The following is a 140,581-nucleotide window of genomic DNA, read 5'->3' on the forward strand; positions in this document are numbered from 1 at the left end:
TTTTTTTTTTTTTCCTGAGGATTTCCTTATAATATTTAATTAATACCCAACTTGCCAACCAACTGTCCATTTTTAAATCCTGCAGCAAAAATAAAAACCATAACCCCTCGCTCTACTTCGAGGAAACTGTATAATGATCTCTACCCTCATTTCCTTATAATCTATCTAATTTCTGAGTGATGACTCAAGCATTTATTTTATCTTCATCAATCCAAATTCCTGTACGACGTCTACTTGTTTAGCTGATTTGAAGATTAGTCCATGAATGTTTTGTTATTGACCAAGACTTTTCATTTTCATATTGTTCTTGCTTCATGGTTGAATATTGATATATTACATGTTGTTGCGGTAGGAGAAATCAACATGAGCCTTCTCCTTCACCACCATGAAATGATTCTGATGGCAACCAAACCAGTAGCAGACATAGGGTTAGGTTTCTGACAAGGCATTGACTAATGCAGCAAAGTCAATTCCAATGGACTAGCATCTTAGTTGAAGAACTAGGCTCTCTTCTTTACCTTTGAAAGAATCTTAATCTTGATTAATATATAAAAATATTTTTTATTCTGAATTAAAGCAAGAGAAATGCAGCAGCCCAACAATTATTTGAATTGCCTTGATAAAATGAGTTGATAAATTTTTTCTGTCCTTTAAATTATTATTGCACCTAATAGTTGTGCTCGATACCGCCTATTATTACAAAACAAGTGGGATTGGGATTTAGGTTGGAAACCTAATTTAGAACTTAAATTTAACAACAAATCATTGATCATGAGACTTTTTGAACTGATATCCTCAACACAACAAATGCAAGGTTTATTATTTGCAAATAATTAAGTTAGGCCATTGGGTACTTCTTTTATTGGGCTCTGTCTATCCTTTTCCTCTCTACAACCAATATTGCCGGTGTTTATTTATAAGAAATAAAAATAACAAATGCACATTGGTAGTTATGGGAGGGCCATATCATTTTACCAAAAAAATAAAATAAAAATGAACTGGATTTTAATCAATTCATAAGTTGACGCCTCATATTAACCAAGTCAAATTAGATTAACTCTAAACTGAACTTTTTTCTTAAACCTAGCCGACACTAAGGGTGGATCGACTCACAAGCCGAGCCAGGTTTAATAACAAAAAATAATAATAATTATGATTACACTTTTGACCAAGAATGAGATAGATATTGCATCAACAATAGGGATTGATTTGATCTTCTCAAGATACAAACCTCTCAAATCTTTCATGGAATATATTTATTCTTTTTAGTGCGATTGCATATTTTTCTTGGAATGAATCGATTGTCTCCTTGGTATGATTGCAAAGCTTACCTTGAATGGGACAAACATGACTTTCTAGTCATTCAAGGAGGAAGAAAAGAAGAGGAAGAAACATGATTGTGTTTTTCTCTTTTAAAACACTTTTTTTTTTACTCTTAACCATCACTTTCTAGTCATTCAAGGAGGAAGAAAAGAAGAGGAAATTTATTTGCCTTTTTATCCTCTTGTTGCAGACTATCATGTTATATCAGAGACAACAGTCAAAATGGCCTGACCGTTTTGAAAACAGTCCGATCATTTTTGCTGCTGGAAAAATATGCATTTTCGACCAAAAAACTCCTTTTCTTTTGTCTTTTTATCTCCTTTTCTTTTATTTTATTTTATTTCATTGCATTAGACCTCAATTTTTATTATTATATTATTTTTAATTTATCCTAGGGTTTACAAGGATTGAGACCATCTTTTAGGGAAATCACCCCACAACCTTCCAAGGATGAGATAGACCAAGTCTTTCTATTGCGATTGCATATTTTTCTTAGAAGAGATCAATTGTCTCCCTTTTGTGATTGCATAGCTTACCTTTAAGGGGAAATACATGATTTCCTTAGTACTCTACACAACCTCAAATGATGGGAATGACAACGTCATCAACACAAGGGATTAAGACCATTTTTCCAGGGCAATCACCCTATAACCGTTCAAGGACAGGATAAACCCTAGACACCCTAGTGCAATTACACATTTGTCTTGGGAGGGATCGATTGTCTCCTAAATGCTATTGCACATCTTACCTTGGAGAGGAAAGATGTGATCTCCCTAGTACTTCTACATAAACTTCAAGTATATGAATGACAATGTCATCAAAAAAGGGGATTGAGACCATCTCCCCAGGCTAATCGCCTTACAACCTTTCAAGGACATGTTAGACCCAAGTCTTCCTAGTGCGATTGCACATTTTTCTTGGAAAGAATTGATTGTGTCCCTAATGTGATTGCATAATTTACCTTGGAGGGGACAAACATGATCTCCTTATGCTTCTGCACAACCTCCAAGAATAGAAATGACAATGTCATCAACAAATGGGATTGAGACCATCTTCAAGGCAATCGCTCTACAACCTTCCAAGAACAATATAAACTAAGTCTTTCTAATACGATTGTACATTTGCCTTGTAAGGGATCGATTGTCTTTCTAGTGTGATTGTACAACTTATCTTGGAGCGGACAAACATGATCTCCTTAATGCTCCTGCTCAACCTCCAAAAATGAGAATGACAATGCCATTAGTTAGTATCCAAAGAAATTCAAGGAGATTATGTATGCATATGTGAGTGTTTGAGGGTAGAGAAGTTCAAGCTTTGTACTTTTATACATAATAGTGACACAGACGGTTAAGTCCATGAGAAGACTAGTGATATTAAAAATTAAAAAAAAAAAACTGACAAATATGTTTTCTCTTCCAGTTGAATTAATGAGTGGAGCTTTACATTTTTCATATCGATTTAGTGATCTTCTTCTTCTCTGTTGGGTCTCTTTCATTTGTGTTGATGATAGTTTAAATATCATTTATGGCACATCAATTTGTTTTAGGCACATGCATATGCTAATCCTAGGTTGATTAATGAACTTTTGATAATTATGTGTATATTAAGCAATCTAACTGAAGATTTTTGGTAGGAAGTATGGATTCCTGCTGCTGGATCAAAAGGTGCACCAAAAAACCCTGGAGAGAAAAGCAGGCTCCTGCCAAAGAGATGGAACCGCTATTGAGCATCGTCTTGTGCCAGTTCATATCCCTAGCTAGAACTTCATGGTTTTTTCTTCTCGTACTTTTCTTGTTTTCAGTGATCGATATGGGTCATGGCTTGCCTTATCACCTCATGCCATTTCTCAAGTTTTCAAGCTTAGACGAACACTTGATTCTGTGTTAACATGCACCCAAATATTGGTTGGAAAGAGGAAGAGAAATCATGTCAAAGGAGAAGGAAATGGGATAAAAGAATGCTAGGGTTCCCTGCTCTCCCTTTATCTGGCAAGACAGTGACTTCACTGTGCAACTATTCTCTCTAGATTTATTATCAAAACCAGGTTTCATCACTTGACAGAAGATGATGCAGTGCTTTCATACAACGTGAATACGTGCCTCAGTTCTTGCCAATATCCTCTGTTCCAGTTTCCAGTACATAAATTCATATATTCTTTCACTCATCTTGGATTGCTAACAGGTTTCTATGGAAGCGACCATTCTCCAGTTTCTCTCGAGCCTTCTCCAGCCTGTCCCGATTCCATTGACAGCTGACTTCCCATGGAGACTGTTATGTATTTCCATGTTCTTTCATGGTATGTCCTGATATTTCAAGGAGACTCTAATTTCAGATGTGTTGATAGTTTAATGATTTCATTAATTAACCCCATGTTCTTTCCTCCCAAGTCACTGCAAATCCCCCGGAAAAAAAAAAAAAAAAAAAAACCTGAGCTTCCATTATCTGGTGTAAACTAATATGAGCACATTCGGAAGTCAAATGTTCATCTAATGGCAGGCATGAGAAAAGAGAAGGGTTGGTGACTGCCTGCCTGGAGATTTAGGACCCCATTTTATTCGTATTCCTTCCACAAATTCTGTCTAATTTCACACATGCAATCTTCTCATGTGCTTCTAATATTCTAATGTAGAACAAAAATATATTGTATGGTGATTTTATGGAGTATTTTATATATATTTATTTATGTTGAGATCGATCCCACGTTATTTATTTAAAAGAGGAGGGCACGCTATCTCATGATTGTTGAATCTGCTTCTGTGTAATTTCTCACCTCTCACATTAATTAATAAAAAATGACTTAGCATGCAACTAGCTAGTATTATAAAATCTGTGCGTTGGCCAATAATAAATAAATAATAACCTCTATAAAAAAAAACATAAATTAGTAAGTAAATGACGTTTAGATTGATGGACAAGGTTTGGCAAAACAGTAGCTTCCTCAATATCTCTGCTGAAAAGGAGAGTGCAACTTCAAATCATCCATCTCTATGAAAGGTTGATCGATTTGTTAAAAAGGAAAAATAAAAGGTTGTTTCTTTGCATGTTTTTTACTAATATATATTATTTCAAACAATTAAAATAAAAGTAGCTGGTGCACGCTGTTTGCGCAGCGCCTCCCGATTGTCAAATGTTATGTGCTAATATTTTCATGGTGATCAAGCATGTGTGCTCGGAGGAGTAGCGGTTGGGTTTAAGTAGATTTTTTTTATTTTTTATTTGTCTCGGATTTTGTGTTATACTTTTCAAAATTTAAATGTTTCATATTAATTAATGTTATATTAATTTAGTTTTTATTTTTTTATTGTTATTTTTTTTCGCTTTATAGTTAGTGTTTATATTAATTTTTTTTTTTTTATTTTTTTATTGTTATTTTTTTCGCTTTATAGTTTCATGGCTTTTGGAGAAGATAGTTTTCTATCTTAATTATTGAACTTAGTTATAAAAAGAGATAAATCTTTTTACTAAGCAAAAATATGAAAATAAACACAAAAATAGGCATGGTCATGGTTGGAAATGGACCTTTCTCACGTTGATTGTCTGCAGTCAACGAACATGACAAAGTAACCAGCTACATCATGTGGGTCCTGCTAGATATTCATAATGTTTTATTTAAATCAATAAAACAAAAATTAAAATGTTTATTCTATAAAAATATTTGGTGTTGAGCTAGCGTCGATGGGCATTTAGACGGCAAATAAAATTATTTCACCATGCCTCTCCTCAATAATTGAAAATTAGGTCCAAAGAGCTAGGTTTTATTTGACTATAGGATACCTAACATCACTCATTAAATGCTGGTTTCCCTAGTTTGATTGGGATAAATACAAGTAGGGTTTATTCAACTCACCCATGATCTGTTAATTTTTTTCAACTTCAATCTTGCAATGTTTAAATATTTTAAAAACTTAATTTTACTTATAAGTAAAAAATAGGTATAACAATATCTTATACAATCAAATATAAAAATAATCAATTTTTTCTTTTTATCTCTAGTTTGTATAAATTTTAAATCACATATACCTAAGTGAAATAAATCTAAATTTATTATCTTTTTAAGTATTTGAAAAGAAGTTTTTAAGAATTTTGATCATACACAAACTTTATTCTTATGATTTTTTTTTTTCAAAAACCAAACTTGGTAATAATTCAAAATTAATTAACCTTTATATAAAATTATAATTCATATATCCTACCCTACCCTTTCATTTCATTTATCACAAAACTCAAACAAGTAAGAATAAACAACATTAGTATTATTAATCTCATCATTGGTTGTAATGGTCATTATATTTATTTTAAAATAGTCATCATAAAGATACATTTTTTCTATAACTACTCTATTTTTAGTGAATATAAATTTATCACTCTCATAACCATATTAAAACCGATGTTCTTAATAATAAGTTAGATATTAGGTTCTTTATAATGTCAATAATATAAAACATTTTGCTAAGGGTGATAAGCATCCCAGAAGTCATTTTTAGTATAATATTCTCAATATACAATACCTTTGAGATTTGATGAAATGATGAATTCCGTTATACAGTTATTTATCCTCCATTTCTTTATAAGTGGATAAAATCATCTTCTCAATACATACATGTATTGGTGCAAAATTATCAACCCACCACTCGAGATTATTGATCAAGTTAACTTGGAAAATAACAACAAATAGGTTTATTTTCAACATTTTATCTTTGAGGTTATCAAGCATGTTGTCATTGGCTTAAACAATCCTTTGTATCTTAAGGTTGCCTTATTAGACTCTATTTATGCAATCTTTGGCTTAATGTCCAATCTTATTACATGTAAAGCACTTGCCATTAAACTTTTTGGTAGTGCCTTTTTTCTTCACAACAAACTTCTTTTTTTGATTTTTATTGTGGATATTTGTCACTTGTTCAACTATATTTGATTTGAGGGCCATATAGGTTGGTTGGCTCTTTTTTAGATAATTTATTGTTATCTTCTATAATCTACCTTACAATGAGGTCTTTAACTCCTATTATGCTTAAGATAGTACTTGAAGTTTTTCCAGGATGGTGGTAAATTTTCAATAATTGCAGTTATTTGGAAGAATTCACTCAGAACCATCCATTTATCATGAATATCAAGTAAAGTGAGTTAAAATTTTTGAACTTGATTTATTATGGTTCTTAAATCGATCATTTTAAGGCTTACAATTTTTTTTTTTTTTTATGAATATTTTATACCAGCATCTTTTGCCTTGTATTTTTGGTTTAAAGCTTCTCATAATACCTTTATACGCTTAATTAAACTATACACATCATATAGTTTATTGTCAAATTCATTCAAGATGTAGTTTTTTCATATGAAATCATTATAATTTCTTGCATCCATAACTACCACTATAGTAATATCAAATTCATTATCTAACAGATTTGAGGCTTCTTTAATCAAGAATTTTGTAAAGTTTAAGGTAGTAAGATAGAATAACATCTTTTGTTATACCTTTTAAAGTTTCAATTTTTTTGAATTTTTTCAAGTTTCTCAAGATGCACCATAAAAAAATAACAATAGAATTCCTCCATACCAAAAGTAGTATTTGCTGAAACAACATTGATTGTAGTAAAACTCTTTTGAGTTGAAGTCAAAACAATAGATTTTTTATATAAAACAAAGTAGCCAAATATTTATAATTATCAATACTGATTTTTCATACTCATGTAACAAACAAATAAATAATGAAAAATTAACCATGATTATTGAACTAAACAATTTAAATCAAATATAACTATAAGATCCATAAATTAAAAATTGCTATGAAAGGTTTAATGTAAATTATAGCATATAAATTAAATTCAATTAAAAAGATTAACCAATCAAAAGCATTGATGGGCTATAAAGCCTTGAGATTGTAAATACTTTTAAATTGCAATTGTTCAGGTTAAAATTAATTAATTTATTGTAATAGATAATTTGATATGATCATTAAATAAATTACATGCAAGACAAAAGAAAAAAGTTAGAATAAAACTTAATCCTGTAAAAGAAAGTTTACTAGCACGCAAACAAAATTAAAGCTAACTAAATTAAACAAATAAATAAAGCTTTAAAATCTTAAACACTCATGTAAAAGAAAATAATATATTTAACATGTTGTTTAGTATACTAATTTCTTAAAACACTTAGAATTTAAAAAGAGATCCAGATTACGTTGTTATAAGGAATTTTACCCTTAATCCTTGAAATTTTATTACTCATTATTGATGCAAATAGATTGACTGCAATCAAAATTCCAGGATTTCAACAATAATACATTAATTAGTCACTACTAATCAGGTTTCACAAACTTAGGAAAACAAATTAAAAAATCTATCTATAAAAAATCTTGAACCTAAGTTCTGGAATAATTGAAGAGAAAACAATATAAAATGTTGAGAAAAATAGAGGAGAAAAAGGCAGAAAAGATACTACTTGGTGTGTATAACATCTCATTCAAACCCCTCTTTGTACTAGATTTTGAAATTAAAACTGAAGAAAAATTAATTTTAGTACTTATCAGAATTAATTCTTACAGTTTTGCTTTAATTACTTGTCATAAAAAAATAAAAAATTGACAGATTTTTTTTTCCTTAGAGACCAATCATTTTTCCTTTGAAAATAAATTGTTTAAGTAGAAGACAATTACTGTTCAGACTGCTTAATAATGAGTTGACAAAAAATGATCCTTTATGTGCCTACAAATTATTTTATGTCACTATATAAACTATGAAATTTTTTTTATAATTTTTCAGATTAAGAACTTTGAGGTTTACAAAACATACCAACAAAGATTTTTTTAGATAATTTTTTTTATTTATAATTTATTTAAAATATTTAATATTATATGTTAAAATATTTTTATTGGAGAATAATATCAACGAAGTCTTAAATAAAAAAAAAAATGAATTTTATTTTTAATTTGATTTCATATACACTTGTTAACCAATACCCATTGTCCCTAATTGATACATGACTCTGAAAAATTGCAATGGACAAATATGTTGATTGAAAAAATCGTACATTTTAAAAATAAAAAGCTATCGATCTTTCTATGATTTTAAACCTAATAAGTAAAGCTTCAAAGTTATATTGTAAAAGAATCCCTCGAATAAACTTGATTACAGAAAGTAAATCAATTTCATTTACGAATGATTAATTTTTTTTTGAAATAACGAGGAAGATAAAGAAAGAGACATTGACTCGGAGCATAATAAATCGCCAATTCAATAAGGTATTTCATCATCAACATGATTTAATAAATAGAGATGTATTGAAAATAATTTTAAAATATTTTAAATCATCATCACTATTTCACAAAAATAAACGGCAACGGAGGCTTGTTCTGTTCTTGCTAATCTACCATCAATCCGTTGCCATGAATAAAACCGTTCAGCTTGTTAAGAAGACCTTAGGGATGGAAATGAAACATTGGATGAAATAACAGGATCAAAATGTAGTTCTTCCTAAACTAGTTTCCAGTGTTATGTCAGAAACAAAAGTCACTCAAACGGTAAATAAGAGACCCGAAGTCAGTCAGTAGCGTTCACACACACTCTCACCCCACTCCCAAAAGCAGAATAAAAGCCCACTCGCATGGTTCTTCGTCTCTCCCTCTCACTCTCTTGCTTTGCCACTGCCACCCCTCTCCTCTGCCCCTCCATTTTCACCTCCATCTCTCAACTCTCTGTATTAAATTACTTGGTAACAAAAACAGAGCAAAACCCTTAAAATACCAAAAAGGACAAAAACAAAAACAAGGAAGAAAGAAAGTAAAAACCCATCCCAAAGACAAAAGAAGAAAAAAAAAACACATAAAACACCATTAAAACAAAGATGAAGTACAGACTGAGAATCTAACCACCCCCTTCTCTTTCTCTTCCAGGTCCATACCACAATGGACTTTGTTTGAGAAACCAAGAAAACCCACCATTTTTTTTCCTCTTATTTTGTCTTTAATGGCGGCTCCAAGTGGGTTAAGTCCAGAACCGCCACAACCACCAACAAGTACAGAAGTATGTCAATGGCTAAAGAACTTACCTTTAGCACCTGAATACCGTCCAACACTATCTGAATTCCAAGATCCAATTGCTTACATTTTCAAAATTGAAAAAGAAGCTTCTCAATATGGAATCTGCAAAATTATCCCTCCTGTCTTAACCTCTGCTAAAAAAACCACTCTTTCCAACCTCAACCGCTCTCTCTCTGCCCGTAACGGTGACTCCTCTGCCCCCACATTCACCACACGGCAGCAGCAGATCGGATTCTGCCCCAGGAAACCTTGCCCTGTTAAAAAACCAGTGTGGCAGAGCGGTGAGACCTACACATTTCAAGAATTTGAAACCAAGGCTAAAAGCTTTGAGAAGAATTATTTGAAGAAGTTCTCTAAGAAGGGAGGTCTTTCTCCATTAGAAATTGAAAACCTTTATTGGAAAGCTACTTTAGATAAGCCTTTTGCTGTAGAATATGCTAATGATATGCCAGGTTCTGCGTTTTCGCCGAGGAAAAAGGAGGGGCAAGGAGGGGTTGTTGGGGAGGGAGTGTATGTGGGGGAAACTGAGTGGAATATGAGGAGTGTTTCAAGGGCTAAAGGGTCCCTGTTGAGGTTTATGAAGGAGGAAATACCTGGGGTTACTTCGCCCATGGTTTATATTGGGATGATATTTAGTTGGTTTGCTTGGCATGTTGAGGATCATGATTTGCATAGCTTGAATTATATGCATATGGGTGCTGGGAAGACCTGGTATGGTGTGCCTAGAGAGGCTGCTGTCGCATTTGAGGAAGTTGTTAGGGTTCACGGGTATGGTGGAGAGAATAATCCTCTTGGTGAGTTCATTTCTTTTTCTTAATAGTACATTCAGTATTGGAGCTATTAGTAATAAGACTCCCCTGTTTTTGGGATTTTTATTTCCTTGCTTTGAATGCATTGTTAGTTTTGTGTTTATTTTTTACATGCTTGTGTGAATTTTTGTAGAATCTAGTTAGACGGAAGAATGTTGTAGGTATGTTGCAAGGATTAGCTGTTATGCTTATTTATATCCGACAATATGGTTTGACAATTGTGAGAACTGGGAATGTTTGATCAATTGAAGCAAGTTATTAAGATAGACAATGGAACTATACTCTTTGTAATAATGACAGTGGTTGATTGGTCTGGGTTGATTTTAATTTGTGCATCCAACCTGCTTCAAGAGCTCTGAGGTTTGATGGTGCAGTAAGATAGAAAACGGAGCACAATTTTTCTTCCTTATGAGAATGGATGCTTTTGTGACTTCCCAGCACTACTTTCATACATCACTTAGAAGATGTTGGATTCGTGTTTGATGAAAAGGCACTTTATTTGGGATACAGATTAATTGATGAGACTATTTCTGTTAACATCTTTGATTATCCTGCTGTTTTTTTTTCTTTCTTTCTTTTTTTTTTAAAAAGAAACTGTTGCAATGTTTTAATGACTGCTGCTGTGAGGATTTATTAGTACCGAGTGTCTTTATTTTTGAGGATTCATTAGTACTGAGCTTCACTTTCACCCTCCTATCAGTTACATTTTCTGTTCTCGGTGAGAAGACGACAGTAATGTCACCTGAAGTATTTATCAGTGCAGGTGTACCATGCTGCAGGTACCCTCTGAATCCTTGCCCCGTTCCACTCCTTTAGCTCTCTAATAACTTACTAAAATTTTATTATATGGGTCACCCATTTACATATAAACTTTAAATTTATGATGCTATTTCTTAGACTTTGTTAAATGTAATTGATTGTTTAGTAGTCCAGTATGATTAACAATTGAGTTGAAGTGCTGGGAAAGAGAATCACTGATCTTTTGGGGACCTGGGATTTCATCTCAACTTTTCTCTTTACAGCCTAAAGAACGAGCCATAGTACTTGCATAGAGCCTTTAATGTTTTGCATGTAGCATGATTTTTATCTCTGTATTTGTAATGCTTCTAGTTGCTCCAAATCAGGTTAGTTCAAAATGCTGGGGAGTTTGTGGTCACTTTCCCAAGAGCCTATCATTCAGGGTTCAGTCATGGTAAGTTCCCTTTGTATTTCACTTTAGTATCTTTCTTTGGGACAGTGATTATATTGTTACTTTTGTTGATTTTTGCAAGCACTTGCTTCATCTGTTATTTTTGACATCCAGGATTCAACTGTGGGGAGGCAGCCAATATTGCTACACCTGAATGGTTGACAGTTGCTAAAGATGCTGCTATTCGAAGAGCTTCAATCAATTACCCCCCTATGGTGTCTCATTTCCAGTTACTTTATGATCTTGCTCTTGAATTTTGTACAAGGTATCCTGATTGAACAACTGCAACATTCCCTTTTGGTTGTACTGGCTGTACAATTCTCATCAATACCTTGCCTGTGGACTATTTGGAGGCATTGTGCCTTCTTAATTAGGATTATTTCAAACTCAGACTTTCTGTAGTTTTTGAATAACTTTGTGCTGTATCCATAACATAGATTCATTTCATTATTCTATATATACTGTTCTTGAAACTTATTTGAGATATTCAACATCACACTGCTGGGAAGTTCATAGGAAATCTAACTTGAATTTTACTTTAAGAAAGATTTTCATATTGTCTCCTCATTATTTGGTAATTCATAATTTAAGTTGATCCAACTCTATTATGTACTTTTATTCTGAGGTGAGTTTCTCTTGCATACGAACTGGTCTACTGACATTCTATTTTAGGATGCTACAGTTTATTCCACATGGAATATTCATTATGATTATAGAATCCTCATATTTATCATTTTCTACCTTCCAGAATACCTGTGAACATCAGTGCTAAACCACGGAGTTCAAGACTGAAAGATAAGCAAAAGGGTGAAGGAGAAACACTGGTTAAAGAGCAATTTGTGAAGAATATGATGCAGAATAATGACCTGCTTCATATTCTTGGAAAAGGATCTTCAGTGGTGCTTCTTCCACGAAGTTCTTCAGACATCTCTGTTTGTTCAAACTTACGAGTTGGATCCCAGCTAAGAGATAACCCCACCCTTGGATTAAGCAGCCAGAAGGATTTTATGAAATCCTCAAAAAGCTCAGGTTCTGATGACATTTTGCTGGACAAGAACCAGGAAATTAATCAAGTGAAAGGCTTCTTTTCAGTGAAAGCGAAGTTTGCTTCTTTGTGTGAAAGGAATAGGTTCTCCACAATAAACAGAAATGAATGCACACAGAGTATGAACATGAGCACTGAAAGAGGTAGCCCCATTCATGGTGATAAGCTGTCAGATCAGAGACTGTTTTCATGCGTCACATGTGGAATTTTGAGCTTTGATTGTCTTGCCATCATTCAACCAAAAGAGGCAGCTTCTAGATACCTCATGTCAGCTGATTGTAGTTTCTTTAATGATTGGGTCGTTGGTTCTGGAGTAACTAGGGATGTTTTTACTGTTGCTGGTGGGATTGCAAATATTCCTGAGCAGAATTCCTCAATGAGTATGTTTAATGGAAACTCTACCTCTTATGTTACTTGCCTCTATTACACGATAATGTAGTGGTCAAAATCAAGTCCCAACCATGTGTTTAATTGCATGATGACGCATTGTTTGGATTGCCTGATATAGACCCTTAGCATCAGTATACCAATGTTGAAGCCTCCTGCTAAGACCTGACCTTAGGAGGAGCAAGGATTTAGGCAGGTTGATTTAAATTCAATTATACCTCAATCCCCTTGCAAATATTTTTATGTGAGCATATCGGTTGGTAGTCAGAATTGCTGTTTTTGATGCAATAGTATTTGTTGACATTCATAGAGATTAGGAAAGGGAGCACTGCGAAAGAACATATTTAATTTTTGGAGGGAAATAAATATGAAAATGCTTGGGGCCAATACATTACAGAACAGACGCAGTGCGTTCATATGGAAAGTCCCTTTTCATGTTTGTGTGATTTTTTCAGAAACAAAAAGTGGTCATGTTCACAAGTTATCTGGAATAGACGGCAGTTCTATTTAGACAATACTTTCCCTGGATTATCTCTTTTCAACTTGAAATGGACAATGAAAGATCTTTGGATTAGTCAGACGATGATGAGTCAACGAAAATAAAAAATCTGCTGCATGCTATAATAATCTTCTCAGGGGAAATATTGGTGTGCTGGACCTATTTTAGATAAAACTGCATATGCTGCTGCCAAAATTCATTCTATATCAACACAATTCTTAAACCAGCTACATATTATATTTCACCTGCATATTGTATGTCTTTGTTTGCGCTTTCATTTCTGGCTTCCGGATTTCCTTCTTATGGATGCCAGTTTTCAATATGGATATCTTTTACTTTAAAACAGGATGGGTGAGAAAGAATTCCATGGCTGGTTTATATGATGTCCCTGTTCAATCTCTTAATTACCAAATTCAGATGGCAGATCAAAGTGTTGAAGTGGCTTCCAGTTCTGCAAAACAGATGGAGTCTTCTGCTCTTGGCCTATTAGCTTTGAATTATGGAAATTCGTCTGATTCTGAGGATGATCAGGTTGAAGCAGGTCTATCTTGCCATGATGAAACTGACTTGACAAACTGTTCATTAGAAAGAAAATATCAGGGTCAGAGTTCTGCTTTCCCTTCTTACAAGCAGAAGTACTATGATGCTGAAACTGGTGGTCACCCTCCATCTCCATCAAAACATGATCAGCAGGGTGATGTTCCTTTCAAAGCTATTGATATGTATCCAGAACATGGAGATGGGCCAGATAATTTCAAGGATAGAAGTGATGATGCACTTGCGTGTTCTTTTGGCTTCCCAGCCAATAACCCTGCTTGCATTGAATCAAATGGTTTGGATGGTAGATACAGAGATCCGGTTTCAATGCCACACATGTCTTTAAATTGCTCCCCAGTTGTCCATGATACTGAAAAAACAAAGTTTAACAGGCCTACTGTACCAATAGAGAATCCAGACATGCCATTTACCCAAAGATCTGATAAAGACTCTTCGTGCTTGCACGTGTTCTGTCTTGAGCATGCTGTAGAAATAGAACAACAACTTCGTCAAATGGGTGGAGTACATATATTCCTTCTTTGTCATCCAGGTGTGTCTTTCTTTTCCTATTTTTGTTTAGTTGAGGCCATAGAAGTTCTTCATTCATGGAATGAGCACTACCTTCTCTTTCTACCTTCCCTCTTTATTTTTATTTTTTATTTTTTATGTTTGTTGTTTCAATATCAAATTTAATGAACTTGTTGTTGTTGGGTTTTTTTTTTAGTGGTGCATGGTAAAGTACGAATGTAGAGATCATGAGATAATTGAGTGTGATCATACCAGCACACTTGCAGTAGGCTGGTTTGCAACATTCAAGCGGCAAGAGTGACCCTAGAATGGGGAAATGTGCACCTGTTTTGTTTTGCTTTTCTGTTTCAAGTGAAACCATACTTCGTTTCATAACAGTTTAATCTTTAGAGTCTCATATACCATTTTAACCAACTGCAATTGGTCTTGATTAAAAAGAGCACCAAGAGGTGCAATACGTAAAAAACAAGAAGCTTATTTACAAGACAAGGAATCTGCAAAATCCTTAATTTAGGAAAAAATAACTAAAATATTGTTTCCTAGATCAGAATCATAAGTGGAGCTTTTAATCAGTTTATGATACAGCACTTTCCACATGCCAAAAAAAGTTATCAAGGCAAGAATTTTCCTCTCATCTGTGTGCACTTCATACCCCCTGAAGCCCTATCCTCCTTTTCAATCATCCTGGTTGCTACACAACAAGATCCCCATTTCTGAAGAGAACGTGATTGTGGGGATTGTGTTTTTAAGAACAGTGTACCATGTATGAAAAGGGAGGTGCTGCTATTATTATTTTGTCCCTATCACTGGTACAGTAAGAAAATTGCATTATTGTCTTCTATATTACACAGATCAACTCTCTGCAAGCCTTCACTTTAATTGTGAAAAATGTCACTTCAGCTGGAGAAAGTTTTAGTAAATGTGTAACCTATGTGTGACATTGATTAATATGGCAACTCTACCCACCAAAGTTTTTTCATCAGATTGGTATAATTATGTTCAAGTCTTTCATCTCTTTAAATTATATCAATAGTTGTAGCAAGAAGTTACATATTATTTATCTGTCTACTTGAATTCATGGATTTTTGTGCAACATTTACAGAGTATCCCAGGATTGAAGCAGAAGCAAAGTCAGTGTCAGAAGAATTGGGAATTGATCATCTATGGAATGACATTACTTTCAGAGATGCTGCCAAAGAGGATGAGGAGAGGATCCAGTCAGCTTTGGATACTGAGGAAGCCATACCAGGGAATGGGGACTGGGCTGTAAAGTTGGGGATCAATCTTTTTTACAGTGCCAACCTCAGCCGATCTCCTCTTTATAGTAAGCAGATGCCATACAATTCTGTTATATACAATGCCTTTGGTCGTGCTTCTCCAGTTAGTTCACCCCCAAAATTTAAGGTTTATGGAAGGAGATCTGGGAAGCCAAAAAAAGTTGTGGCAGGGAAATGGTGTGGAAAAGTTTGGATGTCAAATCAAGTTCATCCCCTTCTAGCAAAAAGGGATTTTGTATATCAAAATCAAGAACAAGAACAAGAAAGAAGCTTCCATGCATTGGCAACTCCTGATGAAAAGCTTGAGAAAAAACCACAAACCATCCACAAAAATGAAACCAGTAGAAAATCTGGGAGGAAGAGGAAAATAATAGCAGGGAGCGGGACTGTTAAGAAAGTTAAGTGTCTGGAAGCAGAAGAAGCAGATTCAGAAGACTCAGTGGGGGATAATTCTCATAGGCAGCATATGAGAATTCACAATAGGAAAAATACTGAAGACATTGAGAGAGAGATTTCATATGATCTAGTAGAGGACCGCAATCAGCAGCATGGGAGCTATAGACGCAAATGGGCCAAATCTGTTGAGAGTGATGATGCAGTTTCAGATGATCCATTAGCTGAACATGTTCGTCAGCAGTATAGGAGAATGTGTAGAAGCAAGCAAGCCAAATCTATCAAGAGGGAAAATACAGTTTCTTATGCTTCAGTGGAGAACAAGTTTCGAAAGCAGCTTAGGAGAGTTCATAGAAGCGACCAAGCCAAATGTTCTGAGAGACGATGTGTAGCTTCTGATGACTCACTGGATGATAACAGTGATCAGTGGCATGGGAGAGCTCCAAGAAGCACACTAGCAAAATATACCGAGAGGGAAGATGCAAATTCAGATGATTCACCAGAGGAGAGTTCTCGTTGGCAACATGGGAGAGTTTCTAGGAGCAAACTTTCGAGATATATCAAAAAGGAAAGTGCAATTTCAGATGATTCATTGGAGAATGGCTTTAATCAGCACAACAAGAGGATATCAAGAGGCAAGCGAGCCCAGGTCATTAAAAGGGATGATGTGGTTTCCGATGATTCATTGGATGAAAGTGCATTTCAGCAGCTCCCGAGATTTTCTAGGAGCAAGCTAGCCAAATTAATTGAGAGGGAAGATGCAGTTTCAGATGGTTCGTTGGAGGAAAATATCCATCAGCAACATGGAAGGATTCTTAGAAGCAAGCAATCCAAATTTGTTGAAAGGGAAGATGCAATTTCAGATGATTCTCTTGAGGACAATACTCACTGGCAGCACAGAAGAATTCGCAAAATGGCCAAATTTGTTGAGAGTGAAGATGCAGCTTCAGATGATTTGCAGGAGGATGATGGTCATCAGCATCGCAGAAGAATTCCAAAACGCAAAAAGGCCAACTCTATTGAGAGTGGAGATGTAGTTTCTGATGATCCATGGGAGAACAATATTCAGCGGCACCCAAGGAAGACTCCTAGAGGCAAGCAACCCAATATAGCAGAGAGGGAAGAAGCTGTTTCAGATGACTTACTGGAGAATAGTTCTGATCAGCAGGACAGGATTATTCTTCGAAGCAAGCAGAAGAAATCTTCAATGAAACAAGGGATTCCTCGGCAACTGAAACAGAGTGCCCTTAAGATGATAAAAAAAGAGACCCCACAATTAATGACACAAGAAAGGCGAATAAAGCCAGAAACTCCTCAGCTTCGGTTTGGTAAAAGTGATATGAATGCTAGACAGTTTGATTCACATCCTGAAGAGGAGCGAGGTGGACCTAGCATGCGCCTCAGGAAAAGACTCTCAAAGGCTCCAAAACAGTCGGTAACAAGGCTGAAAGAGAAGCAGAACATTAAGAAAAAAGTGAAGGATGCTACAGCAGTGAAGGCTCCAGCTGGGCGAAAGAATGTTAAAATGAAAGACGAGGAGGCAGAATATCAGTGTGACATTGACGGGTGCACAATGAGTTTTGTATCGAAACAGGAGCTTGCACTGCACAAAAGAAACATTTGTCCAGTCAAGGGGTGTGGAAAGAAGTTTTTCTCACACAAATATCTGGTGCAGCATCGCCGAGTCCATATCGATGACCGCCCTCTCAAGTGCCCTTGGAAGGGATGCAAGATGACATTCAAGTGGGCATGGGCCCGGACCGAACACATCAGGGTTCACACAGGTGCTCGTCCTTATGTATGTGCTGAGGAAGGCTGTGGCCAGACATTCAGGTTTGTGTCAGATTTCAGTCGTCACAAACGGAAGACTGGTCATTTGGCAAAGAAAGGCCGGGGGTAATATAAAAAACAAATGTAATTTAACATTGCTAATGAATTTGTTCAATTGACAGGGTAGGGCTAGGCTTATTCGATACGGATTAGAGTTTCCCTGTAATTGTCATCCAGAGTAGCAATTAATTCTCTTCTGTAGGGGTTTAATTGGCCCTTCCCATTTACTGCAACCTGAGCAGTTGCTTGGATGTTGAAACAAATTAATCTCCAATGATTGCCACATGTTAGTTGTTTCAAGCTGGGAGTTCTGAGAATGCTGCTGTATTGCTTAGCTGGTGTAGTATATTTTTGCAAGAGCTTTACAGCTATATGGTTATGGTGAAAGTTACTTGAACTGGACTAAAAGTTTCAAATTCAAGGCCAGAAACTCTTAAATCTCAACCCTCCAATCTATATCAATGGGGCCCCGTAATACAAGTCTTTTCGAGTATATGGAGAGAATTTGATGTGCCATGCAAAAGGATCAGCTCTCCAGGGACCAAAATGCAGTAGAACTGTATTTGACCAAAATAGCAGCATTTGTGCAAAAAGCTCTCAAATTTGCAGCCAAAGGAACAGAGACACAGGGCGTATAAACATGGAGACAAATCCCTTTAATGGAAATTCACGCGACACGACACAAACTAACAAAAATATATACTTAAAATCATGTTTTATATGATTAGAGTTTTCTTTCAATAGAGTGTTCTACCACCAGCACTACTAGTTAGTTTTGATCAGACCACCTATATTCAGATTTTCAGAAAATTCTTTCTAGCTCCCTTGTATTCAAACACAAGATGATGGATTGAAGTATAACTTATGAGAGCTTTTTAGAATTAGAGTTTTCTTGTATGGTGATTTTAATACTTATGCGTTGATCCAGTTAGTTTTGAATAGTTATTGTAATTTTCTTGGTCCTTCAATTCTTACTTCTTCTTCTTATTATTATGCTCACTAAACCCTTTTTTTTTTATTTTCCTTTGATTTTTTTACTATATTTTTTGAATATATGACTTCTGAAAAATTATCAACACCAATATGACAAGCAAAATGGACAAGAATCGTGAAATGACCAGAATTTAGCCTAATTACATCGTCAATGGTTTTTTTGGAAACTTTTATATTTTTGCTTTTTTTCTTCTGAAAAAAAATTTTTGAAAATGGAGATAAAAGTTTGGGTTATGACATCAATAATCAAGTTCAAAATATCTTAATAAATGGATTTAATAGAAAATAAATATATGTATTTAAAAAAAAATTAATTATATTTGATTAGTGTCGCATGAAAAAAAAAAGAAAAAAAAAAGAGAAGGAAGTATATTTGATTGAAGTGATAAATATAAATACAAAAATAAATCTAATTTTGAGAAAATTTTAAAATGAATCCAAAATTTTCATCCTTATAAAATAGAAAGGTTCTCTCGGTTCCAATACAATAACCAAATCTTATGATTTAGACACAATAATTTTAATATGTTAATTAAAAAATAGTATTTTTAATTAAAAAATATTTTTAAAAAACTCTGAATGACAATACAGCTCACAAGCCCACTGTAATTTGGAGGTGAAGAAGAGGTAGCAGGTAGCAGTGCAGTTTCAAATTTCAATTTATTTCAACATTATTTATTTTAATTTTAATTTAACAAAAACAATACATACGTGTAGTAGTAGCGTAGCCTCGGAGGTCATTAAAGGCAACAGCACTTCACCTTTCCATCTCTTTGTCCTCTCCCACCCCGTTTTTCTCTTTCACCAAATTTAGGGTTTCAAATATTGAAATGTGGAGGCAAAATGGACCAACAAATTGAATCACCTATCCCAATAATTCATAAAGAAATCCCTCAGCTGGGTTTTCAATCTTTCTCTTCCTCCCCCCGATGCCCCTCTCCGCCGTCTGATCCTGATCAAACGGCCCTGGATGACGATAACTATCTTCATCAAGAGCTACAAAATCAGCTTGACTTGAAAGAGGTGTCTCTAAATTCAAATGATTCTCATGAAGAAGAAGAGGAGGAGGAGGAGGAATTCAAGAGTGATAAAAAGATTGAATTTTTTTATGAGAGCATTGAGAAGGTAGGTGATGGTGGTGATGATTTACAGAACAAGAATGAGAGAAGTAACGACATTGAGAATAATAACAGCAGTGGGCATCATCAGTATCCTGTGAGACCTGAAGCAGAGGATTGCGCCTTTTATATGAAGACTGGGACTTGCAAATTTGGAGCTAATTGCAAGTTTAACCATCCTCTTAGAAGGAAAAATCAGGTACAACTTGTTCTTTTTCTTGAATTATTATCTGATTTGTGTTTTTTGTGTGTGTATATTTTGTGGGTTTTGTGCTGTTGGCGTAAACGTAGTGTTTTTAGATAAGGAGGACTGTGGTTTTGTACAGTGGTTATTTTCTGTGTATTTTTAAGTTTATTGGGGTTTTATTGTCGTTGGTCCAAATGTAGTATCTTTGGCTGAAGGGGAGGTAATTGCTTATGTTGAGTGTGTTTATAGCGTGTGTTTTGGCGGTTGGGAGTATTTTTTATGGATATATTTTGCTGGTGTTGTGATTAAGGGATTTGGGGATAAAAGGAGGGGTTTTGGTGTTTGTTGAAAATGGTAAATGTGGATGATTGTAGTATTATTGTATGTTGTAGTTGTTTTTTATTTTTTATTTTTTATGGGAAATGGTTTTCGAAAGTGATTCTTGGATTTTATTTTCTTTTTCATGTGAAAATTTGTGGCGTAATGAATCACGGGACTTGATATTTTTTTCTTTTGTTGCTTAAGTCAGCTGCTGGAAAATCCTGGTATTTTACTGTTTTAAGACCTATCAGTTGGATTTATGTGACTGGGCATTGCTAACTAATTGTCATTTTTTATCTTTTGAAATTTGGTTGATTACAAGACTGTCAAGGAGAAGGCAAAGGAAAGGGAAGAAGCAACAGAGAAGCCCAGCCTGATTGAATGCAAGGTTATTATTGCTGTGTATTGCTAAGAAGTTGAGGTTATGCTTACTCTTTTCTTTTCTTTTTACGTCTGTGTCCTTTTGCTTGCCATGTTCACCATGGGCAAGCATTCCAGGATGCCTCTGATGCTGCCTAGCATTCTGCCAGGCTTTTGCACCCTTTTCACAAAACTTCCTTTAACTTAAGACTTACTATGTTTGGTCCAACCAATATGTTGGAATGAAGTGCTAAAACCTTCCTTCCACTCAAAGCATTTCACTCCACTTGTGTCATAGCCTGCTTCCAATCCTGAATGTTTAGGAAGACAAGGGAAGACCACCTGAGGGGCATTCTCATCAATCAAGTGGTGCTCCTCTTCCTAACCAGAGAGTATGGTCCACTCCCTTGCCTTTCAGCTGATTCTGATGGCTGAACTCTCAACGGCCAGAAGAAAGACTCCTACTCCCACATAGGACTAGGCCTTAGGAGATGGAATGAAGCCTGCCTTCTCAAGCTGGAAAAGCAAATATCACCAAGGGTTTTTTTTTCCCATAAATGGAATTGAATGCTACGTCGAAATTGCAATCTTGGTATTGTGTAGTCTTATTATAATTTCCTTATCTGTTGTTGGCTTAATTTGTAGACATTTTGGATAGGATAACGTTTCTTGCTTCTTTATGGTCTATGGCTGCAAGGTTTTGAGGATTTAACTATTGAAATTTGCGTATGCTTTTTAACTGAAATTTCCCTATTATTCTTTTCTTGCAGGGTCATATGTCTAATTTTTTTACTCGATTATCTACCTTCTCCTCTTTCCAATGATTTTAGTGATAGAAAATATCTAAATGTTCTATGCTTGTACTCATTACAAAATAGTTTTCTGTTAATTCTGGTCAAAGTGAAGGACTCATTTAATAGTTACTTAGTCATGCTGTGTTCACACCTACTTTATTTTCTCCTTATGTAAGGGTTAGTTTTTAGTTATGTTGGCATTTTTTTTGTTTGAGTTATATGTAATATGTTTGGCTGAAGAATGACATTTTTTTTCTGTATTATAATCATTTCTTGAGCATGCTGCAGTACTACTTGAAGACAGGAGGCTGTAAGTATGGAGTAGCTTGTAGGTTCAACCACTCAAGAGCAAAAAGTTCAGTGCCCCCAGTGAAAATTCCAATGTCACCAGCTTTAGAGCTCAACTTTCTGGGTCTTCCAATCCGGCTGGTATCTCTTCTATGCATGCTTTAGAACTTTTGATATATGTTTGCCAACCATACTGAGGTTTGCTATATTTAAGTGGCTTTGCTGGAAAAATTCTAACATAGACACTATCAATCACAGGGAGAGAAAGAGTGTGAGTATTTCATGCGTAATGGCTCCTGCAAGTTTGGAGCTAACTGCAAGTATAATCATCCGGATCCTACAGCTGTGGGAGGAAGTGACCATCCTTCAACATTTCTTAATGGCGGATCTGCTTCTCTACCAGTTCCATCATCATCAAGTGTAGGTTCTTGGTCTTCACCGAGGGCATTAAATGATCCTACATCCTTTGTCCCAATTATGTTTTCACCAAATCAAGGAGTTCCTCCTCAAAGTCCAGATTGGAATGGATATCAGGTATTTACATTGATGCTTTGCTGTTTTAAGTTTTATCAATTTTAACCTAGAAATATAGGACACTTTGTGAGTTTACTGTTTCCTTGGTGGGTGCAGTCTGACACTACAAATGGTCCACTTTTCTGTCTCGTGTTGCCTTTTGATTTATTATTCTTTCGTTAGCTTTTAGAATATTCTACTAGATGGTTTTCCAAGTGTTCTTACTTTTAGATGGTTGTCCAAGTTCATGTTTTTCTCTGATTTATTCCCTGTAATTGACCATTAGGCCTGAAAGAGGCTGACATCTAGTGGTGAATGTAAGTAAATGATGATGTAACTGTACAGGATATCCCAGAATGTAGAATTATGTGGAAGGTCTGTTCTGCTTTAACTGTCAAAGTATTTTCTATACGACCAAATCCAGCTTTTATTATGATATACTCCGCCATGACTTATTTGATTTGGAAATCACAGTGATCTTTGACAATTACATTATATATGCGAGCACTCTGCAATTTATTGCATTCATCATGACTGATGCTGAAGAGTATAAATTACTTTTGCTCACACTTGTCCTTAAAACGCTCTACTTAGCCTGGGGAGCCCATTTGTTGTATTCAGTCACATACACTTTTTTCTGGTGTTCAACTATGTGGAGGGTAGAGCATGGAGAATAATGGAAGAGTTACCGCTGAAGATATAATTATCTCCTGCATTGAAAGAAGTTGGAATGTGTTTTGCATATCCCTTGCCTCACATATGTCAGATCACTTAATGATTTATATTTCCATTTCCTTTTAACCGTTCCCTTTTTCATTAAAGCTGACAGTTCAATTGATGATTAGCATTCGTGCTTTTCTTCATGTGACTTGACAGAGTTTATGTTTCAGATTTTTAAGGGTGGAGGTGTGCTTATTTAGTTGACTAAACATTTGCTTAAAACAACTGATTATTAAAGTTTTTTGTGGTTAATTGTATGCTTTTATGGCTTGTCAAAGATTAGATTTGATACCCTTTTCTGACTTGCCTAGGCTCCTCTATACCCTCCAGAAAGAAGTCTGCATCCACCTCTGTCATATGCCTTAATCAACATTGCAACTGAAAGCAATGTCTATGCACCTCAGCAACAGCAAATTGTAGTTGATGAATTCCCAGAACGACCTGGTCAACCGCAGTGCAGTTTTTACATGAAATTTGGGGACTGTAAGTTCAAATCCAACTGCAAATATCATCATCCAAAGAATCGGATCTCAAAGTCACCCCCGCTAACACTAAGTGACAAGGGCCTGCCACTGAGACCTGTAAGTTCATTCTTATTTCCAGATTAAATCTTATGAAGGATTTATAAACTTAGGAAATCAATGTGGTAATGTTTTTGTCTTCCCATTTCTTGTCTTCTCTTGCTAATGTTTTTCTGCTCTTTCCATTTACTATAGATATTATATGATGGAAATTTTCCAATAGGTGAAGTATCTTTTGAGTTTTAGTTGTCATTGACTCGATCTAGATTTTGTTTGAGTAGAAGACGCATGAAAATAACTCCGAGCACATCAAATCTTTTCTAAATAAGCCTCCAAGAATAAAACATTATATATGCTTCTGAACCAGTCCAATAAACTTCGTTCTTACAACAGCTCATCCCGTTGAAATGGCTAGCTTTCTTAGTCTTGCTATTAGAACTGATGAGATTTTAAATATTTGCATCTCCCTAATGGCTGTCTTTCAAATCCAGGATCAAAATATCTGCTCTCACTACAGCCGCTATGGTATTTGCAAGTTTGGGCCTTCCTGTAAATTTGACCATTCAATACAACCAGCTTCTTCAATAGGATCTTGTGATGATCAGAACACTGCTTTTGGCAACTCTGTGACCCAGGAAGCGGCTAGAATGGCTGAAAGCGGAAATGGAAGTGATACAGCGGTTGAGTAGCCTGTGTAAAAGTTTTGCATCAAGCTTTCTAGTGTTCTAGGATCAACAAAACCGAAGACCTAAAATTTTCTCATCGAAACATGGATGTTCTATTCAACTTTGGTTGCCTTCCTCTTTCGAGCTGCCACAAGCTTTTCAAACGGTGGCATGATATATTTATCTTGTTTTGCGTCACCACGAGCGAAAGTGAAATCAGGAAATGCAAATTCTCTCTTTTCAACGCCCAATACCAGTTTTATTTATTGCAATCGTCGGATGATTCCTGGCCCAATGGTTCCTGGGTTGTCTTGGTGGCTTTTTCTGCAGCTTCTTATCTGATTGAGTTTAATTTACAGTTGCTTCTGATAATCAAACGCTCTTCGAAAAATCGCCTAGAGAAGTGCTCAAAATTATCGAAAAGGAAAAAAAGTTCTGTAAACTAAATATTATTATTTAAAAAGGAAAAATTATTGATCTTTCGGTTTTTTTAAGCGGGGGAACACTTTGTATACCAAAATTAATATTTTTTTTTAAATGTTTTGAATTATTTTTATGTACTGATTTTTAAAAATAATTTTTTTAAAAATTTAAAAAATATTATTTTGATGTATTTTAATATAAAAAATATTTTAAAAAATAATTATAATTATACTCTTAAATATGCTTTACATTTAATGTACAAATGGCTTTCTGTATTACAGTGTATTTGGTACTGCTGATCATTTGAAAAAACACAAAAATGTTAAAAATGTGTTTATTTTAAAAAAATATTAAATTGATATTTTTTATATGATTTTTTAATAATTTAGAAATGTTAATATTACAAATAAAAAATATATATTAATTTAATATATTATCGGAAAAAAATTTATTTCCTTGTGTTGAAAAGGATCGCTTCTTTGATTTTAGGTAATTCATAAAAGATAAGGTGAAATGCTACACATTGAAGAAGGCACAGGTCTTCAAATGAGACGAAGTTTGTAGACATTTCCATTAATCTTCCACAGCCTCTTACAAAGACCATCTTTTGATCTCCCGAAGCAGCCATCCACAAGTTAAGGAAAGCAGTCATGCTGCTGTCATCACACAACTTCACAACAGCAACATTAACCAGGATCTTAGGAACAACAAGGCTTGATTCCACCTCAAAACCGACACTTACCATAACCTTGCTCCAACGAATGAAAGCTCAGCAGAAGAAGAAATTACGGCCATGCAATCTGCAAATCTTTTTTCATAAAGACACTTGCCATAACCTTGCTCCAACGGTTATGTCTTGCAACCAAGATGGAAGCTCAGCAGAAGAAGAAATTACGGCCATGCAATCTGCAAATATTGGATGCTTTATCAAATCTCTCAAAGATGGAAAAGATCTTATTGTTTATGGAAAATAAACTATTCCTAGTTTACTACTCAATAAAAGAGAATTAATTCATTACTCTCTCTTTCTGTATTCTCCTTTTGGTTTTAGAGCCAGAGCACCAGCACAAGCCTTCCATTGTCAATAATGAATACACTTTCAGAAACCTAAGGCTACTGAAAGTTACTGTAGAAGCAGAGACAAAAGAATGCTAGCAGAAAGGAGTAGAATCAGGCTTAGCCTTACCTGGATAGCCTAAAAACAAAGACCAGAGTGGTTCAAAACTAAAACCAGAAACAAAATGTCACCAAGCACAAAGTACACCAGCAGGAGTGACAGTAGTTGCAGCAACTCTGATACTGTCCCGCCAGAATGATGTCCTGGGACAGAATATGAGACAAGATTGTCAAAATGCACCAAATACTTGAAATTCCTTGTTCTTCCCTTGTATTTGACGGTGAAAGTCTGTCATAGGAGGCATATTTCTAGTTTTCGATGTTGTACGCATACTTGCTTCCATTACATATATAATAAACAATGGAAGATGATAGTCTCAGGTGAATTTCTCGATTTACAGTGGTTAGGCAGCTGAATGAGTACAGTTGAAGTCCATAATTCAGGTAAATTTCTTGATGCACAGTGCTTAGGCTGGACTGGGGTAAGATAGTCTCAGTCTGTTGCGGTAAATAGCGATTTAGCACGCTGAAACTTTATCATGGCAGCTCTGCATTCAGTGTGCAGCAGCACAGCACTCATAAACAACAATACGCACATTGATGGTAGCATAAACAGGCATTAAATTGTATGGACCAGTAAATACATTGATGGCTGTTAACGATATTATCCAATCTCCTGAAGATAATATTGATACTGAAGATAAACATGATCAGGGATTGATATCCCTGACCTGACCTGCTCATACCTGATCATACCTGAACAAAAGAGATTACTACGACTGAAGATAATCATGATCTCCAAGCATATCTACAATAAAGATAATATTGATATTGAAGATAAACATGATCAGGGAGTACGATAATTATCAAGAAGTCTGGATACTGAAGAGATCATGATCAGGGATTGTTATCCCTGATCATACCTGCTCATACCTGCTCATACCTGCTCATACCTGACCTGACCTGCTCATACCTGCACAAGAGATATTCATCGAATCTGAAGATAACGTGATCACATTAGAAAATATGTGTATATCTTATCATTAATTGAACTCTTGATTATAGGATTTATTTTGAATTTAAGATGGTATTATATAAGACCATCATGTAACAGTAAAATATTTATTCAACGAAAATACATTCTTCTGTATCTCTCTAGCCTTCCCGTCTACAGCTCTTCTCTTCTTCTTCTCTTATTCTTTTATCTTACATGGTATCAGAGCCATTGACTCACGTCACACAAATGGCCTCCTCTACAGAAAATACCTCTGATGCTACTGCTATTAGCATTCCTGCTCTTGTTTCCCCTCCTGCTATAAATGTCACAAAACTCTCAAAAGACAACTATCATGTCTGGAAAGCTCAACTAATTCCCTTCTTCCGTGGGCAAGGTATTTTTGGCTACCTTGATGGAACCATTCCCATTCCATCTAAAGAAATTTCTGCTGCTGCAACTTCCTCTGTCATCTCCAATCCTCTCTATGAACATTGGCAGCGCCAGGATGCTGTTATAGTTGCCATTCTGTTCTCTACAATCTCCGAAAATGTTCTTATTCAAGTGGTATCTTACACCACCTCAACTGCTATTTGGTGTGCTCTAGCCAAATCTTTTTCCTCTCAATCACGTGCTAGAGTTATTCAACTCCGCACTGAACTTGTCAACACCCGTAAAGGGTCACAATCTGCCCATGATTTCTTTATGCAGATCAAACGCATGACAGATGAACTTGTTGTTGCCGGTCATGCTCTTCATTGTGATGAAATTATCTCCTATCTACTGTCGGGTCTTGGCCATGATTATGACTCTCTTGTCACTGCCATCACCGCACGGACAAATCCTGTCACCTTAGAGGAAGTTTATGCCCTCTTACTCACCACAGAAGCACGGCTGCAACACAACAATGGACCTCCCATTCAGCCTGCTGTTCATGTAGCTACCCGCCAGCAACACTTTTCTTCCTACAGAGGACGAAATATGTATAGAGGCAGAGGAAGAAATTACAGAGATACTTATTTTCGAGATGCTTCATCCTCTAATAATTCTAATGGCAGGAACAATTTTCATAGAGATGCTATGATATGCCAAGTATGTGATAAACCTGGTCACTCTGCCAAAAAATGCTACCATCGATTTGATGTCACATACCGTGACAATTCCGCAAAAATCAACACTCCGCAAGGGCTAATGGCGACAAGGTCTGTTTCTGCATCTGATTGGCACCCTGATACTGGTGCTACAAATCATCTCACCAATAACATGGACAACTTAAATCTTCAGAGTGACGACTATACTGGTTCAGATCACGTTCTGGTTGGCAATGGTGCAGGTTTGCATATCTCTCGTGTTGGTTCTTCTATTTTTACTCCATCCAAAACCCCTTTTATGCTCAAACAATTATTACTTGTTCCTGAAATTCAAAAAAATCTCATTTCTGTTCAACAATTTTGCAATGATAATCTAGTGTTTTTCGAATTTCATGATCAATTTTTTCTTATTAAGGACTACTTGGGGAAAATCCTTCATCGCGGCACCTTTAAAGATGGGCTATATTCCTTCTCCAACCTGTCGGACAAATTCTCCTCTCATGCACTCACTGCTGTACGAGAGCCTTATCAAATATGGCATCACCGACTTGGCCATGCATCATTTCCAGTTATTCAAAAAACTATTTCCGCATTTACGTTACCTGTTGCAAGTAAAAAGCTTCCAGTTTGTTCGGATTGTCAATTAGCTAAAAGTAGTCAATTATCTTTCCATTCCAGCAATCATAAATCTATTCATCCTTTAGACATAGTGCACACTGATGTTTGGGGTCCATCACCCATCTTGTCAAACAGTGGCGCTCGTTATTATGTATGTTTTTTAGATGATTGCACCAAATTCATCTGGTTATTTCCTCTTAAACTAAAATCGGATGTTGAAAAAGTTTTTCTGCTCTTTAAAACTTCGGTTGAACGTCAGTTTAATCGTTCAATAAAAAATATTCAATCTGATTGGGGTGGTGAATACCGTCGTATGTCAACACTATTAACTCAAATAGGCATTCACCATCGCAAAGCATGCCCATACACTCATCAGCAAATGGGTGCAGTTGAACGTCGTCATAAACAAATTGTTGAGGTTGGTCTTTCATTGCTTTCTCACTCTAAACTCCCACAACAATTTTGGGAAGATGCTTTTCTCACAGCCACATATATCATCAATCGTCTTCCCACTCCTATTCTCAATCAAAAATCTCCATACGAAATTGTTTTTCGTCATACTCCTGATTATCGTTTTCTTAAAGTTTTTGGTTGTGCATGCTGGCCTTATCTTCGACCATACAACAAACACAAAATTGATTTCAGATCTAAAGATTGCATTTTTATTGGTTATAGTTCGGACCATCATGGATATAAATGTCTTGACCTTGCAACAGGTAAAGTTTACGTGTCTCGTCATGTCGTTTTCGACGAAAACAAATTCCCATACAAAATTACTGAAAATCATTCAACTATTTCTCCAGTCACTACATCAGTTACTGTTTCGTTTCCAAACACTGTTCCCTCTATTTCACTAACACCTGCAGGTACAAACTCTCCTCCATCATTGCCAAACATGGATGCTGCTCTGCCGGTATGCTCTTCCAACCCGGAACCATCACCTCCATTACCTGATGATACAGCTCCATCCTCTTCACCAAGGCCACTGCCACATCCCACAGACATAACACCACCTCCATCCAACAATCACCCGATGGTAACCAGATCAAAGAACCACATTTCCAAACCAAAAAAATCCTCTGATGGACAAACCTTGTATCCCCTGCCCCGTGCCCTGCTAGCTACTGCTTCTCCTCCCTACAAAGAACCAACTTCGTTCACTGAAGCCTCAAAATCTTCTCACTGGAGGTCTGCCATGAACACTGAGTTTGATGCCTTGCTCCGGAATCGCACCTGGGAACTGGTTCCTCCATCTCGCAAGGTAAATGTCATCGGCTGTCGCTGGATCTTCAAGCTAAAGAGGAAGGTTGATGGTTCTATTGAAAGATACAAGGCACGCCTTGTTGCTAAGGGGTTTCATCAACAATTCGGGGTGGACTTCAATGAAACCTACAGCCCGGTAGTGAAGCCTGCAACAATCCGGTTGGTTCTGTCAATTGCAGTATGTAAACACTGGAAAATTCGTCAGCTGGATGTCCAAAATGCCTTCCTTCACGGCACACTTTCAGAAGAGGTTTACATGGATCAACCACCAGGTTTCAAACATCCTCAATTCCCTGAATATATCTGCAAACTCAAGCGGTCCTTATATGGACTTAAACAGGCGCCTCGTCAATGGTTTTCTCGGCTTGCTGCTGTACTGCTACAACTAGGATTTGTTGCCAGCAAAGCTGATTTGTCACTCTTTGTTCTAAACGACACCAACAGCATCCTCTATGTTCTTATTTATGTTGATGATATTATCATCACCGGCTCTAATGATGTTGCTGTCCAGGATATTATACAGCACCTACACACAGAATTTGCTATTACTGATCTTGGTTCTCTAAGTTTTTTCTTAGGCGTTGAAGCCTTACGTGATGCTACAGGTCTCTATTTAACTCAACGCAGGTACATTGTTGATCTGCTCACTAAGTCCAAGATGGATGGTGCCAAGCCGTGTTCAACTCCAATGTCCACTTCTGTCAGCTTGACAGCAACAGATACAGCAACGTTTGAAGATCCTACTCTATACAGAAGCATTGTTGGTGGCTTGCATTATCTGTCTTTCACTCGGCCTGACATTGCTTTCGCAGTGCATCGTGTTAGTAAATTCATGCATCAACCCAAGCTATCCCACTGGTTGTGTGTTAAGAGGATCCTGCGTTATCTCAAGCAAACAATATCATACGGCTTACTGTTGTCTTGCTCCAATTCATTCACATTTCAGGCATTTTCTGATGCAGATTGGGCAGGGGACATAGATGATCGTCGCTCTGTTGGTGCGTATTGTATATTCCTTGGATCCACTTTAATTTCATGGCGAAGCAAACAACAAGCCACAGTCGCTCGTAGCAGTACTGAAGCGGAATACAAAGCCCTCGCGGACACGGCAGCCGAACTCCAATGGTTACAATATTTAGCTGCCGAACTTGGTCTGCCACTCTCCACAAGTCCCACTCTTTGGTGTGACAATATAGGTGCTACTTATCTATCCTCCAATCCGGTGTTCCATGCCCGCACAAAGCACATTGAAATTGATTTTCACTTCGTCAGAGATCTGGTCTCTCAACAGAAATTGATAGTCAGGTTTTTATCTACTCGTGATCAGCTAGCCGATCTTCTGACCAAACCACTCTCTACAGCACGGTTTAATTTTTTGTGCTCCAATCTTCACGTTTGTGACCTCCCGTCAAGATTGAGGGGGCGTGTTAACGATATTATCCAATCTCCTGAAGATAATATTGATACTGAAGATAAACATGATCAGGGATTGATATCCCTGACCTGACCTGCTCATACCTGATCATACCTGAACAAAAGAGATTACTACGACTGAAGATAATCATGATCTCCAAGCATATCTACAATAAAGATAATATTGATATTGAAGATAAACATGATCAGGGAGTACGATAATTATCAAGAAGTCTGGATACTGAAGAGATCATGATCAGGGATTGTTATCCCTGATCATACCTGCTCATACCTGCTCATACCTGACCTGACCTGCTCATACCTGCACAAGAGATATTCATCGAATCTGAAGATAACGTGATCACATTAGAAAATATGTGTATATCTTATCATTAATTGAACTCTTGATTATAGGATTTATTTTGAATTTAAGATGGTATTATATAAGACCATCATGTAACAGTAAAATATTTATTCAACGAAAATACATTCTTCTGTATCTCTCTAGCCTTCCCGTCTACAGCTCTTCTCTTCTTCTTCTCTTATTCTTTTATCTTACAATGGCTACATCTCCATACTCCACGGTGCAAAACCAATAACTACTAATCCGATTCTAAAACTTTCCTGTAACAAAAAAGTGTCGTCTCCAAATTGTGGTTATAAATCCAACAACTCTATTCACGTTTCCTGTTCTGCTAACCTAGTTTTAACATTTTTTATATTCACAATCTGGGTGTCAAAAGCATCGCTTGGAACTTCAAGTCGGGGTTGAAGCTGATTCTCAGCTTGCTCTTACCCTGGTTGAATTTGGCTTCGCTTAACCCTGAATCAATTAAAAAGCTTACTGATTTGATTCACTCCATTTCATTAGGCAAGAGGGAGGCTGCCAGTCACTTGAGCTATGGATTCATCGGTTGGGGGATTCTTGAAAACAGCGTTCATCTTTTGTTCTTTCCTTATCGTTTCAGCTGCTATCTGGCTTCCTCTCATGGACCTCGTTGCCTCAGTCAGCGATAGGGAATCTCTCCTTCTGGGAGTTCCCAGTTGTCATCGTCATCGTCATCCTTTTTCTTCTTGGGTGCTTCCTGTTTACCTGGTGTTCTTGGCTGTGGGCGTCTGACATTGCGAGAAACAAATTAAGTCTAAGATAACCTTTTGGCTTTTTTCTAGAGGGATCCAGCAAGCATAACTTCTCAAACAATTCTCCTCAGCATTATGATGAGTTTTACTCAGCCAAAAATGAATTATAATACACAGACGCGGAAGGTTTAAAACAGGAGTACAAAATCAGAAAGCAACATTGTAGTCAATCCAAGCAGCATCACCTAAAACTTCATGCAACTACCTCCAGGGCTTTAAAAGACTAAGAGTGCACCAAAAGTATGATTGCAAAACTAAGAAAGGGAAGGGAAGACAGATACTGTAATTGCATGCTCAATTTTGATGTTGAAAGGATGGCAAAGAAAAGATTGTAGATATGGAGCCATTCAAACGGCTGGGGCAAGATAAAATAAAACCTGCGTTCAACTGGGTGCAGCTACACAACTATCTGACAGAGGTTTTCATTACTACGGCTAGAACAGAAAAATCGTTATTTTTCTTTCCTGCACTTCCAACACGTCTAATTCAGTATGATCAACGCCAAGTGAACAAAAACTTTACATATAAAGTTAACCGTTTGATTTCACATTACGGTGAAGGGTCTATGAATAATTTTACTAGTCCAACTCGAAACAAGACTAGAGAGGTCCTTTAATTTCAGAAAAATTAATTTTAATACCAAACTTTATTTTCGTTATTTTTTGGTGTGATGAAAGAGAGGCTCGTTGGATTCTAGCCAAGAAAAAAAAAGATATCATTGTGGTGATTCCAACCACCAAAATAATTGCTTTTTATACCAAACGGTCCCATATGATGAGGGATGTTCAAATTAGATATCTTTGGACCTTGAAAGTGCATTAAAAAAATAAAAAGATTTGAGCCTAGAAATATTTTTTTTTTCAGGTTGATTTTGGGTTTTGATGTGGGTTGTTTCATTTTTGAAGGTTATTTATTTGTTTAACAAGATTTCTAGGGTATTCTTTGGGTGTTTTGAGTAAAAAAAAAGAGTTGAAAATGAGTTTCTAGAAGAGAAAAACCAACAACCTTGTTTTTTCGGCAACCACAATGACTGAATTTTAGGGATTTCAAGCGATGTACAATCTTTCTTTTTGTTTTTGCTAGATAATAGGGTGGGCTACGCGACATCCTCCCCATTAATTATTTTCAAATAAGGCTCACATGCGGGCACTTTTTTTATGGGTCAGGCTCCAAACCTAGCTTACCAAGTTTGCAACACGTGATCTCATTCTTTTCATATATTTTTTATATATAAATTATTGCTTTTTAATATGTGTTTTTTAATTTTTTTTCCATTTATGTTTTGGTTAGTGCCCTTTCTTTATAATTTTATATTGGGAACTATTTTGAATATTAATAATTAAACTTTAAATAAAATTTAATTTTTAAAAATTATATAAAAATAAATTAAACACCAGCTTAAAACTAGTTTTTTAAAAATATCTACATTTTCTTTTTATAAAAGATCTTTAAAGAAATAAAATAAAATGATGTAATATAAAAATTAAAATAAATTAAATTATATCTCTTTTAAATATATAAATTCAAATTATTTATTTATTAATTAAATTCAAATTAAATCTTATTATAATTGAATTTAATTTTAATAAAAAACCTGCTTCAAAATAATTTTTTAAGGTGTTTAAGAATATAATAATGATTGTTTTTTAAAGTGTTTTTTATTCAAAAATATATTAAAATTATTTTTTTATTTTGTAAAACATTATTTTTAATATCAATATATTAAAATAATTTTAAAAAAATTTCAAATTTTAACCAACTTTAATTTAAAACACAATACAATAGAGAAAAGCTGAAAACGCTTTCCACCGTTGTCGCTGGAACTGCCTCGTAAATTTTATCTGCAGAACAAAATACTAACGTATCCTTAACCTCACCTTATTTGGAAAAAGAAAAAAAATAATTCCCATTCAAATTACTGGTATACCAAACACGGGATAACTCATTCCTCATAACCAAACAGGATCTCAAGTCTTAACATAAGCGAGGGCTTCTTTCTCTGCGTATTTTCCAGCTTTCTCCTCTCCCCCTCTCTCTCCAATGGCAACTGCAGTAATTACCGAGACCAAAAAACTCCCGCGGCCGGGTCGCGGCGGGTACCAACCTCACGGACTAACCGAAGAAGAAGCTAGAGTCCGAGCCATAGCCGAAATCGTCAATTCCATGGTAGACCTTTCGAGAAAAAACCAAACCGTTGATCTTAACGCCCTAAAATCCGCCGCCTGTCGCAAATACGGCCTTGCACGTGCTCCAAAACTCGTCGAGATGATCGCAGCGTTGCCGGAATCCGATCGCGAGTCACTGCTACCGAAACTCCGGGCTAAACCGGTGCGCACCGCATCAGGAATTGCAGTTGTTGCTGTCATGTCGAAGCCGCACCGGTGTCCGCATATCGCGACGACGGGGAATATTTGTGTGTATTGTCCTGGTGGACCGGACTCTGATTTTGAGTACAGTACTCAGTCGTATACTGGTTATGAACCTACTAGTATGCGTGCGATTCGTGCTAGGTAGGGTTTTCAGCTGCAGGATTGTCAATCATTTATAGTTTGAATTTTTTTTAAAAGCCCTTTTTTTAAATGATTACTTTCAGTGTCATAATAGTAAATTAGTTGAAGAAGATAATTGATTTATTTTGGAGCTCATTTTCGATTAACTGGTGCAAATATAGTATTAGGACGCTAATATCTTATTAGTTTTTGTATGGCAAACTTTTTAATGCTTTCAATTTTCTTTTGTGCTGTAAATGCCTCTGTGTTGATTTTGAACTTGTCATGAAATAGTGTAATAAATAGAGCTTGATTCAAATTGAGATTTTTGCATCAGTATCGATCTTGTTGTGTCTTTTATCTGCTTATTCGTAGAGGTTGTTCTAGGGTTTTAGCTGACCATATTAGTTGAAGCGTTGCCTTTTGCCATTTATTTTGTTTTCCTCATTAGTGCAATTTGTACCAAGAACCGAGATTTGAGCTTAATCATTTGTTTGTGGTAATAGAGAATGAGGTTAGCATGGTAGAGTGCGTTGAAATTGAACTTGCATGGTCAACGTTTCTGCTCTGTCCGATGCATAGCTTTGAGGTTTGAGGGCCTGGTTTCAACAACCTATCCAAAACAGTGGATATGAAAGGCAAAGAGAATTGTTTCCTTGCCATTTCTTATACTTACTTGGTCTTTATATGCTAAGTTGAGGTTTCAGGTAATAGCTATCAGAGGAGTGTGAAATGTTAAGGGTTTTGTGCCTTGATTTTTATTTTGTTCAGTTTTAAATCAAGAAATTACTATATGACTATTTTGATTTTTAAAGTTGGATACTTGAAGATGAGAAATTTATGTTTCTGTTTTATGCATGTGAGGGTGACTGGTTGGAAGCATTAGCTTCTCAGATTGTCTGGTCCATTAACTCACTGATTTCTGTTTCCACCAATTATAAAGGGTCAATGTTTTTCACGATATCTGGTAGTTGAATTTTCTTATGATGATTAAAGCATTTATTTACATGCTTTATTTTTGGCTTCAGATATAACCCATATGTCCAGGCTAGAAGCAGGATTGATCAGCTTAAGAGACTGGGTCATAGTGTAGATAAGGTATGATTGTTCCCTGCTTTTATATTTAGTGTTTGGTTTTGTTGTTTTAAGTGGCTGGATCTGTTAATAAGCACCCTGCCACCTTCTGATTAATGTTTTATATGTTTTCAGGTGGAGTTCATATTAATGGGTGGTACTTTCATGTCATTGCCAGCAGATTACCGTGATTACTTTATAAGGAATCTTCATGATGCTTTATCAGGGCACACCTCTGCCAATGTTGAGGAGGCAGTTGCCTACTCCGAGCATGGTGCAACAAAGTGCATTGGCATGACAATTGAGACGTGAGTTATCATCTGGACTTTCTTAGATGGAGAATCTCATTCCCAAGTGAACATTGTAGGAAGTGAATTTGGTCCCTTCATAAGTCTCTTATTGATATTCTGAATCACAATTTTTTTTTTTTATCTAAGATGATTATTTCTGTTGAACCTGTTTTCTTCCTCCCTTTAAGTTTTGAAGCTACAATATTTCATATAATTACATGCTGATTCCTCGGTTGTGTGAGGGCTTGGGGTATTTCTAGGTTCAGGCTATATCATTTGGTGTCTTGTTATTAGCTGTACAGGACATGTTAGAACATTAAGGTTGGTAATTGTAGTCGATTAATTGAGATGTTATACAATTGAGCATACACTTTAATCTAGCCGGTCTCAAAGAAATTCTACTGGGTATTGATGGTTTATTGTGCATATATTTTTTGGCATTGGTTTTGAAGCTAGTAGAATTATATTTGATCTTTCGTAAAATAAGTTGTTTATATTGTTAACTTATCAGGAGGCCAGATTATTGTCTTGGTCCTCATCTACGCCAAATGCTTTCATATGGGTGCACACGATTGGAGATTGGAGTTCAAAGCACGTATGAGGATGTTGCTCGAGACACTAATAGAGGACACACTGTAGCTGCTGTTGCTGATTGTTTTTGCTTGGCAAAGGATGCTGGTTTTAAGGTGTGAGCTGTGCAGTGCCTTGTAATATAATGCTTATAATCTCATTGAATTTTGGGGTGGCGTGTAACCTGATGCCTGTTTCATGCAGCTATGATTAGTTTCTCTTTAAGTTGGATGACAGTGAATAGTTTAAAAAATGCATCATGTTCTCACTTAAAAACGTACCCCTTTTTAAATAACAGCTGTTATTTCATGTTGTTTCCTTAAGGTGGTGGTGTTTTTTATCTTTTTTTCTATTTTGAGTAGTGATCTAGGTATGTTTTTCCTTTGCTTATTTGTCACTGTTATATTTCTTTACTGTAGGTTGTTGCTCATATGATGCCTGATCTTCCTAATGTTGGGGTTGAGAGAGACTTGGAAAGTTTTCGAGAGTTCTTTGAGAGTCCTTCTTTTAGGGCTGATGGGCTCAAAATTTATCCTACACTTGTAATTCGTGGAACTGGGCTTTATGAGCTATGGAAAACTGGCAGGTATAGTGTCATTGTTCTTTGCGTGTGCATGCATGTGTGATTCATGAAGGACTAATTATTGTTGATTCAATTTTGTAGGTATAGAAATTACCCACCTGAGCAACTTGTAGATATTGTAGCAAGGATCCTAGCCATGGTACCCCCTTGGACACGTGTATATAGAGTTCAACGAGATATTCCTATGCCTTTAGTTACATCTGGAGTTGAGAAAGGAAATCTCAGGGAGTTAGCCTTAGCTAGGATGGATGATTTGGGCCTGAAATGCCGTGATGTCCGTACACGTGAAGCTGGAATCCAGGTAAATGAAGAAGCTATTACCATCAAATCAGGTTTTGTGCTATTGGCTATGATAATTTGAGATTCTAACAAGTGTTCCTGCTATGCCCATAGGACATTCATCACAAAATTAAGCCAGAAGAAGTTCAGCTAGTTCGCCGTGATTATTCTGCTAATGAAGGCTGGGAAACATTTCTTTCCTATGAGGATACACGCCAGGTATTTTGGGACATCTTATCCATGCATGAGTGCATGTCTTTTCTTGTCATTAACTGGGAGGAAAATGAAGTCTTTGAATCCTTTTAGGATTTCAGTATTTTGTTGGAACGTCTTGAGGAGCTTTTGTTGGTAATAATTGAGATAACTGTCTAATTTAGTTGTTTTGGTGTTAGTTGCTTCTTAATTTAGATTACTGGAGAAGTTTTGATTGCTGAGCATAGTATGACATTTCAAATGATTCCTTTGCTCACAGGATATTCTTGTTGGGCTACTGCGCTTACGTAAATGTGGCCGCAATGTTACTTGCCCTGAGCTTATGGGGAAGTGCTCTATTGTTCGTGAACTCCATGTTTATGGAACTGCAGTTCCTGTTCATGGGCGTGATGCAGAGAAGCTGCAACACCAGGTAACGTAGAAATGCCATTATATTGACTACGAGTAAAGCAAGGATTGTTGGATCAATTTGTTAGGCTACCAGTTAAACTTTGTACTTGAAGGTTTTCAACATGGAAAATAGACGCTTGCAGGATTGTTTTCCTCTTTTTTTACTTTCTTGTTTTCCCAACAGGGTTATGGTACACTTTTGATGGAAGAGGCAGAACACATTGCTCGCAAGGAGCATAGATCAACCAAAATGGCTGTCATTTCAGGTGTAGGAACCCGTCATTACTACAGAAAATTGGGCTATGAGCTTGAAGGGCCATACATGGTGAAATCTCTTTCTTGACAACATAAAAGTGATGTATTAAAATTTTGTAATGCTATTCTAGGTATTGGTATAGAAACTCATACTTCCCTAGATCATTTGTTTCTGTTGTTACATATCCTAAGAAAAAAAGAAAAAGAAAAGTTTATGCAGGAGTTTTTGCGGTGTGTGTTCACCGTTTATGGGCCAAAATCTTGAAAACGGAAGGCAGTGGTTTTCAAAAGGTACAGGAAATAACTGTGCTTAGTTAGTTACTGGATCATTTTTTAAGAGTACAAAAAATTGTCTAGGAGTTGCAAATGTTTTTTTCTGGTAAATTTTAAAATAAAAAAAAATTGATAGACTTGATATATTTTGATTGATTTGATAGGATATGTTTAAAATTAATTTGAAGGACCAATAAAAATATAATATAATTTAAAATAAATAATCAAGATTATATTTGTTTTAAATATTAAGATTGAAATATATTTAATTGATTTAGATTAACTTGAAGTAATTTGCAAACAAGATATGAAGTTTAATTTTTAATAAATATAATATTGAATCAAGAAATTTTAAAAAAATTAAAAAAAAATACTTCAATTAATCTATTAAATTTGTGATATGAATTATAAAAATAAAATAAATTAATTAAGAAGCTAAAATTTTAATTATAAAGCTTGAAGAATGTAATTAAGAGAAAAAAAATATTGATTGGAAAGAAAAAAAATAAAAAAATAAAATTTAGTAAATAGTATTTTGTGATAAGAAGTACAATAAAAAATAAATTAAATAAAATTATAAAATTTTTATAACCAGTAGAGAATTACAGTAAAATAACCTTATCTTTTAGCTGTTTCTGTTAATTTCAAATTGATGATTTGGCTGATATTGTTAAGATGTTACTGCTTGGTTTTTTTTTTTTTTTTGCAAGAAAAAGAAAAAGAAGAGAGTAACTAACTATGAATTATTATACCACTCCATAAAACAATTACAATTGAGGTTTCTAATGTGCTTCACTGGTTATATAAAAATTGAAGTATATTAATATATATATATATATATATTCTTTTAATTCAAATGATAATAATTTTGTGTTATAGCGTAGCCTTGGTTAGCAATCGTATCCAAGTATCTAAGCACAAATACGACAAATAATTTATTGCAATTTCATCCTCTCAAATTATAATAGCATGTTTTTATACATTGAGATTTATTTTTATTTGCACTTTCTCTCATATATAAAATGTATAGGGATATTTTGGTGATGAATTAAATATTAATATTGTGAAATAAAATTTATTTATGGTTAAAATAGAGATTAAAAAAGGGGACCAAATTTTTTTTAAAAAAACCCCATTTGGATATGGGCACGAAAAACTTAAATTTTCTCCCTAAAATTTTAGTTTATCTATTTATTTGTCCCCTGTTATTTTAGAATATTTCATTTCAATCAAAAAACTTATTTTGTATATATATTTTAGTCACTATATGTTAATGGATAAGAGACAAAGTCATTGAAAAAATTTGATAATATAGAAAGTAGTCAAATGTTATCTTTCAGTGACCAAAAGGCTGATATTGATATTAATATATTTTTTTCTTTTTATAAGAGTTAAATGAAATGAAAGTTGTATTGTCCTCTCACCATGCTGGAAAAAGTAAATCGAAGTCTTTAAATATTTTTTGAATTTATTTATTATTGTTTTTTATAGAGATTAAGAACTAAAAAAGATTTGTTAAGGTTTGTAAAGTATTTTTTTTAGTTGTTTACAAGTAAAAATAAATTTAAAAAAAAAAAAAAACAGGATTTTAAAGTCCCAACACTCGTACCTTAATTTTCCAATCATAAAATATAATAATAAAATAATAAAGGACAACAAGTTATTTACCACAACCTATCTTTTGTTTATATATATAAACTAAAGCATATCTTAAAAAGAAAATTTCCACCTTGTCTTTCTTTTTTATTTAATATTTTTAAAATTCTAATTAACACCCTTCCCTCTTATTTATTTATTTATTTTTATTTGCATTATTCTTTTTTATTTAATTTGTGATTGATACACTCCCTCTTATTTTTTTTTTTTTAAATTTCAATTCATCTTTTTAAATTTTAAAAAAAATATTTTAATTTATCTTTAAAATTTTGAATTTTTATATTTTATAAAAAAAAATTATATTTGTATGACGTTGTTTTTTTTTATTAAAAACTAATTTAATATTGAAATTTGCAGTAGAGTGCGGGTTACCGGACTAGCATAAAAAAAATAAAAGGTATGAGATCCGAGTGACAGGAAGGCATCTTCATCGGACATAGTTTTAACGGCCAGAACGAACTAAACTAAAGTCATACCATAGCAACTCTCTGATTTTCTCTCGCCGGCCAGCACCGTTGATCAGAGCCCAACCCAACCATGCTAAAATCAACCTTCGTTCCAATTCTCTCAACATTTCCAACCAAACCCAAAAAGCTCCCTACAAAATTTCCATGGCTGACGATCATCACCAACACCTACACACAAAGCCCACAACCTGTTCACCAAAATGCCTCGCTTACCACACCACCACCACTTCATCAACACCACCACCCTCCAACTTCAGCTTACATTCACCTCCCTTTCTGCCGCAAACGCTGCCACTACTGTGACTTTCCAATTGTTGCTCTTGGCTCCACAAACCCAACCGACAACGACCCGCGAATCTCTAACTATATTGAATTACTTCAACGTGAAATAGTCTCAACAAGGTCGGATTTTGATACCATTCCGCCACTTGAAACTGTGTTTTTTGGTGGCGGGACTCCTTCTTTGGTGTCCCCAAGGATGGTTTTGTCTATATTGGATACGTTGAGGGTGAAATTTGGAGTTTGTGAGGGTGCTGAGATATCCATGGAAATGGACCCTGGGACCTTTGATGGTAGGAAAGTTAAGGACTTGATGGGGATGGGTGTGAATAGAGTGTCTTTAGGAGTTCAGGCTTTTCAGGAGGAGTTGCTAAAATCTTGTGGGAGGGCACATGGGGTTAAGGAGGTTTATGAGGCAATTGAGATTTTGGGGTCATGTGGGGTGGAGAATTGGAGTGTTGATCTTATCTCTTCACTGCCTCTCCAGACTCCACAAATGTGGGAGGAGAGTTTGAGGCTCACCATCGAAGCGAGGCCTAAGCATGTGTCTGTTTATGATCTGCAGGTTGAACAAGGCACGAAATTTGGAGCTTTGTAAGTAACAGAATTCATGGTGGGAAACAGCAGTTTTTCCTTTTTTTTCTTTCTTTTCAGTTTTGAGATTGATCTTGTAAGTATTTTGTTAGGTACACGCCAGGGGAGTTTCCTTTGCCATGCGAAACACAATCTGCTGAGTTTTATAGAATGGCTTCGAGGATGCTTACTGATGTGGGTTACAGACATTATGAAATTAGCAGTTATTGTGAAGACGGGTATGAATGCAAGCACAATTATACGTACTGGAAGAACAAACCCTTCTATGGTTTTGGCCTTGGTTCTGCTAGTTATCTCAATGGATTGAGGTTTTCGAGGCCAAGGAAGATGAAAGAGTACATGGGTTATGTGGAGAATTTGGAGAACGGAGTGGTAAATTATTGTGGGAATAATCTTGTTGATGCCAAAGACTTGGCTGTGGATATTGTGATGCTATCACTTAGAACTTCAAGAGGCCTCGATTTGAGGTCTTTTGCAGAAGCATTTGGTGGATCACTTGTTCATTCTCTTTGCAAGGTCTATCAACCCTACATAGAGAGTGGGCATGTGGTTTGCTTGGATGAGGAGCGAAGAGCCATGACTGCAGATGAATTCAACACCTTGTTTTTGAACGAAGATGAGATTGCAAAGGGGTTATCTTATATCCGGCTCAGTGATCCAGATGGTTTTCTGTTATCAAATGAATTGATATCCCTTGCATTTAGGGTCATAGATCCCTAGAATTGCATCTCCTTGCAGAACCTGGAACTTGTTGATAAGCGGATCTATTGAAGATGGCCTCAGCTGACCGGCATTTTTTACCACAAGCAGTTCCTTCATTCTTTCTTGGCACTCTTTTGTAGCGGGCAATAAAAGGCAAATGAGGTACAAAACACTTGTGGGGTATGGTATATTGCTTTGAATTTCTGGTACATATTTGTTATTGAGAAAGATACCTCAACTTCTGTATATCCCAGAAGTAGATAAAACTTGGTGGTGAGATAGAAGCAGACCTCAGGGGAATATCTTTTCAACGGAGAAAAGAACAATTAGATATTCATGATCTGGTCATTTCCTCGAGACACCAGAAAAGCAAATTGTTAGGTGTGGAAGCTTTTGCAAGAAAATAGTTCAAGACACGCTAAAACTCCGATACAGCAGAGCTCGCTGTTGGGATGAGCATTTAAATACATCAATCGAGATGACTTCACTTGCGAAGTAAACAGGAATTTAGATAGTTTTGCAATTGAAATTGCGTTTGCATGAGCCTACACTGTTCTAACTAATCAGTTGATATGCGAACTAGTAAATTTAATCTCCCAGTCAAGAATTAAGGATTTACCCTGTGTTTATAGCAGAGATTAAAAGCATGACAGAGATTGGTAACGTAGTCATTTTTAAAGCTGGTTACTTGCTCCTAGGATAGGCTACAACTCAAAAGGGAGGGTTTGATGGCTGTGAAACATGGCATGACCTTTCATTTCTAAAAAAAAGAACCTCCATTAAGCAACTAATCTAAATGTGAACATGCCATGGAATTTTCAAAACCGTGGATTGAAGAGACTGGCTAAACTGTAGCAACATAAATTATTCGGGGAGGAAAATGATACAAAGCATGTTCAAATTCCTGGCATTCCGTGTAGGATGCAATTTGAAAACGATGAAGAAGGCCAATATATGGTTGATCAATTTGAGCAGCAAGTTGTATAGACTTCATGAAGTTTACATAGCCAAGAACTTCGCTATCCATGAAGTTTACATTTGATTTGCAAGGGACAGAGAATAGAATGAAAATCCATTACCATTCAAATTTTTAAGAGTGATCCAATGACCAGCATCAACTGTCCAATTTTGGTGAAATCTTTGCGTGCAACCTGGGACATGAAGAACATAGAACAAGCAGAACAGGCAGCACCAAGGTCTCAGCAACTCATTTATCAATGAAAAGGTGTTGTATAATTTAAAAACATCCCTTATAGATGTTGAAAATCACTAAGCTACAAATGAGATGAGAAAGGAAATACTAATCTTCAATCCAGTACAGTTTGCGGCTTGATCCAGGTCAACATATCCACGCTCCAGAAACAGGGGCCATACTTACCCCTGCCTCGATAATCGACATGTTTTAATATTTTTTGAAATTGTTAAACTGAGCAATGATGATACAGTGAGATGGTCCAGACAGAACAGTGATGATGGAACCGAGGAGACTGGCAATACCAAATATTTCTGCTCAATCCCTGGATCCACCACAGTGGCCTGTACACATTTGTTCCCTTTGATTTCAAGCACGGCTTGCCTTATCTTTGCCCCTGTCACCAGCTATAATGATATTAACCATCGAGAGCACCAAGGGTTTTCATGTCCTCTAAAAAGGCCATATATGAGTCATCAATACTCTGAGACTTCGGAGCTGATGATGAGTTAGTAGACTCTGGCTTCACAGTGGCTGGAGCTGTTGGCCTGGTAGCTACTGCTGTGGTTGAGGTTCCAGCTTTTGGTTTTGGTTTAGGGATGACAGCCTCTCTCCTCACTCGAACTGAGGCAGGAACCTGAAAGAAGACCGGAAGTTAGGCCTGACTTTACAAAAATTTAATGAAACTGGAATTGTAACACACAAGAAGGTTTACTCTTCCAGAGAAATATAAAATCGTTTCAATGCAGAAAGATAAAGCAGGCAATTATCTGGCAATATTCTAGCTAATTCTAACTAACCGCTACAAGCTAACACAAGCAGGGTGCATGCACCCCTTCATGAAATTCCCAGGTAGAACGATTAGCATTCATTGGACTATTCAATAATGACTGATTGGTGTTGGCTTTTATTTGTTTTCAAGATATGCCTTATCTCTCAATCCATTTACTGGCTTCTTGTCAAGTTATGCTAGCACAGCAATCCTTAGTATAGATAAAAAAAAATTAAAAAATTCCCTGTGGATTGTAGGGATGCATGTTCAGCATCCACAAATCATAGTTACTGGTCAGTAATCACATCAGGTAGTTGCCTCAGAGTAGAAACCTAATAGCTATTAATTCTAACAGTAGACCAGCAATGGAGAATCAAACTCATTATAGCTGTATATTCTGGAGTGTGCTGCACTGTGGTTGCACTTTTGCACAAAAAAAAAAAAAAACAAAGAAAAAAAAACAGAGAAATTTCAACCATATAATTCTTTCTTCTATAGTGTGTACACTAGAAGGCAGAGCAGCGTAGTTTCTAAATTGGAAGTAAAAAGAAAAGGACTGATGGGAAAAGCCAAACTCACCATAGCTGTAAGTTCTGGAGTGTGCTGTGCTAGCAGCCTTTTAACAACAGTGGATGCAGCAGATTTTACATATGATGATTTCTGAGGAACAGGTGGCCTACTTGCAGCATCTTCTTGTAAAGGAGGAGGACCAGGTGGAAGGGGAGGTCTCATCATTGGAGGAGGTCCAGGTGGAGGACCATAAGGAGGTCTGGGAATAAATGGGACCGTCACCCCTGGAAGACCCATTTGGCTGGGAATTCCAGGGGTTGATAATGGTGGCCGCATATTTGGTGGAGGTAGAGGTGGAGGTGGGGGGAAACGCAACATTCCTGGGGGTAATACATCGGGCTGTAAAGCTGGGATCAAGGCTGGTCCAGGTGCTAGAGGCTGTTGCCTAGGAGGAGGTGGTGGGGGAACCATTTTAGGGTTATCCATAGTTGCTGTGGTATTGGCATCAGCTTCAAATGAAGTGCCTTCAGTCTGATTAATAGCTGACTTAAGTGGCATTGCAATTGGAGGAGGTGGAGGGAGTGAAGCAGGTACCTATATTAGAGAAATAAGATGTCACATTAACCACAATTATCTTTCATAATAGTATTTGACAACAATTTCTCTATCTAAAATATTGGAATGGAAAGCTTCTAGAAAGGTATTTGAGAAATCAAAGACTGGTTCAGTTTAGAACAGTGCGGCAAATTTAAAAATTCTGCTTGTAAATACTTCACAACTAGACTAGTTGATTTCACACTAGTGTTCAAGAACATTCATTTCATATCTCTAGATTGGTAGCTGAATGAACCATGTTTTTGAGATTTGGGCAGGGTACATGCACCTTTTCTTGGTGCTAGACTACCAAGCACATGCATATGCTTTTCCCGTCCACCAAGACAAATCAATTTTTTTTTTTTTTTTGTCAATTAGTGTAAAATGTCTACAGTTCTGTCCTGCTTTCAACAGCATGCATAAAGAAGGTAAAGAGTTCACCTGAACAGTATCATTGGAGGATGATTCATCTAACAATGCCGATATGTTGGTCTCCCTCCCACTTTCATTTGTGCCAGGTGGTGGCGGCTGAGCAGACTGTTGGAGGGGTGGAGGTGGAGGAAGAGGTGTGTGACTCAATACTTGGTCTTTTGGTGGAGGACCTGGAGGAGGGGGAGGTAAAGGGGGCGGAGGCAATGACATGCCCAAGCTTGAATCTGCAGGCTTTGGTGGCATCGGAGGTAGAGGAGGCAGGGGCAATGAAGCAGGTATAACAGAGCTATCACCAAGGCCTAATTCACCGCTCTCTGGCAAAGGAGGAGGTATTGTTAAATCAACATCCTCTGATTCAGTTGCAGAGGATGAAGCACCGGATAAAGGTATTCGGGGCCCTGCAGGTCAAAGTTAAAAGCAAAGTTAGAAACACCACATAATTCCAACAGCATATCTTAAACCTGAAAAATAAAAGGAAGGGTAAAGACCTATAGATGATTTATACATGGGAGGCTTTCCAGGTGGTGGGGCCCCAGTAGGATTCAGAGTAGGGTGATAGTATACAGAGTCCTGCAACAACAAATGTTTGGTAAATAATTATGGGGCCAAATAGCACTAATTCACAAAAGTAAAACTAAAGCTAGCCAGGCATACTTCAGGCTTTGGATGCTTGGCTCGTTCTTCTTCTTCTGTGGATGTCCTTCGAAGAGGGCCCAAATGACTGCAGCAGAAGACAAAAATGCAATTTGTCAATAGAAGAAAGGTGTATAAGCCCTAATGGTTCATGGACACAAGCAGAAATGGATAAGAAAAGAGAGGATACTTCACCTGAACATCACAGGGGTTTCACCCTTCTCCTTCATTTTATCTTCATATTCCTGTCCATGAGAGTACAGAAAATGGTTATCACATTAGTATAATGGATGCTACTTATGTCTATATAGATAGAAATGTTAAACTCCTACTGATTCATGGACCTAACTTGAATGGTGCAATGATTGTGTATGCAGCTCAGGCATCAAACGTAGGTTATTTTCCAGATTCTTGAACATTTCAAACTTGAATTACCAGACCACTGTTTTAATTTTTTGACACACAAACAGATACAATTAAATGGAGGAGCAGAAAATATGGCATTATAATCATTACCCTTCTCTTCTTCAAAACAAGGCTAAGAGTATCCTGAAGTTGTCTTTTCTTGTGCTTTCTTGCTTTGTCTAAAGCACCATCAGCCTCTGCACCAATACAGCATAAAAATAAGTTCAAATGGAAAGGTTGCCAAACCAAGCTTCATTTGCAAATTAGATTTAGCAAAAGCATAGTCTAGAGCACACCAGCAAGCAATAAAATGAAGAAAAGTTATTGAAAACTGATGCATAGCAAATAAAAGCTAATGCAACAACCGTAGAGTGGCTCAAAACTATATATTGTAAGAATCTTCTCTTTTGTACTCACTTTTAGTAAATGACATACTAGATGATTCAGGGGTTCATAATAACCCAAAAATTATCTTTCATGAACAAGAGAATTCATAACAGATAGATGTTCTACATTTGATGTGTGAGGCCATACACATACGAGCACACAGGCAGAAAAGATTGTGCCCCCTCCCTCTCTTCTCTTTTTGCACCAGTAGCATCTCTCTCCTCTAAATTTGTGCACTCAGTACCTTGTTAATTAAGAGAACCAGACTCTTTGGGTCACTATCTCGGAATTGACAACCATATGATGAGCTGCACAGTCATTAACTTTCAAAACTCTAACAAACTACACAATGCTTGCCATTGCACTGGTCATGCAGCTCATGCCAAGCAGCCCAAAAACAGTACTTGAGTCTTTGGAGTGTAAGAGGGAACAATACGAAGGATAAAAAATCAATTAGTTACGCAAGCAGCAATGCTGTATGTTTAACATAATATAAGATCAAAGCATAGCTTAGAAGGAGTTTAACATTCTACATTCAAGATTAAGATAAAGGTATCATCATAGCTTAGAAGGAGTTTAACATTCTACATTCAAGAATAAGATAAAGGTATCATCTTCTCTCTAGGCTGTTTTCATTAAATTTTGCAGCCACTTTTACACAGCCTATGTTCTTTGGTAATATTTTATTTGGTGTACGATTTAAAATAAAACCCATAATTAAAAACCCATATTAACTAGAAATAACAAAATATACATTCTACTATAGTCACTTTCAGGAAGCAAAAATAAAAATAAAAAATGATTCGAAATGACTAATAAACTACTCTATTTCTGGTAATAAAATGAGAAAGAAATATTCAAACAATTAGAAGTTTAAAAGCTTACTCATCAATTCCAACTTCTCTATCTGATCCTTTATCACATCAGGATCCTTCTTCAAAATCCCCACCTCTCTCACCTTCTTTCTTTCCTTCTTGTTCTGTTAGTGTCAAACACAGTCGCAAGAATTTTAAAAATTCCAAGCTAAAACGACAGAAATTCTGTAATATAATTTTTTTTAACTTACCATAACATAATAAACAAATAAAAATAAATAAATCAAATCCAATCAGAAAAATCATCATATCAAACAAGGAAAAAAAAGAAGAAGCAGATTTCGGTGGAAAAGCAAAGAAATTGAGTGAAATTTTGCAAAAATTACGACTAACGGTTCTGACAGGGATTAAATTAAAACCTAAACAAGAAGAGTGATAATTATAATAGAATTGGAAGTGAAATAACCAATTACCCGTTTTAATTCCTTCTTACGGAGTTCCTTTCGATAAGCATCCGTAGGGTTCATAACTTTGCCTCCTTTCGTCGTCTTCATCTTCTTCGCCTGTCTTCTTTTTTATTTAATTTGATTAAATTACTTCTGCTTTCTCAGTTGCTTTCAGATTACTGCTACTGCTATCTCGATTTTGTTCTACTGCATCAATTTAGGGGTTTTTTTTTTTCAGAATTAAATCGAAACGAACCTAGCAAAAATAAATAAATAAATAAGTGCCGGAGGCTTGGGCTTAGATTTTGAACGACATGTCTCTCGCTACTTTCTAAATCTTGAAATGGATAAAGAGCCTCCCTTTTTCTTTGTTCTTCTTTGAGCTGAATTATATTTTATCGGATGAGACTCATTGTTGCATTAATTTACTATATATATATACACATACTAGCATATTAGCATGCAATCCGTTGTGGGATAGTATAACTTTTTATATATATATATATATATATAGAAAATATTTTAATAATATTATTTAATCCAAATGAATGCATTAAATTTTAAATTTTTTTCAACTTTTTTTTAGTGGATAGATTTGGCAGCAATATCATATCCATGTTTAGGAATAAAGATCCGTTTGGGAACATGGTTCAACCTGTATTTTTAAAATTTTTGAATATTTTTTTTTGTTTAAAATTAAAATATGTTTTAATATTTTTGGATTATATTAATTGTATTGATATCAAAAATAATTTTTTAAAAAACTAAAAAAAACATAATTTTGATTCATTTCTAAGTTAAAAACACTTTAAATCATAATTGTATTATAATTTCAAACAAGCCTTAGCACCTATATCAAACCCAAACATGATTATTAGATTCAAACAACTTAGATCTAGTGTGGGTATCAGACTCAATCACGGGTTCGGCACTGTTACCGGATCCAGACACAGTTGTATGCCATTACTTTGAAACCCAACACTTGATCTGGTAAAAAATTTAAGTGAAGATTTAAAATTAACCCATCGTGTTCGTGTCTCTCCTGTGGAGTTGCGCGCGCACACAAACACATGCATGCACATATGTGAACAAGCGGGGGTTCTTATTTCTGTCCAACATAATGTGTCATTTGCATTACAGGATCTTCGCAAGGATGATTTAGATCTCACTGAAGCTTGATACAGGGAACTTAAACAATTCTTGATGAGGTAATCCTTCCGACATTCCATCCCAGGGTTTATATAGAAGGGGTCTGCCAAAAGATTTAAATCTATTCACATCTATGGTCTTCCCGATGTTTTCCGTTTCTTTCTGTGTGCTCAGATGGTGATATTAGAAGCGGAGCAGAAGGCGGAAGGAGCAGAGGAGGCCGAAACTAGTTCAAGAAATTGAGGCAAAAGGAAGAATAAACGCTGTACAGCTTCCCAATACATGAAGCTTCAACATCAGCAATCAAAAGATTTGGAAAAATGTTGGTATATTGACTAACTCATGCCTCAGAATTCATCCATTATTCACAATTGCTCGGTGCTTGTTGAAGCAGAAACAAACCACAATGATAGTTTGAGTGTTTTCGTTCATGACATGCTGGGTCTGCTGTGTGATTCCAAGTTATTCTACATTTTTTTTGTGAGCTCGAGTTTCAGTTATGATTTTGAATGTCGCCTGTTTCTAGTGTTTTAGTTTCAGTTAGATGATTATTTGTTTATGCTTTTCAAATTATTTCTTAAAATGTTTTTTACTTGAAAAAACATCAAATTATTTCTCTCTGTTTCTTTAACAGATGAAGATCTCATTTGCCAAAAAAACAACATAGCAGGTCGCTCAAGCCTGAACAAAGCACAGGAGATTACAAGCATGTAGAACTCTGAAGAATCAAATAAATCGTGCAACCTTCTATCATTAAATATAACAACTTACTTCGGATCGACAGGTACATTCTCAATGGCAACATCTTGTGATGTAGCCTCAACTGGGCAAAATTCAGAAACAGCTCCTTAAAAGCATCGACAAACCAGCACTGGCAGCATAACAGCATTTATGATAAGGTTATGGTAACTTAGGCAGGGTATTTATATATATAAAATACACCGCAAGGGAATAATTTGTAGTGCAAAATCAGTTTTGGAGAACTCGTCAGGTTAAAGAAAAACATACAAGATAGGGTTCATCATTGGTCGCTATCAAAGAGCTAAGGAATGAATACCCAATATTTCTCACTAGAATTTTTGTCAGCAACATCTACAAACTGGCTCTTCATATCAAAATCATCATTCGTTTTTCTCGTGTACTTTCTAACCCTTTATCTAGTCTCTTTGCTACCCAGGCCAGCTTCTTTTGGGGATTTAAAGGAGGCACCAGCATGATGAGACAATTTCTAAGTACCAGCTCTGGTTTTTTGGATTCCTTCATTGCCCAAGTTGGCTTTCGACAATCCCCACTTGGACAAGTCAACTAAAGTTTCCCTGTAATCTTCATGTTTCTTCCCTAATTCTCTATTGATCATGTCACTTGATTCTTCAACGCATTCTGCTTTAGAAACAATATTCTCAGCTCTAGTCTCTTTTTTATTAGTTGAAGTATTTTTTGCGACCATCTTGGCTTTTAACACATCATTCGTCAACTTGCTCTGGCCTCGACAAATCTCCTCACCAGCGAGGTTAGGGGTACTTGACCCATGTACGTTCTTTGAACCTTTATCCTTTGCGAGGCATTGACCATATTCAGTGTTAAAATTTTGAGTGTCATTTCCAGTCCTTTCCTTTTGATTTCTTCTCTCAGAAAAATCTAGCCTTTCACATGCACTCTTATCATAGATATGGACTTCAAAGTGCGATCCCATAATGTAATTGAAAATTATAAAATCTCCAAGTTCTAGCCCATGGTCTGAGGCAAATGCACTCCAGCCCTCTTGTAAAACAAAGGAATCATTCAGAATGGATACTTTTACTTTCCATCGCTGCCCACTTGAATCCTCGAGGAATGTTTCTTGGCCATTCAATGATGACACCGTTGGAGCGAATTTGGGTGGAAAGTACTGCGATGGTATCACAATATTAGAAGAGATAAGCACATTGCTCATGTGCAGAAGTAAATAAGCTTGCAGTTACCTTACGAGGCACTGCTCAAGAAATTCAAGCAAAACACACACACACACACTGTGGTCATACTTGAAAGTAAGGAAATGATGCCACTTATAGGGAAATAAATTACACTTCTTAGCAGACACCTAATATTATCAACAATTTTTTAAGACAACTTGCATTTCATAACATCCACAGCATGATCACACGAAGAAGATCGTAGCAGTGCTCATATGGCATATTGAGAAGAAAAACACTGAAAAGCGGAGTAGCCTAAAGATGAGGAGATGGATTATTATCATACCAAAACTGTAAGAAACTGATTACCAATCAAGACTTTGAAGAAAGAGGTAACAAGAGTCCTTGAGCTTGTCCTGTTCCCGTGAGTCATCAAGCAGTTCTGAGTGCACATTGGACAAGCTTCCATTTTGCTAGTCATCTCTATTCCCTTCAGCTGAACTCTCTCTCACATTAGAAAGATTGTAATAAGAAGGGCTTCTTGTTTAAAAAAAATACAAAAAGGACAAAAAAAAAAAAACACCAAGAGGAGAACTATTTAGAAAATAAAGGAGAAGAAAACAAAGGGTAATGGACACCAAGTGAAACACCCTGATGAACTAGAAGGCAAGCCACAAAATTTACAGGTATAGGAATGTCCAACTACATTTTCCTATCTTGTTTCCAACTCTTAAGTGTTGTAAATTCCTGGCTGCTTTCAAATAATTGGAAAACGGAAGTCATAAACTACTTAACTTGGCCTGCCAAGTTAAAATGAGCATCTGGATTCACATAGACATCTGAAGTATATTCAAAATGCCCCAAAACATAATCAATAACTAAGATTGGAATTAATTACTGCAAAGGAAAACATCTACAAATTGCTTCCAAAAAAAACTATCAACAAATGTGATGCACATGTGTTGACAAAAATGGGAATAGGATCATGATTTTCCACGCATCCTTTGTATATATTATCTAACAAGACGATCCAAATGCGTTAGGCTAAATTTAGATCAACACTTTAGCAAATCTAGTATCTACTCTTATCCTGGAGCTTATTATTATAACAAGACATCGTTTGCTATTGCGGTTTGGATGTTTTTAAGAGTATTTATTATCTGAAAAGGCACCAAATTGATGCTTTTTAAGAGTTTTTAAATAGTTTTGATATGATATGTCAAAATCATTAAAAATATAAAAATCACTTTGAAAAAACAGTTTCAATAGCATTGTCAAAAACGCACACCAAAGTTTTAGCAGTACAAACTTCAAAAGAGGCAAATAAGTGATGTATTTTAAAACAAATATTACAAAGCTCAGAGTTTTCTTCGTTCAATAGTCACGGATCATAGTTTCAGATTGCAGCAAATTGGGGAAACTCTAGGGCGAAATAATGTCCATAACAAGGCATTAAAAAGTACTGCCGCCAAAATGATATTGAAGGAGAAAACAAACTATCTATTTAACAAAAAAAAGAATGATGCATACATTCTAAAAGTAATGGAGAGAACATAACATATTAGATAACCTAAGCTCAACTTACTACCATGGCATTTAGCAACACTGACCTCTGATTCCTGTAAGGAAACAGGGTGGGACCAAGACAAGACAACATCCGGAAAAAAAAAAACCTTGAAATGTGCTTTCCTTCAAAGTATACATCCTTTTTCCTTTTCTTTTGCCTATATCAAGTAATTAGAGGAATGATCTCGGGGCAAATCCACAGTATGAGAAACAACCCACGAGAGTTTGAAAAGAAAAAAGAAAAGAATATTGCTAGCTCTCTGAACTATTAAGGTGGATGTGGTTCCCGAATTCCAACCATGCACTAGCGTTTTCTTATAAACACAACATCTCCCTAGTCCATTGAAGAGAGAGAAAAAGAAAGAGTGTTAAAGGGGTTAAGAAACCACGAAACCCCAAAATCGAGAAAGATTTTAAAGCGATCAAGAGACCAAAAGGCAGAAAAAGAAGAAGAAATAATGGAGGAGAGAACTTACAAGGTGGTGGCTCTTGCTCTGGCAGAGACGAGAAAGTAGGCGGAAACCCTAAGCAGTTTTGAGTTAGTAGAATCTATGCGTGCAGGAAATCAAAGTGAACAGAGGAGAGGAGTCTCTTTCAAACTCTCTATATTTGTTTGCACAGCTGGTTTTCCTTCCATGAGAAACTATTTATACTGCTGCTACTTCCTTTTACGTACGTGCTCGGCTTGCTCCTGTCGTCCGTCCTATTCCTAACCTAGAATTATTTATTTATTTATCACTTGTACGACACCGTTTCATTTAGGGAATCGAGCCAGGCTTTGGTGACAATCATTTCTTGTCTTGCTCGACAGGAGCACTGTCGACCAATGTTTTTTTAAAAAAATGAGCTTGTTTAGAAATATAATTATAGTTATTTTAATTATCATTTTATATTAAAATATATAATAATAATATTTTTTTTTATTTTAAAAATTATTTATAATATTAACATATGAAAATAATTTGAAAACACAAAAAATATATTAATTTAAAATTAATAAAAAAATAAAAAAAATTTAAATTTTTTTAAAACCACTTTTAAAATATAAAAACAAATAATATCTTCAAATGATTGGTCTTGAAGCTTTCTATGACTTCGTCAGATGATGGACTGTATCATATTACAGGCCTAGAGAGGCGAACCAAGAGAGCCCATTTGTTAGAAAGCCGGGGGTGGGAATTTTTCAACGAGTTTCCTGAGCATGGATCAGTTAAAAATGAATCTAAATTATATGAATCTTTTCTAGTAGCATAATCAAACTGAACCGAAGATAAATTTGGAATTTAATGCAAAAGCATGGTGAAAATGAAAGCGAAACTTTTGCTGCTTACTACCACCATTCTTTCGTCTCTGCCTTGGAAATGCCGAGTCCTTTCTCATTAAATGCAGGATGCTTCCCTCATAATTAAGGTGGGTAAGTGTTGTTCATCCGTTTACTAGTCAAAGCCACCATCTCTCTCTCTCTCTAAAAAAAGAAAAAAAAAAAAGGAAGGATGGAATAGTCCTTCGAGTAATGTATGTATTGTGGTGCACTTGAAGATTGGCTTTTGTTCAAGATTTTTGATTAGTACTAATCCATATTTCACCTCACAGAGGGTGCTGCCATGCAATAAATCATAGCCGAGCAGAGCAGCATTAGCCTTGGCTCTGCCTATCAAGGGTTGAAATTAGCAAATGTTTAAGAATCCAGCTCTGGTGATCAAAATGAATTAATTAGGATTTAAATAAATTATCTTTTTCCCGAACTCTTTCTTGCCAAAAAAGCTTGTTTCTTTATTGGAGGAAGCAAGCACCTACTCCTAACTGTTCCACCAAAAGGCAGACTGTCCAGCATCAAGAACTAAGTCAAACCATGAATCCTAACTGTTTACCAAAATAAAATCAACTGATAATTTTATAAACAAAAGAACGAAAAAAAAAAAAAAAAAAATCTCTCATGTTAAGTATGTGATGGGTTGTGAGTTTCACGACCAAGTTGCCTCGTACACTTGCTTTCTCACCCCTTCCAGGCTTTGGACTCCCAAGAACGAACTTTCCCTTTTATTTCTCTGATTTTTGTTTTTGTTCAGCAAGCAAGAAAAGCTTCCACTTTCCTTTTTTTATCATTTCTTTCTTGGAATACTTGTTCTTCTGCTCTTGAAATTAATAATTCAAGTAAATTTAGACCACAAGCAAGTAAGAGAGATGATGGACTATCTTGAGCTTGCTGCAATGTCATCTTGCAAAGACTCCCTTAAGGTTCTCGAGGCTGATATTCAGCATGCTAATGTGTTGTGAGTGTTCTCTCTGAGCGTTTCTATTTTTTTTTTTTTTTGGGATATTGGTTTTCTTTGCTGTTTATATTCGTTTAGTTGCTTGAGATTCTGCTGCTGTTGAAATTCAGGAAGTTTTTGGCCTGTGTGCTGTGTTTCATTTGTAAACTGTAATCTTTTTTCTTGTAATGTTATTATTATGCAATGGAGAACCAGAAAAATCCCATGATTACATGTACAATTCAATGCTTTCTCTGACAAAACACTCATCTGGGCAATTATGGTTTGTTGACAGTCCACGCTCAGTTCTTGTTGATGAATTGAAGTTATAGCCTGTAATAATAATTAAAAAAAAAACACTTGTCACACCATAAATGATGCAACTGCTTCTGCTTATAGCTATTTTGCATTTTGAAGAGCAAGCCTTCGTTCTAGAAAATATGGTGTTTCTGCTGTGTTGTGTTTACTATAATTTGCGGAGTTAGCCTTATTTATGCTACTATTTTAGTTTCTATGTTTTGTTTGGATTTTGGAGCATGGTAAAGCATAACTAAATTCTGGACTGCTAAGACTACAACACTACTTCTTTGAGGTTCATTCATGTGTGAATTTACTCGAGGGTTGACATTTGCAGGGCAGCTTCTATTCCAAGAGCCAAAAGTGGTTCCTGTCTTCAAATGAAACTGGTTTATAATCAGCTGGCACCCATTTTTCTGTTTTTGCTCCAATGGATGGATTGCTCATGTACATGTCTACTTTCAACTTATTTTAACCTTTTCCACATTGTTGTATACAAGGTCGGTCAGCTGTTCACCTGCTTATTATGCTTTACTCTTTCAAACTAATCAGTTTATTTTTTCCTTTTCAAGAATCAAACAACAGTTCGTTAAATTTGGTGATCTGAATAATTACCTCTGTTTTTAGGTATGCTCAGACAGGAAGCCGAAGATTTCTTCATGCGGACGGAAAGCAACTATTAGGCAATTCTATGGTGTGTAAAAGAAATGTGCTTCCTCCATAGTTTTCATATCTAAAGAATGACTGTTGATAACATATACAGAAAAAATTTTACATAGATGGAAAGATGGGAATGGTGGCATAAATTGCTTTACAGAACATTCAGCAGATTTCTGGTTTTCTTTTTTTTCATAAGTGATTAGTTACATTGAGAACTTTACACAGGCATTCATTCTTGAAAGCCATAATGTTGTTAAGAATTGTGTTTCCAAGATTTCTTGGTGATAAATCCTCGATAGGATACTATATCTTGACATCCTATGTTTGGAAATTTTTTGGTTCTCATGCTTAGATATATCTATTGAAGTCTGACTGACTCAAAATTGCAGCTGTTATATTACCATCACTTCAGCGTCTTTATGGTGATACAAAGGAGCCAGACGTAACTCAGGAAGAAGGCCACTTCCTGGAGATGATTGTCAAGAACAGACTAGAAGATAGGAGGAAGCTTTCAGATGTAGACCTGCTAAGGGAAGACGAATGTGGGATCTGCTTGGAACCTTGCACAAAAATGGTTGTGCCAAGCTGCTGCCATGCAATGTGTATCAACTGCTACCATGAATGGTGTGTGATTTTTAAAGCTTCACTGTTTTCTCTTTCATTTCTGATACTGTCCACCATTACGTGTAATAGTGGAAAAGGCCCACAGGTTTAACATTTGACACCCATTCTTTGCAGGAACACAAGGTCAGAATCTTGCCCTTTTTGTCGAGGCAGCCTGAAGAGAGTAAATTCAGAAGATCTCTGGGTTCTCACTTGCAGTAGTGATGTGGTTGACACTAACACCGTATTAAAGGAAGACATCTTGAGGTTCTATCTTTATATAAACAACTTGCCAAAAGATATCCCGGATGATCTATTCCTGATGTATTATGAGCACCTAATCTAATCTGATAGACGAGGAGAGTGACATTTCAAAGCAGACCATCACATGGACATAAAGTCTGGTGAGGTTTACACATTGAAATTCCTTTCATAATTTATCAACTGTTCAGAATAATGTAGATGATCAATGGAAGAAACCCCAGTTATTGTGTTCAGAATGACTTTGGGAATGTGTAAGGAAAGAGAAAGGAACATGGAGATACTTCTAACGGTGACATCTGCCTCTTCCAATTCTCTAAGAAGCTTGTTGCTTTGGAAATTTGTCACAGTATCATGAATTGACTTTGATTGTTGGACTGATTTGTGGGAATGGTATGCTGAAGAATAAAAGCCAGTCATGCATTTTGCTGTGCCATTGAAATCTTTAGATCTTTATCTTTCGAACAATTTGGATGCTTTAATTTTTAACATGTTGACCTTCTTAATTGTAACATAACTATTACCAGGTTTCCTTGAGTATAAGGGGTAAATTTCATGTTTGTTCAGGCATATTTCTTTTTCCTGCTTTTAGAAAGGATTCCACAATCACATTTCAGTTGAAAGGTGAAACATTAGATGCATGAAGAAACTTGTTTCTGTGCTCACTTAGCGAGTTCATGATTATGTGCAGTATTCTCTCGAGATGTCCATGTTAAGCTTGAATTTGCAAAATTCTCCATGAAAATGATACCAGAACAAGTTGATCAATATATAATTTTGGTTTCTTGCGTATTGCGTGCATGCATGACAGAAATAATGAATTAGTAGTTTGGAGCTACTATATTCCACATCTTCACAATACATGGATGAACAAATTTGCTATTGTATTCTCAGCCTTGTTTGATTGCGTCAGTAGAGATCAACTTGATACTTGAAATTTCAGTTTATGTCACTACATAATCTATAGGAAGGAAAGGTCAGAGTTTGTGAAGAATGTCTACATGGTATGATTTCCTGCTCAACTGACCAGAACAGAAGAAACATAATTGTGATCTGCTAAGTATATGAGTAGAACTGTTGCACTGATGCCTGTTTCATATTCTGAAAGGCACGCTCTTTTGTTCCTCTCTCTCCTTACTTCTCTCTTTTTTTATACACCGTTTCAGAACCCGGTCTGTAAATACCATATATAAATTTTTCATGGTCGAAATGTTGAAGCCATTATGTTTCTCCTCAGCAGCATGTTGCTGAAGGTTTGAGTCTCTAGCTGAGAGCAGGAAACGTTTAGTCCTGAACAATCAACCACTCAGGTTATTCACATTGATTTCCTTGTCATAGAAGTTGACGCGGAGAAGTGTGTCGAGAATCTTATAAAAGCAAGACAATATGCAATGCTAAAGTAGAGTCTACCTGTGCTGCTGCTAATTCCAATAGGATCTTAGCATGTTCTGAGAGGAAAACTATAGAAGGGGAGGATAGAAGGGTTAGAGAAGAGGGCACAAGGATTGCAGGGTAAAGAGAAAAGGCAGAATTCTGGCTGCTATTCAACTGCATTGTTGAGATGACTCTTTTTGCCGTCTTCAAAGGTAAAAACAGAAAAATTGGTTGAGCTAGAATGTGTTGCACATCCTATATGATCTTTAAACCCAGAAGTCAACCCTTCGAGGAAGTAGTTGGGAAGTTTCAGGTCACAAGCTACTGGCAAATCATGTAGATATGAGTCTATTTTAAGGAGAATTGCTTTAATTTGACAAGGCTCGCAGATGGCGGTATTGGGGTAATGCCAAACAGTTCTAGCATCATGTATACATCAGATGGAATTTAAAATTAAGACTATTGAAAGAAACTAAACGAATTTCAATATTTTATTCTGAATCTGGCAGTAAATGAGTGGTGGCTCGTTTTTCTAGGCTAGGATCGCAGTCACCATCCATAGTGATGCTACCAGCAACTGTAACATTATAGAGTAGTATTTTGATGTAATAACCAACTTGATCAAGTTGGGATTGGATGTATATAATGTTACACTGAAACACCCTTGCTGACAGGCTCCAGGAAACTTCATGTTTGCAAAAAGTTGTGAGAGAATCATTTTTCGTGTAAACAAGCATGTTGCAAGAAATTGAAATCTTGTCAGCATATTATCTTGAGCAGTTACTTAAATTTGAAATTTAAGTTTTAGCACTCAGCTCTGTTATGAGATTCAAGTGCCCTGATGTATGGGTTTGCTTTTACAAGGATATGATAATGTAGTCAGGCAAGAAGAAATCCAATTCACTGAAGCATTATCAACCCATCATGTGATACTCAAAGAATGCTTGTATGATTCGAAGACTAAAGCTGCAATATCATTAGAGTACGTTCATAGGAGGCTCCAAAATCCAAGCAAGGCATCCTCCTCGAGTTCAAATATGTCTTAAATTATGAAAAGAAATGTCAAAGACTGAAGAAAGAATCTCTCACACAGTATATTTGGTGACTTCTACATGTATGTTTTGAACTGCTAACTCAAGTACTCAACCATATAGCTAGATCTCATTGACCATAAACACCATTACTGAAGCTTGTTAGATCAGGAACAATTCACTCGTGCTGTTTCCTGCCCCTCAAGATCCTGATCCGCAGCATGCCATGAATGGCTCTTTGAATCCGTACTTGTTCGGATTCTTCATAACCATGGGGTAAGCATTCCAGTAGTCAAGATAAGTAATGACAGCATCAGGGAACTGTTTCCTGAGATCTTGCCCCGTCTTTTGGTAAACAACAGTATGGGTGTAGGATTGATTGATTGTTTAGAGTCTTCACGCAGCCCTAAATCAATTAGTGTGATTTAGGAAAATAGCAATTAGTGTGATTTGGGAAGAAAAATATGTGGAAGGAGCAACCATTTTCTCAAGGTTCCCAGGTTTAGCACTTAATGCGTGTTTTAAATAAAAAAAAAATAAATGACTCGAATTATATTAATAGGTTAGTTTTATTTTAATTAGATAATACAAAATAATTGATAAAAATAATAAAAGATTAATTAAAAAAACAGACTACGACAACATGGAAAAAAAAACCTTAAAGTTATGTAATTAGATAAAAAAAAAAAAAAAACAAAATCAGGATCAAGTCAATCTAAAATAGCATGATAAATATATAAATTGGATAATAAAGACCGAGTCAACTCGTGCTAACTTGCAAAATTCATGGTCCAAGTTATGAAATTGAGTTAACTCAATAGAAAAGAAATTTAAAAAATTCACAAAGCTTTTATATAAAAACAATGTTGAATAATAAAATTAAAAAAAAATAAGACAAAAAACAAAAGAGACTGGCAGGTCATATCAACTCTTTAAACCTATAATTTAGATCATTAGACTGAAAACATCATACATGAAAAAATAATAAAATTTAATCCTCAACAAATCTAATATTAAATGATAAATAATAATAATAATAATAATAATAATAATTATTATTATTATTATTATTATTATTATTATGAAAGTATTGATTTGGTGTAATTATAATAGCAATAGCATAACAATAACAATAACAATAACAATAATAATAATAAAAATAAAAATAAAGAACAATTTTTTGCTTCGGTGTTTAAGTAGCGATACTAGCTCTTTTTATAATTATTTTTTAATATATTTTTATTAAATATATGCATCATCTTTTTAATTATTAATTAGAAATTTCACGATATCTGAAAACAAGTCCACAATGCCAGACACATTTTCTTCTACGCTTTTTCAGTACCTTAGCTAGTAATTATTAATACCTTTATAAATGTCCCTACAATCTAGAATACAACCTTAAAAAAGACAACGCGAGTGATCATGATGTGAAACAAGTAGCCAGACAACGTGCCAATCTGTTGATTGCTATATCACCTCTCGGAGCAGAACCTGTGATTCTTTGAAGGAGGGTTTTCAGAGCTAAAGCTTTCGGAAACTCGAAATGAAAGGGAGAATCAAGGAAGTTTTTTTTGAAAAATATCAGTATAAAATTTTAGAGGAATGACATATATAACATAGTTTAACACAACTGCTGGTTACAATTACAGTTTTAATAAACATTATTATTTAAAATAATAATGACATAATACAATCACAATTCTTAATTGTTATTATAATAGATATATAAACATCTATATGTTTCTTAATGGTTATGCTCATTCAAAAATAAAAAAACCCTAAAAACCAAGAAACCACCACAAAAATGGCCTCTAATTGCCAAAAACAACCTTGGATCATCCACCAATACATCATAATCATTTTCATCTCATCTTCACTAGTCTTTCCACCAATACATCATAAAAATTATAGTTTTTCATAAGCTTCACAATTTGGGGTTTCTTCAAGAATTTAGAAGAAAAAAGCATAACTAATTGCTTTTCAAGAAAAGAAAGAGATTCCAACAATGCGAAAAGAGAAAATTGATTAAAAATGGTGGATTTTAATTTTAATTTGGCTCGTATAGTCATAAAAGATAAAGAAAATAATATTTGAAGAGAGAAAATATATATCTATTATTTGTTTGAGTTTATGTATATTATACATAAGTCTAATTTGGTCTTTTTATTTAACATTTTATATTATATTAATTAAAAGATGTAAATTGTAATTTTTTAAATTTGGTAAATAAATGTAATTTTAACTAATCTAAAGGATAATTTTCCCTACCTTAAAATATTTATAAAGCCAACTTCTTCTTTTCTTGTGTTATAAATTAAATTGAAATACAATACTGCTCATAACATATCATATGTATGAAATATATAACTAGTAAAACTAAAAATATTAATATTAAAAGATATAGTTTAACTTATTAGATTTTAAATTTGTTCTTTAAAGGTTATTAATTCGAGTCTCACAAATCTCAAGGTCACTAGAAGTTTATATAATCATTAATTTCAGGGCCCGTAAGATTAGTCAAGATATGTGCAAACTGACCCGGACATTCACGTTAATCTAAAAAATATTAACAAAGAGCATTGGTCTAAGTCAACGTTTCTCCATCAGGACCATGATAACAAGATAATCCACGGAGCACTGAATCAAATCCCACCCTTTTATAAGAATTAGACCAAAATTCTCAATTGTATCACTCTCTACACTCTTACTCCTTGCTCAAGCAAACCCCTCTACCCTTTCGAAAAAAATCTCAAGAAACCCAACTCGCCGAATCTCCACCGATACAATTCACAATGGAAAACCAAGAGGGGACTCAGCAACCGCATCTCGTCCTCGCTCACGAGCTGTTCCTCCTGACTCACCATGACGTCCAAGATATCGAGAAGGTCCGCTTGAAAGAGGAGGTTTTGACCGCTATCAAATCTGACGGTAATTACTTGCCGAGTTGCGACTCAGAGATCAATTACTGTCTTAAATCTAACCTAAATCGTTTAATTTCTTGTTTTTTTCTGTGTAGATATGGTTCCTTTGTATGAAACCCTAGTGGCGGAGTCATTGCTAGAGAAAGATCAGGGTCTTTTGGATTCGATGCGAGCTAAGAATGAAGACGAGCTTAAAAATCTCGATGAGAAGTGAGTTTTGAGCCTTTTTTAATTTATTTTTTTGTTTTTAAGTTGGACCTGTTTGTTAAATAGTTTTACTAAATTATAATTTTGAATCTTAAACTTAGTAATTTACTCTGCTCTTTTTTAATTATCTGTATTAGGGTAAAACCAGTGGAGCTCATTATTAGATAGAAGTAACTGGGTAGTGCTGAACAATTGTTTATTTATCAATTAGTGTTAATTATTTAAAATTATTCTTTAACTGAGTTGTTTATTGATGTGGAGATTGAGGTGAGGTATGTTTTTGTGTGGTGCTGTTGAATATGAGTAAAAACGAGTGTAGGAAAACAAGGAAATTTGAATTTTAACATGAGTGATCTATAATTCTGCTCCTTTGTTTTAATTTCAATTTTTTTTTTGTAATATAGTTTTTGGGGCTTATGCAATTACTTATATCACCTGCTAGCATTGTAGGTTTAGGATACATCCATAATTGAGGAGTATGTGATGTTGCTGGAAGCTGTTAACCTAAGAAAAATAATTGGTTTTAGGTTTTTGGGTGTATTTGAGATGAAATAATGTTTTTTTAAAAGGTTGGTTAGAGTAGATTGGCTGGCTTGTCATGACTGGGCTTATGATAGAGGTGTGTGAAAATGGTGGCATAAAAGACTTGGAGCATTTAGTGTAGGAGTTCTGGTGGGCGTGGGATAAGAATTTTAGATGTTAAACAACCTCTTGTAGATATTTGGAACTAGTTGATTCGATGGGATTTGTTGGTTCAAAGTCTTCTCATAGTTTTATTCTAATATTTACACTTTACATCTCAGTTTGGGATCTAATGATTTATACCCAACAAAGTGAAATAAACTTGATTTTGAGATTTAGAAGATGCTTTAAAGGGAGCCATATCATGATTATGAGAGACCCTTCAGCTGTTAAGAAGGTATGGCTTTTATTTTTAGAGTTTGACTTGGATTTAGACATGCTTAGCATGTGCCTGATCGTGCAAAAATAAATAAATAAATAAAGAAACAAAGAAGAATGAAATGATCAAGCAGAATAATAAATAAAAATTAAACGGTCTTGATTTTGGGATCTAAAAAATCATTTTGAGGGAGGCATGGCTATTGGTTACTCCTAGAAGATTGATTTAGCCAAACAATGCCAAATCAGATATATGCTGGTTTTGCAAGAGTTTTCTTACTTCTATTCCACCCTTGGCCCGGGGTTTCTAAATAATGTACTAATGCTCTGCTTTCTTAATTGATCAAACCCGAAGCAAGTTTTCAAACACAAATGCTCTCTCTTTTGTCTAACTGGTTTGGCAGCATAATACTTGTTAGCATATGCAAGGAATGAAGATATCGTGGTTAAGATGCTAGCCTGGGGATCACAAATTCAACTTTAATTCTGACCTCATTAGACTGGGCTTGATATTGGTGGAATTTTTTATTAATTAGAAATACATCGTAGCAATTGAATGAACACTTAAAGTTGTTTTTTTGTCTTGACTGTTTATCTAATTTTTCCTTTTTGTGCCAACTAATTGAGATTTTAGTCCCTAATTTGACTGTTAATGGGTGTGGAGGTTAAAATGAAGCATGTTCTTGTATGAAGATGATGAATATGAGCAGAAATGTATATGGGAGAACTTATAATTTAAGAAATTGTAATGTGTTTCTCGTATGTTTCTCGTAATTAACCCTCTTTATATTATGTATGCATAATTTGTGTTTCATACAACATCTATCTCCTGCTACAGTTTGTTCTTAATTAATCATGAACTCACAATTGAGGAGAACATAAATGTAACTTTTAACTTGGTGAGCTTAAGAAGAGTTATTGAGTCTAAATTTGGTGGGTTCATTTGGGATGTAATTATATTGTTTTTAAAAGCATGGTTTGAAATGGATTGGTGACTGATGATGGATGGGTCTATGAAAGTGAGGAGCGGATACAGCAGCTTAAAAGGATTTGAAGTCTATAGTATGCAATTCTGCTGGGGGATGAAAATCTATTTTGTGAAACTGAAGAAATGATTGCAACTTGATGATATAATGGGATTAGTTGGTTGTTTGTGTATTTGAATATGTATATTTGTGTAATTCAATTGGATTTGAACCTTTTTAGGAAGTAATCACTTGAGTTAGTTGTGCATAATTTGCTTGTCTTTATGCTGAAGTAAGTTGGTCTAGAAACCAAAGAAGGGTGAAAATAAACTTGATTTTTAGATTTCAAAGATGCTTTCAAGGGAATGGTTAATTTGAGAGATCCTGCAGCCATTGAGGGATGCTTTATGAGGATCACTAGCGTGATTGTGCATGGATATTTCTGTTTGTGATAAGAGGAAATGATGGGAAAATATATTTCTAATGTAATAAATGTGTTTGAAAAATAATGGGGTGTGATTATTTGAACATAGTCTGAAGATGAAGGCAGAAATGACTTGTGGTGGCTTCCCCTTGCTCCTCCCACTGCTTTAATCATTACTATCTGTTGTCTGTTCACTAAATACTGGAAATTTCTGAAATATTTTCTTAGGTCAATGATACAGTTTTCTTTTATGCTATTCCACTCTTGGCTTAGGAACTCCAAATGGAGATAGCAACACTTGCACTTTTGATTGTTCAAATGGGAGTAAGTTTTATCACCCAAATGTGTCTACCTCTATGGTGATTGCACATGCTTGCATTTGCAAGAAGTAAATATAGTGTGATTAAGATGTGGGACAATAAATTTAATTAGTGTCTATCATAGATTGTTTGAAATTTTAATTAAATTGTACTTCTGAGGATGTGTATGTTACAACGAAGAAGCATTGTTTGAGTGTCTTACTCTCTTTCGTGGCCACGATGATTATTATGAGCGTAGTCTCTTCATGCATATTTTCTTCTTTAATAATAAAAATAAGATCTCAACTACCTTTCAACAAATGACTTTTTGTGAACGTGATTCTCCACCTTTTTTTTTCATGGATCAAGGATATTATTGTGAATAGATGAATAACAGCTCAAGTGTTGTTGATGGGTCTTATCATAGAAGGATTGGGATCTTTTCTGTAGAATCTAAGCTATAGAGTCTCAAAGATGGGACACCCTCATGGTTCAGATGGTCATACTGAACTACTAGCACTGTATTCTGCTTTATGCATATGCTATTCAGATTCAAAAACTGTAGAGTGCTTGGTTACTCTTCTGATATGGTTCAGTTCTGGTTGTTTTATAGGATTGCTGATGCTGAAGAAAACTTAGGTGAAAGTGAAGTTCGAGAAGCTCATTTAGCTAAGTCCTTGTTCTACATTCGGATTGGTGACAAGGTGATTAACAATGACTTCCTACTTTTTTTTGTAACAGTTGTTTTGTTTCATTTATTTTCTTTTTGGTGAATATCTTACTCATACACCCATCCCCTTTTGAACCAGGATAAAGCATTGGAACAACTCAAGGTGACAGAAGGCAAAACAGTTGCAGTTGGGCAAAGGATGGACTTGGTGTTCTATACTTTACAGCTTGGCTTTTTCTACATGGATTTTGATCTCATTTCCAAGAGCATTGACAAAGCAAAGAAGTAAAGACATGAATTCTTTAATTGCATTTTTTCTTTGATTCTGCCTTGTCAAAATCATAGAAGTTGTGTTTTTTTCATTACAAGTGTTTATGTCTTTATGACAGCTTGTTTGAAGAGGGAGGTGATTGGGAAAGGAAGAACCGTTTAAAGGTTTATGAAGGCTTGTTTTGCTTGTCCGCTAGAAATTTCAAGAAGGCAGCCGATTTATTTTTAGATTCTATTTCAACCTTCACTACATATGAACTTTTCCCATATGACACCTTCATATTTTACACTGTCCTTACAAGCATTATATCACTGGATAGAGTTTCCCTCAAGCAAAAGGTATTTAAGGTTATGATTTGGTATAATTCTCCTGCTGATTATGCCCCAGCGTTTCTAATTTTAATTGAATTTGGCAGGTGGTGGATGCTCCTGAGATCTTGACGGTGATCGGGAAAATCCCACATCTTTCAGAGTTTTTGAACTCTCTGTATGATTGTCAATATAAATCATTTTTCTCAGCATTTGGTAAGTTAAGTAGAGATATGATACACATCACAGCTTTTATAAATCTATTATATACACTTATTGTTTCTGGAACCATGTCACTCCATCTGAAAATAACTGCATCTATCATGTAGGCTCCCCCCCCCACACACACACACATCCATCATATGAGAATAAGAGTGTCCCTTTGTGATAGAGCTAATCTTTTTCATTTTTGTTTGATTTTATTTTCAGCTGGCCTGACCGAGCAAATTAAACTGGACCGCTATTTGCATCCACACTTCCGATATTACATGAGGGAGGTCAGAACTGTTGTCTATTCCCAGTTCTTGGAATCCTATAAGAGTGTTACCATTGAAGCAATGGCCAAGGCTTTTGGGGTGACAGTGGAGTTCATTGATCTGTGAGTGGCTGAATTTCATGCTCCTTTCTCACCAGAATTTTCGAGTTATATTACATGGAAGTTTGCATTTAATCAAACTATTCTGTGCCTGCAGGGAACTTTCACGTTTTATTGCAGCAGGGAAGCTTCACTGCAAGATTGATAAGGTTGCGGGTGTTCTTGAAACCAACCGCCCTGATGCAAAGAACGCTCTCTACCAAGCAACTATCAAGCAAGGGGACTTCCTATTAAACCGGATCCAGAAGCTGTCACGTGTGATTGATCTTTGAAGTAGGTAGGCATTTGTTGTGATTCGGAAATGATTCTAAAATTCGAGAATCCCAAAGAAAGATGGGGCATAGGGATTTTATGCTGGATGTTTCCCATTTGATCAATGTGATACTAGTTGAAAGGCGCTTTATTTGTTTCTTTGCCCGGGTATTATTAAGAATCTGAGCGTGCTGATCGTGCGTGTTAGTTTTTAGTTTCTGAATTGAATTCCTTTTCTGGTGCTTATTTTGTCAGTTGGGAGTTATCAATCCGTGCATGCCTGAGCTGCCTCCTTTGATAATGAACACCAGTGAAAAATTACCACAACTGGGCCTATTAGTTTGACATTTATGTTATCGCTAAGCAGTTGAGATTATCTCGAAATATTCCGGAACCGAGTTTCAAGGCCATTATATTTGTGTTGTTGAAAGTTGATGGCCATTGTCGTGGAAACATGATGCCATTGACGAAGACAGTCGAGTTAACTAGGATGCTTTGTGTTCTAAAGAAGATGGCATTAGAAGTCATTGTCCAAGCCCTTTGCTTGGCGTATGAATCTAAACTTGAGGGTGGAAAGAAGCGTCTTATTGCTTTTGCCTGCAAAAGGACGAGTGCCCAGGTCGGGAAAAATATTCATGTAGGAACACTCATATAACCTAGTGATCAATTCCACAGGACTGCAACCCTACAATGCTTTTTTTATTATTATTAGTTAAAAAATGCATTGTAATTAAAGTATTCCTCAATCAAATTTCAATATCTAAAATATTTAGATCAATTTCTTTTTTCTTAAGAGCTTTATAAATAAATTATCTACGTCTAAATATTACTTTTGTTCTTGCTTATATCCCTCTTTTAGATGTGTGATGATATTTGGATCAAACTAATTTGTGAGGTGAGCAAACTTTTTAAAGATAATCTAATTTAAAATAAAAAACGAGAAATTCTATTGTGTTTGAGCTTTAATTACTTGTACTTATTTATTTATTTTTTAAAAAATAAATTATGTGAAAAAATTCTTATTAATTTTGGTAAAATAATATGTAATTTTCTCTCTTTTTATTATGTCTATCTCTTCTCTGTAATATTTCATAACATAAAATACAAAGATAGTATAAACGTATTCGGTTAAATATATAGAAAATTATATCTTTAGTAAAGTTTTGGAATAAATTTTTATATTTTTAAAATAAAAAAAAAACAGAAAAATTATTTTCTTATCACTATGTAACCAAATTATAAGTTATTGGAGATCTAGACAGGTATGCTAAATGAAAAGCTAAATATTAAAAAATATTATTTTAGTTTTTTTATGTTTAATTTACACGTTTTAAAGAAAGTGCTAAACAAAATAGTAAAATGTTTTTTTTCTTCCACAAATACTATTTTTATATATGTCTTAAAAAAGTCAAAATCAACAAAGTATGACCACTAAAAAAATAAACCAATTAAATATAACTATCTGGAAAAAAAATAACAACAAACTTGTTAAAAAATAATAAAATACTTGTTTTTTTCGCTTCAATATAATTAAGTTTTCAAATAGTTTTTTTTATTAGAGTAGATATGATAAAAAAATTATATTTATATTATTTAAAATAGTATTTTATCAATTTAATTTTTTAATATAATATTTTTTATTGGAGATGGTGATATTTAAAATATCATAGAATTTTTCAATAAAAACAAGGAAAGAGAGCCACAAAAGGGTAAAAAGGAAAAGAGAAAAAGAGAAATCTTATCCAAGTGACTCAAACAAAGAAACAATGGCACTTGGCTCTTGCTTTCTTTTCCATTCACATTGCACGAAGTCATACAAGCCAAGCGTAATATACACATAAAAAAAATCTCCTTCCTCTTTCCTTGGAATGACACCTCCTCTCATTTTTCAAACACCTCCCATTCCAAACCATCACTCTTTGGCTCCTCAGCCACAACCTTAAACGCATTCTCTGTTCAGCATAGTATTTATTATTCCTAGTATCACATCCACCTTTTGTAACTGTAACTACTTATCCCAGAAAAAAAAAAATCAAACAATACATTTGAAAGACATTGTTATTACTCCATGCCTCCTCTTCTTGATTTTAAAGACATCCAAGAAAAGCTCTCTACTCAGTTTAGACCATGGCAACGTTCTTTTCAGTTCTGGGTTCGTGCTGCTGATATCTACACTGGCTATAAGGTAAGGCTTTTCTCATCTTTTCTTTTCTTGTTTCTTTGTTTAGATACGCGTGAATATTAATGCATGTAGATATAAGTGGGTTAATTTGCATCTTTTCTTTTCTTTTTTCTTTGTTTTGATATGCGTGAGTATTAATGCATGTGGATATAAGTGTGTTTATTTGCATGTTTAACAAGATTTGGTTAATGGGTTTTGTGTAGGTGTTTCAACTCAGAGTGAGTTTGGTGAAGGATGAGGAGAAGCAGGAGGCAATGTGGGAAGGACAACATGAGTTGGCTGCTGAAAAGATTTATGCTATGTGTTCTGATCTTGGTGGGTTCTTTCTCAAGGTAATTTTCATTCTTATATGTTTACTGTGTACGGTTCTTTGATCTTGAGAGATTTTTGAAGTTGAATTATGTACTGAAAGGAGTCTAATTCCATTGAGTTTTGAACTTTTTGCTTTCTTTCTATGCAATTATCTTTTCAATTGTCTAATCATCATGTTTCTTCTTGTTTTTTATTAGTTTAAAGATTTTGGTTATTTTTGGCCTAGGGGTCTGAAGGGTGTTCGTTTTTCTGCTTTAGAAATTGTATTAGGAGCTGTTTGATTCCTCATCTTTTCAATCCGTTGTGTTCCTCTTCATCTTTTCCTTGTTAGTAAGCTTTGTCTTTGCCCCCCCCCCCCCCTTTTTTTTTTTTTTTTGCCTTTTGCTGTCGATTTTGATTATTGGTTAGTAATAATGTTTATGCTGTTTTGGTTGGAGAGAGAGCTCCATTTTACTATATACTTTTTGTAATTAATTTTACTAGATTTAAATTAGGTTGCCCAAATCATTGGGAAGCCTGACCTGGCTCCAGCAGCATGGGTGAGAAGGCTTGTTACTTTGTACGATAGAGCTCCAGCAACTCCATTTGATGCTGTTAAGCTTGTGCTGGAGAAAGAGTTAGGTCGAAGCATTGAGGACATTTTTGAAAGATTTGATGTGGAACCTCTTGGTTCTGCCTCAATTGCACAGGTAATGCATTTAATTTAAAATATCTGCCTGGCAAGAAGGATAGATGTTTCATGCTATACATGGTCTTATTCATAATGGAATTATCTGGAATCTTGAAATTTGCTGGTGGTAAACATTGGAATATAAGTTGCTTTCGATTATCGTCTGTGGTTTTGAAGTTGAAGAGCTGGTTACTTCAGAACAGATGACAGTTTACTGCATCATGTGTATCTGACATGTTTTCCCTACCAAATTAGGTTCATCGGGCGAGATTGAAAGGTGATAAGAGTGATGTTGTTGTCAAGGTATGAATTCTTGGATGCAATCTTCTAAGCTCTGTAATGCCTGCAAAATCTTAACTTCAACTGTATTATAGGTCCAACATCCTGGAGTTCAGGATCTGATGATGACAGACATACATAACCTTCAGGCATTTGCTTTATACATGCAAAAGACAGATATCAAATTTGATCTGTTCTCTGTGACAAAAGAAATGGAGAAACAGGTGCACATTATTCTTGTATTATTATCCTTGTAGTTATGGTAGTACTTGTTTCCTCTGTGTGTTGTGGTTATTTCTTGTTCCAGTTGGTTAAATAAAAAGTTTTGGATCCGAAGTTAAGATTCTAGACTAGAAATAGTAGCACGAGGAAAAATGCTAATCACCTCCAACATTCCAATCAAACGTATTGTATAATAGAGAAAGTATCTAGCAAAATTAGAGTGAAATGTTTCTTGTTCAACCACAAAGCAATATTTTTATGAGCAATTAATATTAGACTATTATGTCCATGGACATGTAGTTTGTTAAATTTATATTGTCTTTCATCTAAAAATTTAGTTTCTTAAATTCATATTTTGTGTCTTTTTACTAATTGTTTACCATTTATGTTCCCCAAAACAAAAAATCCCAAGTCATCCTAGCCCATATCAAAATATACTCGTTCTTTATCTATCTTAGTCTTCAACTTGGTCGATAAATCATCTTCACTGTTCCTGACAACTTGTTGAAATGATATGAAAGGTTTTAATGCCGATAAACCTTTAATTACCTTTAATTTTGACGTGGTTATTTCCACTTCTGGTTGGGAAAAGGTCAGAGAAGCTTGATTTTACAGATATAGGTAATTTAGTTTTTCAATTTTCTTGTGAGCCTTGCATCAACAATTTTATTCAAACATTATGACAGGATTTCATTCATGCGTGTAGATAAGACTTTGCCATGATTCATAATCTAGCTAAACTGACATGATTTTTATCTATAACATCAAATCAGATATCTCATCAGACACTTGCTTTGAAACATTGGCAGCTGATGGATCCTTTTCTATAAATAATCAACAGAAAGATGGGCACAAATGTTTATGTTTCTTGCTCATAAAATCAAGGGTGGCCTTTTCCTATCCAGTGCCTAAAATTACAGTCATTAGGAATTTGCAAAATGTTTTCTTGCTTTGAAGATTGAGTGACAAGATAATTTTACCTTTAAAATCAATCAGATTACTTCTAAAATTTGAATAAAATTATTTATCCTTTTTGATTCCTGAATTGTGGGTTTGCATTTTAACCAATAGACAATTGGTTTTTTCTGCTTAATATTCTTAAGTTAGAAGCTGTTTCTTAATTTGTTTGTTTGACTTTGTATATCAAGATTTGTGAATGCTACTGTTATAAAAAATTTAAACTTTGTGCTGATGGAATTTATACCCGAAAATATGAAGCGCTTAAATAATTTGTTTCATCTATTTTATTCCAGATTGGATATGAATTTGACTTCACAAGGGAGGCTAATGCTATGGAAAGAATCCGGCAATTTCTGTATAAGAATAAGAAAACAAGTCCGGTTTTAGTGCCAAGAGTTCTGAAGGATATGGTCAGCAGGTATGTGTGTCCTTCCACATTTATTACATGCTTTGCTCCATTAGTTGCCTATATCAGGTTGCATAGAGAATATTAAAACAGTGAGATGCTTCTTTCTATTTTTTTTATTGTGGCTATTTTTATGATCAGTTCATATTTTGGACACGTGAACTATTTAGATGGTCTTCAAGTAGCAGTTGCTGAACTTCCCCCTGCTTATTATTTTTTTTTTTTTTCCATTTAAGAGATAGGACTGGTGGCTGTTTAGGCCAAAAGATGCCAAACTGAACGTAATCCTGATAGGCTGGAGATACTGACTAAGAACATAGAAAAACTTCCGTGCTGTGACTGGAGAAGAGAATAGATTGAACACAATGAACAGGGAGAATGGACTCATGTGTCAAAGTTAGATACCCCTTTTCTATAAGTTGTTGGACTGGTTCATGTTGATGATAAGAAATTAGTGAGATCACATTGTTACTGATTGGCTGACAATTTTTCTATAGATATTTTTTTAACCCCAATTAGCAACACTACTATTATAATGATCTTGATGGTTATGCATGGGCCATTGAATATAGTTACGGCACTTTACCTGATCATTTGTGGTGTCTTCATTCATATGTTGTACCTCTTCTTTTGTCCTAAACACATAATCAATAGGGTGCTTATTTTATGGTCTTTGTTTCTACATTTTTGCTCCAATTCATTTGTAATATCAGGCAGGAACCTTTTGGTGATCAATACCTCTCTGTTTATGTAGGAGGGCCTTTGTAATGGAGTACATGGATGGGATCCCAATTTTGAATCTTGGTGATGAAATAGCCAAAAGAGGAATAAATCCTGGTGGTAAGATTGCAGCAGCAGCAAAGGAGTAAGCCCTTGATCATCCTAGAGAGTATGGAGTCCTTTTGCCCATTTTTTTCATTTGTTTCTGGAATTTTCTTTTCAAAGGGCTTCTCTCCTGAAATTATTACTTAGCTTTCTTGAAATCATTATATCAGTGCAAAATTTCTCATTTTACTAGACAAAAGCGTAATCCACCTTTTAAAATTTTTATAAGTGCAGGAACATACTTAAAAGTTTGACACTAGCATATGGACAAATGATACTGAAGAGTGGTTTCTTCCACGCAGATCCTCATCCTGGAAATATATTGATCTGTAAAGGTTCTAAGGCAAGTATGCTACTAGCATTTATTTCTTTGTGATCTGCTCTGTATTTCTTGATTTTGGCGTGTGTTCTTTTAAGCTATATGCTCTTGACTGATTGTGATGATACTTGTAGTTCTCATCCAGTAGTTACCGAAAGTTGATTATGAAAGGATCTAAACAAGATGTAAACTATATGTAGAAAAACTGAATTATGTGGTTTTAATGTTCAACTATTAACCTTATCGGTATCCCCTTTTCACCTCAAGTCAGGTTGCCTTGTTAGACTATGGGCAGGTGAAGGATCTCCCAGATAAGTTGAGGCTTGGGTATGCTAATTTGGTACTTGCTATTGCTGATGGTGACCCTATTAGAGCAGCAGAAAGCTATAGGTAATGCTCGTAATTACCATTCATTTCAATAATTATTATCAATTGTTTGTCAAGACAAGAGGAGAAACTAAGGTCAAAATTTATGTGCAACTGAGTGCATATGGGTGCGTGGATTAGTAATGGGTTCTAATGGATTGATGATGAACAGGAGATCTTATTTGATGATTGTAATGCTTGCCTAGTTGTTTTCTATATTGCATGTGTCCATTGTTGGATACAGTTTAGCGGTTCATTTTGTGATTATTTTGGTTCACATGATCTAGGATACAGTTAAAGTTTAACAATTGCCTTTTTTAATATTTAATGTTTCAAACCATACAAATCCTAGTACTGCTATTGGTATTTTATTCATATTTTGTTGTTTATCCTGTTATAGGGAGCTTGGCATAGATACCTTAAGCAAATGCGAGAATGAAATGCAGGAATTGTTTAGGTTGGCGCAAACAATGTTTGACACAAAACTCCCACCTGGAGTAGCAATGTTGCAACCTTTCTCAGAGGATTCTTCCATTAAAAAGATCTCTGTTGAGGTAAGCAGTATATAATAGAAGGTGAAACCATTAATCTATGTGGTACCATATTGGTAGTTGGATGGAATCCAAGATTTTTCACTGAAGCGCAGAAGAAAAAACTACTGCAAGTTTCATTTCCTTGTTTTTGCTTTAGGCCTTTTGTTCTGTTTGATTGTCAATATTTTTTTAGGAATAACATGTCAGGTGCTGTTATCATTGTTTGTTCCAATAATGAACAACATAAAGGATTATTAATTAGCATCACGAACTTGAAGAACATGACTGAAAAGTGCAATTGAACTTGGAACCGTAGTTAATACAGTTTGCTGGGTGTGGTATGGACTGGTTAACCAGTCACATGGCCCCTTGGGTGGTTCAGTATTTTATTGGACCTTCTAAGAAAGGAATTAGGCTGTAAACAAGCTGAATTTAACTTGAACTGGTGATTCTGCTTCATTACAGGATGTCTTAGATAAGGATTGGGTTTGATAATCTTGCTCGGGAAATGAGCAGCTGAATCGAGAAAATAGATGACAATCTTGCTACTTTTTATCCATTATAAGATTTTTTTTATTGTGTTTTGCATGTGTAGACTTTCCCAGAGGAACTATATTCTGTTCTTCGCACCGTGCATCTTTTGAGAGGTCTCAGTGTGGGTCTTGGTATCAACTACTCATGTGCAGAACAATGGAGACCCATTGCTGAACAAGCACTGTATCTTGCTGGCAGATTAAAAGGTGGCTTTCTAAATCCTAGCTGAATGAGTGAACACCGTATGAGGTCGTTTACAATCATGATTTAAATGGCATTTTGAATGGATCCCTTTAAGTTTCTCCCACAGCATACTCTTACCTCTTTTTAAATTAACATCAGAGTTGTGCTGTACTCTTTCTTTCAGCAACTGTATCAATGCCAAACTTTCTCAAATTTTATCATTTCAGATACAGATCTCAAGACCAAGCGTCGCGGACGAAGTTTCTTCAGGAGATTACTTTGAAGGGAGTGACTTAGCTATTCATGAAGTAAGCATCTGCATCCATCTGATTTCACTTACTATGGATGGTTAGGTTTTCTGTTTCACTTACTAGTTACTACAATCGATCAATATAGAATGGGATTGATATTTAGCAAATAGCATCATATGCCATTTTTCATTTGCAGTTGTCATTCACAAGTCCTTATATGGCACCTGTTGCCACCATGTACAATGCATAGAAATTTTATAACAACTTAATTTCAAATCTGTTCTTTACTGAATGGCACATCCTTTCAGCAAAGTTATTTCCAGAAATTGCACATCTTTTAGGTGCAAAACCCAGTGGCAAAACATCATATATGGTCAAACTGGCCAGCAAGATATTCCACCTACCAGTGTAAACTGGGTTGAGACTCAAACTTGATTTGTCCACCGGATAAACCCACCTCTGGTATATGTATATCGGAAAAATAAGATCTGCAACATAAACAAAAATAATAATGTTAGCAGTGCACAATTAGACCATCTTACGTACATACGACTGTCATGGCTATGGAATGTTGACTGTATCTCACCATCACGGAAGACAGAAAACTGATGCAATGTTGGCATTTTGATGACAAATGCAGAAGGATCGTCAATGATGGTGTTTAGGAACTTGCATGTCATCTGCCTCCATGGAAGATATTGAGCCACGGACTTCAGCTTGTAATTTATAAACAACTGAGGGCACATCATGATAAAAACCATATTTCAAATTCCTGCTCCATTGTGAAGGTTTTAAGCAAAAATACAGAATCAGTGAAGGGATGGAAGGAAACAGTGGCTTACCAAACATGTAAACACAGATTGTGAGTGAAGAGAGAATCCATGAATAGCAGCTATTGTCGAGTTCATACATTAGTGAGTAATATTGCATACCACTTGGTCAATTACATGTCACCTCCTTATAATTTTGGGTGAAAGATTTATACAGGAGATGGTGCACGGGTACATAGATAAAGCTGAGGACTTGTATGAGAAAGCAAAGGATACTGTATCAAATAAACTCTACACAAAAATATAACTGTGTGATTGTGTGATTATGAACCATGATACCAATTAAAATCTTGTTGAGATATCAATTTAAATATTGTTATTAACAACATATGTAAAAGTGTATTATTTGGAGTTAAAAAAAAAAATCAGTGTTATCCTTTCAAAATTAAAAAACTACTGTGCTAATTTTAGAAAAAATCCCGAGAAACTGGAAGCTGCATGCTTACCAAAGGCCAATAGTTGTGCAGAAGATAGATTGGCTCATTTTTAGCGTCAGCATAGGTGCACGTGTGACTTAACAGAGGCGCCTAAATTCTTGTTGGTGTATCTGTTAAAGGATTAACCTAATCTTGTCAGTTCATCGGGGGACAGTTTTGCGACTGCCAGTCTCTGGTCGGCACAAAGGAGCATTCTTTTGTCGGATACAAGATTTCACCACGTTTTTTTTTGTTGCGGTTTTGATCCAACAATCACTCCATGCATTATAGAGTATAGACAGGATCAAATGGAAGTACAGTAAGCATTCTGCTCATCTGGGTGGAGCATTATGATTGCTAAATGAAACACAGTTCAACAACAGTTTCAAAATTCCTCGCCAATGTATCAAACAAAAGATTGCAGATCTTCTGGACTAGACTGAGCAGAAACTCATGAACATCTTGTATTAGTTTTATGCGATATAGAGAAACGAACAAAAACAGATCAGTTTCCATAAGTTTTCTTACAGCATGTTTCACATTGTAATTCTGTTAATTGACATGAAAAAATTCAGAATCCTGAAAACAATGAAGTTTGAAATAAATACAGCTGCTCAGATGATAAACACCTCAAAACTGCATGCCTCTTTAATCAAATCCACTGTAAGAGTCACTCCCGGAGCCAAGGTGCTTGAGCTGGTGTCCACTGACATAATTCACCTTCTTTAAACCAAAGTCCTGTGAGAAAGCAAATGGTTAATTTTTTCATGGAGAGAAAAGGGCTGGGATAATCGTGAAGAATGATAAGAAGTTTTCGACATAAAAGCTTTAATCTATCACTTGAAGCATTATAATAGTGAATACTGTCACAGTTTGGAGCAACATGAACTTCGTTTTGCTGCCATCTCTTGGTTCCATTGGAGACAAAGGACTCAAAAGTTTATTGTAACAATTTAAAATGTGTCTTGAGTTCAATATGGTACAGCACAAACATGCAGGGAAACCACAATTCAATGAAGATTGGAATCGACTAAGAAATAAGCCTACTGCTTATTTGTGCCAAATTACAGCCTTGTAGTTGTGACAAATGAAAGGGTGAGCAGTGAGACCGAGTTTGTGCCAAACAGACTCAAAGACCAAAGCAAGTGTCTACTGCTTTCAGAGTGAATTTTCCATCTAAACACCTATTCTGGGTTATTTGAGTGTTTCTCCTGATGTTATTAGTATATTGTCCTTGTAAAAAGCTTGCTACATACTATTTTCATGCCATAGTTTTATGAATCCTGTAATTTTCCTTAATTGACTTGATCACTTGTGAAAAACTCAACTAGGGACCTTTCACACGCTAATTCAAAAAGTCTAAAAGCTCAACTGCATTCGAAGCTTAGCACAATTTCTAGCGTAGATGGAAGAAAAGGAAAGCTTTTTTTGGCTCATGCAAACAGTACATTGTACACACAAGAGAGAGACTATTTGAGGAATGGAATTCATTTTCATCACATATTGCATTATTTATTCAGAAAACAAGAATATATCTGTACTTGCAAAATCATTAACAACAGAATCATTTGTGCTTGATTTTCAAAACTAAACATAGGGCATAAGCAGTCCCACCTATTTCACGCTTTCCATTTTCAGGGCTGTCACTGCCATGAACCACATTCCTGCAGAAAGTTCACCATAGGATAAAAAAATTGCTAAGACCAGGAAAGATATTGCAACCCAATTTTGTGAAAATGAGCACATAAAGCGACTTATCAGGAGAGTATGAAGGGCCTAACCTTCCTGTTTGAACAGCGAGATCTCCTCTTATTGTGCCTGGTTCGGCCTTAAGAGGATCCGTGGACCCTATTAGCTTACGTGCTGATGCTACAACCCCAACACCTTCCCATGCCTGGCAAAAAAACAATATCGTCAGTATTCTAGAAAGAACTCAAAACCTGTAGAAATCTCAGATTCATAAACTTCATACCATACACACAACTGGACCAGAAGTGATGTAATCGATCAGACCAGGGAAGAAAGGCTTGGCCTTGAGATCCTTATAGTGCTCCTAATCATGCAGGATAGTAGATAAACGAACGATAAGACATACAGTAATTTGAGGATATGAAAAGACCACATTCTAGTAACAATAAATGGACATCTAAAACACAATTACAGAACAGAGACGTGAAATTGATAAAGCAAACTTTTTTCTTGATTGATAATAAAAAAAAAAAAACATAGGAAAGATTAGTAGAAAGTTTGGGTTCTATACTGGGGCATTGACAAAAGAATTTATCAACAGGAAGATAAAATACAGTTCTTTTGTGATTGATTATCAATAACCATACAAAACAATAGCAGAAAGCTTGGAATTTTACTGTGACTTAAGGCCACTGTCCAGTATGATTTCAAGATTTCTATTCTTTTTCCTTTTTTTTTCCTCGTTTCTGCTATCATTTTCAAAAAACAACAGAAAAACTTGCTTTACAATCACATAATCATAAACCTTAATAGTTTGCTTCAAGTAAAGCATTATAAGAGGATACAAAACAAATCTGACATTTGCAAGATATTGGATAAAGGTTTCGCCTTATAAAAGAATGGAGCGAGTATCGACATTGCAAGACTACAAACCTCTGCCAATTCTTTAGGGCATTGGAAGAGCTTCAAACCAGTCAGTTTAAATCCTTTCTTCTCAAACCTCGAGATTATTTCTCCAACCTAAAGCAACCCAATCCACATAAAATAAATTCAGAATCCCAAAATCAAAAAATAGTACCATTTCAACTATTACATTGCCAATATATACTCAGGTTTACACAAAATACTTCACATTTGGCTCAATCCAATAAAAACTACTTTCATCTAATCCTAAACAATGAAAAACGAAGGTTCCAATCTCTAAAATTTTAACATCACTCAAACTTCCCCAGCAATCACAGCAAAAATTTAACAATAATTACAGTGCCAATAAAAAAAAATAAAGAAAAACTTACAAGGCCACGTTGAACACCATCAGGCTTGACCATAATGTAAGTCTCATCAACTTGTTTCTGGACACAAAAATTTAACAAAAAATGTCAAAACTCCAAATGAGATTTCGCTAAAACACGTGAATTACTAGTCAAAATATCAAACACTGATCGGGGCTCTCACTAATTTCCAGAATTATTCAAAAAACACGAACAATTAGTTTCCTTTCCCTATCTTCAGCTAGAAAAAACAGATACTAAAACAATTCTACAGCAAATAATCTGAAATAAGAAATACAAATAAATACCATGGAAGCCACCAAATGAGGAAGAAAGATGCGGGGCTTTCTAGAGTTGCGAGTTTTAGTAGCATGAGGATGTGAAGGGGAACTGTTGAAAGAGAAAAGATGGGATTTTGAATGGAATGCAGATAGGTGGGTTGTGCGTAGGTTAAGGTTATTGCGGGAAGTGAAGGATAAGGCTGTGGTGTTGGTGGTGTAAGTTGATGAAGGAAGAATGGTTGAAGAAGAGATACAAAATTTGGCTCCACCAAACGCGGCTACACTCTCCATTTTCTCCTGTCTTGCTAAAGCTAAACCCCTTTCTCTCTCCACACGAGCGAGCAGAGTGGACTTAAAACTAAGCTGGATTTTGTCTTGGACATGGTTTTACTCAATTGCCCTTGTTCTGTATTTTATTCCATTGATTCTCTTTTGTTTGTTTTGGAGGCTTTTTTTTTCTATTCAAAAGTGATTTCAAAAAAAATTATTTAGTTTTTTTAAATTAATTTTTTTATATATATAGATTATTTGATATATTAATGTTAAAAATAATTTTTTAAAAATATATTATTTTAACATATGAAAAAAAATTAATGGTTCATACTTCATAGTTAGAGTAAGGAAAGAATCAAGGAATTTTGATGTGTACATTTTGATACTGCACGTAGGCGCACCAAACCAGCAATGTATACATTTTCTTTATTTCATCTGCTCCGTCACCTGAGCAGTTCCCAATCCAAACGGAAAATCAGTGCTTATTTTCAGTTCAGAGTCTGTTCTTGCACTTTACCGATGCTAGACAAATTGTAGCAGGTGATCAACCATACTAGGCAAATTACACAGCAACCAATGGCCTCATGAAACCTGGACCAATTGTATTCAAGAACTGCAAAATTATTGGCTGCCACTTTTTTGGCATTTCCAGCAAGAAGCACCCCTTCTCTTCAACAACTGTGTAATCATCACAAACCTTACTCTTCACCAGCCATTGCTTAGCCTGGGCCATCATCTTAATGGGGGCAACCTGAAATCCTGCACGGCTCCTCCTCCTGCGCCACTGATCCACCCTCTCATTCCGTTCAACTCTTGCCGGCCCCTCACAGCTCACAATGTTCTTGTCAAAGATTGCGGAATAGTAATGCAGTGCCTCCATGAATCTTCCTAGAAAGAATGGACCATTGTGGCTTGAATCTTGTTCAACTAGAACAAGAACCTTTGGTGAGAGCTCATGAATAATCTGCAAGACAGAATTCAGATCTCCCCTGCTTTCCTTTACCACGCAATGGAGTTGACGAATGCTGTTGACAACAAGAACTTCATCTTCACTGGTTTTGATGTCTTCAGGCCTCAAGTTTTCCAGGCTGCTTTTCACCACTGAGAACTCAGATTAATTCCCATATCTTTTGCATATTCCTCGAGTTCATCGCCGATGATTCGGAATCTGTCAACGCAAAGGCCAACACCAGTTATTCGAAGGCGACTAGGTGGCTTTCCAGCTCGTTCGGCGAGGCTTTGGATAAGCAGGCGCCATTGGTGACCGTGTGGTAATCCAAGTGTCATTCCTAGGTCCATCACATGAACTGAACTCTCTCCCGCAAAGGATTCCAAAATAGAATTATTGGCAACAAAGTGACCAAACCGAATATGTGGGCAAATTTCGTAAACAAGGCGTGAAGCTTCTTCCTTCTTGTCTGAGGCAATGTCTATTATGTTCATCGTGGGTGCAACAAAACCAACCGCCCCTAGTGGTTGAACTTGAACCAGAGAGAGCCTGTCGATCAGTCCTTGCACGAAGCAAGTTGCCACGCGTTGGAAAGCAGAGCCAAAGACCAAAGCATTAGATCGGAGCTCGGATAATAAGGCCGAGGCTGAACCAACCTCATTCCATCAGCATTCCCTTCTTCTTCATTTCCACCTTCCTCGGCATTGATCATGGCTGCTGCTGCCTCTTCAACAGCCTCAGCTGCAACATATCTTTGCGTATAAGTCCATATATGATCTCTGAAATGAAGTTTTGGAATGTTATTCAAGCTATTAGTGCTGCTACAGCGGCAAATACTGCTTCCACCACTATAAAGACTGCTACCATTACTTCTTATGGATTCAAGTACCATGCTTGAGGACCGTTTGATCCTCTTAGCATCTCTGGTTTCATCCGAAAAAGGAAGCATCCAGGAAACAACATTGCTCTCAAATATGGGCAAATAAGGGTGCGGATAGCATGCAAGCCATAGCTGCAAGACTGAGATCAAGACCCACTCGTTTCACTTAAGGTTTCATCATTGAACTCCCTTGACAAGAAAAATGCATGGAGCAATGAATGTAATCCCCATTGTCATCTTTCTCCGAGATTTTTGGATTTCCTGTCTTGGAGACATTCCACCGTAGTTGGCCACTTCTTTTACTCATAATCCTAACAATTGAAAAATCTTAAAATGGTAAAACATCATTTTCTTCGAGGTTCTCTTGTCTTCAAGTTCATGGAGTTTATTTTACCTTGCACACACGCACACACATATATCAGGGTGCCTTCGCAAGAAAACTTACCCAACATTGATTGAATTCAAACAAAGATTCCACCTAGGTATTATCCATTACACTATTAGAAAATTACAAACTATCAATGAAGTATTTGTCGAGATATAAAAAAGATTTTGTCTGTTTTAAAAATTACTGATAGAAACAATAATGAAATACTACTATCAGAAACTAACTTTTTAGGGTTTTTATTCTATTGATAATTTTCAAAACCAACAGAATCGTCAACAAAATATTCACGTTTAAAAATTAGTTTTTATTGTCTATTTTCTATTACTAATTTCATCACTGTTTATTTTTTTGACATAATATTATGTCAATGATTCCATCAAAAAGCTCTTATACATTCTTTAAGTTTTACCAAAAGTTTTAGAATGAGTACAAATAATCAGGTGGAATTTATGAAATAAATATTGATGGAATATTCATTTTATAGGTGATTTCATCAAAGTATTTGCATCCTCGTTGAATATTTGCTTAGATTTAACAACCAGTAACAGTAGAAGAAAAAACATAACTTATTCAAGACCTTAGAGTTACCAATTATTAAACACTATGTGTGTGTATTAGAGTTTAGTATAATTATCAATCTTATAATTTAATATAATTAATGAAAATTCTATATAATTGAAAAATTAACTTATTTGATCTCAATTAATCATAGTTAAATAACATATAATTATGTATTTATTTAAATTAATGTCAATCAAATATTTTCTCCTCATATCTAAATTTAGTGTCAATCAAATATTTTCTCCTCACTGATTTTTTCAATGATGTTCATCCAATATGGTAAAATATTAACAAATTCTCACTTGAATATAGTTCACCACTAATATCATTTATAGGAATTTGATTTATTCTATATTCTCAAATGAGGTTCAAAATATTACGATATAAATATTGAAATATCTTTAGCAATATAAATCTCAAGTATTGAAGCCTCACTTTAAATTTTTTTTTTCAACCTTTGTTTTAAGGTTAAACAAGTATTTACATGAAAGTAATTAAAGATTAATAATTAAATATTGAAAAAATAATGGAAAAATTACTTAGGATGTCATCCTTTATCCTTAAAAAGGATACATCCATTTACATTGCATATGACCTCCTACTTTTACCTTGTATATTAAATGTATGGGTAGATTCATCAAGTCAAAGAACAAAAAAAAGAAAGATCATTTCAAGTCTGCTACATAAAACTCATCATTAATCAACTCTATATTTTCATAATTACAATGCAAAGGTAAATATAACCTAGTTTTATATTGTTCTTTGTTTTTTATTTTATGTTCATGATCATGTTAAAAATATTTTAAAACACATTATTCTCGATGTCCATAACATCCAAACTATGACGGATGACACTAGCCTTTCAATAAAAAAGCTCCGAAAAAAATACCTTGCTTAATTCAATTATAGATCACGTCAGAACCATTGAATTTTTTCTTTTTTGAATTAAAATTAAAAACAATGCTTTCATATTTTGAAACTTCATAATACAATTCTTCACTCGATAATACAAATAATGCAATATCTTTTTTTAATTTTACCTTTCAAGAAGTTTTTTTATTATTATTTCTAAATCGATGATGACTTGGCAAAAACCTCTTGTGGCAATATAAAAAATATTTTTACACTATTGAATAAGATAAAGGCCTTATTATGATGCATGTAATATGAACAAGATAATTTTACATGTATGCTCCAACCCGACACCATCCCATAAACAAGAAGATCATTTACAGTCCATATCAATATTGTTTTTATTTGAGAATTATATTTTCTAGAAACATTATATGTTAAAGCCTGTCTAACCATAATTTATTCAACTCATCAATTAATAGTAAAAGATAAATACTTGAATATAACTTTTTTTTTAAGTTTATTATTGTTTCCATCTAAAATCACTAACATAAAAATTTTATTGATAAACCACAGTGAAATTCAATTTTTTTTAGTGGTGTTGATAGTAATGCAGATTCAGATATATAGATATTCTTATCTTCTTGAGAATTATCTTATATATATTAAACCCGAAACCTCTAAATAATTATCACCTATTTATTTTGCTTGCCAACTAAAAACCTTCTATAGAGGTGTAGGTTTACATATTTTCTTTGTTTCTATATATATTACTTGAAAAAGATCATACACAACGCGCATGAGAAAATTAAGTTCATGTTTGGATCATGGAAGAAAAAAAGACTTTCAGCATGGAATGATTTGCCGGCTTATACGAGAACATCCAGGAAATACAACAAGATTATCGTGAGCTAGCATGCATCAAGTTGATCTTTTACAGGATTAAAAAATTATTAAAGAATAATATAAATTATATCTTGAAACCTCGTTTAATAGCTTAAGTTATTGGATTGAAATGATTTTTTGACATGGTATCAAAGCATTGATAACCAAATGATCACGAGTTCGAATCTCATTATCCTTTTTTATTTGATAAAAATTAAAGCACAAGGTGAAATGAATATATACAACCATACAAGATTTAAATCCATAAAGCTTTCATTTGAAGGGTATGTTATAGAATAATATAAACCATGGTTCTTTGACAAAAATTAACACACAACAAACATATACAAATGAAGTAGGAATAAGCAAATTTGATCTTGATGGCTGGATTATTCGAACTTACAAGACTCATTTAATTTCGATAGTGTCCAGCATAACATATATATTCCAAGGCTCAACAATACAATAGTAACAGGAGATTAAGACATATGCATGCCATGATGCCACTGTCTCCTTGAGGATGTTAATGTCACTGTCTACGTCATGATCATGCATCGGACGGCGATGATGTTCTGGGATTAGAAATTTTGCATGCTTCATTTTGTTTTTACTTAGAACATCCATCAAGGAAGAATACGATCAGCTAATCTTCTCATCTTCGTTTGTAGGGTAATGAGAGGGCCATATATTATTTGTTTGATCCGGCCTTTAATTATGATAATTGCCAGGAAGATATTAACAGCAAATTTAGGTTTTTTTAATATAGTCCATCCTTTTTATTTATTGAAAAATAATATTTGGAAGATTTAAAAAAAAAAAAAAAAAAAAAAAACACTACATGTGGTGCGTGAAACTTTCTAGAATTGAAGGGCCTAAAGATGTGGTTATATATGAAATTCTTAAAAAATGTGGGAGCCATGGCAGAGAAAAAAGAACAACATAACTTGCTGTGTGATTTTAAGGTAAATTTGGAATTGTGGTAATAAATAATAATGATGGTTTAAATTATTTTTTATTTAAAAATATATTAAAATAAATTATTTTAATATTAGAACATTAGAACAATATAAAAATATAAAAATATTATTTTAAATAAAAAAAATCTATTTTTTAAAAAACACGTACAAACACACCATTCCCACATCTGATGCGATGGGGAAACAGAGCTGCCCCGCCTGTTGCAGCATGAGTGGGCCTATTGAAAATTGATGTGAAAAAAAGAGAGAGGGGCTGCACTGCGTTAACACTTCGGCGGTCCAATAACTCAAGTCTAGTCCAAACCAGTACTGCAAGCAAGGCTTTGTACCCCATTTTACGATATTACAAAATTATCTGCTTAGTACGTCTTGCAGTTTGCACACCTTCGAAGAGTTAATTGGTGTTGAAATTCTTTTTCCAAAACATAGCAAATCAAGATTTTGAATCTGTAGCTTGCGATTGGATGTTTCAACAATTTTTTATTTCACTTTTTAGCAAGATTTATTGCATTTAATTTATAATACAAGCAATTTAATTTATTGTATTTAATTTATAATTCAAAATTCAATATATATACAGATGAACAGCAGAAGAAAAAGACATTACTTGGTCTAACTCAATAATCGATCTAGCAACCCATCAACCCGAAATCTAGTCTGAGTTTAGTCAATAAAAAAAATTAATAAAATAACATTGTTTTAATAAAATAATATTATTTTATATCTTTAAAAAAATTAAAACTTGAATTGACCTGAGATTTAAATCAAGCAAATTTTTAATTCTAAGTCTATGGTCGGAAGTGGAAGCTATACTTTCTTTTTATAGCTAAACTCCCATTTGATTTTGGAGGATATGTTTATTTTTATCTTTATCTTTATTTTTAAAAAAAAAGATCAAAATCCAATTTAATATTGCTTTAAAAGCATTTATTTTTATATTTTTATTTTCTTCATTCAATTAAATATATTTTTATTTTTTTTTCCTACTAGAGAAAACCCACATCTTAAAAACCATAGTTGAAATTAATGAAAATGCGGCAATAAAATACAGTACTGTGGGTGACAAAATATTAGAAAAAAGCTTCATAATTAATTAAACTTACAGGAAATTAAGTACAAAGACTACTAACATGCATGCACGGCCTAGTAAATATTTAAATCCGAAGGAAATCAAGCAACAAGAAGATTGATGATCAGGGATCGGGGAAAAGGATTCTGAGACTGGAGATAGAGTGGATAAAGATAAGAGCTATTATCTATCAGTCTATGTATGCATATCTAGCTAATTCTCCTGAGCACGATCAGTACGACGGAGTGCAGGCGATGCAGGCAAGCAAGAGAATAGCTGAGGAAGCGCCATCTTCTTCGAGATCGGAGCTGCTCCTCTTGAACTTGCAGGTTTTTCCTTTGTTGCATTGAATTTGCTTCTGCGTATGCTGCTGGTAGTGATGACTGTGTTGTTGATAGTTGCAATTCTCCCTTCCCTTGTGCTGTTCTTGCTGCCTCTTCTTCATGGCTTTACTTCTCTCTTCTTCTCCTTTGTAGAGGAAACTCGGCGGTGCTCACTGTGACTCCGGCCCTGACACTTCGAAGAAGAGAGGAGAGGGGGCTGTGCATGGTGAACGGGCGTCCATGGTCGTTTTATAGCTCCTAGTTATACCAAAATGCCCTTGAATTCTATCCATATTCACCTTAGAGGACTCACCGTGGGACCCTGGGAGTTGGGATCTCCGACTCTCCCCTCGAACCACATTATACTTTGCATGTGTTTTGTACGTGGGGAGATGAATTACATGGTGGGACAGTGGCCATGCTTTTATCTTTATTTTTTTTTTATTTATTTTTTTTTGTTACAATGCCACCTGGCTATGCAATGCATGACATACGCGCATGTGCCTTTCCTACTCGCTACCTCCCTGTATGATAAAAATTAATGTCACAAAGGAGGGTCCACAGCATCTAATAAATGAAGTTCCGCCATATCTAAGCCACTTGATTGAGTAATGTAGAAGGAAAATGCCACATGTTTGACGGTGAGCGGGATTAAATTGTTTCTATTGTAAAGAGGAGGCTACAAGAGATGATAGTGTTTTTAAATGTACAATAAAAATTTGGAATACAGATCATTATTTGAATAGATTTAATAAATTTGGTTAAATTTATAATATAATTATATAAAAAAATAACAATGACTAATAAAAAATAAATAATACCCTATTAATATATATTCTTAAAAGTTCTTAACGATCTTATTCAAAAACAAAATAAAAATTAAATAAGAATAAAAAAACCTCATAAAAAGAAAAAAAATTCAAAACTTAACTACTAGTAAATCAAACAATAAAATATAAATGGGAGAACAAAAATCAATTTTAAAAAAGTATAAGAAAAACTTACTATAGTCAGCATGTCAAACTCGCGGCCTGCTTACGAGGGTGAGATAGCCCTATATAAGAAGAAAATAAATAAAATAACAGATGCCAACTCTCAGGCGAACAAAATAATAAAAGACAAAATTGAAAAAAAATCAATTCAACTTGGATTAACTTGACTATCTCGCAACTAGAGGTATGAGATCGAGATAATCTTATATAAAAAAAAAAGAGCAAAACTTAAAAATTTGAAAGCCCAATAATATAATATCAAAAAATAAAAATTATAAAAAAATCATTTAAAAAAATAAATAAAAGACTGAAGTCAAAGCACACTGATTTTTAAAATTCATGATCTGGATCATAAAACCGAGTTACTCCATAAAAGTCAAACCTAAAAAATAAAAGTCAAATTAAAAAAAAACCAATAAAAAATTAAGAAATAAAATAAGTCAAGAAAAAAATTAAAAAGCAAATCAAACAAAAAAAATTTTCAATTAAATTTTTTTATTGTGCAAAAAATCAAAATTTAAAAAATGAATTAAAAAAAATTATGTGTTTCCCGGAAAAGTTTCAAAAAACTTTCCTGTGTTTTTTGTCATTAGGAAAAACGGAAAACACTTTCCGGTCAACGGAAAACACTTTCTAGTCAACGGAAAATATTTTCTGGTATACACTTTCCAGTCAATTTCAGTCAAAGAAAAATTTGACTGGTTTTCAGGAAAGTGTTTTCCCTTTAGTTTTCTGGAAAGTGGACGGGAAATCACTTTCCAAAATTTCTTGTGTTTTGTTTGCCAGTAGGAAATTCAATGGAAAAAGGAAAATTTGGCTTGGTTTTAAGTTTTCAAGAAAAAAATTTAAAAATTTGCAAATCTCAAAAAAAAATAGCAATTGCTATTTGCTTTCCTTATCATATTGTATTGAAATTTTTTATCTATCAAATTTGGGTTACTTATTTTATTTGAAATAATTTATGAAATGTTGATTAATTTCTTTAATTTCTTCAATTTTTTTATTTTTTAGTGCAACTTTTTAATTTGTAAGATGATAATAAAAAAAGATACATTTTATATATATTAGATAAACTTGAAAAAAAATTAATTTATTAATAAATTATTTTTCAGTTCATTTTCCATAACACAACCAAACACTGGAAAGTGTTTTCCAGTTCATTTTCCATAACACTGCCAAACATCGGAAAATACTTTCTCGGAATTCACTTTCCAGGAATTCACTTTCCAAAAGGAAACCACTTTCTTGCAAACAAACGGAGCCTTATATTTCCTTGCTTTTAGTATAAAAGGTAAAAATATCAGTACTCTACAGTAATTTTTTTAAAAAAAAAAATTCTTCCGATCACCTTCTTGAAATATCCAATTGTCAATAAGAGAGAAGATAAAGGATACAAAACGCTCTAATAGTGATAGGATATCCGGTTTGTACGTAATTTTAGGTCAAAAATTGATATTGAAAAATGAGCCTTTAAGCAATTTTTATCGTTTGAAGTTTCGACTAATTCAAACGTGGTATAACTGTCATGTATTCCTTGTAAAACAAATATTATAATAAAATTATCATGCATGGTACTATAATTAGCGTAGTAGTAGTATTATTATATATATATATTGCCATTGTAAAACGAACTCGTATCATGATGATCATTCCAGCTGGAAGTGTTGGATTCTATTTGAATGCCCAATCATCGTACGTCTTCTTTAGGGTTGGTATGGCAATGATTTTCCTTAGCTGGTATAAGATTTAACGAATTAGTGCATGGATCGGAAGCTGGCTCCAAGAACCTGCAATAAAAATATATATAAAAAAAGACATATATATCTGAGTAACTAACTAATCATCAATCGCACAAAGACAACAAGGGTTTAAGGATTGGGTTTGTGTGCTAGGAGAGATCAACGGCATCATCAATCAATGAAAACCGATGAGAAGGTGCAGTGCTCAGGGCTCTGCATTAGCAAACTGTAAGCCCCAAGCACGCCACTAATGGAGTTAGGCCATGCAGTTTGTCGTTACTCTTGAAAGACAAAAGTCATCATGTGCAAGCAAAGCCATGTGCTCATCTGTTGATGTTCTTGTCCTCTCTTTGCCAACCCTCTTCCACAGGGCCCAGAGGTTTTCTTTCTCCTTCCTCCTCTCCTCACTTATTGCCCCTGTCCACTATACGATCACAGTTCCGGTACCGTTTTCTCACTGGCTCAAGCAAAGAATCTAGGGTTCAAGCAATTTTTGGCTTTGGTGCATGCATGGACCATACCTGTACTTTGTCCGGTGGTGAATGTTCATGGAATTACAGTTCTTTTTGTTAATTTGTTTGACCTAAGCACGTAAAATTAATTAAGGGCCGTGGGGGTGCTCAGCTTTTCTTGAATGAGTTTAAAAGCATGCTCGTTGTTTTTTTAGGATTTCCTTATAATTTTGATGGGTGTTAAAAATAAATAAAAATTTATTCTAATTTATTTTTAAACTAAAACATTTTTAAAAATCATTTTGCGAAAATGATCCAAACATTGTTGTGATGGAAACAAACAAACAATTAATGGACAAATGGATAGTGGAGCCATGGAGCCCATAATTGTAAACATGGTAGGGGCCACGGGTTCAGAAAATGGGATGTTGGCCATTATGGGAACAAGTCATTTTTGCTGGTTTGACCAGCAATGGAGCTCCAATGAGGACGATCCATTCACCTTTTCCTTTTCTTGAGTCATCCAGATTCCATGTATGTGTATATATATATATATGCTGGTATTTATTTTCTAGGTCGTCCCTAACCTAATCTTTTGGAGGACACTTGGACTATATATGGTGCAAGCTGGATTTTTGTCGTCCTATGTGCACACCTAGGATTCAAACAAGCTTAGGTTAACTGCATGTTGGCTTTAGATTTGACTAGATATGAGTGTGCGAATATATCTATGTGCTAGCTCGTTGTCTGATTTGTTTAAGGGTTTTATGCAGGGTGTTTTCTTCATTTACGCCGCCATGGACGTGACCATTCTGTCTCTTCATCTTATTTTCTCTTTTGCTTGTTGAGTAATTATCAACACATACTTACGCACGCTATAAACTGATATTGGGACAGCTACTTTGGACTCTTGATGGATGCCTTCCGGGCAGAAAACACCAGAGTACCGGTGGTGTTAGCAGAGGCTAAACCGGTACAGTGTACACTTAACACTCACCGAAGATCTTTAAAAGAAGTGGGCTCCCTTGCTTGCTGTTGACCTTGAAATGGAAATGCCCAGTTTCATGACAAGTTGGCGCATAGTTTTTAATAAATTGCTAGTAACCCATATATACAGCCCTATGGACTGTAAGTATTATGAAATCCTAAATTCAAATTTTTTAAAAAATCCTTATAGAATTCAATGCCTCCAGTCTTAAATTTCTATTTATGCCCTTGCCATGTTTGATGTGTAGGGATGGCAATTTTAGTTAAATTCAACTAATAATAGATGAGTTGTTCCTTGCCTTGATTGTTTTCCAAGCTTAAATCAAGAAATTGTTCCTTGATTTACACTAATTTCTTGTTACAGTGTAAAATAATATTTTCATTATAGTGTGCAGGCATCACAAAAAATAATACCAAGAAAAATACTCGTGTAAAAACACCTGAGATGAATGAGGCAGTGCACATCCATGCATATGCAGCCTCGGTGTGGGCACTGATTTTTTTATTTTATTTATTTATTGTATCATCAATATGTAATAAATGAACTTGATTAGTAATATTAACACAGAGACTCAGCTAATTAAATTTCAATGGAACACAATCAATCGGCATATGCAAAGTTTTATGTGATTCCTTCTCCTCGTGTTGATCCCTCGCTTCAAGTAGGCTGGCTTTTTAAAAAAAAAATCCAAGCATGTGTACTGCGAGTATGTTTCTTCAGTGCTTTGGACCATATGAGGTGTTCCAACTGGGTGGCTCTAGTTTTAGCATTTAATTATTTAGGTGTATACTTGCTGGGAATTCTGACCGATAACATAATAGTTAATATAATTTGATAAATTACCTATATCTATGAAAAAAACTATTTGATTATATAGAAAAAAAACAAGATTTACAATAATAGAGATGAAAAAATTATCCACTCTTTATAACTCTCAACCTCACTGTTTTCTCTCTTTGCAGTCCTGAAATAGCAACCACTGCTTGCTGTCATTGGCAACTCACTATCTTCTATACTCCTCACATCTTTGGCTTTGCACGCTCTTTTTTTTTTTATTTTGCTTTCTAACTTATGACTCTATTTATAAGCATAAATGGTGAGACAACTTAACCATAAATTATGGCACTAATGGTAACAATACATGGGTTGTACTTGTACCATTTTGTTTGATGATAAATACCTATCATTGTAGTCTTTTAACAATGACATCGTTCTTTTAGAGTAGGCTGCAGATATTGTTGCTTATCAATGACAACATCCTAACAATATTTTCTCTAGAAATAAAATAAAAAATTAAAATAAAAGAAGTAAAGAACAGACCACATGTTTGTATATCACCAAAACAATTGTCCAATAAAACAATGCATGTGATTTTGTGGCATTTAATAATGTCAGAATAAATCAAATTATAATCAGAATAATAACATTCAAAGACTGAAATTTGGTTTTTAAGATAAGTGATGTGTCATAAATAACAATCAAACGGGACAAGGTTTACTGTTAACATCAAACAATCTAAAATGCTCTTGCCTACTTGAGCTAAGAATTCAAGTCAGAAACAAAATGAAAAACCAAAACACTGTAGGTGGCTAGTGGTGGTGGCGTCTAGCCAACCCACGATCACATGGCAGTCCTTTTTATCAGCCTCCATGCCACGGAGAACTATTCATCTCGGAGAAAATATGTTGTTTTTGATGGTAATGACAGAAGAGAAGTGTCGCCAAACAAGAACCAAAATCAAAATGGCTATAAAGAGTAAAGACCGATTAAGGGAAAACACTTTTTTAAAAATCAAGTTAATTTTTTTTTTTGACTGAAATTGATTGGAAAGTGTTTTCCGTTGACCAACTTTTTGACAAACAAACACTTGGAAAATAATTTTTTTAAAAACTATTTTCCAAAAAAACAAACATAGATGTATCTGTTTGATTTGCTTGGTTCACATGTTTCTATATATCGCTATCCCAGTGTGTTTTATTTAAATTGAAAATGTGAAAAGCGATATTCGTTTGTGTTTTTGTTGATGAGGAAGCATAAATTAGAGGGGAGGGGGGGCGTGATAGCGCGTCCATAAACTTACAATGTCGAGCACCAGCCTACGACTATTTGGCATAATTATAAAAAATCAATTTAAAATTTACTTCGTTGATTTGGAAGGGTTAATTTGCAATTTGATTAAAATTTAATTTAATTTTTTTAAAAAAATATATCTAAATAATATTGTTTTGAATCTTTTAAAATAATAAAACAATTTCATTTTAATTTATTCGACTAATTCGGCCATCATTTTAATTTATTTAAGTTATATGCTTGGATGACTTCAAAACTATGATTAGATTGTGGTCCAGGTATAGAGTCAATATATATTAGATAGGTTGTTTGCTTTTTGTCGTAGGCCGGCTTATATGTTTTTCAACATATAAAAGATATTCATCGATATTTGTTAGGTTTTTTAAAATTAATATGTTTAATAAACTCAATTAATTTAATAATATTATTATAAAAAAAATTAATAACAAATAAAAAAAACCCAACAATGATTGAATGAATCAATTCCCGGCAAGTAAAATATTGAATAGCGAAACTAAAAAAAAATAATTCAACTAAACAAAAACAAAAAAGAAATTGACTTGAGTTTGTTATGGGATTGGAATAATCCCATGAAAAATAAACCGAATAAAATTAAAAAATTTAATTATCAAACTAATTCGATATTAAAGGAATAAATTGAAGAAAAAAATTATATAAAAAACAATGAAAAAAAAAGTTTGATTCAACCCTATTGAATCTACTGAATCCATAACTCCAGATATGATATTGAGATAACTCCATAAAAATAAAAGTTTTAAAAAAATAAGAATACCAACTTTCATCAAGCCAAAAAAAATACTAACTTCCTACAAATCTAATATTAAAAGGTGAAATAAAAAATCTAAAAAATCATGACATAAATTATGAAAGAGTAAAAGACAAAGGAACCTAGAAATAATAAATAATATCCATGCAATGGATACTCAAAATTTAATGAAGATGATACAAATGTTTAGAATTTTTTTTTAATAAATAATAAATAAAATATAAACATAATAAAACCCGATCTTCGTGAACACTAATTGAATCCTCGAGATTCCAAAAATCTATATACCAAATGCCCTCCGTAATGTTATTGTGGAGACTTTTCCGGATTAATGCCCTCCATAATATTACTATATTAACACATTTAATTCACATAATTTTAGTTTTCAGAGTATGAGAGCATTTGATCAAAATACTATCATCAGCATCGGGAAAAAAAATTCTTATGCGTGCTTCACAAATAATGTCCAAGTGATGGGATTTAAAAAGTGCTGATGATCGGTTTTGAAACTATTGCGATTGGCGTTTTGTTTTTTAGAAGAGAAAACATGACTGATGGTTAAGAAAAATAGGGTTTTTTTTAATTAACATTTATTATTGTTTTTTCAAGATGGCTTAAATTGAATGCTCAGCCACGAGATAAGATTTTTTTTTATTCTTACTTGAATATTCTTATATTTAAAAAAAAAAATTAGACTAGTTTCGTTTTAGGATTTGTAACTATTTTTTTTAATAAATACATTTTATATAGATTAAATTTATGTTCTTATCTTCGTAAGGAATATAATAATATTCTTAATCACTAGACCAATACGGTAGCTTGGTAAGATAGTTTACTCTTCTTCTTTTATTTTATTTTTCCTTCCATTTGTTGACAATATTAATGTACAAATTGATTTACACCAATATCACTTGGAGTACGTGAATCACTTTTCTAAAGTATTTTGTTTACGTGGCAGTAAGTGTTTTTTTTTTTTAATTTTTTTTATATTAATATTAAAAATAAATTTTTAAAAATAAAAAAATATATTATTTTAATATATTTTCAACTAAAAAACACTTTGTAAAACAACAGCTATATATAATCAAATATTATCTTAATTTATAATAATAACTTGACTTTATTTATAAAAAAACATTATATATAATTATAAACTTTTGGCGATAATTCTGTGTGCATAAAATTTCTTTTGATAAATTAATAAGTTAATAAACACCACGTCATAAATCATGGGGAAAAAAGTCAAGGAAAGATTTTACGAGTCCAGGTTTGCTAGCACACACCGTCGATCATACTGCCTCACCAGGCCATGGATCGACCCGAAGCCCGCCTAAGTCCATGACGTTATGGGCCTTCACCGTACATTGCTGTAGAGTGTAAAGCTGAAAGAAATCAGGCGGTCCACATATCATCCACATAGATTCTCGTGCCCGTCAAAAATTGACGCGGCCCATGATATAGTCCACAAATAGTGACGTGGCCACCAATCACCCCTCAACTTTTTCTTAATGGACGTAAACAAAAGTCGTTCCCTTGGAAATATGACACCACTTCTGTACCACTTGACTTTTCGTTTTCGACAACAGCCGCTTTGAAGATCACGTTATCTTCACACAGATCAACGGCTAAGATTAACCTCAACGTCACACTATACCTAACAAATCAAATCTAACCGTGTATAAAAACAAGATCAGCATGACCCATTAAAGACATGGATCTCATGAGAGTTTGACCAAAATCATCTTCCCATTTTATAATTTGGTCAAATGAATCCACATACTTCATTTGTTTTTTCAATTTGAACCCTTAGCGTTAAATTTAAATTCAATTTAATTCTTCTAGCTAAATAGTTACTAAAACAATTAAACGACATGAGATTATAGATTTTAGACCCGGTGGCCGGCTTGATCCAAGGCCAAGGTTTCGGGTTCTACCGGGTCATCAGGTTTTTATCGAGTCGCTCGGGTCAGTTTTTTTTAAATCAAAACAACATTATTTTAGTAAAAAAAATCAACAGGTTGCAACCAGGTCAATTGAGTTGTCGAGTCACACTGAGTTTTTTTTCTCTCTATTTTTTCTTTAACCCAATCCGGTTCCAATCCCGGATCAGCTGAATTTTAAAATTATACATGAAATTGATAATAGTAAAAAAGTTGATATTATTTTAATTGTTTAGTTAATATACTCATGTCGCAACTATAATTTTAGTTCAAGATAAGGTCATGGATTGGATCAATGTTAAGCGACTAATCTTTTTCATTTATATTTATAGATGATTAGGTTAATGTATTATTTTAATTGGTTAGTTAATAAATCCGTGTAATGACATAATGGTTAACACATGTGATTTAAGGTGAGGTTGGATGTCTAGTCCATGCTATTAATAAAAAATTTGTTTTTTTTAATTATATCATTTAATATAATTTTATTTATTTATTTTTACCATTTAATATCAAGTTTGATTAATGAAAGGTTTTTTTTGGCTTTTTTTTATCTTTTATTCCCATTCCATCATTCTAATATGAGGTTTTTAAAACTACGATAGAAAGTAATATAAAATCTCTTTCAATTTATTCCCGTGCACTTGGAATGTAAAAGCCTAAAAGGTGGCCAACTCTCCTTGGAGGAACTAATTTAACAAAAATAAAACATAGATATTGAGTTGAATGAATCCCAAAACTCAAGGGATCACAGATGATTTTAGTCAATAGTCACCGCGCGGCTCTCTTTTTATACTTGCAATGGATCCTCGCTCCTATCGCCCACTACATCACTTGTATCTCCTCACTGACTACTACTCTCATACTGTCTCTCAGCGTGTCTCGATATCTCTAGAATCATGGGTAAGTGATCCTGTGTTTCTGCCGTTCCATCGTTGTATTTTTATAAAATTTGCTACCTTTTTTCTACGATGACCTTCAGATCTGATTTTCATTTTCTTTTTTTTGTTCCTTTTGTTGATGTTCAGGAAAGATCAAGATTGGAATCAACGGTAATAAATCTGTTATTAACTTAACTTGATCTGATTTGATTAGATTATGTTTTGATATGATCTGATCTGATCTGATATAAATGAAAAATTCAGGATTTGGAAGAATTGGAAGGTTGGTAGCTAGAGTAGCTTTACAGAGAGATGATGTTGAACTTGTTGCTGTCAACGATCCCTTCATTACCACCGATTACATGGTACCACTCTGTTTTTCTTCTTCTCGTGTCTGATTTTGTGTGTTCGTATTTCTGGATCTGATGTATTCTTGCTGCTTGTAGACATATATGTTTAAGTATGATACAGTTCATGGTCAATGGAAACATCATGAGCTTAAGGTTAAGGATTCCAAGACACTTCTCTTCGGAGAGAAGTCTGTTGCTGTTTTTGGTGTCAGGTATGCTTGTCTTCTTCTCCTTTCCTTTTCCTGTTGATATTCTAGTCAATAATTTTAATTGGTAAAGTTGATATGGTCTTTTTAAAATTTGTAGGAACCCAGAGGAGATCCCATGGGGTGAGACCGGAGCTGATTATATAGTGGAGTCGACTGGAGTTTTCACTGATAAGGATAAGGCTGCTGCTCACTTGAAGGTATATTTCTCAACTCTTTAATTTTTTTGTGCCCTTTTCTTATACTTGATGGGATGTATTTTTCATGGTTTCTGTGTTTTGGTTTATTATGGTTTTACTTTGATTAGTTTTTGTGTTTTGGATTCGAGTTGGTGCTGGTGTATCAGTCTTGTGGTTCCTAGATTTGATGCATATGAATATCTTACTAAATAAGCTCAGAAGTGCCCTTTTAGGTAGGTTTAGATGATGATGATGAGTGTAAGAAGTGACCGCTTTTTTGTTAATCATGCATTTTTGTGCCTATTGTACTTGTCACGGCTGGAGTCACTTTTCTTACTGATTATAGTTTTTTATTTGCAATTGAGTTTGCATTGGTTCTAAATGCCTCCATGGTTGATATCGTGCTAATCAGCTGTGTAATTGTGCTAGTTATTTTTTGAGTTTTTGGTTGCATGGTGGCTTCACAATTTAGGTGGTGTTTGGAGTTGTGGTAGAGGTTGCTTTTCAAAGTGTTTTTTTGCTTGGAAATGCATCATAATAAAGTTTTTTCAGTTTTTAAAATTTAATTTTGACATCAGCACATCAAAATGATCTAGAAACACCAAGAAAAAATAATTTGACTATGCAGTGATGTTTAATTGTCTTATATGTAAGTGGGTTAATTTTGTTTAACAGGGTGGAGCTAAGAAAGTCATCATCTCAGCCCCAAGCAAGGATGCTCCTATGTTTGTTATGGGTGTTAATGAGAAGAGTTACACACCGGATCTTAACATTGTATCCAATGCTAGTTGCACTACCAACTGCCTTGCTCCCCTTGCTAAGGTCTGGGAATCGCCTACTTGGTCATTGAACATGTTATGTAAATTATGGGAGCCCTATAACTGACTCATTAAAATTGCAGGTCATTCATGACAGATTTGGCATCATTGAGGGACTTATGACCACTGTTCACTCTATTACTGGTATGGCTCTTCCTCTTTTTTCTTGTCTTTTTTTGGAAAAAAAAAAAAAAACCATCTAGTGAGTAATGGATGTATGCACATTATTCTTACAATTCTTCTTCATGACACTGATCCAGCTACCCAGAAAACTGTTGATGGGCCCTCTTCAAAGGACTGGAGAGGTGGAAGAGCTGCTTCATTCAACATCATTCCTAGCAGCACAGGAGCTGCAAAGGTAAGGACCATATGGAGTTCTACACAAGTTTGTTGTTCAGCTGCTGACTCTGAAGGCTTCACTCTCCTTTGTGTTAACTATATACAATTTCCCTCCTCATTTCAGGCCGTGGGGAAGGTGCTACCTGCTTTAAATGGCAAGCTGACAGGAATGGCTTTCCGTGTTCCCACCGTTGATGTCTCTGTCGTGGACCTCACAGTGAGACTTGAGAAGGGAGCTTCATACGAAGATATTAAAGCTGCAATCAAGTGAGTTCTATTAAGATTTAATCCAGAACATATAGGAGAAACTATTTTGTAATGTATGATATAGGTTAATCGTGTGCCTACACAAGCTTTGGGGATTTATGGTGTTAAATCAAACTGTTCAAACTTTCCAATATTTTATTCTTGATATCTTCTTCCAGATTTAACTTTGTTCATCTTTTCAACAGGGAGGAGTCCGAGGGAAAGATGAAGGGAATCTTAGGGTACACCGATGAAGATTTGGTTTCAACAGACTTCATTGGCGATAACCGGTAAGAATGGATGTAAATCCCAGACATTCAGACCTTTTATTTCCTAGCTAAGATGAAGTTGATGTGCTAGTGTTGTGTGTTATGGAGGATGCTTGTGGAATTTGACCAATTGGTTTGATGTTTACAGATCAAGTATCTTTGATGCCAAAGCTGGAATTGCTCTGAACGATAACTATGTGAAGCTCGTTGCGTGGTATGACAACGAGTGGGGCTACAGGTAATTGCCATAATATTTCTTTCATTACCCAGCTATACAGTTACTGGATGTTCATTCTTTTGATTGGAGAAGGGGGGTTAACTGCTTGAGTTGCGTCTTTCTTCTTTGCTTTAGTTGAGCATTAATAACCGCGATGTCATGCATCTCTCTCTTGATAATTTTGCAGCACTCGCGTGGTTGACTTGATCACCTACATTGCATCTGTTTCTAAATGAAGTCGCAAATGATGGAGCTGCCGCAGGCACTTCCCCATGCCTGCCTGGGTGTGGTGTTGGTTTTGTGTCATGTTAAGAGTTGAATAAAATTGTTTCAAGACAGCAATGCTATGAGCTTTGTAATGTCAGCAAGATTCTGTTAGTTTTTAGGTTTGGCTTCTCCGTTGTACCCCGAGGAACTTTAAATTCATCGCAACCGGATTTTAAATATTTTTGCCTTTCTATTATTGCGATTAAGGTGTTTCTGCCACCCTCCTGTATTGCCCTTGTTGACTCCTTTTGCGCTTAAATTGAGTAATCCAGAGGTTAGATTTGGCCTTGTGGCCCGCTAAAACACAGTTTTTGCTGCGAGTATCGTGCCTGGTAAGATGTGGCGATGACAAAGCAAAGTCTGATGATGGACGGGGTAGCTTAATACGGTCGGTTTTTAAATTAAGGGTCTAAATTTCATTAAATTTTGATTTCTTTTTTAAATAAAAATGTTGATTTTAAAAATAATTTTAAAAAAATAAAAATAATTTTATTTTAAAATTAAGGGTCTAAATTTCATTAAATTTTGATTTTTTTTGAAATAAACATGTTGATTTTAAAAATAATTTTAAAAAAATAAAATGTTTTTATTTTAATATATTTTTAAACAAAAATACATTTTACATCATTGTTATAATTTTAAACATATTGGTGATTGACCTTTCATTATTGGTGATTTATTTTATTTTTATTAAGCTGAATATTTAGATTGATTTTTATATATTTTAATTAATTTTATAGATTTTAAAATTAACACTGGTATAAATTTTTAAATTCATAATTGGTGGAGAACAAATCTAAAACTAAAGCTAATTACTCAATGGTATTTTATTTCGAAGTGATTGGAGACAAGGGATATTGTGTGTCTGTTTCACATGGGGCGTGGCCATGGAAAGTTGAAACGTCCCCTTCAGACAAGGTGTGTGTTGGCCACCGCATAAACTAGAGCTGGACGTGGCAGAGCGCCTGGCATTTGGAGGCCCGGGGGAGCTTGACACGGAGACATCCATCAACACCCCAGCTCGGGACTGTGTTTTTATAGGAGAGAGAGTGATTTTTTTTAAAAAAAGGTTATTTTTTTATTGTTTTAATATAATAATAAATATTTTAATATATTTTAAAAAATAATAGTTACTTTAAATATTTGAATATATTTTAAAAGAACAATAGTCCTAAGGTTGTCAACACGGACCAAATTTCTCAACCCCTGAACTGGTACGCTATTTCCGTGGAATTGTTTATTATAGTGAATGGATCATAATAAAACGATAAATTAATAATAATATACAGAACAGTATGATGTTGCAATGTCTTTTACTGACACAACTGTTTTTGGACATTTCTACCCCTTAGCAATGAACATGGAATCTTTTCTTTATTCATAAAAAAAAAAAAAAAAAAAAAAAACATTCTTCTACGCTTTTTGTAGAATAAAAATTTACAAGCTTTTATTGTCGATCATAATTCAGACAACAGTAAATAATTCAAGATTTTATCCATAAATGGAAGAGCTTTTTCCAACAATAGCAAATGTTTTTTTTTTCTTCTAAACTATTATAATTAAAAAAATAATTTACAAACCAATATAATTTAACTAATTACGCATGTGATACCAACACGACTTGAAACAATTTCACATGAATTTTTTTGTGTGTCAAATGCATGTAACAAACACGCCAATAATTAAAAAAAAAAAAAAAAAAGATTTTCTTAGGCTGGCAGATAGAATACACAGCGTAGCACATCAAAATTTCTTGTGAGTAACACGTGTGTTACAAACGTCAGTATATAAGGAAGTTGTTGCTTTTAGGTGGTGCATATAAGTCTCCTCCAACTCTAGAAATTGTTTTTTTTTAGTGTTTATAAATTCGTTTCTCGAGATTTTTTTTAATTATATTATAAATAAAAATAACAATTTAAAATATATTTAACATTATAATAGCTTTAACATTCACGGTTTAAAAAGATAGATTTAAGAAAGAATATATATTATTTATTTTTACCCTTGAGCAATGAGCATAGAAGCTTTTCTTTATTTATAAATAAAAATACTTCAAAAGCTTTTGTAAAATAAAATTTAGAAGCTTTTATTCTCAATCATAATTTATGATATATATTTAAAAGAAATTTTTTTTTGCTAATCTTCAAGTCACGAGCATTATTGTTTGGAAGTGTGGTTACAGTTGCTTTTCAAAGTGTTTTTCATTCAAAAATGCATCAAAATAATATTTTTTTAAAAATTTATTTTTAATATCAGCGTATCAAAATGATCTGAAAACACCAAAAAATATTAAATTAAAGTTACTTTTCAAAATACTCTTCACTCATAAATGCATCAATTTTCTTTTTAAAAATTATTTTTGATACCGGCACATTAAAATAATCTGAAAATACAAAAAAAATAAAAAAATAAAATAATTTTTTTAAAAAATACTTTTAAAATGTGAAAACAAACAGGATTATAACTATTATATAATTACTGCATGTAAGATAAATAGAGAAAAAAAAAGAATCATATCAATTATCTTTTTAATTTTCTCTCTTTGATTTTTTTTTATATATATATTCATCTATTTTCTATATTATAAATATCTAATAATAATAAGTATCATAAAATTTTTCATATTTCATATCCATGAGAAAAAATAGAAAAGAGAAGTGTAGCTACCAAATATACTGCGAGCAAAATAATTCTTTCTAAAAACCAAATTCCTTATATATACCAGCAAATTTATGAGTGTCAAATTCCAAGTTTAAAACACAATACTAAATTACCACACTACCCTTGCCCAAACCAATCATACCTAACATAGTTTTTAACATCCGGAAATTTTCAAATTTCTTCAAAATTTTCGATCTCTCCGCCAATACCACCAGCTGAACCCCTCACTCTCTATCTCTCTCTCTCTCTCTCTCTCTCTCTCTCTACAGCTCCGCCCTCTGCCATCATCCCCTCCTCGTGATTTTACTCGCATTATCCTCTCCGAAATGCCAAACATAGTAATTTTCTTCTGGTCAAACCTAAAGTGATTTTTAACTTTCTCCGTGGGATTAAAAAAATGGCAACCTCGGCGTTCAAATCCACGACAAAGAGAGCACCAATCGGCAACGACAAGAACGACAGGCCGTCTGCCTCTTCTCACCGGCGGTCAAGGAGTCTCAGCCGGTTCTCCCGACCGATTCCATCCAACTTCTCCGACGATGCTCCGGTGCCGTCGAGAGGGAGGTTCGTGAACACGGAGAGAGGATCGGGAGTCCCGGATATGAGTCTTGATGATCTCGCTATTCAGTTGTTCAGTTCATGTGATCGAGGGAGGTCTTCGGGTTTTAGAAGTGCTGACGTCAGCGGTGGGGAGAGAGTTGTGAGTGGGTCCCAAAGGAGAGGGAGGTCTGTGTCTAGGCAAGGCAGTGAAAGTAATAGTAACAGTAAGAGTTACAGTGGTGGTGCGAAGGGGAACTCGGACGGTAATAATTCGAGGAGAAGACGTTCTGTTTCTGTGGTTAGATATCACATTAGTGATTCTGAGGTAAAAATAAAAAATTATGGATTTTTTTTAATTATTGTTATTAATTTCTGAATAGTAAATTGCTCCTTTTTAGTGAAAAGATAGTTAGCTTTTTGAATGTGGGGATGGATGTGGGATTTACCTTTGCTGTTTAATAATCATGACAAGAAAGTAGTGAATTGCTAAATATGGATTGGAAATAGCATTCATGATCACTTTTGTACTTTCTCACTAACAAAGCCTCTGCAGTGGAGCCCATGATGAGATCGCTCTAAAATTTTTGGAATTTTAAATATTATTTCTTATGAATAATCCTGGATATTTTTAGTTCCATTGTTACTTATCGTTACTTACAGAGGTTTTAATTATGGAAAGAGCTGATAATTATAAGAATGTTTTGTAAAGTATTTTTTATTTAAAATTATATAGAAATAATATTTTTTATTTTTTTATTTTTTAAAATTTATTTTTAACATTAACACATTAAAATAATATAAAAACATAAAAAAAAATTAATTTAAAAGAAATAAATGATTTTTTTAAAAAATTATTTTTGAAAATAAAAAAAATAAATGAGATGCTTTCAGATCTTGTTTGCTGCAGTAAATGACTATATGAGAATTGGATTCTTTCGTCAGGCTTCTATAGAAGGGGTAATTAAACGAATAAATTTTATCCATGTTTGTTCTTTTACTGTGTAGGATTTCTTAATTTTCGTTTATTATTTATGGTTGCTTACCAAACTCCACATTTAAGAGTTAATTAATGCCCTTACTTGGAGTGTCATATGTTCAAAGCGTGAGAAAATGTAATTCTTCTGAGATTGATGCACAAATCAGTGAATATATATTAGCTTCTATACTTGGAAAATGATTCAGGCACAAATTAGTCAATGACTTTATTTTCTAATATTTCTACATTATTTTCTTGGCAATGTCAGAGTGATCTAGATCATTCTCAGAATTCAAGAAATCATGCTAATTCGAGGCGTCACAGTAATGGAAACAGCCAGGTCCCTTCATCAAATAAGACACTGCCTTCAAATCATAGACCTGGACTGAGAAGGTCTCTTAGCCAGAAAGATTTAAAGTATCATGATGGCTACTCGGTAAGCCTTGTATCTATGCAAGCTATGTTTACCATTTCTTCTGTATGTTGTTGAATCCTGTTTTATATCTGATAGGCTGACAATCTGGTACATTGCCTGGTCTGTCACATTCACATGCACATGTACACATTTGCTGTTGTTTTAATATTCTTTCACAACCTTTTCATAATGAGTTGTTGCAAGACTGGATTAAACTTTGTCCTTTCAGAGCCATTCATCAAGCCTAACTGATGATGAAGGAAAGGATGCTTCTTCCAATAAAAACGGGTTTGAGAGAACGATAAGGACAGTTTATGCACAAAAGAAGGTTGGATATGATTTTTGGAAATGATAACCGTGCAATGGGTGCTGTTTCAGTGTCCCTCCCTCTCTATCTCTGTGTGTGTTTTTCTGTATGAGTAGGTGTCCTCTTCTCTTGAAATCAGTCACTTATTGGCCATTCTTTTCACCTTTTAGGCAGAGCATCCCACCGGTGAGGATATGAATAGTGGGCTGTATGAAGCAATGAGAAAAGAACTTAGGCATGCAGTTGATGAGATCAAGATGGAGCTTGAACATGTCGGTATTTGTGTATCTCTTGAACTTGATTTAATTGTCTATATTATATATTACATGTGCATCCTTGTTTTGGTTTGTCTGATACTTATCTGGTTCCTTGAAATTGATGCAGTCTAGGGGGGGAACAAATGCAGACCGCCTGCAATCTGGAAAGTCCAATGTTTTTCAGGCTGGTTCCACTATCAGAAGGAATCATGCAGCAAAATCAGAACAGGTAAGAACGCTAGTTACAATCTTTCTGTTTTTGTTAGTTTATCCCATGGCATAATATTCTTAATTTGATTGCTAGTATTGCCAGCAAGCAAAAGAGTGTCTTCTCACCTGTCTTCTTTCATTTGGCTTTCTTGGAACTTATTATTGATTGAGGAATGAAACCTTGATTACTTCCAAGTTACCTTTTTGACACATGTTAGAAAGACTTGTTAGAGAACTGGTTAAGTTGCTATTTCAACTGGTGTTTCAAGATGACCTGTTCATATACGGATGTTGTATTAACAGTCCGAGAAGCGTAAACAAGACCTATTAGCAAAACTACTGTTGGAGGAGCAACGTGGTAGAGATATCTCGAAGATTGTGAAAGAATTGCTTTCTGATCCGAAGAACACTGTGGTAGAAAAGCCATCACGAGCCCGAAAGGTACTTAGTCCTCTCTTCCGTGCTCATACACAGTTTGACATGTGCATATTGTTCTTGGGAAAATTTGTTTATGAAGATTTCTATTTGCGGTGTTCAGAGGAGTAATGACAAAAGTAGGATGTCTAAACGATTGACTGAAGAGGCAGAGAAATACTTTGAGGACTTCATTTTAAATGTTGAAGATACAGATATTTCATCTTTGGATGGGGAGAGGAGTGATACAAGCTCAACCTTGGGAGGAATAACAAAGACAGATACTTTTCGAAGCCCAGTGATATCCAAGTCTCGACCTGTAGAAATGGATGGGGTTGCTCTGCCCTGGTTACAATGGGAAACTTCTAATGATGCTTCTCCTCTATCCATAAAAAATAAGGAGCTACCATCAACTCCAAAAAGTAATTTATGGGATGCTGTCCAGGTAATCTATGGCCTATTTTTCTTTTCAAGTAGATCTAAGACCTTGGAAGAATTAGCTTACCCATTCCTAGATTATCTTGCTTAGCAAATCCACACTATGTTTCTTGTTCCCTTTTCATCTGACATGCATTATATGAATCTATCATTACTATTTTTTGTTACCCTGTGTGGGTAAATGAATTGCATGTCAATTCGCACTCAGGAAGCAACGCCTGTTGAAGATTTAAGCATGCACTCCATCAGTAGCCGTGGAAGCTGGAGCCCAGGACTTGCAGATGGCCATTCAACAAATATTAACGAACTTGAATGGACTAAATTTGGAGAACTTGAAAGCTACAAAAACCAAATTTTGTCCGGAAGAACAAGGTCACAGTTTGATGTTGACGAGTATCTGAAGCGTGCAAGTGATGAAGATTTTCTCTGTGAAAGATGGAAGCAACAACAGAGAATTCATTCAGGTGGTCTCCTGCTCTGTAACCAGATGTTTTTCTAGCTGTGATCTTCAATTTATTCTTGAAGTTCATTTTCGCCAACTCTAAATCACATAGAACTCTTTGTATAGACATTTAGATCTACAAATCTTCTTAAGATAGCTGTTGACCTTCATCTTTTCGTCCTAAATCCTTGTTACAATGTCCTTGTAAAAATATCGTTTGAATCTCCTGCACAGGGAAATCTTATCAGATGGCACCGAATATGCAGCCAGATAATTTTAGTTCTATTACACATCAATTTTAGTTTAAATCACGCATGCTGATAACCCGACTAGTTTTCTATGTTTTTTATTGGATATACTTTGTCTAATCAATATTAAATTAATTAAGAATTAAGCTTTTTAATTCAACTTATGTCTAGGATTTAATAGATTGTAAGTTTGAGACTTTAGTCTAAAGCTTTATTTTTATATGTTTGCTTGATTTGATTACTTTTTTTTAAGCTTATAATTTTACCAGCGATCATTTTTATCAGTAGCAGTTAGATTTTAATATAATATTCTATGAATTTTCAAAAACAACCAGAATTATTTTCTTTCTTCTTATTTGTTAATTTTTTGCAGGTATCTTCTATTTTTTTTCTCCCAAACACTTGCATTGCACAGGCGTCTTTTTGTCCTTTTTTAGTGATGAAAAAACAATCTAGCCCGCCACATAACACAGCCCACAAATCTGGTAAAAACTAAATCATCCAAAACTGCTATTTACAGGGTCGGCCTCCACGCAGGGAGAGTAGTTTAATCATGCAAAACAAATCATTGCAGGAACAACAACATTTCATCACAAGAAGTCACAAACAGAGCACAAGATCCCACCCTATCATCCCCCAATTCTCCTCAAAAGGGTAGCGAGTGATCTTTTTTAATATAGAATGCAGAAACTGATACCTTCCAGTCCCTGGGGTATCAAACTATGCAAATAAAAAAGAAAGTGAAGTGAATGCCATTTCCAATTGCCTCAGCTTTCTTTTAACTATAAATATTACAACTCCTACGTTACATTTCCTCCTCCCTAAACCTTCTTAATGTGACCCAAAGAGCGCACTAACCCATACAAAACTATAATTTCCTTTTTACAAAAGAAAAAAAAAAAAAACCTATAATAAACAAAACCCCAACCCCAAGCACCTCTTTCTCTGGCAATGGAGAAGTCACCATATTCTAGCGGACAACAAATTGGTGTTTACGAGCTTTTTAAGCCGCCCTCCTGACCAAGAATAAGATGGAGGCCAGGAAAACAAAAACCCAATATTACCATTTGCTGGTGTTTCCCTCCTTATAGTCCGAGGCTTGCTCTTCTCAGCTGGTTTACCACCAATGGAGAGTTGAGACTCAATCCGTCATAGGTCTGTGCTTGTCTGCTATATTGCAGAGGGGGGCGGACGATTATGCATGCCCATAACTCTTCGAACCACAATTTTGTAAAATTCTTGACTGGCACACAAAGCAAGAACCTAATCAATCAATTTCTCCCTCCTCAACATCTTTTGTTAGATCTGGAACACTAGAGGGTGGTTCAGCTACTTCCTCTTCGTCTTCGTCATCTTCCTTCATGTATAATCCTAGTTGCTCCAGTGGATTACTACCCTGAAGCTTGAAACTACCCTGAAGCTTGAAACTACCTAGCCCATTTTGAGAATGATCAGGGCTTGTTTCCTCTATGAAACTTGGAAGCTGTTCATCATGATGGGCAATCCTAAGCATTTCCAAGTCTTCCATAAACCGACAGTTCTCGTTGATATCAACAGTCTTTTCCATCTGCAGAGAACAAGAAAATGCTTGGTCGTATTCTAAAAGAAGCATTGGAGCTGGTTTTGCATGGATGTATTAGCCTTACCTGTATCAATGCCTGACGTGCAGCTTCCCTTTCCAGTTCCCTCTGCCTTTTGGCTTCAGCGGCAGCTTCAGCTTCAGCTTTCCTTCGAGCCTCTTCAGCAGCCTTAGCTTCTGCCTGCAACCGAGCTTTTTCTGATATAACAGATTAAAAGATAAATCATTGCTCCAGTAAAATAACATCACAGGACTCAATTTATTGTTGAGTGGCTGCAATTCCAAACCTTCCTTTTGCCTTCTTTCAAATTCCTCCTTCTCCTTCCGCAATTTCTCAGGATCACGCTTTTCACCCTGAATTCCATATCACGGAGTGAATGGTACACGCCCATAAACAAAACAGAAGCATGTACAATTATGGCAATTAATAGCATGAAAGTTTATAAAAGGCCAACCTTATCAAGCGCCTTTTCTCGAGCTTTAAGTATGGTGTCAGCAAAACGGTTCCTCAACAAAGCTGCACGATAGAGCTTTTCAGGAGAGACTTGCCTCTCAGGTGGTGCACTCTCCCCTATAACATTACAGCATGATGAGTGAGATGAAATCCCACATGTAACAGGAGTCTTCTTAATGAGTATGCTTACCCTCTTGGTGGCCATCTGCCTCGGCTGCAACTGGCTTACCCTCAGTATCCAGCTCAACTTGGGCCAACCCGTCAACAGATTCTGAACAAAGCATGGCAAGCAGGATTTCAGATTAAATTTGGCCAAAACAAACTCTAAGAACCCTATAGCATGCATAATATGAAATAAAACCTAAAAACTCACGATTTCTCACAGCTGGATCACCAAGATGACTTCTCTTTTGGACTACATTTTCTCCGGCTTCCATTTTTTCCTATAATCAGAAGAAATACAAGACAAAAATCAATGTTACATCTAAAAGAAAAGGCACAGCACTTAAATTCATACAATTCTCTGACTTAAGCTGATCAATTATGCATGCATACCTCAGTAGCATTAATGGGACCGGACGCTTTAACTGCATCAGATTCACTACCAGATTCACTGCCAGAATCTGAATCTGAAAAAAGAATCACATGAGTAAAAAGGGATCATTAAATTAACTACGAAGGCTTTCACAGCTCAATTTACATATATAACCTTTTTCATCTATAGACTTTAAAAGGAAAAAGGAGCAGCAGCCATGGAATTTAAAAGGAAAAAAAGAGAGAGAAGGAAATTAACCACCACCAAATTAGCAATTACTAGGGGGTAAAGTTAGCCAAACCACACATTCTTATTGTTATTATACACGAACTTGGTAAATAAACAACATCATCAAGGCAACACACTAATTCCAAAGCCAAAACAGAGCACAAACCAGACAGAGAACTTCCGATTTCCTATTCCAGCCATGGGGCAAAACCTATGACTTGAGTTAAATAATTGGGAGAGGAACTATGTGGGGCACATGTCCCACTCTCATCTCTCATATCAATTAGCTATTCAAGGCATGGAAAATAAATGAAAGATAGGTTTTAAGGCTCTAACTTCCACACCCAAAACGATAAAATCTTAGAAACTGAATGTGTAAATATAAAAATCATGAGAAAAAGGTTTCTTTGCTCAACTTCTGATTTATTGTGTCAAAAACCCCATCATGTTATGACATTCACATGTCATGGACACAGAATGACATGTTGTAGGATGCTACTCAACCAAGACAACAACTGGGTGAAAAGAAATTTATTCCAATCACTTGATGCATAACCCACAACAGTTCTAAGCTAAAAGGACATCTTTTGCATTCATCTTCCCGTCTTGATGACAAAAACACCTGCAATGGCCCTTTCCTGATCATAACATTCAGGAAATTCAAAATCCATCAGAACAACTGCGCACTGGGCTCTAAGCAAAGTCCAACGAGCCCGCACTTCTTCTGTGTGAATTTCAAGAAGATTTTATGATTTCTTTGTCCTGATCTATTTTTGTATTCTTTGTCATGTATGATGTCTTATTCCCCAATGTGATTTTTCTTCACTTCTATGTATTATAAACTTTTTCTGTTATAAGCAAAACACTGAGTAGTAATTTACCAGCTACAAATTATAAGCTCACACTTAGCCCATTGCATTTAACTGTTTGAACAATGGTTCTTAACAGAGCAACTGTCCAACAACCTATATCAGAAACATGAAGGGCAAATGCCACTATGCATGCACATATGATATTGCACATAAATTTGGCCAATAAAAATGATCATGAATTGGGAAAAACCGTGGCTTTGTATGTTTTGATGGCACTACAGTACATGGCAGCCTTTTTCCACTCTTAAATCACATCAAAAAAGAACAGCACTTGTTAGATTCAAATATCCATAGTGTTTCAATACCATGCTCCACTACATATCCATGCCAAAGTGTAGACAAATCAGACTTGCATCTTCTACTTTCAGAGAAACATTGAACACGTATACCTAATACCATAGCCGGACTGAACTCAAGGGTCAAATATAAGTTCGTGACAAAAAAATATAACTCAATACCAACAATAAAAGCAAGCATTCTAAAACACATTTACTCAAAACAGCTGAGGGCAGATCCTGGCTGAAAACAGGGAAGAAAATCATTCTCCACAGAATCTTTGCATCCACCAAAAAGCAAGTTGAAGTAATGCCAGAGTTTTAATTGGCATGATATTCTAAGAAGCTATTGACAGGACACCAGGTGAAATGAAATCTTATAGCTGCCTTCAAATATTTCACTATCCAGGAATATACTGTGAGACATCTGTTGTAGCTTTATGAGTTACCAAATATGCTATACAACTCTCGAGTGGTTTGGCTAACAGAAAGGAACCAGAATCAAATTACACCTTAAGAAAAACATCAGAGTGGAATTAAGTGTCAAACAAGGTGCAATGGCAGCATGACATTCAAACAGAACTCCATCAAAGTTCACAAAGGTGTGCATTTTAAAGTTACACCAGAAGTCCACATTCGTATCAAACAAGGTCCAATGGCAACATGGCATCCAAACAGAACTCCATCAAAAGTTCACAAAGGTTTGCATTTTAAAATTACACCAGAAGTCCACATTCAGCATATGGAAAAACATCTTAATGTGTGTTTCTAAATTTTGAATGACTAATGTCTATAATTAATTTCTTCATATAAATCTAGAAATCAAGTATGCATAAACAGCAAAATTGCTTATGAGTACTCCAAATATTGGAAAACAATATATGTATAAACAAGTGTCCAAAGAAAAAGAAGAAAACAATATATATATATATAAACAAGTGTCCAAAGAAAAAGAAGTGGCGATGAAAAGGTTTACAAAACACTTACCATTTGAAGATGAGCCCGATTCACTATTGGAGCTACTTCGACTGCTACATTTACTGTTTTTATGAGCCGCCTCTTTTTCTATCTTTACTGGAGGGTAGCTTGAAATAGGAGGATCATTCCCACCAACAATATCTATATCTTCTTCAGCGGTATCATTGCCTAATAAACATGATGTATAAGTATTCAACTGGCAACAAAATAACCATGCATAATGCAGTGAAAATGCACAAAATTAGAGTAAAAGAAAGTACCTTTGCATGGTTGCAATGATGAATTGCTAATCCCAGACTCGTTAATAATCTGAATCAATAAAAGCAACTGCTCATCAGACTTTTATTCAACATTTCCAGGATAAAGAACACATCACAACAAATGCAAACAAACATATGAGAGAAATAGGGGTACCTCCATTTCACATGGTTCAGCTTTTGATTGGTTTTTCTGTTTCTCCAGTAAATAGTTATCTAAGAGTTTCCGTAAGTTCAACAATATATCATCACCGAGAGCATCAATATCAATCTCAATCTCATCCTCGCCAGTCTGGCCAGCATTTCCACTATGCTCTTTTAGGAATTCAATAATGTTTTCAGGCAATTCAGCGAGCAATGCCTCCAACTCCAAGCTCAACTTCTGCCTCTCCTCATTGGTCATGACTTTCCTGATGGGCTCTGGTTTGACCTTATTGTCACTCGGTGTAATTTTTTTCTTTTTCAAAGGTGGAGTATCAGTAGTGGTTTCCTTTTCTATATGAGCAGTTGTTTCCATTTCCATACGCACACCAGCTCTTGATGGCACTGGTTCTACATCAGCGATAACAGGAATCTTCTTCTCAATAACTTTCCATCTAACTTCAAAATATTTACTAAGGGTCACGGCCATGAAATGGAAATCATTTCCAGGGGGGTTATACTTCATTGCATTTGCGAAAGTAAGTCGCACATCTGCAGCAAATCCCAATGGACTTGAATATTCACCAGAAATAATCCTGCTCTTCACTGTACCCAAATCCATTGGGTGTTTAATGATAGTAAAGTAGTCCGGTATGTTCATTTTCACCACATCAACAGGAGTATTGAAAATCCAACCAAACTGATGTACCATCAAACGATTTAGTAACGCCTCACACTGTTTCATCAACATAGCATTAGTTATACCAAGTGGAGCACCTGACTTCACTGGCTCAAAACGCCCTGATGTACCCTTTTTTGAGCGAGCCCCATTTCGACCCGGAGGAACCCGTTTCTTACTCTTGGGAGCTGATACTTCAAATGACCTATGGACGCCTTCTAGAGGAAGCCTCTTTTGGCCATCACTACAACTCCGAGTATCACTAGAGGGCGATAACAGAACTGTATTTGAACTCAAAGAAGCCACTTTCCTCTGGAGGATTCTGACTTGTTCAAGTTCATTTTTCAACCTAATTTCCAAGTCCTTCCTCTCCGGTCTTGACATCTTAGACAATGACAGGATTTGTGAAGGTACACCAAATGTATCAGACCCGTCCACATTCAAACTAATGCACTTCCTCTTGGGAGCAAAGGAACCTTCTGATGCTGTCATCTCGGTGTCAACACGTCCAGAGCTCCCAAACCCTTCTGATTCAGCCATGGTCTCAGCAGCATGCCGGTAATCTGCAACAAATCCAGAGGAGTGCCCTTTAGAGAACTTCCTTGATTTCCCCATTGGTTGTGAAAGCCAGCACGTTTTCAATTCCTTCTGTCCAATAAACTCTATAGGAACAGTAGGTGCCATAAGATTAACTTCCAATAACTGCACATATCATCAACTTCAGCTATTTAACTTCTTATTTTCCCTCTTCAATTTTACCATACACGTTTATTCAAATTCTTTAAACTTCAACGAATCCAGTTTAATAAATAAATAAATATTTACTCTTGTTAATGTCCTTTTCTCGCAAAAGTTTCAGAACTTCCACTACGATAGTCCTCCTTTATCTGTGAGCAGCAATATCAGATCATCATAAGATTATATACCAATTGCACGTCTTTAAACCCAAATTCATCTGAAGCAAATCTTGAATAAACGATCTCTAAACCAACACTGATCTGATTTATTTATAGGAAAAAACACTAAAACCCCAATCTTATTACCCCTCTCTCTCTCTCTCTATCGCTCCGAAATTCAAACAAAAACAGAATTTTCAGAAATTAAAAAGCTTTATTTGTTTAACAAAACAAAATACGTGCTCAAAAGAACCCTAACAACCTCCTTTGAGCTAAAAACCCCTCGAGAATCGGAAACCCTAGATAGATCGAAATCGAAGCTAGAAATAAACCAACCGACACGAACACAATGTGACTGAATACAAAACATAAACCCTAGAGAGAGAGAGTAATCAAGGCTTATTAATCAAACCACTCAAAACCTGGATCTCCCGCTTTCGCCTTTGATTCCAACAAACCCTAGAGAGAGAAAATCATTTCTCTTCGCGATAGAGAGAGAGAGAGAGAGAGAGAGAGAGGAGAGAAGAAGAGAGAGAGCTTGAATAAGTGTGATATTTCTTGGGATAGTTTGGTCCTCTTTTTAAAGGCCCAGTTCAGCCTTATTTGTCCGCCGCTGTTAAAACAATCCTCACCGTTTAGTTATCCACTGGGTTAGATCTGATGGCTAAAGGCTAATGATTTCTTATACCACCGTCAAGTTCGGGATCTAACGGCTCTGATTTACTCTCTGCCATTCTGCGTAGATCGTGTTGGATTTTTTACAAATAGAGCTTCTAGACTCTACTTTATCAAGATTAAGGACAAAACACGCTCTCCGCATAAATCAATGATATATTCGCAGTATTGTGTTAATACGTGTAAGTTTGCTAAGAAATTTACACGTGTAATTTTTTAGTGGGAGCGTGTAGCTAATTTTGAGGTGAGGAGGGTGGTTGATGTGGAAGAGAGAAAAATCACCAGGGGTCGGTGAACACGTATTTTTATTGACACTAGATTTGCTATTTAGGCTTCACAAAGATTTTAAAAACAAAAATCTAATGAGGACCCACAAACAAAATAAGTTAAGTTTATTTAAATCACATGTAAAAAAAAGTCAATGAAAGCAAACGGGAAAAAAAAAAGAAAGAAAAAAAAAAATACATATATATATATAAACTGATAAATGGGGATCAAAATTGGAAAACAAATAGTGTATTATTAACTTGAATTAAAAGGTAAAATTAAAAAAAAAAGTATAAAGAGTTCGAGAAAAAAAAAGGATCAAAATATAAATACCAAACACGTAATAAAAAAAACATGAACATATAGAATTTTTTAAATATTTTTTAGATTAAAAAAAACATAAATATAAGTCAATAAACTTGTGCGTGCATTCAATTAAATAAATCACGAAAATTTATGTAGGCAAATAGAAAGAAGTAATCAACAGTAAAAAAAAAAAAATAGGGTGAACACTACATCATGCACCCCAACTTGTTGCAATAAAAAATAAATAGCTCGTCATCTATTAATCTTGAAATTCAACTACCGGTCTAGTTGGAAAAATGGAATTCCGTTTTTTACTTAAAAACTTATTTTCAATCCATACTTGACCTAAAAACATATAAAAAACACTTTAAGAATCTTGTAAAACCAATCAATGACTTCTAAAAACACAAAAAATCAATCAAAAATCCAAAAGCATAAATCTTTTTGAGTTTAAATTGATCCCCTTGTGATATAAAACTATTTAATACAAAAATCAACAATTTTTGTAGTCTAAAGCTTTCATAGTGAAGATTTAAAAAAAAAAATCCGACAACCCCTTCTCTCTTATCCATAAAAAAAAAAAAACAAGAATTAAAAAAAAAATTGTATCGATATATCATTTTTTTTAAACTATAAGGACGAGTCACCCAGTAGCTTAAAAAAATAAGGGGTTGAAAATGAATTTTAAAAGAAAAATCTAAAAAACACCTATGTTACACGCATTTTTTACTTCTTTTCTCTATTTTTCAATTAAATCCTCACGACCAACAAAAATAAGCAATCAAGTTTTAATTTGGATTAAAAAAAGAAGCTCAATTGTGTAAAATATAAGATCAAATATAAAATTGAACTTTTTTTAAAATCGCATTATTGTAGTCCAAGGTGAAACTTGAGATAATGAACATTAACAATATCTATGGTAAAAAAGCCGCACGATTTATGTGATTTTGTATGATTCAGAGCTTGTTTAGCTTTGGACACATTTTTCTGTCACTTTGACTTTTTGTCACTCTCACTGTTTTACTGTGGTGGAATTGTTTTTGCCAGCAAGTGAGTGTTTGTGATGTAACAGTGTCACTAACCTCCAAAATATACCAGGATCGAGTTCTAAAAATCTAGATACGAGTTGCCTTATAAGACCCGCTTAACCCGGTTAAAACGACATCATTACTTATATAGGTGTACGTGTCTCCTTGTGTACTAGGTGTGGACCCGGATTGTGCTGCAGGCAGACTGGTTTTTAGAACTGGATAGTGGTTTTTAAAACTGGATAGTGTAGTTGTGAGTTTTTTTTAAAAATATTTTTTATATGAAAATTTATTAAAATAATATTTTTTATTTTTAAAAATTATTTTTAATATTAACGTTTTAAAATGATCTAAAAAATATATATAAAAAATTAATTTAAATAAAAAAATCAATTTTTTTCCAAAAATGAGTAAGAATTAAGTATAGTCATTGTAAATAAAAATAAAAAAAAATCTATGTTTTGGGTTATATAATTATCACATCATATAATTTTATTTTATTTTAATTGGGTAATAAAAAAAGACAGAAACAGTAAGTGAATTAAATATAAAAAACCGATAACTTGAAAAAAAAAATATTAAAAATAAAAATACAGCTCAATTCTCAACTCATTAAATTTAAAAAATATGAGATTGTATAAAAAAAACTTAAAAAAATTAATACAAATCAACTCGAGTTAACATGATAAATATGAAACATTAACTAATTTATATGCTCGTCCTATAATATAATGAGATGATAAAAAAAAGTTTTAAGCACAAAAATGAAATGCAAATCTTATAGAATTATTTGTTAGTGTTATTAAATATGCAAATACAATTATTTGGAATTTATTTTTTAATTAAGATAGATTTTTGTATTAACCTCTTATAAATTCTAGCAACCTTGATGTTTTTAATTAGAATTATTGTTTGGGTTTGAAAAACAAATATTTTATTACTATTAAGCAATTTACAAAATATAAAAATAGCTCGTGTTGATATTTTATGGGTGTTTAAAAATCTAAAAACATCATAAATGCCAAAAAATAAAATAAATTAAGATGAAAAAAAATATGAAATATATTTTTTTTATTTAGGAAATAGTATACAACTTGTAAAGAAAAAATTATGGAAAATATGAAAAATAGAACCAGAATAAACTTGAAAAATAAAAATAAAAAAACTAGCTTTTTAGATTTTTTTTTAATAGAGAAATATTATATTAAATAGGAAAATCTGTTTTTTTTTTTAGTTTTTTTTACTCCATGTTTTTGAAAAACCCAAAGCATTGCCAAGTTTTCAATCTTATGCGTCATTTTTAAGATGAAAAAAAATAAATCTACTTTTATTTTGATGTCCTTTATTTTATTTTATTTTATTGATTTCAATTGGTAACATCGGTCAAGATTTCCTGTAAATGATGCTAATTCGAAACCATTGGCAATCAAGTGCTCATCCTCTTGGCCCACCATTGACATTTAAAAATTAACAAAACGAGTAAAAAAATTATATTTTAATATGTTGTTTAACTGTTTAGATAAAGAGTGAAGCATACCTGGATAGTGAAGTGCCTTCTTTTTTTATCATTTATTTCATGAGACTTTTTCCCTTCCTGATCTGATCATTTTGAAGCTAAATTCCACAAGATAAAGTTTTTCATTGAAATAGAAAGATAAATTTAAAGTGAGAGGAAAACAATATATATATATATATAGCCTATCTTAAAGTTTTTAGATTTTTTCATGTTGATTTAAAAGTTTATATTATTTATTTTTCACTCCATGAGTTGTAGAGAGAATATAAAAACCAGCAGAAAAAAAAAAATCAAAGTTATCTTTTGACCATAATCCAACATAAAAAAGGAATTTTTTTGTCGATGAATTCCTCTTCCAAAAAAGAGTTTGATAAAAGTTATTTTTTTATCTAGAGATGGCTGAAAAGGTAATTTGGGTTTGGTTTCGATTTTTGTTTTATTCTTTTCCTTGTGAAATTGGATTTTATTGGGTTGCCAGGTTGTTTATATAGTATTTTAAAATGTTTTTTTAATGAAAAATTATACAAAATAGATTTTTAGGGCAAACCCTCTCCCTTGATTTTTTTTACCATCATTGTAATTGCTGAATTCTATAATGCATTGCCCATTAAGGAAAAAAAAAAAGCTCAAACATGGACTAGGTTTTTTTTTTAATTGATGACAAGTGTGTGGACCTGATTTATTTTTTTTTAATTTAAATTTAAATATTTTTTTTATAAAATTAATTAATTTAAAATGTTGTAAAAAAATTAATTTACAAATTTTTGGATTAATTAAAAAATATATTTTAGATACTGTTTCACTAAATGCCATTTGAATTTTACTTTGATTTTTATAATAAGAGTGCAACCATCTTTTTATATAGTATTAGAAGTTTTTTTTAGGGGCCATCATTGTTTTCAAAAATTTTATGCAGCTGCTTTCCTTGGTGTATATTTTTATTTTTATATAATTAAATAACATGTTTTTAAAAAAAACATAATATTATTAAACCAAATTTCTCCATAACTCAAAACAAAGGCCAAAAAAGAGTTTAATTGGAAAAAAAAAAAATTGATAGCTGAAATTTCAAAAAACTAAATAAAAAGCTTTAGTGTATTATTAAGTCAATCTTGAAACATTTTAGATCTAATTTTTTATTTAGTTCTAGTTTAAAATTAAATTTTTTTAAAAATTGTTTTTATCGATTCAATCGACTTGGCAGAAAAAAATATGATTTGATTATAATAAAAAAAACTTAACATGACTTTTTTAAAAATATTAAAACAATAATATATTTAAATTCTTAGCGAGGGAAACCATAGCTAGTTTTGATAAGTAGTTTATATAAACAATAAAGTAGATGGGGTTTACCCCAATTCCTTAGTAGAGTAGACGATAATACTCGGAGCAAGATATCCGACCGTGGGCTACTTGCTCCAATGACATTAGAAGTAGACCATCAGCTGAGATTTTTAATGGACCCAAAGGCCCAGCCCATAAATCGTCCGCGCTGCTGTTTCACAAGAAGCCCACGCGGATCAATACCGGTAAGCGTCCACAAACTGCCCACTCATGGAGCTCTTCAGAGTTCAGATTTAAAAAACCTAAGCATTTGAAAAATGTATTAAGTACTTGTCAGGCATGGGCCAAGCCGACCAACATGTTTGGTTGGATTCACAGACATCTGTAGTCCAGCCATGCCAAGGATGTCTCCGTGATTAGCTACTTCACTGTTCATGTGAGCTGACTTCCGTCCTATATTTTTTTAAAAAAATATTTTTTATTATCATTCTTTAATATTTACTAATTTTAATTTGATATCCATAATTTATTTTTTATGAAGTTATCATAATTTCAAATAGATACCTCTAATATTTGATCGATGCTTAATTTTATATCTCAATTTTTATTGTCATATCATTTGATAAGAAATAATTAAAAAAAAAAGTTGTTTAACCTAGTGGTATTTATGATCCAACTTGTGGGTTAGATATTGAACCCCAAATTTATTTAGTATGTTGTTATTTTAATATTAAAAAAAACAATATCATTTTGATTTTTTTCTAAACAAATATAAACTATGCTTTTTATTAGTCGTTCATGTTACATTTAAAATTATCAAGTTAATTAAGTCACACCAGGGTAACTATCATAAGGGTTAATTTTAAATCCATGTCGAGCAAGGATTCGGGTTAAGAGGTTTCAAGATAACCCTTTTCTTCCTCTTCCTTTCATAAAAGAATTCCATCTTCAACTTCCAGTTTCTTATGACTAAATTCTTTTTGTTTTTTTTTTTTTAAATTTATCATTTAATATTTAATTGTTTTTTTAACTGATTTTCATAATTTATTTTAGTTTGTTTCTATAAAAATTATCACAATCTCATCAAACATATTGATATTTGATTGATACTCAATTATAAGAATGTTCATTTTTATTAATATATTAGTAAGTAAAAAATAATTTAAAAATAAAAATGTTAAACCTAATGGAATTCATAATTTAATTTGCAAGTTTAACGGGTTAAATTATAAAACCCAAATTGATTTAATATGTATCGACTTAATTCTAGAAAACAAAACAAAACGTTACCTTGAAATCCTTTTAAAATGCTAAACAACATTTTTTTACAGATCATTTTAATTGGATTTGGAGCCATTAAATCAATTATATCGACAATTTTCATACATGTTAGTTTTAAACCTGGTTTAGATGCACGAGTAAGTATATGTTTAAATATACCTTTTAGAAGTACTTTTTGTTTAAAGATAACTCACACGAATAACTTCAAACATAAAAACAAAAACTATGTGGTCGTGTCCCCAATCCAAAAGCAATCATTCTGCAAAATGTTCTTGGTATGCCTGAGTATAACGTCATCCTGGCCGTCAATATCCATGAGTCACATTTAAAATTGCGTGATGCTCTAGTTAAATCCATGCCATCGTTGTCAGTACACTTCTCTAGCTTGCTCAAGTTTAATTCCGAAACGATCAGACTTCAGAGGGGGAAAAAAACCACTGTTACAGCCCTGCATGCATAAATTGCTTCAGGAGAGACAGCTTACAGAAGACAGAGACAGTTGTAGCGTAGACACTGCTGCATACGGCTCTCCGTCTCAGTATTCTTTTGATTTTGCGATGCAGCCATATTTTTTTAAAAAACATTAATTTTCTTTTATTTTAAATTAGTTTTTCATATATTTTTAAAATTATTTCCATGAGCTAATGACATAAAAAAATAATATTATTTTGATATGTTTTTAAATAAAAAAAACTTTGAAAATTAATTTCTACTACAATTTTAAACACGCTTTTAAAAAAACACTAGATCATTGTCCGAATGTCCGACGCTGTTGTGGGTAAACATTAATTTTTTTATATAAAAAAAGTATTTAGATATTATTGATATGTATTTTAGCATAAATATTTTTTTAAAAAAATTATAAGAGAATTGATGATTTGATCGACTTGATAAATCTAAATACAAACTAAATAATTGATAAAAAAAATATAGTTTTGACTATAAAAAAAAAATTAAATGACATCTTTATTTTAAATATTAAAATGAAAAAAATATTAGATTGACTAGGATAAACTCGATGAATCTGTCAAAGCTACTACCCAGGTCATGAGACCCTAATAACTTTAAAGAAAGCAAAATAAAAAAAATATATTAAATTAGCTTCTCAATCAACCTAATATTAAATAATTGAAATTCTAAACAAGATTCAACTAAAAAAATTAGTTGAGTCAATTCGGGTTAATCTGTTAAGTCCAGATCATGAAATCGAAATAACTTAATAGAAAAAACAAATCAAGAAAATTATAAAATTTAGTTCTCAATCAATTCAATGTTTAAAAATAAAATTAAAAAAATAACATAAAAAATAAAAAAATCAAACAAGTCAATTGATCAAATCTATAATTTAGATTATAAAATCAAGATAATCTTATAGCATGCCAAACCACAAAAAAATTAAAACATAGTTTCGTAATTAGCTGAGGTGTGCAATTACTCATGTGAACTAATTTTTAAAAGTATTATTTATATTTATAAAACTAAAAAGCTCTATCAACATGATAATAATAAACTCCTTGGCATCTAATTCATTTTATAGTCCTTAATATTAATAATATAAAAAACAGCTCTGAACATCGGCCTTAAATATTATTATTTCAAGGGCAATACAGTTATTTTACCATGCATCATAAATATGAAAAAACCAATTTACCCCATTAATATAGTAATGGCCAATAAATTTTATTGAAAGAACATATTACACCAATAACAAAATTATTTAGTTTATTTTAAGAAAGTAAAATAATCATTTTAATATGGATTGTTATAATAATTTTCCTTTATCTTTTAATTTTTTTTTTAATTTGGCAATGCGATAGATTTTATTTTTTCTAAAATAATATCTGTCTTTACGATGAATCTCATATATAATCACATTTCAATCCAGGTTTTGTAGAAACTAAGTAGTCTACTATTTATTAAGAAAAACTATTTATTTATTTATTTTAAATACAAGATCCATCTATCTTAGAACAATTTGAATGTATATATTTTTTAAAATCACAACTAAAATTATTATTCTTAAACTTAAATTAACCTCCTCAATGCCAGCACATTAAAGGATAAAATTCCAAAATTTCAAATTACCCGCCCGTGTGGACTGGAGCCCTGCATCCACCGGTCCTAGCTCATGTCCTCACCCGTGTCTCCAAGCATCATCTTTTTTCTTCTTTCCGCCCTGTACGAACATCCCCACACCCTCTCTCTCTCCTCTTGAAAAAGACCACGCCACCCTGGCATCCTCCACCACCATCATCTCTCTCTCTCTAGCTTACTTTTTTACGTCCAAACAATCTCCTATCATACACATGTTAAACAAACGTACGGGAAACCAATCAAAAGCCGTCCAAGCAACTCCCCCTCCCCCTCTCCCGCTCTGCTACCATGGGAGATCGTAATATACGACAGGCGACAAAGATTTAAACAGGTGCAAGAGAATAATTAATGAAATGATTTAAATTAATCTTATTACATGAAGCTCTGCTTTCAAAAATGTCTTCCCGACAAATTATACTTGAAGAGCGAACATAAAACACCCAAAGCAAGTAGAGAGAGAGAGAGAGAGAGAGAGAGATGAAATGATAGGAACATGGGGGAACAGTAAAAAGTTCTAAAAAAGCAAACACCAGGTATGCTGGACCAACCAAGAATATCCACAATTTTAAGGTTACCATCATCATCATCATGTCCATGCATGTTAAAGCATCAGTTTAAGGTAATTAACAAAACTAATTAAGATATTGATAATAATAATATAAACACCTGGGCTGCACAATCCAAACGTAATCACAAGATAGCCAGCTGAGTTTTCTTTGATTTAATTTCTCTTCTTTACCGGCCCAGACAAAGAGCAGTCTTGACGTCCAATCTCCATGCAAAACAACCACTGTCCATTCTCCACACATCACACGGCACCGTAACGATTGAAATCTTCTCCTTCGCATTAACCCTACACGTGTCGTGCTTCTGGTACTGCACCCTAACCCTGCATGTGAAAGCCTTGTGACCTGCTATGGTGACCTTCATCGGCACTTTCTCCTTCATCGCCAACCACAAGAACACCTGATGATCTCCTCCCTCCCCTTGGCCCACCATCTTCCTATAAGCCTCATTTTTCCACGTCACCCTCCCATAACCGTCAGATATAAACCCTGGGCACGTGTCCTTCTCCATATTAATCTTCTTCTCATCATCTGTACGCCCTAAACCATCCACATCCACCCACGTGTCAGTTACGCATTCAACTGTCACACACGATTCCACTATGTTCACCACTCGTGGCATCACAAGCGTCTGATCCGCTGGCACACCAAAGCCGACCGTCTGATTCTGATGGCCAGCTTGATCTTTCACTTTGCCATCAAAACTAAGCCATTTACTTTTTACTGGCTTCGGCGAAACGGAACCCGGACACACTTCAGTCTTGAGTTCTTTCGTCCCGAAATCTTTCCGATCAGGTGTTTCCGGCAAAAGAGGCAGAGTTACGACAGAATCAACCACCGCCTTATTCTCTTCACCTAAAACCTTTCTTTTTCTATTACCACCACTATTACATTTCTTGCTATTCGTACCGTTACTGGTATTATTGTACTTTCTCTTGCCTCTTCCAGACCTAGGGCTGACGTCACTCATTTCTGGCGATGACCCACCACCTGAAACAGATGTACCAGAGGTGGCCGTGGCTGGTTTAGGCGCTATTGGCCTGAACCTTAACATGATTAGGTCCACCTTTGACATGCCGTTCCCTCCTCCAACGCTTGAATATCTTGCAATACAACACCCTCCTCTACCATCCATCTCTCTATCTCTCTCTCTCCCCCCCCGCTTTGTTTATCTTAAATGGAGGTACTGAATGCAAGGTGGTGTCGTGGTGGTATTTTATAGGGACTGTGGGGATGACACGCATGAAGGGAGAAGACACGTGTGAAGACAGTGACTTTAACAGCACAGGAAGGGGATTGGTTGGGATTATCAACGTGGCATTGGTAGAGGGTTTCTTTGGGCCCCACTGAATTGGGCCCAGCTTATTATCTAATCAGAAGGCGAGAAGTTTCGTGCTCAAGAGCTAAAATAGGGACACGTAAGTTTATTGGGTCTTGTGCATGGACCGGTAAGGTTAAATTTTTTGACCTTAATAAAGTTATTCTAGGAGCAATAGTTTTTTCTAGTTGGAGATGGAGAACTCGTGGGCCAATGGAGTTTCGATAGAAATGAAAGAGGGAGCGAGACAAGTTTCTATAAATAGTAGGGGAAGATCTTGCCAGGTGCACGGCGGATGTTGACCACGATCGTGCTGTCGTGTTAGAGAGAGAGAGAGAGAGAGAGAGAGAGAGAGAGGTGTTTTTCTCTTGTCTCTCTGACTGGTGAAATGGAAAATGACCGGTGTCTTCACAGGTTTTTTTGCCTTTTAGGTTGCATAAATGCCCTTGAGAGATGCTTCGTATTCATAAACGAGGGCTTCATGGTTGTCAGTGTCCGGAGAAGGTGGATTTTGCCATGGCTTGAACCGGAAAGAACCAAAGCATTTAAAACTTATAAAATCTACTCGGCTAGTGATTCAGAGCTTGGTGCGAACCATGTTTTATTTTGAATAATTTTGAAAGTTAAAATAATAAAACTAGCATTAACTTGATTAAAATTGGTTAATTTGAACAAATTTAGGGGAGACTCGAAAATTATTGTCTCTAAAAACTTTTATTTAAAATAATATCATTTGATTTTAAAAATTTAAAATAATAGTTTTAATAATAGACCCGTAGTTGGAGTCTTGTGTTGAGTTGAAAACATAGATAATAAATAATTTCTTTTACTAAAATTGTTCATCATCGAAAAATGTAAATTTGATATACTTAATTTTTTGATTAATTTCTTATATTTGAATAACCAATTCTGATTCTATCCATTTCCATTTGAGTTATTTTAATTTTGTTACTGTGCTATCTAATTTGTTAAATAATAGCATGTTCGTTATTCAATTTTACTTGTGGGTTTAGATTGAAAAGGAAGAAAAACTTTTTTAGTATCAATGTTTTTATTAGATTTTAAGGACATCAGTTTTAAATATTTGAATACATTAACTTTTATTAACAAAACCTATTTTGCATGGAAAAGTACTGTTTATTAGACCTGATTTATGGTGGATTATAATAATAAAATTATGTTTTTGCCTCTAAAAAAAAACCATTTGAATTGGCCTCTAGGTGTAGATTGGTATTTTTATAGGGTTTATCATGTCATTCTACAATTGTTGAGGGACATATTTGTCACTTCATAAAATTTTTATACAATAGAATTATTTTAGTATCTTGAAAAGCAAAGCTTAACGTAACTTAATTATGCCCAGGGGCATTCTTGGTTTTCACTTTGTTTAAAAGAATGTAATGACTCTATCACCCTTGAAATGAAATTCTCAAAGTATCTTTGTGGGGGTGAATTTGTCGTTTCATAAGTGTTTTTTAGTAGTAGCTATTTGGTTGTGGGGTGATATTGTCCTTTGACACATAGAAAAAAACAAAAAGTTGTTGACATTTGTTGTGCACGCATTAACACCCAGCCACTCCATCACCTTCAGGTGGCATGTGTGTTTGATCACTGTAGTGTAAAAAATTATTTGGTCATGTTATTTGACGCGTCTCGATGTTCTCTTGGTTTATGGGTAGCCCATGTATGATAATAATGTTTGATTTGGTGTCGATTTAATTTTCTTTTTTCCCTTTACCTCTCTCTCATCTGCCTTAATTTTCATGTTGCCTATGGAAAATATCACAACAACCCTTATACTTCTTTTCTTTTCAGATTCAATCTCTGTTTTATTTCAAAAAATTACTTCAAATTAGAAAGTTTTTTAATTTTATCTTCCTTAAGTTTGTCATCTCTCAAATTTGATCGCTACTCTTTTAATTTTTTTTTTTGAATGACTTATAGATTTTATTTTTTTCTTGTAGTTTCATCCTCATTCTTTTTTATTTTCATGTTTGATCCTTATTTCTTTTATTGCTATTTTTTTCTTGTTCTAATTCTATAATTCAAAATGAGATTGGTTAAGGATTGAACTTCTTGCTTTTAGCCCAACTCTAAGATTTCATGGGTTGTGATTTTTAAATATTAACCTTAGTTTGCTTGGTTTTTTCATGTTATATATATATATATATATTATATATATATATATATATATATATATATATATATATATATATACTATATATATAGAGAGAGAGAGAGAGAGAGAGAGAGAGAGAGAGATTTACCAAACTTATAAAACTCAATCGATCAATGACCCGCGTTCAAATTTCTTTTCACTTATTTGGAAATCCTATGTTGCCTTAACTTTTTTTTTTTTTTTTTAAGGTTGAAAAATTTGTCCTGCCTAAGATGTTGCGCAAACTATTGGTATAGGCTCACTCAATTCATTTTTCGTCATTTGTTTTTAATTTTTTTTCACTTTTTTCTTTCAATATCTGGTTTGTATTAATTGGGCCTCCTATTTTGTTTCGATGTGGGTTTTATAGTCTTATCACTATTTCATAACCACACTATGAGTTTCGTAGGGTAATCATGGTTTGTCTAAGTTAATCTAGTGTATCGTCGTTTGAATACCTTTTTTAAAAAATATGTCATGCAATGTCTCACCATCTAGTATTTGAATAGTGTTTTGGCCAATATGAATTAAATTTTTAACTTTCTAACATGTTTATATAATTTTAGGTTAAAAAAATAATTCAACATGTGGCGAGCATGAGCAAGGAACTAGTTTTTTCTATAATGTGGTACTCTTTATGATAGCTTAGGGAAAGGAAAAGAAAGAAGTAATGACATGCCATTATACCTCCCATTATTACAAGAAAGAGTGGGTCTCCATCATGAAAATTAAAATAAATTAACATCAAGGAAATGAGAATATATTATAATTTTTTTAATAAAATGATTTCTCTTACAAGTTAATAAACATTCATGGGACTTTCTTGTTATAGTAGTCAAGAGATTTAGGTCGATTCAATTTTAGAAGTTTAGTGATTTTTTCCCTTCTTTTTTCTTAATAAATGATTTTGACATTTGGCCTTTTTAAAAATCATTTCTTATCTCCTATAAGGAATTTGAAAAAACTTCATATTGGATTTGAGCTTTTCATTATCATGTTTTGAGCTTAAAGTGTTTGGATTTGAATGTAAGCTTTATTCTTAGACTTGGTTTTCCTTACCAAACAAGTTCTATATCAAAATAAGAGATCTTTCGATCCTTAAGTTAATGAAATGTATAAGAGAAATAATATATAAAAGAGTATAAAAGGTGAGAGATTATATTTGTTAATGTTGTGTTTTGTCTAAACTTATTGAATACTTAAGAATAATGTAAAAAAATAGTAAAAGAAATGGTTGTGTTTTGTTTAAACTTATTGAATGAATAAGAAAAAAAGAAGAAAAAAGAGAGTGTATTTGTGAAGTTTGTGTTGCATCTAAGAATAAAGTTGTGTTGAATAATTTATTTATTGGTAACCTGAATTTATTATATATATATTTTCATAATAGCTTACTTTATGGAGAGTGATGTAGTATTTAAGAATGAAGGTGAGTTGTTGCACTTGAGGTCTTGGCCCAGCAGTTGAAGAGACTTGTTCCCTTCCTCTGCATCCTGGGTTCAAATCTCACCGTGCACGCCTGTCACCCCCGCGGTGCCTTACATGTTCATTGGGTTTGCAAGATGTTCAGTGAGTCGTGGAATTAGTCGTGGTGCGCGCAAGCTGGCCCGGACACCCACGTAAATAATAATAAAAAAAAGAATGAAGATGAGTTGTTAGTTGTTATGTCTGATTATATCATTGATAAAAAGCTTGACGTTTAAGGGTGATTGGTGTGAAGGATTGACAAACTTTGATGAGAGAGATTGGTGAGAGAATTTTGTGATTGAACGTCATTGATTTTTTCTTGCTGTAAATTTCAACTGTGTGACATTGCCATGCATATCTTAATTAGAACTTTGATATGTCTATCAACATCTTATTATTTCTTTTATTGTTTTCTTAAACCTTGATTTATGCATCGTTATTCTTTTTTATTCTCCCATGCGGGCCAACTTGTTTCCATTGTGATTTATGTGATCATCGCAAAGTCTCCTATTTTGACATGGCACTTGTTCTTACATGATAACGTGGAAGTGGCTTCCATAACCCACCGATTAATGATCAATCTCAAGACACAAACAGAAAAAAGTAAATTCAATTTAAAGTTTTCATTTCATCAATCAATAAACGACAACCACCAAATCTTAGCCAACGTCGTTTGTATATATAGTAATACAAAGTAAAATGTTTGGGAAAATGACTTGTTTCTACCGATAGAGAGATGAAGCCATGTCACTGCCCATTTTATCAATTCTTATCTCTAGAAGCAGTCATGTGCAATTCAAAGCTCCAAAACCGTGAAGTTCATACGAGGAAAAACAAAACCCTAAATTTTAGAGTCCATTTGTTTTTAAAATATTTTCTTCGATTTTTCAATATAAATCTAAGACTAAAGTAAATGAATAAAAAATATATTTTAATCAATTCAACCTTGTTTGATTAAAAAATATATTTTAAAAGAAAGGGTAGTATTTTTCTTCAACACTATAAAAAACCTGTTTGGAAAGTGTGGTTGTAGTTGTTTTTTTTAAAATATTTTTCATGCTGAAATACATTAAAATGATGTTTTTTTTTATTTTTAAAAAAATTACTTTTAAGATTAGCATATCAAAACGATTCAAAACATATAAAAAAATAATATTTTAAAAAACACGATTTTTTTATACTGCATTTCCAAACGGTGCCAAAATCATATATTCATCACAATCACTCCCATAGTAAAGTTATGCATAAATAATAATAATAATAATAATAATTAGATTAAACATTACTTTTCCCATTTTTTTTTTTTGTCTTTGTGAACTCTCGTAAATTTATCTTGATGTTATGAAATAATTTTTCTAATTGATTTATGAAGTTGCTGGGATGTTAATGGATTCCACAACGAGCTAGGCTAGCACCCATTGCTTCACCGTTTCATGATATCTAAATTATTACAAGATCACCAACCACTAATTCATTCCTTCAATTGTTGTCAAAGAATCTAGTACACATAGCCATCCTTAGAAATTAGAACCCAAGACAAGAGGAAGGCGAAATGTCATTTCTAATAGCTTCTGAACTAACTTGCTATAAATCTCAAATCACGTGTTAATATCAATGATTATTATTTGTGTTGGTTAATATATATAATAAATCATTTGATATATTAATATTAAAAATAAATCTTAAAAAATTATTTTAATATATTTTTAAATAAAAAATACTTTAAAAAACAATATCTATCAATTTCTTAAATACCCACTTAATTTCCTGTCCAATAAAACTATATAATCATCAAAATTACTGTTTTTTGAAACACTCTCTTAATTTCCTATCCAGCCATTGAAGTAAAAATACACAATCATCAAAATTAATCTATCCATCCCATGATCGGGGAGTGTTCTTCACCTTCTTTTGATGCGAGGGTGAGACCTAGTTAGCTAGCCGCTTCCAACATCATAATCAGGACGTATTGATCATGGAGCTGGATTTTCTTTTCATAAGGATATGTCCACCAATAGCATTCAGCCAGGTCATGTCAATCAGTGCTCTTCCCCGTTCCCAGAAAATGTAAAATACAAGGCAATTTTCTTCTCCAGCACCACGTGTCCATGCAAGCACTTGATCTCTTCAAGACTTGAAAAGAACTAAAACCCTCCTTGCCAGCCTGCCCGACGACATTTGTTAGGTTGTTGCCCTCTTTGAAAATGGAAGGCGCAAGGAGACAGCCACTAGTTTATTCAATATTTCCGGCACCGCTGTTTTCCAGTGGACCCCTATAAATACCGGCACAATGGTAGCCATTTAGACATGTTTTTTTTTTTTTATTATTATTATTTACATGAGTGTCCGGGCCAGCTTGCGCGCACCACGACTAATCCCATGACCCACTGAACATCCTACAAACCTAGTGAGCATGTAAGGCACCGCGGGGGTGACAGACATGCACAATAAGGTTTGAACCCTGGTGCAGAGAAAGGGAACAAGCCCCTTCCACCATTAGGTCAATACCTCAAGTGCGCTATTTAGACATGTTTGGAGATTATTGTAATGATTATATTTAAAATTATTTTTATTTAAAGTATATTAAAATATTTTTATTATTTTAAAATCAATATATCAAAACAATATAAAACATAAAAAATAAAATTAATATTTTTTAAAAAATTTAAAAATCACGATTTTATTTCAACATGTTCCCAAATAATGTCGTCTTATTATATAACATCCGGTCACATAAATGTTTGGCATTTTTAAAGATATGAAATATTTTTTATTTATTTTATTTTAAACAATAACCCATCAAAATTATTAAACAAGTATTTAAATAAAATATTAATATGATGTTTAAAAACACAATATGAGTACTACTGAAATGGCAGCAAGAGGCTCCAGCTATCCACCGTGCATTAATTGACATCCCCAAATCGCGCGGTCTAGATTCGTGAAAAGAAATGTGATAATTGATGGCACAGCATCATTGGTATCGTTGCTTCGTTCTGAGTAATGAGATCTTCATTCTCATGGAATGATTTGTGTCTCAATCGTCATATAAATGCAGCAATGCAACATCAGTATTGCTCTCCCCCTCCGTCCCCGATTTTTTTTTTTTTAAAAAAATAACTAAGTTAAAGTATACAAAAAATAGCATAGATTCAATATAATCATGTTTTTTAATATCATTATTAGTTTAAGTAAAAGTTTGATCGAGATTTTATAAAGATCATTGAATTCAAGATTACAAAGATGAAATATGATGACGCGGGAAGAAAAAGAAAAAAAAAAAAGTAATGGGTCACCGAGGTTCTATTTCTAATGTATTTAATATCGTTAGAATCATTTTAACTAGATAATTTTAATAACATTTTAAAAAATTACAAAATAAGGTAGTGATTAGTTGAATGAATTATAAACTCATTAGGCGGTTTTTCAATATATTATTAGAATCGTCTCATTAAATTTTTTTTAATGGTATCTAAAATCTAGTTTTCTTCTACCTGCCTTGAAAATTAAGGACCAAAGGACTAATATTGCTCGAGGGAAAGGAGTTGTGTTGGGTTAACATTTTTCAGCAACAGCATAGGGTAAGCCTGGACTCATATTTACCTGTTCTTTTACAATTTCTACCTATATTTATAGGTCACCTTTCGTAAAGGGTAAGCCCTGGCCAAAGCCAGGAGAAATGCATAAGAGTCCCTTAACTTTTTTTTTTTTGGTTTAATCTTTTATTCGTATGGCAAAGAATCAAGAAGTATTGATTTAGGCTGAGAGTAAAATCAATGGGAACTTAGAGGGTATTTGGAAGTGTGGTAGCGGTTGCTTTTTAAATAGTTTTCCACCATTTTCTGCTTCCTTTCACCATCTTGTATAAGCTGTATGACATCTAGGTTTCTTCATTTCCTTTTCTTTTTTTTACCCTTTTTTTCCCTCAAAAAACATCTCTTTAAAATAAATTATAAGAGGCCCAGTCTCTTTTAAAGTGAATTAAAAGAATGACATGACCGTTTTTCCCTTCCAAAAAAACCTACAACCTTGTTGTCGGGGATAATAAAGTCTTTTTATAAGTCCGTTAGCCATTATAAAAGGTTCACTCTCTTTATGATTTTTTATTTTTTTTTTTATGGATGATTTTTAAAGATTAGTCCAATTAGATTTTGGTTTTTTTAGGTTAATTTTTTAAATTTAATTTTTTTTATCAATTTTATCATTAGACATTGTGTTATTGGATCTTGAGTTTATATATTTTTTTATATTTTTATAAAATTATTAGAATTTCATTTACCACAGCATGATTATTTAAGTTAATCAAAATCAATTTAGATTTTTTTAAATTATATATATATATATATATTGGATAACCACCCGTGTACTCCTCTACTTTCAAGTTTCAACATGAAACTCCCAGTGAGGTCATAATGACTAGTGAGATAAATAGCTGTTGAAGAGTCCTTAAATCTTCCATCGAGCTTCCTTTGCATGTGTTGTAGCTATCCAATTTCAATCATCTACGTCATTTAACAAGTAACTCTCATGAAAAAAACCTAAGATTTTTTAGAGATTTTCAACATCTTCATCATTATCCATGGAAAAAGACATCAATTGTGTGACTTGTCCCTCAATCCTTTATTGATTATGTGTTGTATTTAGAAATATATTATGGTTGTTTTTTATTTAAAAATATATTAAAATAATATATATTTTTTAAAAAATTATTTTTGATATCAATACATTAAAATAATTTAAAAATATCAAAAAAAATATTAATTTGAAGTAAAAAAAAAAATTAAAATTTTTTTAATTTTTTAAAAAAGAAAGCTCAAAAGCACTGCTGCTTCCGTCGATTATTTTATATTTTTCTTCCCATATTTATCTTCAAGGCTGGGCCTCCGAGCATGTGCCTCCAATGGGACTTGACCACATCAAGTGCCATTCGAGTATTTTCAAAGCTGATCCCCTTTCTCACGCTTCAAATAAATTAATTTTAGATTAACTTGTATATACAGGCTTTCTGCCACGTGTATCTAAAGCTGCTAAGCCCTGATAAGTCTAGATAGACTAGGTTCGGGCAACTTTCCCAATCCTGGAAAGGATAAGGGCAACGAAAGCGAAATATAACTCCTCTTTGGAGTATCTTCTTATTTGTATGCCATAATGAGCGAGACTTGCGTTTGGATTGGACCCATTAACTAATGTATCTTCTCATTCTTAAAGCCTGTTTGGGGCTGAGTTTCAACCTGCTTTTTGATAAATTTTGAATTTTTTTTTTGCTAAAATTGAGTGTGGTTTATACTTTTTGGATCGTTTTGATGTGCTGATATCAAAAATAATTTTTAAAAAAATAAAAAAATATTATTGACATGCTTTTCGGTACGAAAAGCTATTTGAAAAGCAACAGCTACCACACTCCCAAACACCCTCTTTATCTTTTTATCATTTAAAACAAGTCTCGAGTCCTCGGCCCAATCAAACTGAGCACTACTTTTTTTTTTTTAACTTGATATATTTTTATTTACTATAGAAATAATATTTATTATTTATGAGTAATGTTAGTTATGCAAAACTTGTTTAGAGCAAGTTCTCAAACTTGATTAGATCGAGCTATTTTTTTTTATTTTTTCTCTTTTTCCCGATTTAATATGACCGGGCTATCTTATCTCATTTTATTTTACTATTTATAAAAAATATAATTTACATGATAGTATTTATCCATGACACTACTTGTCACTATTCATACTATTTATAAAAAATATATTTTCTCATCCTATATGTCAAATATTTTTCGAGTCATATATTCTCAGCTTTAAAAAAAAATAAAAAATCTTAACACTTATTTATACACTTTTTTATAATACAGATAACACGAGATAAAAAATACACATCTTTTCTTTATAAATAAAAATACTCTATTTTTTTATTTTAAATATTTATCTAATCATCACTTTAAAAAAAATCAAATAATAACTGAAACATCAAAGTTTTTCTCTTTACATAAGAAACTTGTTTTACAAATTCCAAAGCTTAACATCCATGGAAAATCAATAATTTTCTTATGAAGTTTTTCAACCACTCTATCACATCACCATGAAAGAATAAGAAGGTGTAAGTCTGGGAATTTTTTTTTTTTTTTTTTTTTAATTATTGAAGCAAACTAGATCGTTAGTTCAGATTTATTAGACCCGTGAACTTGTATCCATCACTGTGACATGGGTTCATTCTAGCAACTGTTTTGACATCATTTGATTTCAAGTTCAAGGAGATGGCTCGAAAACAAATGTTCATAAACATGCAATTGATTTATCTAGAAGCCTAGCTAGGTTTGGGTATGGAAATGATTGGTGGTTCGGTCATCAACACGTGGGTCGTCCATACAAAAACACATGTCATCAAACAATTGACTGGCTTATTCTGAACCTTTTCAAAATCACATGTGATGAAGACTTCTCAACTTACCCTTTCAGGACACACCCACATGGCAACCATCAAGGACGGAGGAGACGGGTCAAAATTTTGCCATTTCGTGAAGTCCAAATAGCCATAGCCAGTAGTGTAATGGGTAAAAAAAATTAATTAAATTAAGAAAATTAAAAAAATAATAATTAAAAAAATTAAACTGTTAAAAAAAAAACCAATTAAACAAATTAAAATTTTAAAAAACTGACCGGTTTTAATAAGCTTAAAATCAAAAAACCCGAATAGAACCCAAACCGGAAAAACCAAGATAAATTTGAAAAAATCGAGCCAAACTGGTTTGAACTAGTTTTGTTCTTTTAAAAATTTTTTTTTTTGTTTGGTTATTTTTTTTTATAAAAAATCGAACCAAATCGAAAATAATCATTCCTGGTAATATATATGAAATAAAAAAGAATAAAACAACTTTCAAAAAAATAAAATTAATTTAATGTAATAATCTCAATTAGGAAAAAAAGAGCCGTTAAAATCATGCATGGTCAAGCTATAATGAAAACCTAAAGTTTATGCCCCAATCCTTGTTGAAAACGGGAAAAATATTTCAAGAGATGCTAGTGTTATTACAAAGATATTGGCTACAAAAGGAAATATATATGATTATAATATATTTAAAATATTGTATTTAATTTGCATGAGTATGCATAGATTATAATTTCTTCTTTATATCTAAGATTATGTAATAAATAATTACGTATTCTTATTTAACTAGATTTTATAAATCATATTAACATTAATAAGATTATCTTGCACACAAAGTGCAAATAATTACTCTTTTTTTTTTTTATGTTAAAAATAATCATGAAAGTGAATTTGAATACGGTCAGTATATGGGCCGAAACAAGCAGATTTGAATAAATTCTGGTGGGTGATTTTTTGAAATACTTCAAGCCCAAACGACGCCCTTGTTCCCAAGCATTCCGTTCGCGGCCTTTTTCATCATTTCAATTTGTCTTCAAAAGTTAATTATAACCTAGTCTATGATTTAGCAAAAATAATTAATTAATCTTTATTATTTCAGAAATTATTATTTAATCCTTATGTTTTCACTTATTTTTTTTAAAATTAATTCTTATTTCATGTTTCTTTTCAATTTATTTATTTATTAAAAATAGAAAAGGTAGAAATGAAGAAGTAAACAGGATGGAAAAATTAAGAAAAAAAAAAAACATTTTTTTTAAAAAATTAATGTTAACTTATACATGATAGTTTACAAGTCGATCATAATCCTCGACTTACACACTTGAACAGAGAATAAAATTAAGAACATGTAAAGTCTATAACTTGAACTGAAACAGATAGGAAATGACCGATCCCAGGAAATGAAAAACAGGCAATGAACCTCATGATTTAGAGGCTAGATGATCCCATAGGGTGATGGATGTCGATAATATTATTATAAGGGCAGCTCCAAATGAAGAGGAATAGTACAGATGCCTTTTATTTCTTTATCTTAGGCATTCCAACGGCAGAGACAAAGCAATAACCAAAATAGCTTTTTTCTTTGTCAAGAGTCATTTCTACAGTTAAATGGCCAACGACTATCAACAGCTTTTTTTTTTTTTTTTTAACATGAAAAATTTTATCTATAAATACATGAAGAAAAAACTTGTAGTTTTAAATTTTTATATTGTGCCTCCCTTCTCTCAAATTTTAAAAAACAAGAATCGATTATTCTCCGATTAATTATTAACATCGGTTGTGTTAATTAGCTGAAATTAAAAAGTATGCTTGTTTAAAAGCTTTTTCTATTTTCGTTTTAATATCTCTTGATTTTTTAGAATTTTTGTTGTTATTTTAATATTTGTGATGAGTTTTATTTCTTTATTATTTTATGTTTTTAATATGGGTTAAGTAAGACAATTTTTATTTATGTTGTTATCTTTGATAAATATTTATTTTGATTGTCTGTTTTAATTTGAGGTCAATTATATTTTGTCTTTTTAAAAATACAATTAAACCAGTATATCGATTCTCTTTTAGTTTCAAAAAAAATGGTCAAATTGTTATGTTAGAACAAGTAGAAGGCAGTGCTTATTATTAATTCGCATGTATGAAAACTACAAAATTGCTAAACATTGAATGTGAGCTTCTTGTTATGAAATTGATATCAATTCGTAATACTTTTATAAGTTTGAATTTGAATTTACTTTTAAAAAATTAAATTTTTAACAATAACATATAAAACTTAAAATTAAAAATATTCATATAAATAAATTTTAAATTTAATTTTAAATTATATTTTTTAACTTTTATATTACTTCATTAATTTTATATTACTTTTATAAATTACTCATATTAATTATATAATTAATAACGTCATAATTATATTATATATAAAATATCTAAATTAGTTATATAATTATATTAAAATTAATTTAACATGAAATATATTAAAATATAAATGGCTTTTCTAAATAGCTTTTTACCATTGGAATGCATATACTACAAAAAGTTATATTTATACTATTCAAAAAGCTATTTTTTTTATTTGGCTCTTTAGTGGCTGTTTGGTAGTGTGGTTGCGGTTGAGGTTCACCCGCAGCCACACTACCTAGTGTTTGGTTAAAGAAAAAGCAGGGTATTTTGCTGGTAGGACCCACTGATATTTGAGGCTGAACCGCAGGTGTTGAGAAGCAGCAAAATGCTGCTTCTCATGCTGCTGACCGTTGTTAACAGTGGAGCCATGCTCCACAGCGCACTGTTTACGTGAACAGTTAGGCTTTTTTTTTTTGTTTTTTTGAAAACTAGTGCACAAAGTTTTTTTTTCCTAAAAAACTAGTACATTTAATTAATTACACTCGTATTGTTCACGTGAAAAATATATGTGTGTGTATATATATATATATTCTTATATATTTTAAAAAAAATAGTTTAAAGTAAATTAAATTTATTCGTACTTTAATCTCAATTTTATTCCTGATAATATTTTACTTAATTTTATTGCACTCAAGATAAATCATGATAACTGTAGTTATTGTCGAATGAATTTTGTACATAATGAAATTGTTGATTTTTTTTTTAAAAAAATTGTGTTTTACTCGAAAAACTAGTACTTAATATTATTTAATAACACTACATAAATTAGAAGGATATCGCATAATGACGTAGCATTTGTGAAATTTGATCGCAATTCCAATTACATTATTGTCGGGTCCGGCCCAGTAAAAAAAAATTCAGTCATTAAATTTACAATATTTAAATTAAAAATCATTAGTATTAATATATATATATATATATATATATATATTTTAATTATTTTATAACCTCAATTTGAAAAGCATTTTTTTAACCAAACACATTAAACTACTTTTTCTTCAACCTCAATTTCAACCACAGTTTTAACCAAACACCTATTTTTTCAAACCAACCTCAACTAAAAATACTTTTTATAAAACAACTTTTTTTAAATCACAACCACAAAAACTACCGCAATACCAAACACACTCTTAAAATGACATTTTCCATTGAAGATGCTCTAATCATTCAGGGTAAGAAAATCATCTAGTGCTGGTGCAGTGCGTTGGCCTGCGAAAATCCTGCAAGCCTCCCTGTACATTCCCGTTTTGAACTTCTCTTTCCCGACTTCCCTTTCAATCGTAGCCATTTCCTCTTCCACCACTTTCCCGAACAGATCAACGTTCACTTTCACTCTGAGGCCGTCTCCGTCTAGTTCCACTCTAAATTTAAGCCATTGCCAGTTCTGAACTCTGTGATTTCTGCGGTGGCAGCATCTTCCATGAGGTTGTAAAGAGAGACCGAGCCAGTTCCAGTTAGCCATGCTTCCAGTGAACGAGACCTCCTGGCCTCTGCAAGAGATCTTCCTCAGTTATGGTGGATGCATCTTCACGCTTCATGGAGTGAATTTGGTCTGGTGTGTTTCCCATATTGCTTGAGAAGACTTCCATGCAAGCTGGGATAAGTCCAGGGTGGGCTGCCATGTTCCATCATGTCCTGCTCGAACCTCTCTTTAGCTTTTTCCAGTGCCACGTTGTTCGCCTCAGTATCGTCTCTGATTGGAATCTGAGCTGCCTGTTTAAGAATCAAGAGATTAAACATGGATATAAAATTTTATGTACAAAATTTCATAAGAGTTGCTGTTGGCAAAGATAAATATGTTTTGTATGATGCAAGAGATCAAGTGGAACATACCATGCCACCCATGGCGTGCAAGCCCCGCCTATGGCATGTCCAGATGAGGAGATCAGAGTAGCTCTTCATAAAGAGCTGAGTCGTGCCAACTTGAACCCTGTCTGGTAGCAGGCGATCTGGGTGAGCCTGGAATGTCTTGGCATTGCTGAAGATGTAATCCCATCTTCCACAATCAAGCCAACAGAGTGATCCCTTAGCTCGTAGAGGATCAGGACAGTGGCCCTGATGCTTCCCCTTTCAATTCCAGCTATCTTCTTTGTTTTCTCAAACACAAAGTTCCATATCTTAGCCTCCCTGCCAATAATTTAGAACATAAATAAATGTTGAGTTCAACGTGAAATAACGTGATCGCCATTAGTAATAATATAGCTTCATCAATCGTTGTTCTAAAGCAACATTGCGTAAGGGTTCCTCCAACAAGTGACGACTATGATTGAGGTAAGAGGGGAAATTGAAGCTGAAATAATGTTTTGAATTAATCAAAAGGGTTTCGATTTATTCTCAAAATTAAGTGCAGAAAAAACTTCTAAGTTATGGTTGCTTGACAATTTAGCTGCTTTATTATGTCAGATGAAAGATTACCTTGAATGCTCCATCTTTGGGAGATATAAGAAAGGCCCAAATCCTGCACCCCGAGTCCGACGGAATGCAGCATAGTTGTGGTAAAAGTAAAGGCCAAAGTCCACAAGGCAACCAGTTGCAGGTTCTCCATCAATGAGAATGTGTGCCTCAGGCAGATGCCAACCTCTTGGGCGAACATGTCCAATCACCTTCCCTGATGTACCTTGTAGCTGGATCAAACCCTGGTAAAGCCCCCTCATAATACCTCCTTTTGGCTTCCTTGCGACACTCCATTGCAAACTTGATGCTGTTCCTAAACTCTCTCTGCAGATCAAAAACAAATTGCAGAGCATCCTTGGTAAGGATCTTCGCAAATTCCCCATCATATCTGCCCCTAATTTCAACCCCTTCTGGAGCATCGTAGCCAAAACTTCTTCACATGGGGCGGTGCATAGTAATTTTCATAAGTTGCAAGTCCCATTACTCTCTCCTGTTTTTCTAGAAACGCTACTCTTCTTTCTCGTTAATTTTGGCTTCATGCGAGCAAGATTAATCAAATGTGAATAAGATGAAGGAGGTGCAAATCGCTAGAGGAGATGGTGGTGGGATGGAGGGGTAATACAAGCTGACAAATTGCTATGAAGGTAGGCGTTCACTTTGTATATGGGTCTGATAAACCCTACAAAAGATGTAGGGCCTACATCTTTTGATACAGTTCACTAGTTTTAAGCCCAGGCAAACGGATCAAGAAGCCCTGTAAGCCAGCCCCTTCTCTTGGCACAGCAAGCCCAGTGACGTTCTTGAAATCTAAATATTTTTAATTAATTATTTTTTTTCCTTAGACGGATATTTTTTTTAAAATAAAATTAATTCTTTTTAAATTTTATGGCTGTTCCTCCCAACAAATATGTTTATTAAAAATCATACTTGTATTTTTACCCTTACATAAATATAATAATATCTTATCGACTAGACCTTATTAGTATTAATCACATTCCTACAACATTAAATTTTATTTTTTATTTATAAAAATGCATGATGATTTCTTTTTTATAATTACCAAAACATTTTTTCATTTAAAGTATATTCTCATACTAAAAAATACATCAAATTAATTTTTTAAAATCATAAAAATGTTTCCATAAGAAATTCAAAAATACAAAGTAATATTTTAAAATTTATCTATTAATTTTATTAACAAGATAGAGTAAAAAATAAAATTCTATGATAAGTTTTTATTTAATTACCTCTAGTGGCTCACAATAATAAAATGACAAAAGGAGGGGCATTAGAAATGTAAATATAAAATATTTCAAGGGTCTAAAACATAAAAAAGAAAAAGGAAAGAGACTAGAATCTCCACCGCCCAGGAGTCCACAGAGAAAACGAGTAGCCGACTCAGAAACTGTCTATATAAATTATTCCAATTACTGGCGGAGGTCAAACCAGAACAGCGCACATAATTGCGTAAACGCGTTTTGGATTCTCTCCTCTCTCTTTTTTCAACTGTTTATCCGATTCCGATCACCGTTGATTTTGTCTCCATCTCTCTATATCTCCGGTAAGATCTTTGATTGCCCGTGTTTTCTCAAGGAGAGACACCGTCAAAACCAAAAAAACAAAAGAAAAAT

General features: G+C 34.1%; 16 protein-coding genes, 1 non-coding gene and 1 pseudogene across 35 annotated transcripts in view; 11 read left to right on the plus strand and 7 right to left on the minus strand.

Annotated features, from left to right (window-relative positions):
* The first annotated feature begins 8,862 nt into the window (after positions 1-8,862).
* LOC118044746 (lysine-specific demethylase REF6) lies at positions 8,863-18,169 on the plus strand. Its single transcript, XM_035053202.2, has 7 exons — positions 8,863-10,152; positions 10,868-10,946; positions 11,292-11,359; positions 11,471-11,621; positions 12,105-12,781; positions 13,634-14,374; positions 15,455-18,169. The coding sequence occupies exons 1-7, from the start codon at positions 9,285-9,287 to the stop codon at positions 17,920-17,922; spliced, it is 5,052 nt and encodes a 1,683-aa protein (XP_034909093.1). The 5' UTR covers positions 8,863-9,284; the 3' UTR covers positions 17,923-18,169.
* Positions 18,170-19,563: 1,394 nt separating this feature from the next.
* Positions 19,564-24,583, plus strand: LOC118044745 (zinc finger CCCH domain-containing protein 67). Of its 2 annotated transcripts, XM_035053200.2 has the most exons (6): positions 19,564-20,162; positions 20,794-20,859; positions 21,914-22,054; positions 22,172-22,447; positions 23,458-23,727; positions 24,159-24,583. In XM_035053200.2, exons 1-6 carry the CDS (start codon positions 19,689-19,691, stop codon positions 24,354-24,356), a joined length of 1,425 nt encoding a protein of 474 aa, XP_034909091.1. In that variant the 5' UTR covers positions 19,564-19,688; the 3' UTR covers positions 24,357-24,583. The 2 variants fall into 2 exon arrangements, with proteins under 2 accessions (XP_034909091.1, XP_034909092.1); XM_035053201.2 differs by lacking the exons at positions 19,564-20,162; positions 20,794-20,859 and adding an exon at positions 20,906-21,423.
* Positions 24,584-34,342: 9,759 nt separating this feature from the next.
* On the plus strand, positions 34,343-38,752 carry LOC118044742 (elongator complex protein 3). Its single transcript, XM_035053196.2, has 9 exons — positions 34,343-34,900; positions 35,908-35,977; positions 36,089-36,261; positions 36,755-36,929; positions 37,233-37,399; positions 37,478-37,697; positions 37,790-37,894; positions 38,148-38,300; positions 38,463-38,752. Exons 1-9 carry the CDS (start codon positions 34,431-34,433, stop codon positions 38,619-38,621), a joined length of 1,692 nt encoding a protein of 563 aa, XP_034909087.1. The 5' UTR covers positions 34,343-34,430; the 3' UTR covers positions 38,622-38,752.
* LOC118044907 (small nucleolar RNA snoR100) lies at positions 35,387-35,497 on the plus strand. The gene has a single exon (XR_004686871.1). It is a non-coding gene; the product is annotated as a small nucleolar RNA snoR100 (small nucleolar RNA).
* A 2,157-nt stretch (positions 38,753-40,909) lies between the features above and the next one.
* On the plus strand, positions 40,910-42,971 carry LOC118044744 (uncharacterized). 2 transcript variants are annotated; one of them, XR_012167561.1, is made up of 3 exons: positions 40,910-41,802; positions 41,895-42,666; positions 42,759-42,971. XR_012167561.1 is itself a non-coding variant. In XM_035053199.2 (2 exons), exons 1-2 carry the CDS (start codon positions 41,000-41,002, stop codon positions 42,520-42,522), a joined length of 1,431 nt encoding a protein of 476 aa, XP_034909090.1. In that variant the 5' UTR covers positions 40,910-40,999; the 3' UTR covers positions 42,523-42,971. The 2 variants fall into 2 exon arrangements, 1 of the variants encoding a protein (XP_034909090.1); XM_035053199.2 differs by having other exon boundaries at positions 41,895-42,971.
* Positions 42,972-43,688: 717 nt separating this feature from the next.
* LOC118044743 (protein EARLY FLOWERING 5) lies at positions 43,689-49,076 on the minus strand. Its single transcript, XM_035053197.2, has 9 exons — positions 48,718-49,076; positions 48,315-48,408; positions 47,154-47,239; positions 46,833-46,882; positions 46,659-46,725; positions 46,493-46,574; positions 46,014-46,402; positions 45,048-45,572; positions 43,689-44,333 (listed from the first exon to the last, which is right to left on the minus strand). The coding sequence occupies exons 1-9, from the start codon at positions 48,796-48,798 to the stop codon at positions 44,115-44,117; spliced, it is 1,593 nt and encodes a 530-aa protein (XP_034909088.1). The 5' UTR covers positions 48,799-49,076; the 3' UTR covers positions 43,689-44,114.
* Positions 49,077-49,820: 744 nt separating this feature from the next.
* On the minus strand, positions 49,821-53,938 carry LOC118044741 (B3 domain-containing protein Os01g0905400). 4 transcript variants are annotated; one of them, XM_035053195.2, is made up of 3 exons: positions 53,774-53,938; positions 52,078-52,238; positions 49,821-51,727 (listed from the first exon to the last, which is right to left on the minus strand). In XM_035053195.2, exons 2-3 carry the CDS (start codon positions 52,210-52,212, stop codon positions 51,068-51,070), a joined length of 795 nt encoding a protein of 264 aa, XP_034909086.1. In that variant the 5' UTR covers positions 52,213-52,238; positions 53,774-53,938; the 3' UTR covers positions 49,821-51,067. The 4 variants fall into 4 exon arrangements, with proteins under 4 accessions (XP_034909086.1, XP_034909085.1, XP_034909083.1 ...); XM_035053194.2 differs by having other exon boundaries at positions 49,822-51,727; positions 52,078-52,227; XM_035053192.2 differs by having other exon boundaries at positions 49,822-51,727; positions 52,078-52,271.
* Positions 53,939-54,832: 894 nt separating this feature from the next.
* On the plus strand, positions 54,833-58,963 carry LOC118044740 (E3 ubiquitin-protein ligase AIRP2). Its single transcript, XM_035053190.2, has 5 exons — positions 54,833-55,570; positions 56,184-56,346; positions 56,474-56,540; positions 56,896-57,130; positions 57,245-58,963. The coding sequence occupies exons 1-5, from the start codon at positions 55,482-55,484 to the stop codon at positions 57,453-57,455; spliced, it is 765 nt and encodes a 254-aa protein (XP_034909081.1). The 5' UTR covers positions 54,833-55,481; the 3' UTR covers positions 57,456-58,963.
* A 3,490-nt stretch (positions 58,964-62,453) lies between these two features.
* LOC118044738 (26S proteasome non-ATPase regulatory subunit 6 homolog) lies at positions 62,454-67,844 on the plus strand. Its single transcript, XM_035053186.2, has 8 exons — positions 62,454-62,706; positions 62,795-62,909; positions 66,108-66,198; positions 66,304-66,449; positions 66,554-66,773; positions 66,851-66,959; positions 67,173-67,341; positions 67,436-67,844. Exons 1-8 carry the CDS (start codon positions 62,571-62,573, stop codon positions 67,608-67,610), a joined length of 1,161 nt encoding a protein of 386 aa, XP_034909077.1. The 5' UTR covers positions 62,454-62,570; the 3' UTR covers positions 67,611-67,844.
* On the plus strand, positions 67,541-76,735 carry LOC118044737 (uncharacterized). Of its 7 annotated transcripts, none has more exons than XM_073412869.1 (14): positions 67,541-67,615; positions 69,737-69,775; positions 69,951-70,104; positions 70,579-70,773; positions 71,010-71,057; positions 71,129-71,257; positions 72,509-72,633; positions 73,376-73,486; positions 73,681-73,789; positions 74,037-74,155; positions 74,532-74,685; positions 75,260-75,404; positions 75,609-75,689; positions 76,273-76,735. In XM_073412869.1, exons 3-13 carry the CDS (start codon positions 70,027-70,029, stop codon positions 75,662-75,664), a joined length of 1,269 nt encoding a protein of 422 aa, XP_073268970.1. In that variant the 5' UTR covers positions 67,541-67,615; positions 69,737-69,775; positions 69,951-70,026; the 3' UTR covers positions 75,665-75,689; positions 76,273-76,735. The 7 variants fall into 7 exon arrangements, 5 of the variants coding, with proteins under 5 accessions (XP_073268970.1, XP_073268971.1, XP_073268969.1 ...); XM_073412870.1 differs by having other exon boundaries at positions 67,599-67,615; positions 69,976-70,104; XM_035053185.2 differs by lacking the exon at positions 67,541-67,615 and having other exon boundaries at positions 69,234-69,775; positions 69,976-70,104; positions 75,615-75,689.
* Positions 76,736-77,318: 583 nt separating this feature from the next.
* Positions 77,319-80,458, minus strand: LOC118044739 (nucleoside diphosphate kinase 2, chloroplastic). Its single transcript, XM_035053189.2, has 7 exons — positions 80,147-80,458; positions 79,863-79,919; positions 79,501-79,587; positions 78,851-78,931; positions 78,660-78,772; positions 78,493-78,542; positions 77,319-77,616 (listed from the first exon to the last, which is right to left on the minus strand). The coding sequence occupies exons 1-7, from the start codon at positions 80,408-80,410 to the stop codon at positions 77,549-77,551; spliced, it is 720 nt and encodes a 239-aa protein (XP_034909080.1). The 5' UTR covers positions 80,411-80,458; the 3' UTR covers positions 77,319-77,548.
* Positions 80,459-80,954: 496 nt separating this feature from the next.
* Positions 80,955-87,398, minus strand: LOC118044847 (GRAS family protein RAD1-like). Its single transcript, XM_073412935.1, is given in 6 exon segments — positions 80,955-81,505; positions 81,508-81,987; positions 81,990-82,344; positions 82,346-82,375; positions 82,377-82,410; positions 87,193-87,398. Coding segments are annotated over 6 exon segments (1,656 nt in total).
* Positions 87,399-97,011: 9,613 nt separating this feature from the next.
* LOC118044736 (glyceraldehyde-3-phosphate dehydrogenase 2, cytosolic) lies at positions 97,012-100,235 on the plus strand. Its single transcript, XM_035053182.2, has 12 exons — positions 97,012-97,147; positions 97,273-97,296; positions 97,390-97,490; positions 97,572-97,687; positions 97,782-97,881; positions 98,536-98,682; positions 98,762-98,822; positions 98,939-99,036; positions 99,142-99,284; positions 99,470-99,553; positions 99,681-99,770; positions 99,937-100,235. The coding sequence occupies exons 1-12, from the start codon at positions 97,144-97,146 to the stop codon at positions 99,983-99,985; spliced, it is 1,017 nt and encodes a 338-aa protein (XP_034909073.1). The 5' UTR covers positions 97,012-97,143; the 3' UTR covers positions 99,986-100,235.
* A 2,617-nt stretch (positions 100,236-102,852) lies between these two features.
* On the plus strand, positions 102,853-106,984 carry LOC118044734 (uncharacterized). Of its 2 annotated transcripts, XM_035053179.2 has the most exons (8): positions 102,855-103,542; positions 104,462-104,629; positions 104,838-104,936; positions 105,086-105,187; positions 105,300-105,401; positions 105,686-105,823; positions 105,921-106,241; positions 106,443-106,984. In XM_035053179.2, exons 1-8 carry the CDS (start codon positions 103,075-103,077, stop codon positions 106,731-106,733), a joined length of 1,689 nt encoding a protein of 562 aa, XP_034909070.1. In that variant the 5' UTR covers positions 102,855-103,074; the 3' UTR covers positions 106,734-106,984. The 2 variants fall into 2 exon arrangements, with proteins under 2 accessions (XP_034909071.1, XP_034909070.1); XM_035053180.2 differs by lacking the exon at positions 104,838-104,936 and having other exon boundaries at positions 102,853-103,542.
* Positions 106,985-107,665: 681 nt separating this feature from the next.
* On the minus strand, positions 107,666-114,377 carry LOC118044733 (transcription factor GTE10). 2 transcript variants are annotated; one of them, XM_035053178.2, is made up of 10 exons: positions 112,260-114,377; positions 112,106-112,154; positions 111,855-112,013; positions 109,513-109,580; positions 109,331-109,400; positions 109,148-109,228; positions 108,959-109,074; positions 108,791-108,857; positions 108,571-108,701; positions 107,666-108,491 (listed from the first exon to the last, which is right to left on the minus strand). In XM_035053178.2, exons 1-10 carry the CDS (start codon positions 113,604-113,606, stop codon positions 108,192-108,194), a joined length of 2,388 nt encoding a protein of 795 aa, XP_034909069.1. In that variant the 5' UTR covers positions 113,607-114,377; the 3' UTR covers positions 107,666-108,191. The 2 variants fall into 2 exon arrangements, with proteins under 2 accessions (XP_034909069.1, XP_034909067.1); XM_035053176.2 differs by having other exon boundaries at positions 109,513-109,586; positions 112,260-114,376.
* An 8,375-nt stretch (positions 114,378-122,752) lies between these two features.
* On the minus strand, positions 122,753-124,030 carry LOC118044732 (uncharacterized). The gene has a single exon (XM_035053175.2). It carries the CDS (start codon positions 123,968-123,970, stop codon positions 123,005-123,007), a length of 966 nt encoding a protein of 321 aa, XP_034909066.1. The 5' UTR covers positions 123,971-124,030; the 3' UTR covers positions 122,753-123,004.
* A 13,685-nt stretch (positions 124,031-137,715) lies between these two features.
* On the minus strand, positions 137,716-139,333 carry LOC118044846 (malate synthase, glyoxysomal-like; annotated as a pseudogene).
* A 1,023-nt stretch (positions 139,334-140,356) lies between these two features.
* The window catches only part of LOC118044730 (cyclin-dependent kinase G1), a 4,584-nt gene continuing 4,359 nt past the window's right edge, over positions 140,357-140,581 (plus strand). For all 6 annotated transcript variants that reach the window (XR_004686840.2, XR_004686843.2, XR_004686844.2 and 3 more), the window contains exon 1: positions 140,357-140,581. This exon is cut by the window's right edge and continues 1,712 nt beyond it. The gene's annotated coding sequence lies outside the window, so the exon portion shown is untranslated.

This window comes from Populus alba, chromosome 12 (assembly GCF_005239225.2).
Source record: "Populus alba chromosome 12, ASM523922v2, whole genome shotgun sequence".
Classification (NCBI taxonomy): Eukaryota; Viridiplantae; Streptophyta; class Magnoliopsida; order Malpighiales; family Salicaceae; genus Populus; species Populus alba.

Bases quoted from the DNA above. Each gene is read 5' to 3' on its own strand.
- LOC118044746 (XM_035053202.2), top strand. From the start codon at position 9,285: ATGGCGGCTCCAAGTGGGTTAAGTCCAGAACCGCCACAACCACCAACA. The intron at 10,947-11,291 runs GTACCCTCTGAA...GCTCCAAATCAG, and splicing joins GCAGGTGTACCATGCTGCAG to GTTAGTTCAAAATGCTGGGG. The intron at 11,622-12,104 runs GTATCCTGATTG...TCTACCTTCCAG, and splicing joins GCTCTTGAATTTTGTACAAG to AATACCTGTGAACATCAGTG.
- LOC118044745 (XM_035053200.2), top strand. From the start codon at position 19,689: ATGGACCAACAAATTGAATCACCTATCCCAATAATTCATAAAGAAATC. The intron at 20,860-21,913 runs GTTATTATTGCT...AGCATGCTGCAG, and splicing joins CCAGCCTGATTGAATGCAAG to TACTACTTGAAGACAGGAGG. The intron at 22,448-23,457 runs GTATTTACATTG...TGACTTGCCTAG, and splicing joins CAGATTGGAATGGATATCAG to GCTCCTCTATACCCTCCAGA.
- LOC118044742 (XM_035053196.2), top strand. From the start codon at position 34,431: ATGGCAACTGCAGTAATTACCGAGACCAAAAAACTCCCGCGGCCGGGT. The intron at 34,901-35,907 runs GTAGGGTTTTCA...TTTTGGCTTCAG, and splicing joins ATGCGTGCGATTCGTGCTAG to ATATAACCCATATGTCCAGG. The intron at 35,978-36,088 runs GTATGATTGTTC...ATATGTTTTCAG, and splicing joins TGGGTCATAGTGTAGATAAG to GTGGAGTTCATATTAATGGG.
- LOC118044744 (XM_035053199.2), top strand. From the start codon at position 41,000: ATGCTAAAATCAACCTTCGTTCCAATTCTCTCAACATTTCCAACCAAA. The intron at 41,803-41,894 runs GTAAGTAACAGA...GTATTTTGTTAG, and splicing joins GGCACGAAATTTGGAGCTTT to GTACACGCCAGGGGAGTTTC.
- LOC118044743 (XM_035053197.2), bottom strand. From the start codon at position 48,798: ATGAAGACGACGAAAGGAGGCAAAGTTATGAACCCTACGGATGCTTAT. The intron at 46,575-46,658 runs GTATGCCTGGCT...TTGTTGTTGCAG, and splicing joins CCAAGCATCCAAAGCCTGAA to GACTCTGTATACTATCACCC. The intron at 46,403-46,492 runs GTCTTTACCCTT...TTTGACCTGCAG, and splicing joins CATGTATAAATCATCTATAG to GGCCCCGAATACCTTTATCC.
- LOC118044741 (XM_035053195.2), bottom strand. From the start codon at position 52,212: ATGACTAGCAAAATGGAAGCTTGTCCAATGTGCACTCAGAACTGCTTG. The intron at 51,728-52,077 runs GTATGATAATAA...ATACCATCGCAG, and splicing joins ATCAGTTTCTTACAGTTTTG to TACTTTCCACCCAAATTCGC.
- LOC118044740 (XM_035053190.2), top strand. From the start codon at position 55,482: ATGATGGACTATCTTGAGCTTGCTGCAATGTCATCTTGCAAAGACTCC. The intron at 56,347-56,473 runs GTCGGTCAGCTG...CTCTGTTTTTAG, and splicing joins TCCACATTGTTGTATACAAG to GTATGCTCAGACAGGAAGCC. The intron at 56,541-56,895 runs GTGTGTAAAAGA...TCAAAATTGCAG, and splicing joins AACTATTAGGCAATTCTATG to CTGTTATATTACCATCACTT.
- LOC118044738 (XM_035053186.2), top strand. From the start codon at position 62,571: ATGGAAAACCAAGAGGGGACTCAGCAACCGCATCTCGTCCTCGCTCAC. The intron at 66,199-66,303 runs GTGATTAACAAT...CTTTTGAACCAG, and splicing joins ACATTCGGATTGGTGACAAG to GATAAAGCATTGGAACAACT. The intron at 66,774-66,850 runs GTATTTAAGGTT...TGAATTTGGCAG, and splicing joins GAGTTTCCCTCAAGCAAAAG to GTGGTGGATGCTCCTGAGAT.
- LOC118044737 (XM_035053183.2), top strand. From the start codon at position 69,659: ATGCCTCCTCTTCTTGATTTTAAAGACATCCAAGAAAAGCTCTCTACT. The intron at 71,058-71,128 runs GTATGAATTCTT...ACTGTATTATAG, and splicing joins AGAGTGATGTTGTTGTCAAG to GTCCAACATCCTGGAGTTCA. The intron at 73,487-73,680 runs GTAAGCCCTTGA...TTATAAGTGCAG, and splicing joins ATTGCAGCAGCAGCAAAGGA to GAACATACTTAAAAGTTTGA.
- LOC118044739 (XM_035053189.2), bottom strand. From the start codon at position 80,410: ATGGAGAGTGTAGCCGCGTTTGGTGGAGCCAAATTTTGTATCTCTTCT. The intron at 78,543-78,659 runs GTTAGGCCCTTC...AACTTTCTGCAG, and splicing joins CTCGCTGTTCAAACAGGAAG to GAATGTGGTTCATGGCAGTG. The intron at 77,617-78,492 runs GTGGGACTGCTT...GCTTTCTCACAG, and splicing joins AAATGGAAAGCGTGAAATAG to GACTTTGGTTTAAAGAAGGT.
- LOC118044736 (XM_035053182.2), top strand. The intron at 97,297-97,389 runs GTAATAAATCTG...TGAAAAATTCAG, and splicing joins GATCAAGATTGGAATCAACG to GATTTGGAAGAATTGGAAGG. The intron at 99,285-99,469 runs GTGAGTTCTATT...TCTTTTCAACAG, and splicing joins GATATTAAAGCTGCAATCAA to GGAGGAGTCCGAGGGAAAGA.
- LOC118044734 (XM_035053179.2), top strand. From the start codon at position 103,075: ATGGCAACCTCGGCGTTCAAATCCACGACAAAGAGAGCACCAATCGGC. The intron at 103,543-104,461 runs GTAAAAATAAAA...TGGCAATGTCAG, and splicing joins ATCACATTAGTGATTCTGAG to AGTGATCTAGATCATTCTCA. The intron at 104,630-104,837 runs GTAAGCCTTGTA...TTGTCCTTTCAG, and splicing joins AGTATCATGATGGCTACTCG to AGCCATTCATCAAGCCTAAC.
- LOC118044733 (XM_035053176.2), bottom strand. From the start codon at position 113,606: ATGGCACCTACTGTTCCTATAGAGTTTATTGGACAGAAGGAATTGAAA. The intron at 109,229-109,330 runs GTGAGTTTTTAG...TGCTTTGTTCAG, and splicing joins TGATCCAGCTGTGAGAAATC to AATCTGTTGACGGGTTGGCC. The intron at 108,492-108,570 runs GTAAGGCTAATA...TGTTCTCTGCAG, and splicing joins CACGTCAGGCATTGATACAG to ATGGAAAAGACTGTTGATAT.
- LOC118044732 (XM_035053175.2), bottom strand. From the start codon at position 123,970: ATGGATGGTAGAGGAGGGTGTTGTATTGCAAGATATTCAAGCGTTGGA.